We start from the raw sequence: 139,441 nt of genomic DNA, 5'->3' as shown, positions 1-139,441 counted from the left end.
AAATGGTGTAATGTGGGATCTGGGGCATGATTCAGGGTTATGTAACAGCTTAAGAAACAGCAGAGTTGACTCATCCCAGTGCAAGTTATTTTCTCTCTGTTCCAGAGTGAAACTCATCTGGCTGTATTTAGATGTTCCCTGTTATGCTCTTACAAAACTCCTTCCTCTCAGCTGCTCTGCTCTGCCAAGGATGCCCCACACTCCAGAGAATCACAGATTGGTCTGGGTTGGAAGGAACTTTAAGGTCATCACATCCCACCCCTGCCATGGCAGGGACACCTCCCACAGTCCCAGGCTGCTCCAACCCAATGTCCAGCCCAGCCTTGGGCACTGTCAGGGATCCAGGGGCAGCCACAGCTGCTTTGGGAATTCCACCCTGTGCCAGGGCCTGCCCACCCTGCCAGGGAAGAATGCCTTCCTCATATCCAGTGTAAACCTAGTCTGTCAATTTAAAGCTGTTCCCCCAATAAAAACTCTTAATACTTTTAAAAACAAAGATTTTTCAAAAATCTATGTAGACAAAATCCATAATTTATAAATTACACATTTAATAAACAAAACACCCATCATAATAGGAGGCAATGACCTAATGTAGAACCTTCCCTCATTTCCAGACTTCAAACAAGCAAAGATTGTCCTGAGCTGTTCAGTCTGAAGCAGCACAACTGCTGCTACCAAAGTGCTCCAGATGGTCTGACAGGGAGTGCCTGCTGCTCCCTGCTCCCTTCTGCTGGACTGCACACACTGATCTCACTAACTCAGGGAACTTTGCTCAATGCATTTTCAGCAACAGGGATGAAAATGAAAACGACTGCAAAAACAAACAAACAAACAAACAAAGAGACTGGACAAGCAGGTGAAGGGAAATGTCTGCAGAGCCCATGAACCCACTCTGGTCCCTGGAGCATGGCTCACCTGCCCCAGTCCTGGTGGCCCCTGCACACACCCAGCAGGATGCTGCACACCAGGCTGAGGACCAAAACCACAGAGCTGCCTGCAAATGCACGCTGCAGGAAAGCTGCTGGCATGGCAAAATCCTGGGGGGGTTAGCACTTCATGCACATTTCCAAAATCCTGGGGGGGTTAGCACTTCATGCGCATTCCCAAACTCATTTTGGATAAACAGCATCTACCAAATAATAAGGCTGATATACCTAGTTCATTCAAGTTTTCCTCCAAACAAACTCTTGAATTTCCAAATAATTTCTTGGACATTTCTAGGACTGAAATTGTGAGCAGCTGGGTAAGGCCCAACATCCTCCCCCCAGCATCTTCCTGGGACATCAGGTGTCCCTGCAGGGCATGTAGCCTCACTTCCCAACACTGCTACCCCTCCAGGGGTCATAACCCAGGGACCTGCAGTGGGGCACAGGGAATTCATCACAGAGAAATGAGAACATTTATACAAATTAAAAGATACATCTGATAATAAGGTGACTTAACAGACAGGGTCTGGAAATCAGTAAATAGAGAAAGGATACTTAAAGCTCATATTTTGACATTAATGATTGGACAAAAGGGCAAGAACTGTCCCAGGCCAGGAGCACCAATATGTGGTTTTCTTCAGAGAGAAAAATGGGTGTTAGTGAGGAATGCAAATTTTACACCCAAAATACTCCTAGGAGCTTTTGTCTCCAGCAAGGGGTTTTACATCACAGGGACAAACCTCACTAATTAGACCAACTGGGAAGACTTCCTCATTGCTGAAAGGAATGTATGAATTGAAGTTTACTTAAAATACGCCCTGCAGCCCTGGGCCCCCTGTCACTGCCAGCCCTTGTCTGCTGCTCCACATCCTGACACCCCAGGACAGGAGGACGAGGCCATTAGCAGGGTAATTAATTACAATGACAGTGCCTGATGTTAACCCTCTGCTCTGACAACCAGTGCAACAGCAAAGACAGAAATCCAGCGAGTGCTCCACTCTGAGAGAGCACTTGCACCAGAAGCAATGTTGAAGGAGTGTCAGGAGATATTATTTTAAAAAGTGAAATAATTATTTGAAAAGAGGAAGCTTAGGGAAGATAAGTGACTGTTCCAGGCACACAAAACCACACACCCCTCCCTCACTGACACACACTCAGAAGACACTGCAGAGGAGACCAGAGCACAGCAATCCACAGAGGGTGAGTCTCTAAATGTGAGCATTTGTGAATTGTCATTTGTTGTTGCTTCAAATGACTGAGAGAAACATCTGGGCTTGCAGCAGGCAGGAAAGGAGTTGAAAATGTTCCTGAGAACACGCAGTTGGTTTGGCTGTTTTGAATGTAGCAAGGAGACCAACATGAATGTGATGTTATTAACTTAAATATAGTGGTTTCAAAGTGTATACATAGATTTTATTAACAGCTTTCAGAAATTTCTAACTCCACTTGATAAAAAAGGTGCTTCCAAACAAGTTCTGTGTGTCATATCTTTAACAAATTATTTAATACCTTGTATTATTATTAGATGCTGTTTTGACTTGTTATTGTAGATTAACATTAACAAAACTTTTCTTTTTATTGTGTTACTGAACTTTAGCTTGTAAGCAGAAGAAATTACCAGAGAGCTCAGACACTTGTGTAGTTCTAGATTTCCTATTTATTTTTCTCTAGTGTTTCTGATCAAATGTTACTGCTGCCAGGTGTCTGTAAACCTATTAAAATATTATTACTGAGAAATACTTTCCTGAATCCTATGAAATGAAACCATAAATCTGAATTATGCAGACCCAAACTAGGAACACAAACCAGGAGGGGAACAGCAACTGAGGCAGTTTGTGATACCACAAGATGTGAACTTGCACCTGACAGGTTTCCACTCCTCCTTTACAAAGTAAAAGCCAAAATACGGCACACTGGAACCTAATTATTTTTTAATTTAAAAATCAATGAACTGAACGTTCTAGTATAAAACTTCACAAACTCGAACCTGTTTGTACCTCTCCCCGCATCAAAGGAAACCTTTACAGAGCACTGCAGCCGCTGCGGGTGAGACCTGCAGGTGAGACCTGCAGGTTTTCCGCGCAGCAGTGCCCAGAACCGAGCCGGCACCCTGACCCGGAGGGGTGAAGGGTCGGGGGGTCTGGTGAGGGGTGAAGGGTCGGGGGGATCTGGTGCCGGGGGGCTCGGCTGCACCCAGAGGTCCCGCACTGCAGTGTGCTGCTCTGAGCTGAGCCAGATGGGAGCAGGACCAGCCCCTGCTGCCCACAGCACAGACCCGCACAGCCCTGGGACAGCACAGCCCCGGAGTGAGCATCCTCAGACAGAGCATCCCCAGGGGACCGAACATCCTCAGGGACCGAACACCCTCAGGGACTGAACATCCTCAGGGACTGAACATCCTCAGACAGAGCATCAGCACACAGAGCATCCTCCAGGGACCGAACATCCTCAGGGACCGAACATCCTCAGGGACCGAACATCCTCCATGGACTGAACATCCTCCAGGGGACTGAACATCCTCAGGGACTGAACATCCTCAGACAGAGCATCCCCAGGGGACCGAACATCCTCAGGGACTGAACATCCTCCAGGGACCGAACATCCTCCATGGACTGAACATCCTCCAGGGGACTGAACATCCTCCAGGGACTGAACATCCTCAGGGACCGAACATCCTCCAGGTGACTGCACACCCTGAGGCTGAACTTCTTTCAGGAACAGAAAATCCTCAGACAGAGCATCCCCAGGGGACTGAACATCCTCCAGAGGACTGAACATCCTCCAGGGGACCACACACCCTCAGCCTGAACATCCTGCAGGGACTTAACATCCTCCAGGGACCAAACATCCCCAGGGGACCCACCACCCCCGGGCCCCACATGTCCCCTGGTCCCACGGGCAGAGGAGCTGCATCAGTGAAATGAAGGCTGCAAAGGCTACAGACATTTCCACAAGATGCAAAGCAAAGGGAAACCCCAGCAGCCTGCATCAGTCTGTGAGTGGGGTGACAGCAATTCCTTCCCCACCCACCTGAACAGGTGTCCAGACTGGCTCCTCAGGTGGCTGCAGGACACCCACAGGTCACACAGGTAAGGTAAAATATTCTGGGGAGGAACACTCACAGGGATTCACCACATGCTTCACCACCCCACACAACCTGCAAACAAAATCATCCCAGATTCATCCCAGCACACCTGAGAAATGTGTCCCATAATGTCACAGACCAGACAAACCCCTCTCTCACCTGGGAATGTGTCCCATAGTGTCACAGACCAGACAAACCCCTCTGTCACCTGGGAACGTGTCAAACCCTCACCAGGCTGACAGGGTCACCTTCGGTGTCACCTGTGGCAGAGGCTCTCAGGGAGCCCAGGGCAGAGGGGGTCACTGGCCAGGAGACCAGGACACACAGCCCCTCCCTGGCCAGGGCTCCAAAGGGTCCCAGCAGCCCATGGCAGGGGGGCACAGGCTGTGGAGGGAATCATCTTCCCACTGCCCTGAGCTCACCTGAGCCCCCAGCAGCACTGCCACACCTGCTACCTGAACACAGAGGCTTTTTCTGCTGAAGAGAGACCAAAAGCACTCCTTGGGAAGGTCTGCTGGGAGCTGAGGAGCAGGCAGGCGTGCAGCACCACCACGGTGCAGACAGACACACAACTCAGCCTCCACCACGCTCAGCTCGTTCAGCAGCTGAGAACACACACACAAATAACAAACTGAAAGTAATGCCCAAGTTAAGCATCTAAAACAGGAGCAAAAATAAATAAATAAATAAATAAATAAAGGATAAACTGTGTGGCAAACAAAAATGCAATTCACTATTCACTAGAGAACAAAGAGAAGAGGAAGCTAAATAAATAGTTAAAGTAAAAAAATCATCCCTCAGAGCTACTCCTCAGAAATCCACAGTATTTCAAGGCTATCAGATGTGTTATTGAGTAATATGATGGTTCAGTCCAAAACAGCAATGTTCATCCTAAAATTCTTTGTATTAAAATAATCTAGAACTTTATTAATTTTGAAATATTCAAAAATAAAATGCATGTATTGATTCTCCACAACTGTAACAGTACAACAGAATGGGCAAGTGCCCAGCATTCTGTATCAGAGGACTGGAAACTGAAACAGATACAAGCACATGGCATCAAATCTGGGGAATTTGCAGTCTTAGCATTTTTCTGGCTTCATAGAAAACGTGCTACACCTTTGTCCTGACGTAACTCCCCAAAATGAGCTCTGCCCACCTGTACAGCAAAATCTGTAAGTCCACTGATGCTCAGTGAGATCAGGGGTGAGCTGGATGTGGGAGCTAAGGGCAGGTGGGGTGACATTCCTGAGGCAAAGCTAGCGACCTGCTCGAGGACATCGCTGGAGGTCAGGGAACAGGAAGGTCCAGAGCCAGAGAGACCGAGGGCTCCCAGGTACAGCAGGGGCACCACACTGCCTGAGATGTCACCTGGTGCTGATCAGAGCAGGACAACTGCTGCAGCTCTGTGAACATGGTCTGCAGGAAATGCCTCTGGTTTGGTCTTCCTGGCCTTCTGTCCTTCATCCTCAACTGAACAGATACAAAAGGCTACCTCAGTAATTTTATATTTAATGGAGCCCTAGCATGTTTCCACTGTTATGGATTTAAAAGACAATAAAATCTTAGTAAGTTCTGCTCATGACTAGACAAACCCTACTTGTCCCAGTTTTCCTTTATAACTGGGACAGATACACCAGAGCGTGAAACACTGTCAAAGGCACTGCGAGGTGATCCCAGTGCAGAGGTGACGCCCAGCAGAGCTGCCAGCAGTCTCCCTCAGTGCTGCCAGAAGGGAAAGGGACAGGGATCCCTCACATTCCAGGCTCCAGCCCAACACAAGAGCTCACAGCCAGGTGCTGCAATGGAAAATGGGATTTGGTCACCCCCAGGCACCACGGGGCAGGGCAGCAGCTCAGCCCCTCTCCCAGTGACTGCCAGGAGAAGGAAAACCAAGTGATGGGATGATGTGCATGGCTCCAGACATTGTGCTAAGCTCCCAGTGTTCCAACAGCAGTCAGAGCATTCACCACCCATTTCTGCAATGCTTTTCTTGTTCAGGATTCTGAGGATGACCTTGGTAATCTTCAGCTGCTGCCTTGCTCCATCACGCTCCTTGCCCACACCATGGAGCAGGATCATGCCCTGGTGACTCTTGTGGCTCCAGGACTCATCCTGGAAAGAGCAGACACAAGTGAAGTCCCTTTGCCTGGCCCTGGCATCACCCGCGGGACTTGAGGGGAAAGAAGCAGCTCTGACCCCAAAACATCTCCCGTGGCTGTCACCAGGGAGCAGACAGTGCCAAAGGGAGTCACTGCAGAGTGGGGTAAAAACACAGCAGGGAAAATGCAATCTGCTCTTATGAATTCTGTGTGCATTTACAAGGACAGAGTCAGAGGATGCAAATGGATGCCCCTCCAAACTGCCCCCTGCATCAATATTCTGCAGCAGATCAGTAAATAGAAGACAGACCTTTAGAAACTGTGTTACACTTGCTATATACAAATCCATTTAAAAGACGATGCAACTCCTAAAGTTCTGTCTTGCACATCCCAAAGAAATCGAAATATGTGTGGCTTATTTCATTGTAACTGTTTATATTTAGTTTTTCAATTTTGTGTACATATCATATAATGTTAATTTACTGTAAGTAGCTTAAAAACTTGAAGCACTGCTCTACAAGTTACATAAGGAAGAAATATTTCCTTCAATAATAACCTTCTCCAAAGTAACAAATCACTGTTTCTTTCAAGTGCTTTAGAAGTTTTAAGAAACAAGGCTGTGTACAGAAATAACACTTAGGACTCACAAGCAGCTCTGTGCTCAGAAAAGTTGCACAGTCTGAGAAATGCCTGCTCCTTTTACAAACAGTGCCTCTGGGAGTCAGTCAAAGCCAGGAAGCAAACTGCTAATTATTTCTTATAATTTCATTTCTCTCTCTTTTCTGCAGAAAACAGAAGCAGAAGCTCACAATGCATCATCTGGAATCTGCAGCTGGTTCTGGCTCAGAAAGCAGAGGAGGGTGTCAGCCCCAGCCCTGGGATGCTCAGCTGCTCCTGCTGGCCCTGCCTGCTCCGAGGGATTGCACGGGAGCTCTCCTGCCCAGCCCCATGGTGAAGAGCTGGAGGGGCTGCCAAGGACCCCTGGCAGAGGCTCCCTGTGCCCAGGGAGCACCCCCTGCTCCTGGAACCTGCCCCGGCTCCCGGGGCACCACGGGCTTGTTCCTAGAGGACTGCACTCAACACATGAACCTGCCTCATTCTGCAAAGCAAAAACCAATTGTTTCTGCCTTCTAGGAAGAACTGGAGCTTAGACAGGGATTTGTGCATCAGCTGGGAGCACACTGAGTGTTTTACAGGAGCAGAGCCCAGGCAGAGACACAGCCACAGGAACAACTGCAGCCCCACACACCTGAGAGGTGTCCTGGCCCAGCTGGGGCCCCACCAACTCAGTGCATTGGTTCACAAAACAACAATTCAAAGCTGACTGAAAAGGCTGAGGCCTCATAACAGATAAAACTCTCAATTTCTTCTATTTTTTTTCTGTTTGTTTCTCCAGGGAGAGGGAATACCACAATGCAAGTGAAAGCCACAGCCCAATTCAGCTCCTCCAGGAATGACAGCAACTGCACCAGTGACAGCAGGATCACCCAAGTCATCTTCCCTTTGCTCTACACATTTCTGTTCCTGGTGGGGATCACTATGAATGGCCTGGCAATGTGGGTCTTCTTTAAAATATCCAGTAAATCCAATTTCATCATCTTCCTCAAGAACACTGTAATTTCTGACTTCCTCATGATCTTGACTTTTCCATTTAAAATCCTCAGTGATGCAAAGCTGGTGTCCTGGGTCCTGCGAGGGTTTGTGTGCCAGGTCACCCAGGTTGTGTTTTACTTCACCATGTACATCAGCATCCTGTTTCTTGGTCTGATCACGATTGATCGCTATCAGAAAGCCACATCACCATTCAGGACATCAACCCCACGGAGCCTTTTAGCTGCCAAGATCCTGTCCACAGCAATCTGGGTGTCAATGTTTGCTCTCTCGTTACCCAACATGATTTTAAATAACAAGAAGAAAACACCCAAGAGCGTAAGGAAGTGTGCTCTCCTGAAATCAGAGTTTGGCTTAGTCTGGCATGAAATTGTAAACTACATTTGTCAGCTCATCTTCTGGGTTAACTTAGCAGTCATAGTGGTGTGTTACATCCTCATCAGCAAGGAGCTGTACAAATCCTACAAAAGGACACGATGCACAGGAAAGACATCCAAAAAGACTGTCAATCTCAAGGTTTTCATCATAATTGCTGTGTTCTTTATTTGCTTTGTGCCATTCCACTTTACCAGAATCCCCTACACCTTGAGCCAAACGAGAGATGTGTTTGACTGCTCTGCCCAGAACACCCTGTTCTACCTGAAGGAGACCACGCTGTGGCTGACATCTCTCAATGCCTGCCTGGATCCATTCATATACTTTTTCCTTTGCAAATCATTTAGGAAATCCTTGCTGGACATGCTGTGCAAGCACAGAGCAGTGTCGGGACTTGGAGCACACACAAAGGAGCAGAACGAGGGGGATGACACTGATGAGACACCGCTCTAGACCTCAGCATTCCACACCCCTGCCTGGCCACACACCTTTACTGAGGGTGCCAGGAACACAAACCCCGGAGGAGCATCCAGAACCTCACTGACTTCTTTAGAAATAGTCCTGCAGATGAAGCACAAGCACCCTGGAACCACTGCCTGCAAAAACAGAAAGCTGAAATAACAGAGGAACCCTGAAATAACCCTCGCCCCCAACCTCCACCCTTGGCAAGACAGGAGCTCCCCTGACCCCAACCTCCACACCTGCCAGAGCTGCTGGGAAGAAGTCTGAACTTAAAGGTGGAACTGTGAGGAAAAACTTAAGACACAATCACGAAATGCTACAGATGATATAATGAACTATAAAGATTTTGCAGAAATAGCTAAACTTGGGCCAAAGTAAAGTCCATGATAACACAGGACCTGAGAAATGCAGATAAAATCCACAGTAGATGTGATTTTTCAACAGAGGGAGTTGTCACCTTGTATGCAACTGGCAGACAAACAGAAACCTAGGCCAGATGAAGAGGAAACATTTGGGCGGATTTTTGGTAACAGAGTAACACTTTGCTTATCTCATTGTATGCTTGCGGTTCCCAATCCATTGACCAATAATTAATAGTTGTATGTCAGAGGAAATTATTTCATAATCAGGCTTATTTTGAGATTAATTAAATCCCCAAATATTTTCCCTTGCTACATAAATAAATAAAATTGTATATTTTCACAGAGAACATTATGTTAGAAAACATACAAACACATCCACTGAGATCTTGGAGAAAGACAGGCTCATGGTAACTCCTTTACTGGTGGTCAAGGGCAGCTTTTTGCACTATCCAAAATGCTCAACCACTTCCCTTTTTGCACTTGGAAAACTTGAAAAAAAAAGAAAACAGGGAAGTGTTTTCAAGTAGATGACATTTTGAGGGATCACAGCCATTGCATGTTAAATAGACTGTGGGCTATTGGAATGAGCTGTGGTTCACTTATCAGCACTGCAAACAGCTCCAGTTGAGCAGTGTGTGTCCCCATCACACAGGAGCTCCTCCTGCCTAAGCCACCCTCCCAGGACGTGTCTCTGCCTGCCAGGGCTCTTCCCAAAACCCCCAGTTTGCACCCAAACCCAATTTCCTAAGGAGAAAGAAGGCAGCTTGCAACTCACTCACTGCCACACTCTGCCATGGGGTTTGTGCATCTCTGATCAGCTGCTGGATGAATTCACCTGCCACGAACTGCTTGGTGCTGCTCCAGCTGATACCATCGGGGACTGGCGTCCACCCCAGAGCACAGGACACCAGGATTTCCCTGGAAACCATGCCCAGCCCCCCTGAGAGCACTCCCCCACCAGCCCACAGGTCCCAGGCCAGGTCAGTTCCCATTAATGCCCAGGGAGGGAAGTGCCAAATGCCCCCCTCCCACCCAGTACTCATTCCACACATTTTTTGCACCTACACGTGGAGAGAGAGCGGCAATCATCCAGGAGCTGCTTTCCCTGACCAGGTGAGCTGCCCAGAGAGCAGGCACCCCTGGCCCCCAGAGCACCACCGTGGGGTGTGCAGAGGAACCTGCTCTCTGACAGCTGGGAACAGAACCCAGAGCTCAGCTTGGGAGAAAACACGGAAGGCACTGCCTGGGACATCAGTCCTGGGGCACTGCAGTGGACTGTGCCACCCTTTCCCGGTCACTATGGATGAACAGAAGGCAGGTTGGCCAGCCAAGGACAAGTCACACTGGTGACAGTGCTGAGGGTGACCTAATCCCAGCCATCCTCAAGGCTGTTTGCTCTCAGCAGCCATTTAACACTGACACCAGCACCTGCATTAACCACAATGTTCCAGGCACTGATGCACAAACTCCCTGCCACAGCTGCAGCCTGAGCAGCTCATGGAGCAATCCACACCTACCCTGGGAAATGGCCTGAACAGGAGCCCCTGCCCACATGGCAGCGAGCCCTGAGCCAGAGCTGTCACATCCAGGCAGCAAAAAACTTACACAAACAGCTCTGTTCACAGAGAAATGCACCCAGTTCCAGCGTTACACCCAACAAACAGCTCTGTTCACAGAGAAATGAACCCAATTCCAGTGTTACACCCAACAAACAACTCTGTTCACAGAGAAATGCACCCAATTCCAGTGTTACACCTAACAAACAAATCATCAATCCACAGTTTCCCATGCAGCAGAGCTCCTGCCAGGGCCAGAACGTGGCTGTAAGCAGCACAGTGCATCCCCTGGCTACATGTGCAAAAAAAACCCCAGGAATCCATTCTGGAAACCCAAAGCCCAGCTTTGTGTGTGAGTAACACCAGTGCAGGGAGAGAGGCAGCCCCTGAGCACCTTGGTGTCTTTGGAGCTGAGCACACACTGTAGGCTCTGAACAGACCCTTGTAATTCATTGGCAGTGCATGGTGCCATCCAGAATTCCATCCAGAACGTGGGATTCACACACAAACAACAACTGGGAGCTACACTGGAGCATTACCCTGGACTCTGTGTTTGCTCATCCTGCAGTCCAGGTGCAGCAGGTCTGTCCCACGCACACACAAACCCAGAAAAGTGCCTTGAGAGACAGGGCCAGGTTTCCTTTTCTAGTTTAGGAGAAGATGGGGTGCTTTCTCATGCAGGGCAAAGGGAAGAGACAAAAGCAATAGCAAATACGACTTAAGTCAGGCGATGCGTGAAAATGAGGAAGGAAACCACACACCAACAGCAAAAGTCTCATCTTTCTACACATTTCCCCACTCCTAACCCTTTGCTCGAGGCTCCTGCTGGCAGAGGAACAGCGGATGAGACAGGGACGGCACAGAGGCCCATTCTGCAGGTTTGTCCAGGTACTTGTCCTGTCAGAGTGTTGGGGGTGTGATAGGGTTTTGGGGGGGCTTTGGGGGGTGTGATGGGGCAGCTGGTGCTCAGGCCTGGGAGCCCCCTATGTGCATCTGACCTTGGAAATACTGTCTAAACCTGTGCTGAGAAAGGAAAACAGTAGGTGTTTGGAAAGAATTACCATAAATCACTTACCCAGAAGTGGCTGGCTTTAGGGCTCTAACATTTCTATTCAATGTTAAAATACCTTTCCATGGAAAGACCTACAGTGCTCCAGGCAGTCTGCTCTTATACTCTGCTATGGCATTGCCCTAGGCCTCCAAAATAAGTACGAACCTTTTTATAACTCTTCAGTGCATGTTAGCTTATAAACAATTTAAATTTCAGCAAATATTTAGATTTTCAATGAACCAGAAGAGAAATTGGCTGTTCTGTTTAACACACACTCAGCCTTTGTGTTTATTCCTGCAAACTTGTTGTCACTGTGAGGACCATGTAACACTACATACAGCTTGTGCGTTCTGTTCTCTCCCTCCTTTCCACCCAAGTCTGTTCCCAGTGATGGGAGACTCCGCAAACACGAGCACAGTTGGTAACACCAGTGGAGCCCCCTCCTCTGCAGCATGCCCCCGTGACACCACCATCACCCACCTGCTCTTCCCCGTGCTCTACACCCTCATCTTCCTCCTGGGACTCGTGCTCAACAGCCTGGCTTGCTGGGCTTTCTTCCACATCCCAAGCACATCAACTTTCATTGTCTACTTGAAAAATATCTTAGTTTCTGATTCTGTAATGACCCTGATGCTTCCTCTGAAGATCCTGACAGACTCTGGCCTGGCTCCTTGGCAGCTCAAAGCCTTTGTCTGTCGCTTCTCAGCCGTGATATTCTATGACACCATGTACATCAGCATAGTGCTACTGGGGCTCATTGCTTTCGACAGATTTCTCAAGATTGTGAGACCTTTTGGGAAGTTCTGGGTGCAAAATCTGACCTCAGCAAAGATCCTGGCAAGTCTCGTCTGGCTCTTCTTCCTTGTTCTCTCTCTGCCCAACATGATCCTGTCCAACAAGGCAGCGACGCCGCAGTCCGTGAGGAAGTGTGCCTCCCTGAAGAGCTACCTCGGGCTCAAATGGCACGAGGCTGTCAACTACATCTGTCAGTTCATCTTCTGGACTGTCCTCATCCTCATGTTGCTGTTTTATGTCATTATTGCCAAAAAGGTGTATGAGTCTTACATAAAAACACAGAAGAAATACAACAGAAGCGAAAAACGGATCAAGGGGAAAGTATTCATCATTTTCACCGTGTTCTTCTTATGCTTTGCCCCCTTCCACTTCAGCAGGGTGCCCTACACTCTGAGCCAAACCAGTGGCCACATGGGCTGCCACCTGCAGAACCAGCTCTTCGTGGCCAAGGAGAGCACGCTCTGGCTGGCAGCCACCAACGTCTGCATGGACCCCCTGATCTACCTGTTCCTGTGCAAGCCCTTTGTGGAGAAGGTGCTGTGCAGGAGGGTGAAGGCTCTGCAGAGAACAGTCCAGACCACCCCAAACACCGAGCTGGACACGCGGGTGTCTCCTACTGAGTCCTGATTCTGCAGCTGCACGTTCCACTCTGCATGTTCATAGAGAACTTGAAAAACAGTTTGGTTTACTTCTCCTGAAGAACAAAAAAGGGTGTTTGCCAAGTAATATTAATAGTCAATAAATGCAGCAAAATGGATTTTCTATGAACACTCACTGCACAGCCTTAATGGGTAAAAGCCTCTTGCTCGAGCTGTCTAGGACAATCCACTGGTTAATTCTATCTGCTTTAAACTAAAACAGCTCACTTGCTAACACCTGAGCAGCTTACTGGCCCCAGCTGCTCCCAAGGGCAATTCAGATGAATTTGGGAGTGAGCCCCAGAGCTGTTCACTGTGTTTGTCAGTAATTCCTGCCCTGAGTGTCAGCTTGGCTGCACATCCAGAGTAAGGAGGAGGAGGAACAGAGGGAAGGACACGGTCCCTTCCCATCCCTGCTCCATTCCTGCCTCCCACACTGTTTCACCACCCTTCCTCTCTGCTCCCAGCAGGACCCTGGTGGAAGACAGTGCTGGAATACCCCAATCTCCCCCAGGACAGCAGAGCACCCAGGGCTGCAGCCCAACAAAGGGACCCCAGAGCCAGGGGGTACTCAGCCAGGGAGGAGCACCCAGAGAGGTCCCCTTTGGTGGCACCTTCACCCTTCCCATTCCCAAGGACAGGCCAAGAGGAGGGAGCAGGGGACACTCCTGAGCCTCCCCAGCCAGATAATCCCTCCCAACCCACAGAGCTCTCCCCTGGCTGTCCCACAGGGACTGCCTGCACAGAAACTACTTTCTAATCCAAAATTCTGGAATTGATGTCACTATTTCGAGACAGCAGTGTCCCTTATCCCCAACCATCCCTTCTCCTCCAGCTCTGCACTCTCTCACATGTGCCAGACACGTCGATCCCTACTTGACTGCTATTTTTAGAAATTCACTGTTTACAGCAGCCTAATCCAATCCAGCAGGTTGCTCCCTACAGCTTGATTTTTTCAAAGCTGTTTTAGATTGCTGTGCATTAATTACATCTGCCTCTGGGGTTCCCCAGCCTCTGCCACATGTGGAGATGTATGTCTTATTTAGCAACTTCTACCCACTACATCTTCTTCACCAGGCATGTTACATCCCTTCCACAGCTGTAACACCCTTCCTAGCTGGAAAGTGAACTAATCTCCAATCAGCTTTCAAGTGGTTCTGAATTTCCCTAATAATGAATCAGTGCTATCTCAGGCATTGTCTACCTCCTGGATTAAATGCTGTTGCACTGAAGGCTCTCCCCACATGAATACACTGTTAACAGGATTACCTCTGCTCCTTTAGGAGAAGTAAATACAATAAATTCTTAGCTGCTGAAATAGTCAGCACTTTAGTAACTGCTCAGAGGAACATACATGAGGCTGGAAATGCTCCTCTCAACCTGCTGGCACAGCGTGACAATTAACAGAGGGGCCTGGGCTAAACCCTGGGACAAGAGGGTCTGTAAACCTTCCACAAAGCAGCTGAAAACCCGCTGAAACCTGTGCTTCCAAATCTGGTGTGTGAGGGAGGAATTCAGGACGAAACTCTCCATCCCAGTCCTCCCTGTTCCTTCTGATCACACCAGCACAGCTAACACAGATGTCCCAAGGACTCCCAGCCCTGACTGCATCCAGCTCTGCATCCACAGAGCAGTGTGCCACTGAGAAATTAAGAAGATGCTGAAGAGCAGACATTTATTTTCTGATATCTGCTTGTGATCGAGGCTCATCCAGCACTGTGCACACACAAGGGCAGCTCATTGCTGAGAGCCTCTGTGTTAGGGTGGGTGTAACCACAAAATAGGATGAGTTGGTCCTTAAATGAAGGGTGTGCCAAAGGTTTCTGAGGAGTCTTAATCATCTGTTTTTCAGATTCTTAGGTAGGTAAAAGGGAGCCAAAGCTACCAAACTCTGTAGCAAAGAAGTGAAGGTGACAGCAAGGACATAAGACCTGCTTGAAGCACCTAGGGGAAAAATTGAATTCTAGCAGTTGGGATTTTGCACGTTTTTTCTACCAAGTTTCAGATCTCTGCCTCCAGATGGAGTAAAAATCACAAGAGTTAAAATACCTCAAGGTTTAGGTCTCTGTTTTTTAAGGCTTCAGGAAGTACCCCAAGCAGTATTTTGTTTTTGTGATCAAACAGAGTTGTGTTTGGACAGCAGATCTCCCCTGGCAAGAAGCCCAGAGCCCAGGCAGGGAGCACAGCAGTGTGCCATGGAGATTCCTTCCTTCCTTCCTTCCTTCCTTCCTTCCCAGATTCCTTCAGTACACCCAAGGGATTTATGGAATTCAGCAAAGTTTACCAGCATATTCAATATAGCAGTCACCATTTTTCCAAACCTGATTTGTCTCCCAACCCACCTAGAATGCTCTGGTGCTGCCCTGAGCAGAACCCTGGCTGTGACCTGACACAGCAGCTGGGCAGGGCAGCAAACATGAGCACATTCCCACCTCACCTGTGCCCACTCCAGCCCATCACACCATGGGGCAGCAGCAGGGCTCTCCCTTCCAAAGACAAATGTTCCCTTGCATTGCTTGTCCTCATTCCAGACTGCCCAAAAACTGAAAACTGGCATGAGGCTTTGAAGCCATGAGCAGAAATGATCCTCGTCCCAGGCTCCCATGGGCCAGCTCCACACAGAATGTACTGACAATTGTCCTTAACATCTCTGCAGGTCATGGGGTTCCTGGAAAGGGACCTACAGGCCACTTAGCAGGTCAGTTTAATAGGAAATCATTCATTTGTGTGCATGGAGGCTTATACAAGTTTTTTTATTTCAGTTGTGTTCCAGAAAAAGGAAGTATTTTATACCTTCACCTAACACATGCACCCTCCAGTCTTTGGACTGCCTCTGCCCTGAGGGACACCTGGTAATTCCTGAGTGCCCAGACACAAACTGCTCTCCAGAGATATCCTGACCCTTGGCACAGCTACAGATATCCCCCCATCCAGGCTCCCCCAGAAAACTCCCATAACACACAGCAGTGCTTCAATTAATTAGAAATGCAAAGCAGTGATTTGCATCCTGAACAAGAGCTAGGCAGACAAGTCAAGCAGCCAGGCTCTGACCCACATGATGGCACATGCACAGAGCCAGCAGGGCACCACAGGGACGACTGAGGGCACCAGGACAGACCTGAGCCCACAGACTGGATCAGCCAGCCAAGGGCTGGAGCTACAGGTTCCAGGGATATACAGGTATCCAGGGACAGGGATAGCAGCACACAGTGAGGAACCTGAGCACAGAGGGAAAAATAACTGAGCTTTTAAAGCCACTTCTTAATTAGGTACTTTCCTCCTCTGTTAGTGACAGGCATCACAGAGTGACTGGAGCAACCGACCTCAGGAAAGGGAAAGGGGAAATGCCAGCTCTGCCAAGACTCTTCCCCTGACAAAAGCAGCTCCACCTTCAATCTGATGCTGGAACACTGCAGAATCCTCCCCGTGTTGCAAGCTCTGATCTTGCTGACACTTTTCTGCTTAAAAAACACAAACAGCCAGTCCTGTGCATTACCCAGGTGATGAATCTGCTTTAACATAACCTTGCACTTCACATTGCTAAATATGGCAGCGAAGGCGTTTTAGAATGAAGCAACACAGTAATTGTTGTAATAACGTTGTTCAGGCTCTTATGAAACCAGAGAGTTGCTCTCTAATCATCAAAAACACAAGAAGGGACATCCAGCCTGTAAATAATGTGAACAATAGTTAAGTTACAGGTTACCTTCAGCTTTTCTTTACATCAGACCTTCACATTTCTCTGTGCTGTTTTTACGATGAGCTCCCCACGTTTCAGTGTTTCATGTGTCAGCTCGTCCTGACCTGCTCCAGCCTGGGAGCAGCGAGCAGCACGTCTGCACTGGAGCCTGCTCGGGGTGCCAGGGCACTGGGCTCTAACCCAGCATGCCTTAGGTACACCAAAATAGACGTTTTAAAGAAAAGCTAGTGTGCCTTTGCACCATATTCAAAAACTAAATAAACTAAACCCCCATTCTGATACAGATTTTATTGAGTATTTTATTGAGTATTTATTGACCATTACTAACACACCCATTTTGGTGTGTAAACTCTACTCCTAGAGTGCCAACCCCTAAACTCCTGGGTCTCTGTAAGCAATTAAATTACATTTTTTAAACATTTCAGTTTTCACTTTCAATTTCTTCTCTGTTTTCCCACAGCACATCCTGCTGCTCTGGTTCTCACAGCCCAGCCCGGGAGACCACCAGCACTGGCGGTGTCAGAAAGCAGCAGCACAAATGAAGGCAGGACATGGTGCTGTGCCTGAACTGCAGGAGTGGCTGCATTCCCAGAGCCCAGATGTGTCCCCGGAGCCCAGCTGTGCCCCTGAGCAGGGATGCAGGAGCTGTGCTCCTCACAGCCCTGGCTCTGGAGCTCAGTGCCTCGTGCAGGGGACTGTCCCAGGAGCATGCAAACCCCTCCACACCCTGTGAGCTTCATTCCCCTGTCCCCAGCAGGAGTTTGGCAGCTGCCAAACCCTGGAGCACGAGGGACAGCCGACAGAAGGTGAGGTGGAGGCTGGCACGCACCATCCTGCACCATCACGTGCAAGGCAAAGGCTTCACCAAGTCTCCTGTCCCTGCCTGCAGGGAAAGCTTTCCCCATCCTCAGGGGATGCTGTGTGCCTGCAGCAGGGACCATCCCCTGCTGTCAGGATCTACTGGGATGAGTTTGGCAGCCTGTGATAATAAAGAAAACAACAGAGTGAATCTGTGTTCCTGCAGCTTCATCTACATGGATTTGCTTTGCCTTGCAAAAGCTGGGCTTCAAAGCTGTGCCAGCTCCTGTGATCAGGGACTGTGCCTGATTCAAGGCAGAGGTCCCGGGGCAAGAGGAAATTTTACAGTCTGCCCACATGCAGAAATGTGGGATCTAGCACAGGTTCCCTGGCTCAGCACTGGGGGGGCAGACGTGGGTCCTGCTCTGGCTTGGCCTCGCACAGGTGACAGGGCTCCAGTCTCAGCACAGGGACTCCAGGGGCTCAGTCCCTCAGAGAACTGACACAACAAATTTTAAATGTCTGTGGGAGAAGTCCAGGCAGAACAGACAGAAAATGGCCTCGGCAGCCACTGCTCCCAGAGCACTGAGATTATTCTTTTCTTTTTCTCCTGAATTTTTAGTGAGAGAGATGGGAATTTGCCTTCTTTTAAAGAAGGCAGTAGATATGGAATATTACCCACTTCTTCCTCCACTGACCTGAAGGAGAACAGACCCAATATAATGCATCCCAATTTCATCCCATGATTATTTCAGTGCTCCAAAGGCACTGAAGAGTCTGTAAACATACGTAAATAGATTTCCATTTAGAAACCTAACTAGACTGTAAACACATGTACAGCCAGGACCACTGAGGGCAGGGCTGGCAGAGGAGTGGGCTCAGTCAGTCCTAAGGAGCACCATGGCAGGAAACACACTCAGGTCATTTCAGCTCAACACTGAGTGACAGACTTGTGACAAGTGACAGACAAGTGACAGACTTGGCATTCTACTTCCATCCTACCTGTTCGTGAGAAGGAAGGATCAGTTCAAAGCACAACACTGAAGACAATCTAAATATAATCGAATTAATAATTGACAAGATACTCTTGATTAGCAGATATTTTCATCTGCCCAGCAGATTTTTCAGGCTCACCCTGGCTCCACAGGCACCCTGCAGGCTCTGTGGAGTAGAGCTGCCTCCCCAGCACCAACCCCCTCCAGGTGAATCACTGTCTGCGTCCTGGGCTCCCCAGCTGCTCCGGAGCCAGGAAGTGAGCGGGAGCTCACCTACCCTGGCATGTGAGTCATTCCCAGGAACGAGAAAGCCAGTTGCTCCAGTTGCTCCTGGCCAGGGGAATTTTGACTCTCTGATCAGGGATCACCAAAAAAAACGCCATCGGAAGCCCCAAAATCTTTCTGCCAGACATGGTTCGTTCAGCTGCCCTCTCCCAGGAAAAGCTCCGCTGCCTGCTGTAGTTCCAGGATGTGTTCTGGAGGAGTCTGAGGCACGCTCGGGATGCAGCTCCGAGACAAGAGGAAGGCAACGATGCTGACAGGTAAGTGAGCTCTGACCATTGCATGAGCTGCTCAGTGAATCTGCTAGAATGTTCTCACCTTTGGGTGAAAAAGCAGGAATTAAGATATGGTTGCTGGAAACCAGACTTGGAAATAGAAACTGAACGTTGGGTCAATTCAAAGTGTAAATAGTTCTCAAAATAGCAACCCTTTACCAACCTTTTACTCACGCGTACATCGCATTCATGGTGGCAAAAAAAAAAATCAGTTTCTACTAACGTTCCTTCTAAGATACAACTCAAAGCGCAGGGGGGTCCATTGTTTGAGTAACTGACTTCCTGACAGAGCTCAACTCATAAAGTACGATCCAGTAACTACAAGATGTGGATTTGCTTTAAAAGGGTTTGTGCTATATTCCCTTTCACCTCCTTCCATACAGAAAAGCAAACTTGAGCTCTCTTCACTACATGAACAGAATAAATGTTCTCTTCCTTCATACTTTGTTCAAGTCATGTTAAAACTTGTCAGGTTCACTGGAAAAACCACATAGCTCTGAATGAGCAGACTAGATCTGATGAGTCTCACAGCTTGGGAAATATCTGAGGTGCTTGCAAAAACCTCTGTCTTGGAGGGAGATTTCACATGGAAAAGGTTGTTCTTGGTTATGGAGCACTGGGAGCAACAGCAGGATTTGAGGGTTTGTGAAAAAATTCCTTGTTTGTGCAGTATAGGGCCTGCAGCCACTCTCCTGTGAGCTCCATCTGCAAACCGGCAGCTTTTCACACTTCTTTCCATCTTTTTAAAGAATTATGCAACCCTCTTTAGAAAGGGAAACTAGGAAACTCAGGCAACGTTTGGCTGATCTTGCTGATTCAGTCACAGGCACTGGCCCTGAGTGTGGAAGCCACCAGCACTTTTCTGGTTAGGAGAAGCTTCCCCTGCTCTCCTTCTGCGGGTGGGCCAGAAGCCCTGGGGTACCTGAGAGCCTCTCCTGCCTCCCCACTCCATGGGAGGAGGGATGGCAGCACCTGGGACAGCCGCCCCGAGAGGAACTGCAGGAGGGACAGAGGGCCGAAGGGTGTGAGGGGATCCCACACTCCCAAACCAAGAGTTTGCATTGGGGGTGGCACAGAAAACCAGCACAGTTTCAGCAGCATCAGCCGTGAGCCCTCCCCAGCTGCTCAGGGCTGGGTGTCCCAGCTCAGCCCCTTGGGGTGTCTCACCTCGCTCCCTCCCGGGCTGGCAGAGCTCCTGCAGGGCCAGCACCTGCAGCCCAGAGCCCATCCTGTGCTGGCACGCACCGTGCCAGGGCTCCAGAGCCCAGCACGCTGGGGAGTGCTGCCCCACAGGTCCTGGGAGGGGTCCAGGGGCAGCAGGGTTCACCAGGGCACGAGCACCTGGCACCATCCAGGCTGCTCCACACCAAAGCAGCTCTCCAGAGGCCACTGCTCCTTCCCACTGCCCTGGGCACAGAGCCCTGGATGGGACTGGCCAGGAACCAGTGGCAGGGAATGTGCCTTCTCCCCGTTCTAGGACCAGTTCTTTGCTTGCCTTCACAAAGCAAAGTTCAAAAAGAGCCTCCTCTTTGATCCAGTGAGCACCAGAAGATGCCAAGCAAACCCCGTGTGGTGTGACTACCGCTCTGAACTCGAGCTGTGCAGTAACTTCTCACCAGTTTGGAGCTGAGTGAGAACACACCTGACACACCTGTGAGCTCCAAACCCTCTGCAGGAGCCCAGGCTGCAGCAGGCACCAGCCCCAGGGCTGCCAGGAAAACTCTAGAGGAAGGAAGCAAGATTCATTTCTCCTGCATTTCAGCAGTCTTAATCCTTTCCAACATAAAAAATTAGCATAAGAAATGAAAACATTGCACTGTCGATTATGTGAAGTTGGGTTTCCACTTCTGACCAACGATGAACCTCACATGAGGCACTGCAGCAACCACTGCTTCTGCTTCTTCCTCAAGAAAATGGTAGTTACATACCAAAGGGACAGCTGGTGCTGAGCAGCAGAATCTGGACTTGGATCAGCAGCCTGTCCACCCTGAGAGGGGCTGGGAACTGTCTGGGCATTGCACCAGGCTGGACTTGTCTCTAAAATCTCCGTGTCCGTGTCCTCTTCCTTCATCCTCCAAGCAGTGGTGCTGCTGCAAGCAGCAAACAGAGCACTGTGTGGCAGCAGCATGCACTGGAACACAGAGTGCCAGCTGACACAGGAGCACAAGGATTTCTTAGGGCTTCTGTGATGTGAATTAGGATTGCATACAAAAATAACAAAAAACAAAAACAAAAAAAATAGAAATTGCTTCAGCACAGAGGAAAGTGCCTGAAAGTTAGACTGTAATTACTGAAAGACTTAAATGGCGGTGGCTACATGCACATACCAATAATTATTTTGATTTCCCAATATATTTTCTCACAGTGGCCCCTGAGGGATGTGATAGAAGCACAACAGACCCAGGTCCAACTGATGAAGGTGCAATGTTAGGAATTACACATCTGCATTTTGTGTTTGTGCCCCAGACACCTTGATTCTTTTTAAAGTGTCATTTTGAAATTTTTACTTCATGTTTTTCACTGCAAAGTACAAATAATCAAACCTAAAAGCTGATCTTGTCAGTAAAACCCTCCGACTCAAGGCTGGCCACCCCAGCCTGGTGTTTGCTGGTGACTGCAGAGGGTGGGAGCCACAGTCCCCCCATGGCACCTGTGCCACGAGGGACATGGCACGGGCACGTGGCACTGCACCAAGGACTCACCTGCACAGGGGCTTTGGGCCCCTCACCTGCCCTGGTGGTGCACAGGGGCTGCACCTCACCTGGTGGATCCCTGGTAGATCCAAGGAAAGTGCAGTGCTGCCCACAGCTCCCCACTGCCAGCAGTTTGTGCCACCAAACCAACCAGCAGCATCTTCTAGAGAGAAGCAGAGGAAACATTCCAGAGCTCCTTTCCTCCTTACTAATTAGAGACTGCATTTCTGAGAAAACATTCATTATCCCAGCTCTGCCAGCTACTGTGTCAAGCTCTTTTTCTTTATCCCCCAGAAAAGCAGCCAGCAATTGCAGCCCAGCCTCTCCTGCACCGAGAGCAGCTTCTCCCCTGCTGCCCAGGTGATCCCAGTTCTGGTGGCACAAGTCTCAGCTTCTCATACAAACCCACTGCAGTGCTCGGGAGCTGTGGAGCTGTTCCCCCTGCCACGACACTCCAACCCCACCTCTTCAGAGCTGGCGCTGAGGTGCTGAGCCCTCTGTGCACACAGCAGCACAGCCCAGCACCCCGACCACACTCACAACCAGCACTGAGGGTCCCTCCTGCCCTTGGCCATGGACAGTGCCTGTGCTGCTCATTAATGCAGCAAAGCAGCTGCAGCAGCATCACCTGGGAAATAGGGCACCAATGCAAGGGGAAAGGGAATTCATGCAGCTTTAGGTTCTGCAAATAATCTTAAAAACAGCCTTACTGTAACAATTCACAACACTTGCTAGATCTTGCAAACTCTGCACAGAAAATCCAATTCAAAACCAGTAATATAATCCATAAATTTTTAGAAAGGAGCAGCCCAAAACACAGAAAAAAAAAAAAAGTAATTTTATATTTTGGGCATCATCTCATGTCAGCTGTGTCACACAGGGGACCATTAGAGTTCATAATAATTCACTTGAAATGAGAAAAAAAAATAATGGTTACATTTCCACAAAATATTCTGTAATGGCTACATGTCCACAAAATATTCTGAAAGTGACTTTGAGAAAGTTAGATTCGCCCAAGTACTTTTACTATTTCTTTTTAAAGTGAGGAAATCCTGTAATCCTAAGGGCATATTGCCCCCAGATGAGAATTTTGCATACTGGATGTTATTATTGAATGCTCACTGCAGGGTTTTGCTACCCCCAGCACACATACAACAAGCAGGTACAGGTAGAAGGGGGCTGTGAGGCTTCAGCTGCAGCTCAGGTAAAGACTGAGCACACCTGGGGGCTGCCCTGGCACCAGGTACCCCCAGTCCAGGCCCTGGAGCCTCGTGTGGCACTGCCAGGTGGCACAGGGCACTCACCTGGGGCCGGCACAGGGCAATGACCCAGGGCTGGCAGTAGCTGTTGGGGCTCTGCAGGTTACAGGAGACTTTTCTCCTGGGCACAGCCAGGCTGGGGACGCTGTCCCTGCCAGCAGTGTCCCAGCACGGAGCCAAGGCAGGGGTGTGCCCTGGCCACCGCCCCTCCTGTCTGTCCTGGAGACACACGGACCGGGCAGGGACAGGACCCTGGAGGAGGCAGAGGGAAGCCAGCAACACAGCAGCTTCTCCAGGGCAGGATGCTGCTCCGAGACATGTGAGAGGAGAGCCGGGCTGGGAATGAGGGGAAGTTCCAGGAGGAACCCGAGAGCCCAGAGGGGGTTTCTGTGCCGGATGCCGGAGCGGCTCTCTGAGCAGATGCGGGTTCCTATTTCTGGCTGGGACTAAGAAGACAGGAGCCATGAGCCACAGCTGGGCACAGTTTCACCCCAGTCCTTCCTTCAGGCTCTCTGCAGCGCGGCTGGCCGGGCAGGGCAGCGCTCCTGGCTCCAGAGCCAGGACAGGGCTGCTCTCCCCTCTCCCGGCTGAAGGAAGGGCCCCCCGGCAGTGGCTGGGGCTCACACCCCATGCCCAGCCAGCAGCTCGGGGCACTCGGGGGTCCAGCACCGCTCAGAGCACGGGGGGACCCCAGGGGCTCCCAGCCCACCCCAGGCAGGGCCAGCACCAGGATGCACTGGCTACAAAAACACCAGAACCATCAGAGTGTGCGAAGCGCAGGACAGCAAGAAGGGCAACTCGCCGATGCAGGCAGCAATTCAGACAGGAATTTCAGGTTATTCCGCTGAGCATTACCAGAACGTTAACGTATTCCTCCACCAAAAGGGAGATGGACCACTTTTGACAGAAGCCTCCAAGGAAGGGAAAGGTGGCAGTGCCCTGGCTGCTGGGACCGGGCTTGTAGTGAACAAGAGAAAACACAAAGACAAATAAAGAGATGCAGGCAGGGAAAACCAGAACATCCAGGCTTGCTCAGGGAGAGACAGACAGGAGCCGGCTCAGAGGACTCGGGGTAGGTGTGGGGTGACACAGAGACCAGCGCCGGCAGCAGCTTCACACACACGTTCTCCTACCCTGCACCAAGGCTTTTCTCCCCTAAATCTTTACTAACAACTGTGATTTGATTCTGATGGGCAACAGAAAAGAACAGCATTACAGCCAACCTAGAGCAGGTTTAATATATGTCTATTTAATATATGTCACATGTCTATTGCAGCATTAACCCCGTCATTTACCCAAGCTCATGGTGATGGATGCAGAGGGACTGGCAAGAAGGCAGACATCAACAAGTTATGGGCTCAAATAAAGACCATTACTTAAGACTCTGCAACCCCATGACCTAGAATAGCTGGTCTTTGTGAGCTGGTCTCACAAAGAGAGTTTTCTAATTCTAATTCTAAAAAGTTTTACACAAGATGAAAAAAGATTAGATTTGAGGATATAAACAGGAAGGCAACTTAAAGCCTTAGTCACTAGAAAAGCTCTGCAGTCGTTCCCTATCCACCTGACACGGAAGGCTGCTCTGCAGCCTGTTATTTCGTTTCTTCTCTGAGGTTACATCAGTCATGCACATAAACCAGTCTGTCCACATTAGCAGCAAGAGATTATCTCATCAACCACGGACGAAGTACAGAAGCTACAAGAAGTAAAATACATTCTGGTTTACAAAGCTGCCTGGATAAAGGATCAGCTTCTAGTGCATCTTCAAAGCCTTCCAAACAGAATATATTTGTACAGAAGATTGAGACAGCTGCTTAGGATGAAATTGGTGAGGAAAGTGTCCAGAAAACTGGACAAGGACCGGAAAGCCCAGCCTGCTGAGTACAAAAATACGGTATTCAGACAAGTAAAAATGAGTACACAGACAGTGAGCATTTACAAAATACCCTAAAATACTCTTTAAAGAGAACACAGTCTTCATCTCCTGCTGCAATAAAACACATGGAGAAGACTGAATTCTCCATACAATAAGTTTATTCCTACTCCTGGAGTCTGCAATACAGCAAGCTTTGTCAGAAAGAATGAAGCTACTGAGCACAGGCACCCCAGCTCTACACCTGATCACCTACCCCAGCACGTAAATAATGAAGCCACACTGCTCTGAGTGCTCTGCCCACCACAGCACCCCTCAGCCTGACAGAGTTTGGTAGGAAACTCTGGAATCACCTTTGGACTGCTGAGTCTGAGCAGGACCAAGGCTGTGCATCCATCCCACCTTTCATCACACCCAGCTCTGTGCAGCAGGACCATCACAGCAGCACTGCCCTGCAGCTCTGCACAGACCTGTTTGGTGAAGCTTTTAAAGCTCTGAGCCACAGCAGCAGCAGGGAGAGCCTTTGGTGTGTAAGGAGAGCAAGCAGTCACAGGTGGTGCCTCTCGCCATCCTGCAGACACCAGAGCCCCTGCTGAGCTCAGGTGTGCTGGGAGGGCACAGCGCCCAAAGCTCGGCTGGCACGGGTTACACTGGTGAAGAATTTGCTGCTTGCTTTTTCCAAACTGTGGATTGGAAATCACTGGAGGTTATTTTGGGACATATTTTAACATTAAAACCATCCGGAGCAAGAAGACAAGGAGATATCCATGCCAAGGCTCAGTCGTAGTGGGCCTGCACAGCAGCACACAGCTCCCAGGAGGATCCCTGGGGCCTGGATGTCCCTGACCCGACGGTGGTCACACCTTCACTGACCAGGGGACATGTGTGGCAGGGCTCCACCCTGGCCAGAATTCAGCAGGGCTCTATGGGGTCAGCAGAAGAATGGCTCTGCAGGAGCTGGGACACTGCAGGGTGACACCAGCACTGAGCAGTCACTGCACACAGCTCCAGGGAATCCTGCAGCATTCCCAGGGACACAGAAGCCTCCTCCTGCTCTGCTTCAAGTCCCAGGCAGCACATCCAACACCTCACTGGCTTCTCTGAGGCTTTTGTAGAGCTCTTGCCTGAAGAGCCTGAGAGCAAGGAGCCTTCCAGGGACCTGGAATTACAGAGTTGAAAGAAACTCAGAAAAGCATGGAAATAAGCACCTTATTTACATACAGAATTAGATATGCATCTTTTTCATAAAATCACGTACTCTTTTGATCTCTGTGCCTCCTGGGCAGAAGAGAGAGCTGCAAATCCTCAACGACAGCAAAACATGATGGATTACTGCTTCTCAGACCCATGGAAAACAAAATACCTACAACACCCTCGACAGTCTTGTTACTGTCAGAGCAAACAGTGCCAGCCAAGACCAGACTAATAAGAATGTTAAAACTTCCAAATTAAAGTCTTTATTGATGCTTTCACACACCATTACTTGCTTTGCTGCCATCTAGTGCCACACAACGCGGTTCCTACATGAACCCAAAACAGGTTCTGATCTGCAAAAGGGCTGCAGGAATTCTGTCCTCTCTTCATTCCCATGAGAGCACTCAGGTCTAGTGGAATTGGTGCGATCTGAACCATTTTGCCAGTTTTCCTATCAAAACTTGTAAGCAAAAAATTAATCCCAGAAAAGTTACTACATTTGCATGCTGATAGAGGAAAGAACAATTTGGAGCACAGCCTTGCAAACTGGTATTGGCAGTCCCTTTGAATAATGCCAAACATGGTGATACCATCATGGCATAAATGACTTGCTGCAGGTTTCAGTGTTCTTTGTGTGCCAGTTTCTATGAAAAAGGAACAGGAACTTTCATTTCCACCCCAATTTCGGGGGATACACTATGAAGTCATACACACATACCTCATAATTACTGATGAAACTTTTTTACTTCAAGAAGTGAGTGATGTTTAGAAAAAAATCCCCTCACAGTCATCCATCACTGAAACGGGCAAGAAGAGGGCAAGGAAGGCCTGAGAACAGAACCATTGTGCAGTACCCAGCCCTCAGCCACCTCAGCCAGCCCTTCACTGGGCATCCCTCAGGGAGCTCCTTTCACAAAGCTCCTCTCCATGCATGGGACAAGAACGTGGGCTCTTCCACTTTGCTTTGGTTTTAATTTGGTTTTTTTTTTTTTTCCCCAGAACGTCATCCTGGCACAAGCCCTGCCGCATCCCAGACCCACGGCTGCCAGTGGGACTCCTGAAGAGCATTTCAGCTGAAAACCTACAGCAGCACAAAGGATGGGGTACAATTTGTCCGATGGAAAACTTCCAGGTAAAATAACAATGGAAATACAAGTGATTGATAAGTGTTTGTTTTATTGCTGTTAGTTCCTACCAACATTTGAACGAAAATAGTCATTCCAGCAGGGGCTGTCTGAGCACTGCCCCACAGCCAGCCTGGTTTGCCTCACCAGCCAAGGTCAGAGCATAAACAACATTAAATATAGTGTACTGTCATTTTATGGCAGAGTTTATAAGTTTTCCACAAACATTTACATATGAAATCTTACAATCCCCCAGAGACTGTGTTTTTTAAATACATTTAAGTAAGCTCAGTTGAAATGAGCGTTCTGATAGGCCTGAGGAGTCTCTCCAGAGCCCTGTCTCATGACAAACATCTCAGCTCGCAAGTTGCGTTCTGTCAGGAAAGCCAAGAGCTGACAACCTGCAGCTCTGATTTATGGCTCACCCGGACAGAGAGAGGACAGCTCTGAACTGTCCTGTTTGGGACACAAAAAAAGCTTTAACCCGTCGCTGTCCCTCGTTCCCACAGAGAATCACCTCAGCCCAGACAACAGTAGCTCTCCCAACGCCAGCTCCCCGGGGCGCTCTGCCCACGACGAGTTCACCACCATCGTCCTGCCCGTGCTCTACCTCCTCATCTTCCTGGCCAGCCTGCTGCTCAACGGCCTGGCAGTGTGGATCTTCTTCCACATCAGGAACAAAACCAGCTTCATCTTTTACCTCAAGAACATCGTGGTGGCAGACCTTCTCATGACGCTGACGTTCCCCTTCAAGATCATCCAGGACTCGCGGCTGGGACCGTGGCACTTCAACTCCTTCCTGTGCCGCTACAGCACGGTGCTGTTCTACGCCAACATGTACACCACCATCGTCTTTCTGGGGCTCATCAGCATCGACCGCTACCTCAAGGTGGTGAAGCCCTTTGGGGACTCCAGGATGTACAGCATCACCTTCACCAAGGTCCTGTCAGCCTGCGTCTGGGTGGTGATGGCGTTCCTGGCGCTGCCAAACCTGATCCTCACCAACGGCTACCCCACCAAGAGGAACGTGGATGACTGCCTCAAGCTCAAGTCCCCCCTGGGAGTCAAGTGGCACTCAGCTGTCATCTACATCAACACCTGCATGTTTGTGGTGGTGCTGATAGTGCTGATAGGCTGCTACATTGCCATCTCCAGGTACATCTATAAATCCAGCAAGCAGTTCATCAGCTCGTCCAGCCGAAAGCGGAAGCACAACCAGAGCATAAGGGTTGTCGTGGCTGTGTTCTTCACCTGCTTTCTGCCCTACCATTTGTGCCGAATACCCTTCACTTTCAGTCACCTGGACAAAATTTTAGATGACTCGGCACATAGAATCTTGTATTATTGTAAGGAAATGACGCTGTTCCTGTCCGCGTGCAATGTCTGTCTGGATCCAATCATTTATTTTTTCATGTGTCGATCGTTCTCACGAAGGCTGTTCAGGAAATCCAACATGAGAACCAGGAGTGAGAGCATCAGGTCCCTGCAGAGCGTCAGGAGGTCAGAGGTGCGCATCTACCACGAGTACACGGACGTCTGAGGCACCCACAGAGACTTTGCTGGCCTGTGAGGCTGCTTGTATATAATGTAAATAAAATGTCTCTTGAAGTGTGTGACCACAGAAGCTCATTAAGGGACACATTCGGTGTCTGCCAGCTCACCAACATCTGGCTCGGGTTCCATCCCCCAGGGACCAGGCTCACTCCGGGGCTGAGGGCTGTTTTGGTGGGTGTCCAGGTTGGCTGGTTGGGTGCTTTAGAAACCAACACGAGGCTGCCTCAGCTCAGAGAGCAGCCCTGAGCTCAGGAGGCTGCAGCCAGTATGGACCCCTGGCCTTAGAGCAGGGTCCATTGTGAGGAATCAGCTTCTCCAGGGTCCGGGGATGGCAGCAGCTGAAGGGAAAGGGAGGAAGTGGCACAGCCCCCTGGGACCCTCAGTGTGACCCTCAGACAAGGCTCAGTGCCACGAGGCTCAGTGCCACATCTCCGTGTCCCTCACGGTGCCTTGGTGCCAGCAGCACCATCTCACTCGGGGCTTGCACTGACTGCTCCCCACCCAGTGATCTTCACGTGCATCCGTTTGTCCTGCACTCCCTGGGCATTAAATCACATTTGTTAGGAGCAAAGACTGCTCTGACAGAGACCGAGAGCTGCCAAAGGCAGGCTGGCAGAGCTGTGGGTGCCCTGGGCAGCCTGTGCTCACAGCCAGCCCGGAGTGCAGTGCAGGGCACAAGAAGGAGATGGCAACAGCCCATCGGCCAGTGCCTCACACACTGAAGGACTTTGCTCCTGATACACAAAAACAAAAACAAGAAAACCCTGAAAACACAGCACTCAAACAACAAGGTTAAGTTCTGCATGAGAACATCTTTCATAAAGTTTTCCACTGAAAGATGGGTTTCTCTCTTCTATTTTTTTAAAACACTATTGGTTTAGATTTTGGTTTATGAATAATTAGGAAGCTGAAGTGTAAGTATGATAATATTTGGATTAATGCAAGTATTATGAAACCACTTACATGATCAGGGGAGAACATTTCTGGAAAGGAAGACAGAATACTTTGGGTATTTATCCTACTTTAAATAAAAATACTTTAAATGGCTAAAATACCACAGACAAACCCTGTTTCCCAATCAGCTCTGTAGAAAACACACACACCAGACAAGTCCTGGGACCAATTCTGCCATCTTGCACCCTAAGCAGTCCCTGCACATATAAAACCATATTAAGAGAACCATCCTGTGGACTGGGTTGCACAGCTTTAATTCTCACAAGCACCAAATGAAATCGAATGAAAGTATTTAGGACTGGAAGATCAGCTCTATGCGCAGACATTCCTAACCAAAGAGTGTCCTCTTAGGTCTTATATGGTTAAAGCAAATCAAGGCCAAGTGCTTCTGGTCTGCCATTTACAAGTGCAAATCACCAAGGGCATATGGCTCGTTAAACTGTGCGTGATAATTGCTATGTTAAATCCACTGTGACCTTTTCCCACGTGGACTTCCCACACAAGCCCAGCAAAGCCCAAAAATGCCCCTCCAGGGGCAATACCCTGTGGGTCCCTGCCAGAGGACACTAGAGGAGGAGCAGGTAAGGAGACAGCAGCCCAGGGGCTGGGACTGGCCCTGGCACAGGGTGGAGCAGCCGGGGCAGAGCAGGGGGCTGCACACACAACCAGGTGGGCACCTGCATCCCCGAGTGTGCTGTGTGCCCTCTTGACAGGATGCACACACACACCTTGCTCACTGCCCACGTCTTTTTAACTAGAGGATGGATTTTCATGGTGTTTCCTCCTCGGAGAGACACTACTGCTGATCCCTCAGCAGAGCTTTCCCCCAAAAACCCACCCAAAGCGATCCCTTCAAAGCACAGCCTGAAGAACAGTGCCCCCTCTCCAGGAACCAAAGGGACAAAGCAATCAGGAGTTTCTGGGAAGTGTCCCAGTCCCAGCAGTGAGATATCCATGTGAACTGTGGGAAGAACAAACACAGCCATGCACTCCCAGCACACAGGAGCAGCCAGCCAGGGGCAGCCCCTGCCCTGCAGACAGCACTGCACTGTCAGTCACCCCCAGAGCAGCTCGCTGTCCTTGGCAGGATGTATCTGTGATAATGCTGTGGTAATCGCTGGTTTGGACACACACTCACATACATGACAGCTCTTTAATGCTGTTTGTGAAGTGTTTTCCAGGGCTAGAAATGAATTATACAACAATATCCCAATCCCCAAATACCAGATAACTGCATTTAATTTATCCAGATTTGACACGGAGCCTTGGTCTTTAAAAGTTCATTTTGAAAGAAAAAGCTACAAGGGAGTTGTACGGAAAGTCTCAGGCCCTGACCCATCCCTTTCAGAGAGCCACATCAGGGCAGACAAGGACATAAACTGTGGCTGTGCAATCCCAGAGTCCCAGTTTTAAGAGGAAACACTTTTCTGTGTGGAAGTACAGCAGCAGATCTGAGCCAAGAATGCAAGGAGCAATTCCTGAACAATTGAACAACTCATTAACATCTGGGTTTCTTTACATTCAGGAAGATTTGCTTTACAGTGTTTGTAACTCGAGTGTAAATCTGTCTTACATACTCTGATTGAATAGCCAAGGCAGAGACCTTCATGCCAGGGCATTACTGTGGGAGAAATGTGATTTGAACCTGTACTCAGACCCAGCTCCAGATCACTCCTGTGCAGGACTCTTGCTTGCCATTACATTAATTTTGTGCTCTGGCTCTGTGGTTTCTCTAGTAATGACGTTTCCTGTGACTTTTCACCACTGCAGCTTCACAGGAATCCTAAAAAAGGAAAGTAAATCCACCTAAATTTCTAAAAATCTGTCTTTGCGTTGGCACCCAGCAGCCACTTGAGCTGGATGAAGCAGGGGGAAAGCATTGATGAGCAGAGTGGCTGTGGCAGGCTCACCCAGCTGTGCTCAGGGCTGGAAGCATGAAACTGAAGAATAAGCAAAATTCAGCATGCAATGGAGCCCATGGTGCAGACACCAAACAGGATGGAGGTCCTGTGGTCTGTGTTAACCAGAAATGCTCTGCAAACCAAGCCCACCCCCGAGCTACACTTCTGTTCTGTAAAATGCACCCACAAATAGCACAAGGTTGGACTGCAGTCCCACCCACAGAACTCTGCACATCAGTGCAGTTACTAAGGTATAAAAGACACTTCAATTTTTCATCTAACTGAGGGATGAGAATTCAACACAAAATTGCAGGGACAGATTGGCGGGTTTGTCCTCCTCACCCTCCCCAGAAGAGACACCACTTGATACATTTTTTGTCCACATTAAAGTGGAAAAGGTAAAGGAGCTATTTGTGCAGTTTTTGAGGGGAGTTTATCTTGCATGCAAAAGGAAATCAAAAGCTCCTAATTTCCTGAAGAGGTTACAGATGCAGAATGTGTGATTCTGAAGTCAGAAGATGAGGTGCTTTAAAAACAATTGTGTTTTGAGAAAGAGACACAGGAAAAGTTGCAAAAAATATATCTTTGAAGGACAAATGTACAACTAGAAAAAGTTCTGTCTGTGGCTGAAGACAAGATAACCATCTGCAGGAAAGCCTACTTTGACTAAGTAAGGAAAATTCCTTAATCAAATCCCACATGAAGCATTTTCTAGTTCAGTCCAGCACAGTCCCCTCCCTCAGCGCCCTTCTCCTGCCACTCCATTAGGCAAAACGTGCTGGGAGCAGCAGTGGTGCCACCTGAACATGGACAAGGCTTGATGGGTGAGCTCCAGACAAAGCCTTGTGAGGTCTCAGAGGCTTTCCATGAGGGTGCACAGACATGCACCCAAACAAAACCCAGCAGAAAACATTTGCTGGCAGATTTGACAGAGTAAAAACCCAGCTAGGAGTCCTGCAATACTTTTTTAATCAGCTGGCCTTCCAGGGGGATTATCCCTGTAAAATATTTGTCTTGTTCATGCTGCTTTTAGCAACTCCCAGAGCTGGCCACTGATTGCCCAGGATCTGCATGAGTTCATGCTCAGCAGGGCTGGAAGCACTGACAGCTCTCCCAGCAGGTCTGGAAAGGGCACAGGTGACCCCTGGTCACAGAGACCCATCCACAGAGCAATGGCTTGGTGCTGGAATTGGAACTCGAGCCAGGACCCCTCAGCCCCAGCTGGGTCAGCAAAGACTGCAGAGCTGCCACCCCACCCTGCACTGCTGTCACCAGCACTGACACAGCAAGAACCAGGTCACTCCCAGTGGCTTTGTTACCAGGCTGCTGGGACATGCCAGCAGTGCTCTCCCCTCTCTGGCTCTGCATTCTCCAGCTCTGGGACAGAAGACCATCAGCAGCATCGTGCAAAAGGATTCCCTTCTTAGGCACTGAGCTCAGACAAAATGTTAGTAGCTTCTCTTAATAAAGCAACCAGCACCAAGGAATTTTGGATTTTGGGGAAAGAAGCAGATTGGTATGGATGAAGGTAAAATACATTATCAGTTTGTTCTTAAGTCACCTGAAGTGCATGGTAAAGTGCAGGCCCTTCTGGTGACCATGCTCACAGCCTACTTTCAAACCCTTTAGAAACAGCAGCTGTATCTTGAGATCCTTATACACTGGGTTTGGCTGGCATTTTGTAAAAATACCCATGTTTGTACAACAGAGCAGCCTCTTGGTTTGCCCTGCTGGCCAGAGTCATTCCAGCGGGGTGAAGCTGTACACAGAGCACAGGCACCCCACCCACTCTTTAAGCCCTTAATCCTCTGCCCTGGACAACTGCTTACTTCTCACTGCAAAAAAATTATATGTGTGCAGCATTTAATCCATCACAGACTGGCATCTTACGCTAGAAAACACTGCACTAACTCTTCTTTGCAGCTTCCCATGGACCTTTCTATCTTAGAGAGCCTACAGCTTTTCAGCCAAAGCCTTACCTGATCCACTCCTCTCATCCCTGCTTCAAGAAATGACCACAGGGTGCATGGGAAGAGAGGAAAAGATTGGCTGAGTGGTGTCCTCTGGGGAGCACCTGAGAAGCCTCAGGCAACTTTTGTTCTGTCTGATCCACAGGGGAAGTACAGAATTGTCAATGAAACCAACACCAGAATTGAAATGGTCAATGAAACCAACACCCAAAGCTATCACCCCAAAGCCATGGATTGACCACTGCAGCTTGGAGCTGTGAGTCTCAGGATGGAGAGAGGGGCAGGAGTACTGACAAGGATGTATAGATAATTCTGCCTCTCACTGTACCCCCTTATTGCACAAAATTCAATGAAATTTGGGGGAAGAGAGTAGAGATTCAAGGTCCCAAGTAAAGGATGTGTACATGGCAGCAACATGTAGGGAGAAGGGAGATGCGTTTCCCCGTGCCTTTGGGCCCTTCTTCAACACAGATAAACCCTCACAGAAGCAAAGTCCATGAGGAATTTTGTATTTTCTGTAGGGTTTATGTGACACGCTGTCAAGCAGAGCTCATATGCTGCACTAAATGTTTACTTGTTCTGAGGTACACAATGTACATATTTCACAACTTTTTAATAAACATTTAAACCTCAATTTATCTCCCCAAACCTCAGCTCTCTCTCAGAATATACTCCTTTCCTACATCCACAGAGAAAACATTAGCTCTTCCATTACCACACATTCCCGCTAATTCTGTGCTAGATTTCAAAGCCTCCCAGAAAATTTATGGGAAGAACAGGAAAGGAGGAAGCCAAGTGAGTGTTTAAGGTTAAAAGAAACTAATAGCACGAAAAAGAAGAGAAAGGAAACAGAAACACCAAAGACCCATCAAGTATTCCCAGAATCCATCTCCCAGCCGTAGCGGGCAGCACTCAAGCCCGTGGCTCCGGTTCAAACCCCCCAAGCCCAGAGCCGCAGCTCCCAGGGCAGGATACGTCACAGCAAAGGTCGCAGCCAGCCCTGGGAACAGTTTAGGAAAATCCAACCGCAGCCCAGCAGCGCAGAGCGCTCGCAGCCGTGCCAGCTGCACTTGTGCCTCTCCCCGGAGCTGCTCAGCGCTGCTCCCCGAGGAGCTGCCGGGCCAGCTGCAGGCTGAGAGCCCGGCCACAGCTGGCCAGGGGCACGGCCCGGCTCGCCAGCCCTGCCCCTTCCTGCTGCGAACCCCCCGAAACCCCCGAAACCCCCGAAACAGGGCTGCTCTGGGAGCGGCGGCGGCGCGCACGGCGGGCACAGCTGGCACAGCTGGCACAGGGGGCAGAACCGGACCGGCTCCGGACGGGCAGGACCATCCCGTGATCTGCTCCCCGACCCCGGGATCTCTCCCCGCGATCCCTCCCCAGGATCTGCTCCCCAGGATCTGCTCCCCGGGATCTCTCCCCAGGATCTGCTCCCCGGGATCTGCTCCCCGGGATCTCTCCCCAGGATCTGCTCCCCGGGATCTGCTCCCCGGGATCTCTCCCCAGGATCCGCTCCCCGGGATCTCTCCCCAGGATCTGCTCCCCGGGATCTCTCCCCGCGATCCCTCCCCAGGATCTGCTCCCCAGGATCTGCTCCCCGGGATCGCTCCCCGGCTGTTCCCGGTGCTGCCCAGGCCCGAGGGCTCGGTGGGCACAGCAGAGCAGGAGAGGAGCCCCTCCTGCCATCCCAGCCTTGTGTCCAGGTGAGAACTCCCATCACCTGCTCCCGTGCCCTGCAAACGCTCTCGATCACCCTCGCGTATTTTGAAGTAACTGCCGCTGCATTTTTGCTTTTTAAATTGGCAAATTGGGTGAGCATCCCCGAGTTCTGTAAACCACTAACAACTAATAGCACAAACGAGCAGTTTTAATTAACTAAATACTGAAAGCAGTACAGAAACTACTGTTCAGTCTCCAGCTGTGCCAGCAGACAGGGGACCCACAGGCAAGTATTCTTATCTGCCTTAAAAAAGATATTTTTCTTAAGAGACTACTTTTGTTTTAATTTATGACTGAGAAAATGTAACTATACAAAAATCATAGTTTAAAACATCAGAAAGCAGAATTTAAAATGAAATATTCGAATGACAAATGTTACTATTAAAATATATTTTTTTAATTTTAAAATATATAAAATATAACATTGAAGGGGAAAACTCTCTTGAGCCACATTTTACTACTTCTAAAAACATAGTTTTTGGACAATGAACGTAATAAATCATTAAAATGTTTTCTTGACCGAGAGCTCTGGTTTTAGCTGGGATAGAGTTAATTTTCTCCCAGCAGCTGGTACAGAAGTGTGTTTGGGTTTGGGATGAGAATGATGTTGATTACACCCTGATGGTTTAGCTGTTGATGAGCAGGGCTTGCACTAAGTCAAGGACTTCCCAGAATATCATACCCTGCCAGTGAAGAAGGGCACAACAGGAAAGCTGACCCACTTGTTTTTCTTGGGCTTTATCCCTCCCCTAGTTGTTTTCCTTCATTACATATTATTATTATTATTATTATTATTATTATTATTATTGTTATCTTCTTAAACTACTCTTACCTTACTTAACATTTCCTCTAACGTTCACCGCTCCCCAATTCCAATATGATAACTGACATGAGATAGGAAGGATCTCAGTGGGGGAATTTTGAGGCTTAAGTTAAAAACTGAGTATTTGGGTTAGATCTGAAAATTATGCTATGTGTAAAGAGCTCAAAGCATTGCCCAAGTTTCCATCTGAGTATCAGGGTTTACACAGATTTTTCACAGATTAGAATCTTCTAAGGCTAAAAGTGTGCTCAGAATAATTAATACTCTTGTCTAAAAACCAGAAGTAAAAAGATAATGAAAAAAATTAGCTTATCAGGAAGGCAAAGCTGTTAAATTTAAGATTCAAAAGAGCGCAGAGACTGCTGGACAGGAAGAAGAAACGAAAAACCTACTGGTGGTTTTTGCAAGACAGAAATGCAATTATACCCTTGAGGTGTCCCGACTGTGCCCCAAGGAGCCCAAGGCTTTAATGGGAAATCCACAACTTTATCTCCCCTGCTCTCTCTGTACCTGTTTGCTCTCCCCTGCTCTCTCTGTACCTGTTGGCTCTCCCCTGCTCTCTCTGTACTTGTTGGTTCTCCTCCCTGTGCCCTTCAGAGCACCAGAGCTCACTGCAGGTGCCAGGAGATCACAGGTGGTCTCACTGATGAGATCACTGCAGTCACCCACTGCCACCTCCTCACCTCAACATCCTAGATTTGGCCTTTTGGGATCACGAGTGGGATGTCCTGTTAATGTGGACAGAGTCACTCGCCCACCTGTCCTGCCCCTCACTACCTGCATCTGCAGACAGAGCACAGCCCCAATGTCACCACAGCCCCAGTATCACCACAGCCCCAGTGTCACCACAGCCACCATGTCACCAGGCTCACAGGGGCCACTGCTGCTCACGGGGCCACAGCAGCAGCCACAGGCCACAGGTCCATCCTCAGCCTCTGTCACAGCAGCCCAAGGAGCAGCTGGGTGGAGAGCGGGCTCTCTGTGTCCCCTGCACCCCACACCTGAGGGCTCCAGAGAGCAGGAGCTGGGAGGCCAGGGCAGGCACTGCAGTGGTCACTGCTGCCCTGAGTGACCCTTCCTGGAGCCCTGCCAGGGGAGAGGGCACTGGCACTGCCACGTCCGACACCAGGCAGATCCTGCCTTCCTGCCTCCTGCAACAGGAATGTCACCCATTCCTCCTGCCACCCTAATTCCAGCATTCATCCCATTTTCCTCCGCTGCATTCTATGACAAACAAGAACAGCACCACCCAACTGCCACTTCCAGAGGCTAAAATAGCCCGTTAGTATATTTTGCATACTTTTATTCTCTTAAGTACTAAAACTCAGACATTGCCCTATGACAAATGTCATAATAAGAGCAGTAAATAACAAAATTTTAGTCTCTTGGCAAACCTGCAATGAGTCAAATTCACCAACATATCTTCTCAGTCACTGCCAGCTGTGCCTTCCAGAGGAGACCAGCAATTCCAGCCAGGGACCCTGAGTGTCTCACCTGGCATGCACCCCCAGGCTGCCAGACTGGGGACAGAGAGGAGGGTCAGAGCAGCCCTGACCACACTCAGGCCAAGAGTCTGAACACCTCCCTGGTGTTTGGTGAAGGAGTTTTCCCTCAGGCAGCCCCTGCCTGGCCCCTGGCAGCCTGGGGACAATGCCCACAGTGCCCAGCACAGCTCCCAGCCCTTGTGCTCCTGAGCCTCACCACCCTTGTGCCCCACAGGGACACCCACAGCAGCTTTCCCACTGGATCACACCAGCATGGACAGCACTGCAAGTTCCACCAGTACCAACATTCCTACCACATTAGAGAGAAAATCTTAAAATAAGATTCTTCTTTTAGCACACTCAGCACAACTTGCAATGGTTGTGGTGTGTGCTGTGCTTCCTCCTTCTCCTGCTTCCTCTTAACATCAGAGGTACCATCCACCTCCCTTGATTAACTCCATTTTGCAGTTCAAAAAATATTTCTAGTGATAGTGACCACTATCACCACTTCCTGGCCCAGTAACTGTATTACTTATTTATTACACAGCTGCATTAGTTTCCATAAATAGCTAAAATGTGTACTTGGAACTACACGACCTCTGGTAAGTTCAGGGTAAATAATATATAAATAAAACAACTTATAAATATTATTCTCATGTTCAGTAAAGCAGGGTGAACTTTGAAACTTGACAGCCGTGTCACAGAAGTCAAGAGTTGCCTTAATGTTACTGTGGAAGAGTCACAGGGGACAGCACAGGAGTCTGACCTCAGAAGGGACTGAGCATTTCTAATGATTTATGCAGCTTCCCTTTTGTGTGCTGTGCCAAGACAACATGATTTGCCTGCTGAGAAAGTTCAGATTTTTTTTCTATTTTACCCAATCTATCTTGGTCATCTGGTGAATCGAGTTTGCTGGCTTTGCACAGGTAGCTGAGGTTATTCACACAGAACCGATGTACTTTATGCTGGCCCAAGCATTCCAACAAGAACAGCTGCTGAGTACAAAACGCTGTGTGCCACCCTCCCCAAATGCTGGCACTAACACATCCCGCTGCCCCAGCTGACAGGAGACAGGCTAGGAGGTGACAGAGTTTAATGTCAGTGCTGACCTGTTCACAGCAGTGGGACAAGACCCTCCAAAAGGAGCTGAGTGTGAGAAGGGGACATGAGGAGCAGATAAAGCTGAGTGTGAGAAGGGGACACGAGGAGCAGATAAAAGTGCCCATGAGCACAGAGCTGTGATGCTCAGCAGGGGGACACAGGAGCCTCCAGCCTTACCCATGCAGTGGGTAAGGGTTTAGTGGGACAGGGTTTAGCTTGAACTAGACTGCCCCGTGTCTCCCTGACCCTTTCTGAAGCTCTCTTGAGAGGTCTCCACCACGTCTGAGCACTGCTCAGTGTTGTGCTGCAGGAGCCCTCAGCAGCACAGTGTACCCTGCCACAACACAGGACTGTGTGTTTGTCTTTCCCACAGGTGTCCCAGCAAGAGCAGAGGTCCCGTGCCTGGGAATGGACAGAGCTCTAGGCCCTCAGCAGAACACCACAGCAGGCAGCTGAGGGGAGGTAAGGACATGCCAATGGCATGGGAAGATGTACAGAGTCTGGCCTGGCCTGTGGCTCCCTCTCAATGACAGGCAGGTGATAAATCTGCTGGTATCAAATGTAAAATTTGTATAGGGTGTCCTCCATGCTGCACAGACACCGTGGACTATACAAAGATTTGATGTCCACTTCTCTAGTCACACAGTTCTGAAACAATCCTGTTGTATGATGCCTCAGCACGAAACTTACTTCATGAACTTCTAAACAATACCTGCCCTCAAGTCCAAGCACAGGAAGACCCACCTGTGTTTTCTTGGCTGTACCAAACCCTACAGAGAAGGAGCAAGTTCTTAACATACCATGTGCGGAGAGAGGGTCCTGCTGAGACAGCCTGGAGGGAGAAAGTGAACAGGGACACGGCAGAAGAGAGCAGGTTTTAAATACATTCTTGTTACTATTTAAACAAAAATGCCATTTGCTATTAGTGCCTTTCCAGAAGATGTTTCTAATTTCAGCATTATCACCCCAAGCTCTACCCACATAACCTCCCAGCTCTAACACACCTGTCCATGTGGGAGTTTAATACCTACTCTCCAAACCTTCTTTTTCTTTTAAAACCCCAGCCAAACAAAAACAAATAACTTGTTGACTAGAGCTGAAGCACAAAGCCAGGATGGCTGCTGCTCTGGGATAATGGCCAGGAAGAGGTTAAGTGTAGGCTTTGGGTGTGCACGGGGTAACACACCCACCCCATGCTCCTCTCATCCATGCAGCTTCCAGAGCACACCTCACCTGATCAGCCTTTGCACCATCTGCAAGAGGTACAGAAAACAATACACCAAGGGAGACCTTTTTACCTGTTTGAGAAAAAAATGTCCATTTCTAGCTATTGCAAGGTTGCATTCAGGCTCCAACCTGCTCCACAGAGACATCAGCCACTGACTCAGAATGGGGATAAAAGGAAATTCTTTATTTTCTAAAAGACAAAGTGGGTTTTTTCCCAGCTCCAAGGCACATATTTTCCAGTTGCCTAGGGTTTCACTTGCCAAATACAGCAGCATTATATTTATATCTATATTTGTTCTGCCCTCTCCAAAGAGGATAATCCACCCCCGCAAACATTCTGACAAAGAAAAGCAGACAGCAGATGTGATTTCTTCTTGGAGATCCTTTAAATTGTAGATCTGACTGACTTGAGAAGTCAGCTCAAGCTCCCACATTACAGACTAGCACACAGACACTCTCCTGTGTGCTGGGCTGCTGGAAGTTAAAAGAAAACTCTTTAAACCAGCTGTACATGTGAGTTCCTTACAGTGGAACACTGGGATAGATTGCCACACACTGGGGATCTTCTCACTTGACCAACAGAAGAGGAGCTTTTATTGAACATTTTGACCAGGAATATTCATATCACTCATGTTTCATGGTAAATCAGTGTTAAAAATACCAGTCCTTAACACATCTCATTAACCCTGAGTCTCCAGCTCACTGTGGGTCAGTCCCAGCTCACAGCACATGGGCTCACACCTGCAGGAAAGTCAAACAGAGAAACAAATGGATTCTCTGTTCAAAGCAACAACATGCCTTGGAACATCACCAGAAAGTGAGATGGCCCCACTCAGAAAATTCTCTTCATTCCCTCTGGGAATGCTGAGGTGTGGGAACGTGCTCATTTCTGAGAGGCACACCGAGTTTGTTTGGAAGTGAGGGCTAAAAACTTAATTAGCAGAAAGCCCAGCATCACCCTGTCCTACTGAGATCCTCTTTTCTCTGCTTCTAGGAATGAAGAAACTGCAAGATGTTCAACTCCAGCACCAACTCCTCAGGGAACAACTGCAGCCACAGCACGGTGATTACCACCACAGTCATCCCTCTGCTCTACTGCCTCATCTTCCTCGCTGGGCTCTCCCTCAATGCCCTGGCAGCCTGGGTCTTCCTCCACGTTCCCAGCACTAAGAGTTTCATTGTCTATCTCAAGAACATCGCCGTGGCCGACCTCCTCATGAGCCTGACGTTTCCTTTCAAAATCCTTGCTGATTCTGAAATTGCACCCCCAGAGCTGAACCTGTTCGTGTGCAGATACTCAGCAGTTGTGTTCTACATGAACATGTACATTGGGATCTCCTTCTTCGGCCTCATAGGGTTTGACAGATACTACAAAATTGTAAAGCCTTTGTTCACCTCCTTTGTTCACACAGTTAACTACAGCAAGGTGGTCTCTGTAATCATATGGCTGTTGTTAATGGTTATGTCATTTCCAAATATGATTTTAACTAATGAAATCACTAAAGACTATTACTCCAGAAAATGTATAGGTCTCAAAAGCGAGCTTGGCAGACAGTGGCACAAAGCAACAACCTATATTTGCACAGGGATTTTCTGGATTGTTTTCTTCCTGTTAATTGTATTTTACACTTCTATATCCAAAAAAATATACAGCTCTTACAAAAAATTCCGGAGGAACTCAGACATGGCCAAGAGAAAAACCAGCCGGAACATATTCACCATCATGTTTGTGTTTGTCATTTGCTTTGTGCCCTACCACCTCTGCAGGACCCCCTACACCCTGAGTCAGATCAGCTCCCACTTCACCTGCCAGTCCCAAAAATCACTGTTCTACGCCAAGGAGTTCACTCTGGTGCTGTCTGCTGCAAACGTCTGCCTCGACCCTATTATTTATTTCTTCCTCTGCCTCCCCTTCAGAGAAAAGTTGTATCAAAAACTGCATCTCAAGCTGAAAGCTTCAAGTGAGCTTGAAATTTCTAAATCCAGAAGATCAAATACGCTTCGGGAAAGTATAAACATAGTGTAGGTTTGTGTCTCTACAATAATGCACATTTCAGAAATTATTGATGAACAAATGTCCCAAAGAAACAGAGCACCTGACAACCAGCAACAAACAGGAGAGGGGTTCAGCATGACACCAGGTGCTGCTCCTCTGTCTGAAGCCAGCACTGCATGTGCCAATACATTCACTCTGAGCTGTTTCAGCTGATGCCCTGACTGCATCAGGGTGTGACACGACCCATCTGGGTGTCACAGAGAGGAGCACCTGGAACAGCATATTCTGGAGCTCTGGGTCTCTGAAAGGACCATCCAGCAGACCCAAACCACACCAATCTGCTTCTCTGGACTTACCTGAACAGAAACATGTCCACACCAATCTGCAGCAACTCCCTGGCTGCTGGGGCAGAAGGCAGCAAGAACATCATGGAGCCTTCTGGGAACACACGAGTACAGCTGTCTAAAATCTCTGGTACACCTAAATCAACAAAGAATGGTTTGCTGTCTTTCCTGTGATTTTTACACAGCAGTAAAGCATTCTGACTGTACCAAGGTAACAGCTGAAAGCCACCAACCTGCTCTATACAAATATAATCTCTTTTATAACTTTATTTTTCAGAGCAGCTTTTTTTTTCTTTTTTTGCAATTGCTTTAATTATTGTACAGGGAAAACATACCAGGGCCTAAAGTATCTGCTAAAGTTTTCGGACAGTGGGTCTGGAGCCAAATGTCTTCATCTTACTTAACAGAGAAATTATAGGAACAGAAAGAACAAGTCCTTCACCTTTCTGCCACCTCATTTCATTTTAGCCCAAACAGATCTAAGGGTGAAAAAACTTAAACTTTTGGTCCTGGCACCTTCTCTAAGGCTGTGGGTAACTTCTCTTGATCCAACACCACTGGTCAGCAGCAGCAGGACTCTGCCACTCCACAGGATTGTAGTCCAGCTAAAGGTCTGGACTGGACACCTCCACTGGGTTCACACACAGCTTTTGGAGCAAATTCAGCTCCACCCATTTCCCTCCCACCAGCAGAGCAGTTCCAGCCTGATCCCAGTGAGCTCCAGTACCCCACCAGTGCCTGGGACAGCCTGGGTGTCCCTCGGACTGTGGAAGCTGAACCTGCCCACGGGGACTACAGAAGAAGATTTTGTTCTGGTTGTGTTTGTTAAAGAAAATGCGTTAAAGATATTTATATGGTTCTTTCAGAGCACCCTGACTCTGTCAAACTGAGGCTCTGCAGGCTCTGCCCTCCAAGACAGGGAACCAGCCTGCTGGGGAAGGGAATCTGGTGCTTTGTGGGAGATCTTTTGTCATTTATGGCAAAAACATTTGGTTCCCTACATGGCAGGGCTTGTTGTTTGCCTACATAAATTTACATAATTGCAGCTGTGAAAGATCACTGGCATAGATAGATGAAAACATTTCCACAATATAAATTTGAGTAACTTCTTAATTGCTTTGCAAGCTTTGAAAAAAATATTTATATTGTGCAATTGTTTCACACCTCACCAGACTACTGACATTGGAGTGACAAAGATCTACATGCAGGCACAGGGGAATGGATGGTGATCAAAACCTGTCTTCCAAAGGGGTGCTACATTTCCAGCTTTTTGTCCATGTTTAAAAGATCCTCCTTCCTAGTCAGGAAATGGTTCCATTGCCCTGGTCCTGCTGCAGTCCCACCCTGTGAGTGACAAGCCCCAGGCACCACCACTGTCAAACCAAGCCTCTGATCCCTCTGCTCAGCCTTGCCCCTTACTCTGCTGCATGAACTGAGGCCAGGTTCTTTTCAGCCCTGGGTAAACTGATCCTTTCACATCTTTCCCAGCACATCAGCCCTCAGATACTCCGAGGCAGCTCCTCACACACTCAGGGAATGCACATTCCAATATCTGTTCTCTTCCCATAACCCTTCTGCAGGGAGGGAATACCATTATGCAGTAAAGGTTTACTGAATCATCACTTTGTCTTTTTAGACCTGGAAAAGTTCCTTGAGCTGTAAACTGACTCTACAGAAAAGGAGGAACTGCCTGACAGAGATCCACAGACACAAACAACTGTCAATGCTGCAGTTTGGGGTTAAAAACCCCTGCAAGTATAGGGAGATCAGCTTTGCATGACCAGAGCACTGACATGAATCAATGTTTTCTCACAGCTGGACACAGGATCATTCCAGATTATGAAGCTTTGCAAACATTTTGACAAATGCGGTCTGAACTTTCAGTTTATGACTAAACCTAAAACCAGACATTCTTCATCTGCTCCTCCACAAAGCTCTAGTGCAGGGTTTGTAAATCCTGTGGACTCTCAGCTACAAACTACGACCAAGGGCCACCAGTTGGAGCTTCAGTTTTGCTGTCAGTACCTCATCCCCAGCACGGTGTCAGATCTTTTTTCATGGTTTCCCAAACCAAACTATTTCCCTGACTTCCCTAATGTGCAGTTTTAATTTTTAATAGTGCTTGGAAAATATCCAAAATATCCAAAATATTTAATTCATTCATTACAATCAGCAGAATCCCTAGGTATCTTCAAATCTGCCATCTAAGGTGTAACTCTAAAACAAACACCATGAGATCCCCAGAACCTAGAATTTCATGCAGGAGTATTAAAACGAGTGAGGACCAACTACGTCACGAAATCCTGGTTTCTGATGGATTTTAAAACTGAGATATGCGCAGGGAAGGGGGGAAACAGAATTTCAAACATATGAGCACAAAGGAAGAGGCACTGATGTCATACAGCCACAGCCCCCACATGCCTCTCCCCAGGAACAGGAAAGGGCTCTGGGCTGCTCCATGAACACTTATTTCTCTCTGCCACTGCCCTTTTGGGTAACTTCCACGTGATGCAGCTGTTTGAAGGCTGAGCCGAACTGCGTCAATCAGCTCCTCTGGAAACCACAGCCACGTTTGCAGCCCCGGCAGAGGCAGCCTGGGCAGGAGGTCACACAGCACCAGGTGGGACAGCGGCCACTGAGGACACCAGAGCTCCAGATGGTGCTCAGGAGACCCCAGACCACCAGCACAGGTAGGTGGCTCCAGCCTCGGTCTGTCACAGCCTGTTTAGATCTCCATGGAGGTACAGCCCCAAATCCCAAATGCTCCAGAGGTCGGGCTCAGCTTTTGGCAGAGCACCCCGGCAGTGGCAGAGCCAGTGTCACTGGTCACACCCTCAGGGCTGGCTGTGCTGGGTACCCCTGCCCACCGGGGTGGCACCAGCCGAGCTCAGCCCAGCCTGAGCATTGCCTGCCCTCGCCCAGACCCACCCGAACCTGGCTCCTGGACAAGAGACACCTGCACAGACTGCAAGGAACAAGATGCTTTCTCCAACATTTTAAATAACTGCAGCCTCTGCAGTCATTTTGCTTTGTACACTACGCAAATCTGGATACAATTTAACAGATTAAATTATACGTGCAGTAGTTCACTTATATTGTACAAAATATTCTGTACAAAATATTCTGAAATAGAAGTGTTGCAGTTTGATGGTACTCAAGGCATCAATGTGCTGGTTCCAAGAAATTCAAAGGAACAGCCTTTCCCACAGCCTTTCTCTCTGTAGCAGACAGACACAGTGCAGCAAACAAAAAACCTCTCAGTCTTCCAGGGATATTCAGTGAAATTAGGACCAAAATTTTCTACTTTTCTACTGAAGCCTACAAAGAAAGTGAGCAAAATTATTCATTATCTGCTTATTTCAAAATGTGCTTTTCCTAAAGGCTTCATTAAAAATACAGGTAATTTGTTCTGTGTTCAGGTAGGAATGGAGAGAAGTTTGCAAACCTCAGGACTGCTGAGGACCATTTGCTCACCCATCTGACATATCTGTATATTGTATATTGGTTGGACAGTGCATTACCTCCAACTCCCATTTTTACAGAGCAGAGATGCTACAAATAGTACTTTTCTCATTGAAAAAAAAAATGCTAGCTTCAATCCTTCAAGGGTTAGGTTTTTTTAGTATGATTGCTATTAACCAGATGCTTAAATAGATTCAAACCTTTTTCTCTAGCATTTTGGCTGGAGGAAGGTATTGAACCAAACACTGTCAGAAAAGCTGCTGCGGTAGAAATGCTGCTCAGAAGTCTCTATGCTTTCAGAAACAAATCCTAATACATTCCTAATTTTTCCAGCATAAGAAAAAGAACCCTCCTGAGTATTTGGGAAGTAGCATGAAGAGAGAGAAAAATACTTCTTCCTAATTGTTTTGGGTTTTTTAGAATTAATCAAACAAAATTCTAAGAGAATAATACTGCTACTCAGGAAAGGCTGATGGCATTTATGTCCTTCCTCTTGGTTCTTTTTGTAGGTCCTTGATATCTCCTGTCAGCAAAGCCAGCTCACACAAACACTTTGCAATGTCAAGCAACATTTCTGAATGCCACCTCTATGAAGAAATGGAACCTTTTACCTATTTTTACTACTTGATTTTTCTTACGGGAATTATTGGAAGCTGTTTCGCTCTGTGGGCGTTCACACAGAAGGACCAGAAACAGAAATCTATGAGCATCTACTTAATCAACCTCCTCACTGCAGACTTCTTGTTGACTTTGACATTGCCAGTGAAGATTATTGTTGACCTGGGAATTGCGTCCTGGAATCTGAGAATATTCCACTGCCAAGTCACGGCCTGCTGCATCTACCTGAACATGTATTTATCCATCATATTTCTGGGGTTCGTGAGCATGGATCGCTGCCTCCAGCTGATGCACAGCTCTAAGATCTACCGCATCCAGGAGCCCGGGTTTGCCAAGACATTGTGCGCAGTCGTGTGGGTCATGGTTCTCCTCATAACCGTACCCAACATGGCCATTCCCATAAAACACATCGAGGAGAGACCCGGCGTAGCGTGCATCGATTTCAAAACAAAGCTCGGGAGAGACTGGCACGTGTTCACCAATTTCATCTGCACGGCGATATTCCTGAATTTCTCTGCGGTGATCCTGATCTCCAACGTCCTGGTGGCCAGGCAGCTGCGGCGGCACCGGCACGGCCAGGGCGGTGGCCTCGTGCGCCGGGCGCTGTCACACGTGCTGCTGGTGACGGCCACCTACCTGCTGTGCTTCGTGCCCTACCACGCCGTGCGCATCCCCTACACGCTGAGCCAGGGCAGTGCCAGCGCCAGCTGCGCCCTCAGACGGGCTCTCTTCAAAGCCAAGGAGTCCACGCTGCTGTTTGCCATCTCAAACCTTTGCTTTGACCCCGTTCTCTATTACCACCTGTCCCCGTCTTTCCGCATGAAGTTCACCGAGGCCTTTGCGGCCCCCGGGGAGGTGCAGGGGCTGGCAGCCGTGGAGGAGCAGCACAGCAGCGAGCAGCAGAGCTGCAGCCCTGCCTGCCAAACACGGGAGCAGAGCGTGCCCACCTGCAGCACCAACAGCTGCTGGGGGCCTGCACAGCTGGGCACTGCTGCCAGTGCTCCTGAGGAGCCCTGAGCCCAGAGGGGAGAGAACACCACAAACAAACACCTGTGGATGTGACACACCTGTGGATGTGACACCGCTGTGGCTGTGACACCCTTGTGGCTGTGACACACTCGTGGATGTGACACCTCTGTGGCTGTGACACCCCTGTGGATGTGACACACCCGTGGCTGTGACACACTCGTGGATGTGACACCCCTGTGGATGTGACACCGCTGTGGATGTGACACCCTTGTGGCTGTGACACACTCGTGGATGTGACACCTCTGTGGCTGTGACACCCCTGTGGATGTGACACACCCGTGGCTGTGACACACCTGTGGCTGTGACACACCCGTGGCTGTGACACACCCGTGGATGTGACACGCCCCAGCACAGCACACACAGCCTCCAGGGATCCTGCACGAACAGCACAAAGAACAGGGGTGACCCACCAGGCATCAGCAACACATGAGAAGACACGCTCAGACTCAAACATACCTTAGAATTATTTGTGGCAGACACCTGAAGTCACCTTCACAAGTCACTATTGTATTGTGCCTTTACAATATTAAATGGCTTGGTGCTACCAAGTTAAGAAATTATTAAACATCAGTTCTTCAGCTGCAAGGCTGATATGATAAGATTAACCAAAGAGCATTTTAGAGGGTGTTTGTTTACTCCAAAAAGGGATTTTCAACTGCACTGATTAAAAATTATTGTATCTGCTTACACCACACCTGCAGGCTTCATAAATAAATTTCTTTTTCTTGCCAAGTTCCATTGTCTCTCCTGGCTGCTGCCTCAATGAATATGAGAAAAGTTAACAGCACATTACTGCAGAAAATTCAAGTGAATTGTAAAAGGACGATAAAAAGTGTAAGTATCCATCATGTTCTCTTTGTTTGATCTCTTTTCATATAAATTTATAAAACAGCAATTAAGTTTATTAGTATTCCAATTTACTGTTACTTGCATATGTAAAATAATCAATAACTGAAATTTAAAAATCAATTTGTATTGGCAAAATCCAGCTTCTAAGGTTATCTCCACCTTCAAATCAAAATTATTTCAGAAACAAAACCAAATCAAAGTATTTTTTTTCTAATCCTTGTGAAATGGACAAAATATAAATAGTATTTTAAGCAAACATTCAAAACAGCTTGTTCAGTATTTTCGTAACAATTCTCATTCAACAAATCAGAACCCAAACTTGTGAGGTAGGAAATTTAAAGAGAAGAAAACTGTATCTATCACAGTTTTGGTTAGATTTTGGGTCATGGTGGGTTACTGTGGAGCCTGATCCCAGCGATCACTGCACTGCTCTCCCTGGAAATGTTCTGCTGGCCCAGCAGGCAGAGCCAGCAGGGCACAGGCACTGGTCTGGGACAAGGGAAAGCTGTGGCACTGGGAAATGGGACAATCGTTTCTCTCAGCCTGTCCCTCCTGGCTGAGCTCTCACTGGACACTGAGCTCCCTCTGCCAGAGGAAGGGCTCACGTTCTCACAAGACTTCCCAGGCATTGGAGAAAAGATCTGAGACTTGTAAAGCAAAGGTTTAAGGTTAGTGTAACTTCAGCTTCTAAAATCCAGCAGCTGCTGCCAGAGAGAGGATTTGTTCTTGATTGCAGCTATTTCTTAAACACCTGAGGCTTTTCAAAGACAGACAAAGCAAGGGCAGGCACAATAAGCCTGACATTTAAGATACATGTACAAATTATATCTCTGTGCAGATCTCTGTGGTTATTTGACAAATTTTAACCTAGAGATATTTAGTCCAGGAAAGTGCGTTCTGATTCTGAGGAACTTCCACACTCCTTGTGCTGCTGTGACACAAAAACCACAGTAAGCTGTTCCAGTGACTGAATAAGAAGTGGGGGTTGACAAGAGACACTGTAGGCAGGAATGGACGTGCTTGAAACCACCAAAATTACACATATCAGGCAGAAACAGTCCTGAAAGTGACTGAAAGTGATAGGGGAGGAACAAGGAGAAATCCAAGGGAAGAAACAGGAGGTTCAAGAGTCATGCAAAACAAAAAAGGGAAAGGAGGGGAAAGCAGATTTGGAAACAGGGTCAAAGCATAAAACTCTCACTTGAGAAGCAGATGGCAGCAGTGGAGGTCCTCAGTGTCAAAGAGTGGGGAGCTCTGCACGGTTATTCATGCTTTGCTAGGGCACTAAATGCTCAACACACTGGGCTGGGGAGCAGTGACAAAAGTGTGTGAGAGTGCAGGGGGACAAGAAGGGCAGGCAGAGGAGCAGCACTGTCACACAGCAGGGACAGAGTGATGGGGCAGTACACTGACAGAGACACTGGAGACTGGGTGCCAAAGGCCACTGGCTGTGCATGGAAGGAACAAGGGGATGCTGGGGCACAGAGGGACGTTCAGTGGCAGCAGCAGCAGCAGCCACAGACACCAAAGGTATCACAGGCAGGCAGAGAATCAAAGGCAAACCGACAGGAAATTCTGAACTAAAATCTGCCTTCAAGTCACTCTTGTCTACATCATCAGAAATACCAGGAGTTCCTGAGTCAATGTTCATATGTCCCATAGGACCATGATCCTAATACTAGCCAAAGAAAAAAACAAGCATAATTCTTATTTCACTGAACACCCATTTAACTGGTCTCAGGTAAACCCAAGCACTCCAACTCTTCCAAAGCTGTGCCTTTCTGTTTGTCCGAGTCACTGAGATCCCCAAGAGCTGCCAGTTCAGTACCTCTGCACCAAAACAGCAATATTTACAGCTATACACAGAAATGAAGCTAATGGATCTCCTTCAGCCTTCTCAAAGAGAACAAGACAAAGAGACTGAGATGGAATCCCGCAGTACCTCTTATCTAAAATGCTGCAGCTTCAGTGAAAACCCAAGTTTAACAATGCAGACATGGGAATTGCATGAAGTGTTACCTCCAGTTTCACATCAGGATCCTTAGCACAGCGCTCACCCACAGCTTCCCCATCAGGGGAGGTGGTCTGGGAGCTGCACTGATGGACAGGTCCCTGTGAGATATTAAAGTGCACATGGAGGCACTGTGAGAGAAAACATGGTGCTGAGTGAATTCCAAGAAAAGCAGCACCAAACTCACAAACTCTGTCTTCTCAAGGTCACTGCTTGGGTCAGCTACACAAAAAAGAAAATTAAATCATTAAACTGCAGTTTGAGCTTATAAATATTTGGGCTTGAACTATCCAAACTGCAAACTCCAGCACAACAATTTTAAAGACCTACTGAAAACAGCTTGGGAATCTGCACAGGTTTCTCCTTGTCTCCAAAGAAGGAACCATTCCCCATCCAACCTGCCCAGTGCTGCTTCCCTGCCAGTGTCAGACACGGCGCAGAGCTCAGGGGGTCCCAGGCACCTCACCTGCCCCAGCTGGGGACGGGGGCTCAGCTGTCAGGTACAACCTGCAAACATTAATCTGGAAATTTAACTGAGGGAGGAAAAGGGCCAAGGACGTTCCTTGTGTGAAGGAAAATCAACCTGAAGCTTTGAATTACAGCAGGCCACCCAAGAGCTGGCCTTTCCTCCCAAATTACTGCGGGCTTTAGAAAAGAGTGATGCCTTAACCCGCAGTACTGAGGATGGCAGAACCAGGAGGAATGTATCAGGTGCTATCGGGCAGCTTTTCCAGAAAGGACATGTCATGGAGCAGTCCTGATGAACAAAGATGCTTTTTCAATCCATTATCTGTCAGCAAACAGCTTTCACTTAGCACTCATGGGCCATTTCTAAGTCAGTCACTGGGAACATGGAGATGTCAGAAAGAGAAAATGTTTGGTGTTAAATAGGCACAGAGTGCAAGCAATTTCCCCAAATCTCACAGAGCTTAAACTGAAACAAACACATTTTCAGCCAATTATCTTTTTGTGGGGGAAAAAAAAACAATCAAAAAAACACAGAAGAATCCTATAACAAGACAAGAAATTTAAAAAAAATATATATCCATATGAAAATAGAGCTGATAATCACAGAATCTGAAACCCCTGCTGCAGCAAACCAGTAACTTCAGCATCCAGGCACCCTACCTGTTGCTTCTGACCTACTTTGGAATATTTGGAATTAGTTCATACTCATATAACGAGGGAGCTTTTGTATCCAAAAACCTTAGCGGGACATTCTGGAAAACAGGAGGACTGGAACCTGTCAAGGAGGCTGAAGACAGAGATTCCTTTTCATCTAGGGCTTCAGATTCACCATATTTCTGCACAATTAAATAAATAAAAAAGCATGTCTCTAAACACAAATGCATGCAATATCCCCAGCATTTGCATCTGAGTCACAAGTGTGACTCTTTCTTACCTCTGCATGAAGCCCAGACTCACTCTAGAAGGACAGGCTTCTCCTATTAACTAGTTTGGTAATTTCTAAGGTGTTCTATTTTATCATTTTGGGTTACTGATGGGAAATGGATTTGTCCCGAGGAACAAATGGAAATGCAGTTTCTTACTTTAAATAGAAGGCTTTTTCATGCTAAACTTTTCTAGGATTTATAAGTTGTAAATTGATGACAAAAGTCCCCAGTCCTCCAAATGCCAAACTCACTCATTTTGTAATGAGATTAAAGTGAGGCTTCCTTAGAAACATCTTACTCTTTAGGCAAATTATCACACTGTGCTGAAGTAGAAACAACCCTCTTCTGCCTCAGTTTCCCTTGTCTCTTCTCCAGGAGCCTGGGCACAGCCATGGATGGCCCTGTGCTTCCCTGACCTCCTACCACAGAGCAGCATCACCTCACCTCATCATCTGGGGCAGAGCAGGGCAGAACAGAGGAACCAGCTCAGCCACAGCCACCAGAGATCTCTGACCAAACAGCCTGCAGCAGCCTCCTCTGCAGGAGGAAAGGCCAGAGGAGCTGGGCTTGGGGTTCTGATGCACACCTCTGCTGTCACTTGCACACATTTGCTTTCTTTGCAGTGTTTTTGCATGAAATATAAGCTGGAAGTCAAAGAGAGAAAATTTTCATATCCCCAATATTCATACTGCTGGTACTCAAATCAAAATTTTACTTTATGATAAAATGGCTTCACAAAACCCTTCAGAGCACCCTCAGCAAGGGAACACTTCCCTCAGAGTGGTTGGGAATTAGACACAAGAACATGAGAGTTCCTGATTCACAGCTGTCCCAACTTCCCTGCTCAGAAAAACAGAACACAAGTGTGGGCTGAACAAGGCTGCTGTGCACACACACACGCAGAGCCAGGGCAGGGGACAGGAGGGAGGAAGGAAAATGCTTTTCTCTTACCCAAATAAAGTAACATGGTAACATCACCACTGCTGTGGTGAGATGCTGTCAGCTACCAACAGAAGCAGGGATGCTACAGACGCCTGGAGATGATGCAGAATACCCAAAAGACTCTGCTCTCCACTGGTGCAGATTTTGTTGGGCAAGTTGGCACTGCCAGAGCCATTCCCACACACTGGGCTCTTGGAGCACAGGCCCTGGCAGCAGCTGACACAAGTCTGAAAGGTCTGGGCACCAAATGCTTTACTCTGCTTTTGACTGGAAATCACAAATGTGGAGCCACACAATTTCCTGTCCCACGAAGGCTGCACCTCAGGGCTTCCTCCCTTGCAACACCACATTTACTCACACACACTCAGAATGCACCAACCTCTCAGAATAATTGGGCTCTGGATTTGTCTCATCTGGGGTCTTGCATTGGCAGCAGGTCCTGGACAAGCTCAGACCACGGCTCAGAGGGGCTCAAACTGCTACCCCAAAGAGCAGCATGAAGGTCATGAGAAAAAGCAAGCTTGAAGCTGTGTGTTACTCTTAAGGTCACTGCCAGTTATTGAAGTCATAGAATAAATATTTCATTCCAAAGAGATTTTGTACTTTAACTCATTTAGATGAGCAGGTGTTGGATTTCCTAAAATAGTTAAGGATGAAAACACCCAGAGAGGTAATGAAGCAATTTGAGCAACAGAAGCAATGCTAACTACATTATTAAAACTATTACAAGACTGCTCAGAACATGCTCGATTTTCTCAGTGCTTGGGGAAACAGGCTGATTCTGCAGATATTATTTTGCTCATCTTGTCTCTCTTTCCTGTCAAGCAGCCCAGCACACTCAGATTTGGGTCTCTCATGTAGTTACAGATGTTGAATCGAAGCTCTGTGACTCCAAGACCTGTCAGAGCTCCTTTCCCACAGTGGGGTGGGGAGTTTTGTTTGTCTGTTTCATTTCCAGAAAAGTTATCTCAGAAAGGTAAATATCAACTCTCTGCATTTGTCACAAACCCCATTCGTTAGAACCACATTTTAAACAGGACTTTTTCACTCAAAAGAGAAAAACATCTCTTGGCATCCTAAGAATTCAGATGGACTTCAAAGACAACATCAGAAGCAGGACTAGATACAAGTGCCGAGCCCTAAGCTTTAAAAGCAGAGCCCTAAGTGCATAAATATCCACGGAGTTTCAGGATTCTACATAGTGATTCCAAGAAATTCAACATCTGTCCTTAAAAATCAGTCACTCTCTTCCATCCTCCATTCACTGGCTACAAAATCCTGCTACCAAGCTCCAGGTACCAGGTATGCCCCACTGCTGAGGTGTATTTCAAGCTATACTTAACCAAGCTGTATTTTGCTACACAGGAGATTGGCAAGTTCAAGAGTCTCACCAACCATTCTATACCTCTTCAAAAAGGATTAAAAGGTGAAAAAGCCATTCCTTCTCAGTTCCCTTCCATAGTGGTACCTGTGACAGACCAGCAGTTAATAAAATACGTGTAGTTCAAATGCCAGGTGAAATTTGAGTGGGTTTAAGCACTAGGAGAATGACAGGTGAACTCACAGAGTTGTTACAGACATGAGAAAGTCACCATTGCATTCTCCAGCCCACCCTTCTGAGGATTCTGTTTCTGCCCAAATCAGCTTCTGCCCTCACAGGGATTCCTTGCATAACTGGGGCTGCACACAAGTCGCAGGCATTCCAAGTCTGGACTGGTGCAAAAAAAATTATTCCAATTTAAAACTCTACAGTAACAATACAGACTGCTTACTGGATTTACACCTTCACAATAATCACCACTGTGAAAATCATTCTGGAGCTGTGCACAAGAGATGATTTGAGTCAAGGAAATGTCACATAGAACACACTTTTGTCCAGAAATAAGGTCAGCAGTTTTCTCAGCAATCCCATTAAAAAAAAAAAAAAAAAAAAAAAAGCAAAATTACTGCTTTATGACATAAAACAGATTTATAGATTTTGAGCCCTCCTACTCAGGCAAATCTCCTGAGGAACCCACACAAGTCGAAGAGAACCAGAAATGAGAGGTGTTTCCACTGCTCAGTGCACATGGCCATCCTCACCAGGCAGCAATGTTGTCACTGCGTTCATTGTGATGTGACATCTTTATGGACCACCAGACCTTCCCACCACAGCAATTCAATACCTGCTATTATAATTTGAAACTTCATGAACAAAGAGCCAAGCCTCTGCCAGCTACACCAGCGCTGGGTTTTGGGTTGTTCCTGCTGGGATCCCCTTGCCTGCATGGAAACCTGCACAGGATCCAGCTGGGAGAGAACCGCAGAATCTTTTGGGTTGGAAAAGGTTTTTGAGATCATCAAGTCAAACCATTAAGGCAGCACTGCCAAGCCCAACACCTAAACACCTGTGATCCGTGAGAAAGGCTCGAACCAAGATATTAAAACTGGACAAACAGACAGGAAGTAGATTTCAAACGTGCTTCAGTTGGGCTTATATCAAAACACAGGCAGCAGACAGCTGTCCTTCAAAGAACATTTCTAACAACAATAACAACATCAATAAGCAGGAGTCCTAGCTGCGGACATCCCGTTTACAAAATAAAAATCCTTGCAGGCTTACAGGAGCTGCCGGCTGAAAACAGCGCACACAGCCTCGTGACTTGCGGCCTCTTTTGCCCTGAAAAAGCAGAAGTTTATGAAGGGGAAGGAAACAAGAGACAAAAAGAAGACAAACAGCACCGCCCGTGGTGACATCCCGGCAGAGCCGGGGCGTGGGGAGCGGCCGACATCCAGCAGCGGTGGGGCAGCGGGGGATCCGGGACCAGCCCGGGGATCCGGGACCCTCCTGGGGATCCGGGACCAGCCCGGGGATCCGGGACCAGCCCGGGGATCCGGGACCCTCCTGGGGATCCGGGACCAGCCCGGGGATCCGGGACCAGCCCGGGGATCCGGGACCTTCCTGGGGATCCGGGACCAGCCCGGGGATCCGGGACCCTCCTGGGGATCCGGGACCTTCCTGGGGATCCGGGACCAGCCCGGGGATCCGGGACCAGCCCGGGGATCCGGGACCCTCCTGGGGATCCGGGACCTTCCTGGGGATCCGGGACCAGCCCGGGGATCCGGGACCAGCCCGGGGATCCGGGACCCTCCTGGGGATCCGGGACCTGCCCGGGGATCCGGGACCCTCCTGGGGATCCGGGACCCTCCTGGGGATCCGGGACCCTGCCCGGGGATCCGGGACCCTCCTGGGGATCCGGGACCCTCCTGGGGATCCGGGACCCTGCCCGGGGATCCGGGACCCTCCTGGGGATCCGGGACCCTCCTGGGGATCCGGGACCAGCCCGGGGATCCGGGACCCTCCTGGGGATCCGGGACCTCCCGAGGCTCTGGGACCCTCCTGGGAGCTCCCAGACCCTGCCCGGGGCACCAAGACTCTCCCGGAGCTTGGCAATACCTTCCCAATGCTGGAGTCACAAAACAGACCCACTTATATTTTCTACTTCCAAATTTTACTCCAACAGTGTCTTTTTAAAGTCAGATATTTCCTCTTTTCTTCTAACACCTTCCAAGGAAATTCAGGAGTTTGATGTTATACGTAGACCCATTATCATCTGCACTATGTACACACTAATAAAAGGACTTAAAAATGCCAAGGATTTCTGATTACATTTTTCATTGCTCTGTGGAAATGGGTTTAGGAGCAGGGCAAAATATAAAAAACTCCAAGAGTATGTACTGTTAGAATATTTTCCTATACTAAATAGCCAAGTAATTTAAACCCAAAGCTTTTCTATCAAATACACAAACACACACATACACACACACATAAAATTAATGTAAGTAAAAATTAAATTCATTGTCTACAGATTATGAATTGAGATTGCAGCTATTATCTCTTGGTTATCCTTACTCTGATTTGCTCAGAAGATCTTAGGATAAAGTGTCTCCATGTAGTTTCTGGAATCTGTTCTCTCAGGACTATACTGATCCAACACTTCCAAGGTGTGCAGAACCCAGCTGACGGTCACCCCTGGAGATGGGAGTGAGAGAGGAGCAGGGGGAAAAGAAGAGGTTTACCCAGGAAGACACTGACATGGCAGTCTATTGCTGGGATTAGTGGTGGTGCAACAGAATTACAGTCATTATACTGTTCAAGGAAGAACAGATGTAAACCCTAAATCTTCAACGTTTGTTTGGAATTGTCTTACCTGCAGTCAACTCTTGGCACTTGTCAAACGACTAGCACACCTCCACAGCACGGCCTCTTTGCTTTATCTGCTGTTCTACTTCTTCATAAGCAATCGTGGGCTGGGTCTTGGGTCAAGTTGTAAGAGAAAGTCTATTTGTGTATATTTGTATCCCGGACAGAGCATCCCACACGCTGCAAAACAACACTGTACATAACAGACACACTGCCCAGCCAGAGAACAGCCTGACAGGGAAAGCAAGTGCCATCACGTGCCCAGATGTAACTGGATGCTGAAGGGTTTGGCAGGGTGCTGTGTGGTACTTGGGCATTACCTTGAAAAACAGCAAAAAAGAAATGCACCCAGATGGGAAAAAAAAAATCCAAAGCCCAAAACCAAGGAAACAAAGCAACAACTAAAAAAATAGAAGAGAGCAGCTCAGCATTGCTGGCTTTAGACGAAAACCTGCAAAATAAACCCTCCGAAAGCTTCCTTTATGGAGAGCAGATAATCAGATAGAGCAGCCAAGTTAGCCTTCTGAACCTCTAACTCATCCACTCCCCCGGGGGCTGGGACGAGCAGAACACTCATCAAATTACAGAGATGTGTCACCTTAAACCCTCGCTATCAAGTGACAGGGGTTGCACTGAGATCTGCAAAGCTGTACAGCGGGGCACGGGGAAGAAGAGTTTTTGGAGGACAGCGTCCTCCAGCCAGGGCTGGCACCGGGCATTCGGGAGAGGACTGGCACCGGGATCTCGGGACAGGGCTGGCTGGCACTGGGATCTCGGGACAGGGCTGGCACCGGGATCTCGGGACAGGGCTGGCTGGCACTGGGATCTCGGGACAGGGCTGGCACCGGGATCTCGGGACAGGGCTGGCTGGCACTGGGATCTCGGGACAGGGCTGGCACCGGGCACTCGGGACAGGGCTGGCTGGCACTGGGATCTCGGGACAGGGCTGGCACCGGGATCTCGGGACAGGGCTGGCACTGGGATCTCGGGACAGGGCTGGCACCGGGCACTCTGGACAGGGCTGGCTGGCACCGGGATCTCGGGACAGGGCTGGCACCGGGCACTCGGGACAGGGCTGGCCGGGTGCCGGGGCTCTCCAGCATCCTGAGCGCCGCAGCAGCTCAGGCACCGCCTCTCGGGCAGCCGCAGCCCCGAGTGCCACCATGCCAGCGCAGCAGAAGAAGCTGCTCTTCAGCACCGCCGGGGTGCTGAGCTTGGCCTGCGCGCTGGGCACGGCGGCGGCCGTGGGCTCGCAGCTCTGGGTGCGGGGCTCCATCCTCTGCTCCACCGGAGCTCTGCTCGTCAACGCCAGCGGCCCCGAGCTGCGCAAGTTCATCGGAGACATCCAGTACGGGCTCTTCTCCGGGCAGCGAGTGCGGCAGTGCGGGCTCGGGGGGAGACCCCTGCAGTTCTCATGTGAGTACCGATGGTATTTGGGGGACACCCCTGCAGTTCTCATGTGAGTACCGATGGTATTTGGGGGACACCCCTGCAGTTCTCATGTGAGTACCGATGGTATTTGGGGGACACCCCTGCAGTTCTCATGTGAGTACCGATGTATTCGCGTTGTCCCCACCCCTCTGCCGGGTCAGGGTCCCCCGCCCGGCCCCGGGCTCGGACACCGAGCCTGCAGCTTGGGACACACCACAGCGACCTTGCCCTCAGCCTGCACTGATCTCACGGTCAATAACTTATTTTATACTCCTAATACAGCCTGGCTCATGTCTTCAAGAATCTATAATGCGGTTACACAGAGAGCCATATTGCAAAAGATTAATACTATTACTTTAAAAATAATATTTGGGAGGGCTAATTAATCTCTGTCATCTTCCTCTGTGCTGTTAAGAAGAATGAACTAAACCAGTAAGAACCTCAGGAAAAAGCTGGGACACTGGCTGCTATTGAGAAACAAAGCAGCCCAAAAGTTTGCAGTCTGTGGTGCTAATTGGAAGAAGGACTCAGGGAGGCTGTCTGGGGAATGCTGGCTGACTTGGTACCTGACACACAGAATATCAAAGTATTAGTAATGGCTTCACTTTACAGTCATAACCTATTAATCTTCAAGGATAAGAAGATCAATAAAAAAATTACGAAGTGAGACACATTTGTATCCAGCAGCACATGGAACAGGCAGTAAAAGCCACTCGCTGTGGGTACAATACCTCTCCTAAAGTTACTACAGCACACAGTTTATCATTGTTCTGCTACAGCAGCACATGCAAATTGCTCACACCCGTGATTTCATGCAAGGGAAGGTTGCCAGACAAGGTACCAGAAACTATTTACTTCATAACATTTTCCAAAAATAGTAAACCAAGCTAATTTAATGCAGTATTTGCCCTCTCTAAATTCCATCACTAGTCTGTTTATGGCACTGAAGTTCCCTCTTGATTGCTTTGTGTGCCATCCCAGTGTGCAGTGATTGCACCATGGGTGAATTTTCAGAGGGGTCTGTGCAATCCCAGGGATTTGGTTTACTGCCATAGCTGACACTTATGTTCCAGGGCTGCTCCAGCTGCCAGCAGCTCTGGGACTGACACCCAGGTTCAGCCTGGGACAGCAGCGAGGGGTCAGGAGCACTCACCTCAGGGAGAACCGAGAACAAGATGCTGGTCCTGTTCCCTGGGGCTGCAGCAGCCCCCTCCCATCACCTCAGTACCTTGGAAAGTACCAGGAGCATTCCTGAAAGCAGGACAAGCTTATAAAATACACAGCCATAGCTTAATGCACTCACTGCACTTAACCACGTCTGAGAAAAGACACAGAAAATAGGCTAAATGATTTACTTCTATGCTTGTCCCCATTAAATGCTCCCCTCTGACCACTGCATCTCTTTTAATTGCAATATGAATTTGCTCTGCCAGCAAACCCTGGTCAGCTGGGGAAAACTTCTGCTCCATTTGTTCCCACTCATTCCCATCAGTTTCTAGGTCAGTGTTCATTTTCTAAAGGTCTCTGCCATGCACAGCACACATGAGTTCATTCAGGACCATGAAGGAATGTTTTCCTTTCAAGGCAACATTGCTTCTGGAATTGATTTTTCCTAATACATCATATATAAAATGTTAACCAGCTATAGATACAGGTGCCCAGGGGAAGATTCAATACCGTGCCATAACTTGTTTTCTTAAAACAAACCATACAAAATTGTATTATTAAATACAGAGTTTTGCATGTTCTCCCAAAGCATCAGATAGTGTCACAGGAACTAATGCTAATCCTTGCAGGAATCCTGCACTGGAAGGGCTCAGAGGTCTCACCAGAGCCTTCCCTTCCTCAGGCTCTCCCAGCCTGACTCTATGCCTCCCTCAGCAGCTCCACGTTGTTTTAATTTTGGAGGCAGCTCTGCAGATGGAGTCTGAGCAGGGCAGAGGGGCTGGATCCCCTCTCCCCTCTGCTCACAAGTGGGAGCAGCCCAGGGCAGGGCAGGTTCTGGGTGCCAGAGCATGTGCAGCTTCTCCCCCAGCAGCAGCCTCCTTCTCCTTGGGCAGCTCCCAGCACGTTCCCCACCCAGCCCAGGGCTTGTGCTGGGGTAGCCCTGACCCACACACAGCACCCTGAACTTCGTGACATTTGTTTCATTAATTTCCCTTTCATTTAGCCAGGGAGATAAATGGACTAGATATCCCATTACCTGCTGCTCTGTGCTCTGCATGGAGCTGCAGAGCAGTGTGCTGGTATAGACTTTACAAGGAGGAGTAATTGATGTGGGGCTGCTTTCCTCTCCACGCGTTACAGCACAGCAAAGCAGCACCAGGCATTTTTACCTAGCTCTAGTCATGCCCCCATGGATCAGGAGCTGTGGAGTGTATTTCACTGTTCCTTCCAAGATACCTGGTTTTGCCAATCAAACAGGAATTTCTAAAAAATCAGTCTCTCTTGCTGTCTGAATGACTATGCCTGTGTCCTAGACAAACAGGACCACAATTTGAAAGAGTAGTTTAAAAGCTGCATAAAAATATTTGGAATAAATTATTCCTGAATTTGTGCATCCATAATCACAGCATAACTTCCTTTCCCATATCACAACCTTTTGTGGGACCTCATGAACATAAATGAAAACAAAGTCTAAAGAAAGATTTCTTGTCCCAGACCCAGAGAAGAGTGGATGGCCAAGCCTTCAGCCAAGGGAGCCCAGCCCTGTAACACTGGCACTGGCCTCAGTGACACCTTGTGCCACACCTGCCCCCTCAAGTAAAACCTCCTGGTTTGTCCCCAGAAGATGCTTTTCACATTAAGGACCAAATGCCACCCTCAGGAAGGGGAGGAGAGGCTTTCCCTGGAGCTGCTCTTCCTCTCTCCTGGCCAGTCTATGCTTCTGAGTTTCAGAGAATTTTTCTGCCTACAAACATCCATGAAAAACCATTTCTAATTAATTACTTCATCTGGTTGCCTTTAGAAGAGCAGGACTAAAACAATTATCACAAACCAGCAGGAGTCCCCACCCTGACAGAGTTGTCAGAGACAACGTTACCTAATGTGTATAATAATGTTGTGGTTTTTTTGTTTTCAGTTTTTCCAGATTTGCTCAGAATTATCCCTGCAAGTATCCACGTTAGTGTCATTCTCTTCTGCACAGTGCTGATTGTCTTTGCCCTGGTGGGAGCAGGGTTCTTCATGTTCAATGCTTTTGGCAGCCCCTACGAGACTCTGCACGGCCCCGTGGGGCTCTACCTCTGGAGCTTCATCTCCTGTGAGTAGCCCAGGCTGTGCTGGGGCTGGCCCTGCTCACCAGGACCCTTCCTCAGGAGAGGAGAGAGAGTTAAACTGCGCCTGCACTCACCCTACGTCTGCAAAAGCAAGCCAGGCAGGAGAGAGGGTGGCTCTGCCTTATCAGAACACATTTTTCAAATTGAAGCTGAGAGATAAACTGGGGAAATCCCACACGAGGGTGGGTGGCAGGGTGGGAATGGACAAGCAGCTGCAGGAAGCCATGGCAGAAGGGCCCCAGGGACCCAGAGCTGGGGTGGCATCACCAGCACCCCACACACAGTAAGGAGCAGGAACCACACCAGAGTAGGAAAAGGGGGGAAAAGAACCAAAACAGCCAGTGATGCAGCTGGGTTCACAACAGGAGGGTTCCAGACAATGTGGGTGAGGTCAGCACTCAGAGCAGCACAGTCTTGCCAAGGACAGCAGAGCTGAGCAGGCAGAGAGCAAGAAGCTGGCAGCAGCCCAAGCTGTGAGCAGAACCTCTGCCAGGCAGGGGGAACAGAGGGTCCCTCTGCCACACACCCTCTCTGGGCTGCTGGCTTGGCTGGCAGGAAGATCCACCCTGACTTTACAGGGTATTACACACTACAATCATAATTTAACAAGGGACTTCAGCTCATGTTTCTGTTCAGGCACGCACAGAGCTCTGCTCTGCTCAGCGGGACAACGAGCAACTTAAAGCTGAACTTGAGCACAGACACCTCACTAGCTCAGAGCACTAAAGCAGCTGTGCTAAATATTCCTGGTCCTGAGCCAAGTTCAAATAGAAAACCTTCCCCATTTAATTAGCCATTGGCTTGGATTCCAAAAATAATCCCTGTTAAAGCTAAGTGGCCATACAAACATTCTCCATGGGGTATTTGGCTGCAGCATATATGATACAGCGTGGCTGAGGGATTGCTGAGGTGATGAGCATCTCCCCCTCCCTTTCAGGTTCCTGTGGTTGCCTCATCATGATTCTCTTCTCCTCAGAGGTGAAGATCCACCACCTTTCAGAGAAAATTGCTAATTTCAAAGGGGGAACTTTTACATTCAAGACTCACAGTGAGCAGTTTGCAAATTCCTTCTGGACCATCCTGGTTTGCTCCCTGGTGCACTTCCTCAACACCCTGCTAATCCGATTCGCTGGATTTAAATTTCCCTTTTCAAAATCAAAAGACTCAGGGACAATCACAGGAGCAGTTGACCTGATGTATTAAAATGATGGGATTTAAGAATGTTTCAAGTAAAGAAGTTTGTCACTATTGCATCAACAACCACCAGATGTACCAACTTGTGAACAATTAGCTCTAGAGAAGGTAAAAAAAAGGGAAGTTTCAAATAAGTGTCAATATGGTGTAAGCAGTGAACAAAAGAGATGTGCTGTATGGTAATATCTGGATGGAAAACCCTCTTTCTTGGGGTAAGATCTTATTAAGACATTTTTTTCCTGTAAACTGTTTAAAAAAGTATCTGGTATGAAGAAAAATAGGAATCCCAGTAGCATTGCACTGAATCTGGAAAGTCCAATCAATGGTTTGTAGGAGAAGCTCACACTCACCAGCAGCAGCTCTGCCCTTCAGCCTGGTGAAGGCAAGGATGCAGCCATGACCACGTCAGAGCAGCAGGGCGCAAGGACAGGCAGCAAACTTTCAGAAACCAGCAAGGGACAGGACAAGGTCCAGGCTCTGCCCCAGCAGTCCTGAGACTCCAGCTCACGTGTGCAGTGCTCAGAGGGCACAACCCAAACACCTGCACTTCGACCTGGCTTCACGTGCATGGCAACAGCATCATTTCTCTCCATGAAACCCTCTGGGCTTTTTCCTTTTAACAAACCAAACTGTGCTCCAAACCCAGAATCCTGGGAGCCCTTGTTTCCCCAGAAGCTGCTGCAGCTTGGTGGCAGAGCTGACACAGCACACAGTGCAGTGGAGGTGCCTCATGCCCCTGCTTGTCTGAGGGAGGCAGCCAGGCCTGGCAGTGCTGAACAAACCCTCTGCAGCTCATCAGGAAAAGGGCAATTCCCAGGGCAGAGCCATGGGAGAGAGCCCAGGTACCCCCAGCTTCCACTGCCCCCTCCAGAGAACAGCCCTGCAAGTTCTTATCAGAAAATGCCAATAAACAAGTGAGAACCCTGGTGAGGGGCAGCAGTAACACAACAGGCACGGCACAACAGGCACAACACAACAGGATAAACACAGCACAACAGGAAAAACACAACACAAAACAACAGGCACAGCACAACAGGAACAACACAACACAGGCTCCCGTGCAGGCTGCAGCTCAGCAGGGGCTGAGGAGCCAACAGGGAGGGTCTGGCATGGGAAGCCAGAACAAACATCCCTGGAGAGATGTCCCCTGGACATCCCCAAGCCAGCTAAAGCAAGAGATGTTCCCCAGGTACCAGGTATCAGAGCCCTCTGTGCTTCAGGATGTACCAGCCCACGAGGCCTTACTGACTCTGATGTCATTTTTTGTACTTTTACTGTGAAAGGCAGAACACTGCTGTGTTATTGTAAAGGTTTTTGTCAGCTGTATCCTTTCCCAAGGTAACTCTGCCTCTGCATCTCCCTGGATTTTATAATGTGGAAGGGCTTCTGTGAGTCAGCACAACTCCCAGTGTTCTTCATCATTTTCTTGTTAATCTATGTGAATATTCCTCCTAATGTTAATGTATGCTCTTAAAGCATAATTTGTATTGCATCTCATGGTATCGTTTACTACACAGCAAACCCAAACGTAATCCTTTACTGTGCAGACAGGAGCAGCCCCAGCCTGGGGTCTGGGAGTCTTCACAGGGGTCCCTGTGCCCAAAATCTGGCCCGACCACCCCCACATCCCCCCCTGCATCCGAGCATCGGCCCAGCTGCTCCTGAGGCAAGCAACAACTCCTTACCAGAAAAATAAAATTAGGACGATGTTTGTGTGTTCGACTGGCTGAAAGAGCAGATATGTTCTACCCAGTGCAAACCGTGAGGGAGCCCCAGCATGGACCCTGGACCTCCCTGTATCCATGAAAATGCCCCCGCTCCTGCCCCACGCTCCTGCCACCCGCAGCCAGCCCCCACGAGCAGCCACGGCTGCCGCCACCCCTCCGGCTCCTGTGGCATTAAACATTGATGCTGCTGGCACAAAGAGCAGGGCAGAGCGGGGGGCCGGGCTCTCCGGGCAGCTCAGTCACCGTCGGACACCGTGGGACACCGCGGGACACGGTGGGACACCGCGGGACACCGCGGGACACCGTGGAACACCGCGGGACACCGCGGGACACGGTGGGACACGGTGGGACACCGCGGGACACGGTGGGACACCGTGGGACACCGCGGGACACCGCGGGACACCGCGGGACACGGTGGGACACCGCGGGACACGGTGGGACACCGCGGGACACCGCTCGCAGACCCCGGCGGCGGGCGGGGAGCTCGGTGCGTCCCGGCAGGGAGGGTCAGAGAGCGGCTCCAGTGCCCGCAGCACCGCCCGGAGCATCCCCCGAGCATCGATCCCCCGGAGCATCCTCCGAGGGGAGCTCAGCGGCTGCCATGGGCGACCGGGGGGCTGAGCACGCTGCACCGACGGAGGTGGAGGAGATCACCAGCAGAATCTCTGATCTGAGCAAATGGAGAGAAATTTTTAGTTTCCCTGGGTAAGATTTTTATTCTGCTTCTTGAACACAGTTTTAGTTCCAGGTGGTTATTTAATGTAGTTTTTAAAGTTATGTTTTATTACAAAACTTATGTGACATTGACAAAAGGTGTGCTCTGTAACATAAATGCTTCAGCTCATACTCTTCCTTTATTCTGGGGTTCCCTTCTGGCTGGGCTCTGGTTTCTCCACATGCTAGCAATATCTCTGTTGGGCATTTTAATTTGTACTTTATTTTACGTTTTCAGCTTGGAAATCAACAGCACAGCTCATCAGGTAACTCCTCTTCCAAGGGTAATATTTTCTGTTTGGCTGGTGAGTTTTTGGCTGTCCTTGCTTGGCACACTAAGGACGTCACACATCCATAGCTGCAGCCCAGGTATCTATGGAGATTAACTTCTCATGCTGTTTTTTTGAGAAACAAACATTTTCTTCAGATATTTTTAAATCAAAGGGACAGTCCAGTCCAACACTTGATTAACCTTTCCATCAAGAACTAATGGTTTTCACAGTGAGTTTTTGAAAACAAACTAAAGATCTCCAAAATACAAGTATTTGGAAAACATCCCGTGCCCTTAGGTCGGGAGACACTGGAGGGTGTTTATTCCCTGTAATTCAGGCAAACACAGCACCGTGACCTGTCCCAGCCATCAGCTGGTAGGGGTGTGTTGGGAATGTCTGAAAGCAGCTGGAAGTCAAGGGCACCCACATTCCAGGGCAGCGTGTGCCCCCTGCCAGCCCCCAGCCAGGCACTGCTGGGGAACCCTGGGCGCTGGAGGAGCAGCCCTGGGTGATGGATGCACTGCTGCTCCTCTCCCTGCAGCCAGGACAGAGCAGTGCTGGCCATGGACCAGCCGGAGCTGGGCAGTCCCCAGGGTCACAGCCCCCCTGCAGCATCCCCCAGCCCCTCCTGCTCCCGCTGGGCGGCCGCCCCATCTCCCTGGACACGGCAATGGTGAGCTGCTGCTGAATTAACCATGAGCTGTAATGCAATCTCCTAAAGAAAAGAGGCTGGGGAGCCTTTCCTGGTGCCCGCTGTCAGCTGGACAGTGTGTGGAATGGGGATGGATTCTTTAGGACACTCTTAACAAACATGGCCAGAATGCAACCTTAAAGCTGACACTCGCTAATTCTCAGGAGAGAACTAGTCAAAAATGACAACAGGCAACATTTCCCTGTACTTAGGGGCTTCCCTGACAAAAAGCCTCAGGACAGGAGGCAGGATCATGGAATTATTTGGCTTTGAAAGGACCTTAAACACCATCAGTGAGGGATTTCAGCTCCTGTGGAGTGCCTGGCCCCAAAAGCATTGCTGCCAGGTGCTGCTGTCCTTGGCAGTTCTGTGGGCAGTGACAGGATGGGCCCCAGTGCAATCATCCCCAAAATGTGCACTGTTCCCAAATGTAAGTTATTGCACACTACAACCAAGCTTCACCAGAGTGGCTGAGTGCTGAGTGAGGTCCCTGCACACAGCTCAAAGCATCACCTTTGCTCTGGAGCTGAGCCTGGCTCTGGGCAGGGTGTGACGCTGCTCTGGCTGAGGGCACACACAGCACCTGCACCCCGCGAGCCCTGATGGGACAGACCCTCCATTCTGGGACGAGAGATCTGACCCTGGCCCCTCTCCTCCTCCTCCTCCTCAGAGGCTGCAGCAGCTGCTCTTCAGGAACACCACCCCCCTGTTTGGCTGGGAGTGGGCAGCAGCACACTTCAGCTTCCACCCACCACACTCCGACCTGGCCTACGCTCTGCAGGCAGGAAAGGTAAACGTGTCCGATAGGAAAGGGAAAAGTGTCCCACAGGAAAGGGAAAAGTGTTCCATAGGAAAGGGAAAAGTGTCCCACAGCAGTGACACCTGCTGCTTGGTGTCACTGACACCTGTGGGAGCTGGCAGCCAGTGCAGGAGGCCTCAGCAGCACACCTGTACCCTGCACACCTGTACCCTGCACACCTGTACCCCACACACCTGTACCCCACACACCTGTACCTCAAACACCTATACCCCACACTCCTGTACCCCACACTCCTGTAGCCCTGCACACCTGCTCAGGACAGACACAGCAGGTTTCCAAAAGCCTGTTTCTTTTCTGAGAATTAGACTCACCTAATTATTCCTGCACCATCCAACAAGTGAAGTCACCTAGACCGTCATGTTCTGAGATGCAGGTTTTCTTCTTCTTTATTTACCATCACAACACTGCACCCAAAAAAGCAGAGGGCCGAGATACACAGTCCAACTGTAAATCCCCTGAACTTGTTTGGAGGCTGAAACGCTGGGTACAGCCTTGGGTGCACTCCCTGTGTTCCAAAGCTCTGTGCTCACAGAGCACACAGCCCTGGTGTGTGTGTCAACACGGTGGAGAGTGGGTACAGGCACTGCTGTGTGCAGCCTCTCATCAGCTCTGGGCTGCCTCAGGACCTCTGGAGGGGACAAAAACCGAAAAAACCATGAGGCTCCCAAACACACGTGGTACCTGGAGCCAGCTGCTATTCCCTGGGACAGAGGGAAGAAGGGCAGGGACCCACAGGATCCCTGCTGTCCCCACACACACCAGGGCTACCTTGCAGCTTCTTCTCAAAAATGATTTCTTGTTGTCCTCCTGGCCAGGGACAGCTGGGAATGGCATGTGCTCCTTCAGATCCCTCTGAGGGCAGGGGCTGTTTTTCTATTCCCAGGGAGGAACGAGAGCCATTCTGGCAGCTGTACAAGCACACATCATCACATACCTGCTCTTCACAAGAGACACAGAATTTACTCACCTGGAAAGGTAAGCTGCTGGGCCTCATGGGACACATGTAAATTATTTCCATGCACTGCTTGGTCAGCACCAGCCTCTGGGTTCAGGCAAACCAGATGCAGGGTCAGGTGTGCAGATACAGGTGGGGATATGCACGGGGAGAGAACCTTGGCTGGCCCCCAGCAAGGCTTCTCTCCACCAAGCCCTCTGATTTCGGGACAGTGGGACGTGCCCCTGCCCTGCATGGTGGCACAGGCACAGCCCTGTGTCCCCCTGGCACAGGCTGTGCCGGGTCGGGCGCTGGGAGCAGAGGCAGGCACTGGCCACGGCCCTGGCAGGGACCCTGTGGGCAGCAGGAGGAGGTGGCAGAGCTGTCGTGTGCCTCAGCACTGCCCCTGTCACCACGGTGCCACGTGAGGGCTACGGAGCCAGCAGCTTCACAGACAGAGTGAGTATGGAACCGTCCTCTGCCAACGGGATTTTCCTTAGATCCCTTTGGCCTGAAACACCAAATCTCCTATACCCACCCCCTCCCTTATACTGCCCTACAAACAGCGACCACCCCAGAGCCAGGTCTGGGTGCAGCCCTGATACATCCACCTCCCCTTCTCCAAAGCCCATCTTCCTTCTCCTGCAAAAGGAGAATCCTGTCAACACCAAGCTGCTTCCCTGAATCCCTGCCAGAGCCCGAGCCCATGGTTGGACAGGGGCAGAGCAAACCTTTGCATTCTTCTTTCACTTGACTAATGGAACCGTAGGATTCCAAAGCTCAGCTTTTTTGGTACAATTTGTGTCTCCTTCACACCACCCTCACGGTGCTCGTGCCCAGCAGATCTGGCTGTTCGAGTTCTCAGAGAAAGCTGCCGCTCAGGGCTTCATCTCTGATCACATCAACTGTGTAAGTGGGGATAACTGCTTCGTCCAAGTCATTTTCTTGCTAAATTACATTTATTTCCCATTGGAATTGAGCATTTGGGACACAGCAGTGTCACCATTATCAGGACATTCACACAGTTAATGTACATTTTGTTCATGGATCATTTCCAGCCTTTCCTACAGGAAGGGATCCTGCTCCCATTAAATCCCTGTGACTTTACTCATTATTCCAGCTCTTTCAGCCCACAAACACTGGGTAAACAGGGCAGCATTTTGTACATCATTCAAAGATGTGATTCCTTGCAGCCTCAGCAAAAATATGGGGAAAATTGTGCAGAACCCATTTAGTCAATAATTGGAAGTTTCTTTTTTCTTTTTTTTACCTGATCCTATTCAACAAAATCAGTTACAAAATCTTCCTGGAATAAAACCTTAGTCATCTAACTCAACACACCCAGCTAAGGCTTTATTGCAGCCCAGAAATTGTTCTAATTTAATATGATTTATCAACCATAATTCCTACTCTGTGATCCCTTATTTATTTTTCCAGTTCGAAAGCAAAGGAAGCCACGGAGTGATCCTATATTTATTCAGTTTGCTTTTCTCTAGGACACTTGAAAGGTATATTTTATTTTTTAAACATTTTCCTGTGGTTTGGTTACATGTGAAAAGCCTTTTCTTTTCCTCCGATTTGTGTTGGTCAGGCAGGGAGGTGCAGTGCTGCCTCTGGCACGGGCCCAGTGCTGCCCTGGTGATCTGTGCTTGGCCACACAGGGTCCAAGAGGATTTAGGTGACACAGCTCCTCTGTTGAATGCCAGTTCTGGAAATATCACCTGTACAGAGGTAGGATCAGCCACATGTCTCAAGCATTCTGATTTTATTATTCCCACATCAGATTAAGGGAAAAAAATCATTTGTTAATAATCCAAAGAAAAAATAAGCATAAGTTCATTTTTAAAAATATTTTGCAATTTTAATCATGACTGTGCACTAAAAAACGGATGATGATGATGATGATGATAGTAAGAATAATTTTTAAAAAGCCACTGGCACCCTGGCATTCCCCTGCTTGTGACACACGAGACAGAGGTGGGAGCAGCCATCACCTGCACGGGGCGCTCTCTCGGTGCCCAGGTGTGACGGGGCTGTTTTCCCAGGCCGTGCTCAGCCTGCTGCTGACAGGACGGGCGAGCCCGCGGGGGCTCGGCGGCCACCGGGAGCCCGAGCCCGGGACTGCCCATGGGGATGCGGGGGAGCCGGGACAGCGAGGGCCAGTGGGATTCCTGCGCTGGGAACGGGCACCGAGGGAGCGGCAGGTGAGTGCAGGTGAGCCCCGGGCCAGCAGGACACACAGACGGCCGGCCCGGCTCAGCCCGGGTCCTGGCGAGTGTCCCCTCGCTCAGGTGAGCCCCGCGCTGCGCTCGCCCCGGTTGCCCGTGTGGCTGTGCAGCCTCTCGGGCAGGCACAGCGTGCTCTTCGGCACCGACAGCCGGCTGCTCTCCGACTGGAAATCCGAGAGAATCTTCCACCTGTACTTCTGCAGTGGGCAGCAGGAGCAGACCCGAACTGCCCACCTGACCGTAGGTACGGGGACCCAGGCTCCCCAGGGACTGACAGACAGCTGTCGTTCCTGTGTTAAATACTCAATACAAATTTAAACACACCAGGAAGCAGGACTGTTTCATGAGCAATTCAAAATGTGTAATAACCTTCTCTCCAACTACCGTGGTTTTACCCCATCCGGCCCCACAGAGCCACTCACTCACTCCCCCACCAGCAGGGTCAGGGAGAGAACTGGAAAGGTAGAAGCTAAAGAACTTGTGGGTTGAGATAGAGACAGGCTAATAAGAAAAGCAAAAGCCACACACACGAGCAAAGGAAAGCAAAGAATTGATTCACTTCCTCTACAGGCAGGCAGGTGCTCAGCCACCTTCAGGAGAGCAGGGCCCCATCACACACAACAGTGACTTGGGAACATAAACACCACACTCAAAAGCCCTGCTCCCTTTTCTTCCTTCTCCCCACTTTATATCCTGAGCATGCTGTCCTACGCTCTGGAATATCCCTTTGATCATTTTGGGTCCTCTGTCCTGGCTGTGTCTTCTCCCAGCCTGCCGTGCTCTCCCAGTTTCCTCCCCAGCACGGCAGGAGGAGGAACAGAAGAGGCCTTGGCTGTGCTGGCACTGCCCAGAAATAACAAAATCACCTCTATACAATCAACCCTGTGCTCAGCACAAACCCAAAACACAGCTCCATAGCAGACAATGGGAAAGCAATGAATTCTACCCCAGAGCAGACGTGCACACCAAGGCAGTGAGGCTGGTTCACAGCAGGGACCACCTGCCTGGCTCACTGAATTCTGTGAATTCACTGAATTCTGCCTTCCTGCTCAGCACCAGGTGCCACTGTGGCCCTCGTGCTCCCCACCAAGTTTCATACTCCCCCAGGAGGGACAAACTGCTCCTGTAGCAACGCTTGGGTTGTGAACCAGGTTTTGTGCTTGGGATTCTTGTTTCTCTGCTGCTGTGCATCACTTACCTTCCTCACTGGGTGCCTCCTTCCCCACTCTCCTTTCACTGCAGCATTTAAAGCGAAGTCAGAACCTTGAAACTAAAGGGTAAATCTGCAGGGAAGCAGAATGGTTTGAGATCAACTGTCACGATACCTGGTGTGGCCACAGATACTATCTGAGCATCTGCTCAGAAAAGCAATATGCAAACACACAGTGCAAGGAGCCCAGAACTGCCCTTAGAGCACCGGAATTTCCCGGGGGGGCCATGGTGCAGGGGCAGTCCCCAGCCCAGGAGGCCCTGCTTGCCCCCGGCTCCCTGGGGCAGAACAGCACATCGACACCAAGACAGCTGTGGCAGCTTCTGCTTTTAACCTTCACTGAAGCCTTTTTGAGTGAGAATGGGGTTTTAAAGATTTGTTTTTAGACATTTATTTTTCATTTCCTCTTCAGACACTCATTCGCATCACTGGGAAGAGGCTCCAAGAGAAGAGCCCTGCAGCCCGGGGCGGAGGCGCCCAGCCCTGGAGATGGCAATCAGGACCAAGTGGGCAGGGGCCACGGTCAGCTGGAACGGGACAGACCCCTTCTTCTGAGGACAGAGCAGGATGGACCTCTGCTCCTGGAGGGGACTGGCATCTACCACACGACTAACTGGTCACTGCAGGAGGACAAAAAGCTCTCCACAGTCAAAGAGCCTTTGCTGCATTGAGGGGACAGCCTGTCCACATGGCACCACACCCCCTGCAAGGGCATGCAGGAGGAGCAGCGACCCTGTGCCACTGCGCTCCTTTCCCAGGTGGTAGGATGCAGGTTTTCCTGCTTCCCACCACAGCTGGCAGGAAAAGGAAAGAGTCAAGCCCTGGCACAGCTGCCCATAGCAGTGGTGGAGTTCTCCATCCCTGGAGGGATTTAAAAGCTGAGCAGATGCGGGATTTGGGAATGAGGTTTAGTGGTGACCTCGGCAGTGCTGGGATAATGGTTGGACCCGTTAGGTCTTAGGGGGCTTTTCCAACCCAAACTGTTCTGGGGTTCTGTGATTCAGTGATTTTACTGCCATTGCCAGATCCTGGCACCCTCCATTAGCCCGACAAGCATGGGCAGGGTACATTCCTTCTAGTTCAGAAAAACCACTGTCCACTTCCTTTTCCATTGTCAAGCGACCTGTAAGTCACACCCTTAATTTGCTGCTAATGACAACTGAGACAATAAACCTTCTGCAAGCGATCCAGAAACTCGGTTCAAATTTATTGTACTTTACAACAATAAAAAGAAGTCGTGACACCCAGCCTGATTTTATGCTGGGCCAGGATGAGGAGATGCTGGTCATAGCTGTGGGGTGTGCCCCTGCCGCTGCCCATTTCGGTTCCTGCTCCGTTCAGGGCACCCCGAGCATGCGGTGTCCCCAGCGCGGAGCTGTCCCTGGGCACCCGCAGCTCCGGTGACACCGGGAGAGGGTGTTCGGTCCGTCTGTCCCGGTCCGTCTGTCCCGGTCCGTCTGTCCCGGTCCGTCTGTCCCGGTCCGTCTGTCCCGGTCCGTCCCGCGCGGGGCACGCCGGGAGCGGGGCGGGGATCGCGCGCAGGCTCCGCTGGTCCAGCCCCGCCCCGTTCATCACCACCACCATCATCATCATCACCATCACCATCATCATCACCATCATCTCCTCCTCCTCCCGTGCCGTCCCGTGCCGTGCCGTGCCGTGCCCGGCGCGGCCCGATGCTGCCGGCGGTGCCGGAGCGCCATGAGCCGCCCGTCCTCCGCCGGCCCCGGCCCTAGCAAGCCCTGCGGGAAGCAGCAGCAGCAGCAGCAGCAGCAGCAGCACGCCCCGTCCCCCGCCGCCGTCCTGCCGGGGTCCGGCGGGGCTTCTCCGCCGCCTCCTCCTCCTCTTCCTCCCCCCCCCCAGCAGCAGCAGCAGCAGCAGCAGGAGCTGACCTCGCTCTTCGAGTGCCCCATCTGCTTCGACTATGTGCTGCCGCCCATCCTGCAGTGCCAGGCCGGGCACCTGGTGTGCAAGCAATGCCGGCAGCAGCTGAGCCTCTGTCCCACCTGCCGGGGCTCCCTCACCCCCAACATCAGGAACCTGGCCATGGAGAAGGTGGCCTCGGCTGTCCTCTTCCCGTGCAAGGTAAGGATGAGGGGCTGGGCAGGGGCACCCCTGTCCCTGTTCCCCTGCTGAAAACCCCCACCCATCATCCCCACATCCATATCCCCAGATCCTCCTGCAGAGGACACCCACCCACCACCCCAGTTGCTGAAACTAGAATCCTCTGTTCTTTTTAAAGAAAAGGAAAATCCGAGCCAGGACCTCTCCAGCTGATCTGGACGGACCAGATCTAACTGCAACAGCAGATCTAACTACAACTCCGCCATACAGCCCATTTTATCTAAGTGCTTGCTTTAGGAAAAAAACAACCACAAAAGCCAAGAAGAATCCATTTTAAATGGAAAAAAAAAAAAAACTAAGTAAAACTCAGCTTGAATCCAGGGCTACACACAAGTAATGTAAAATTTGCAGTGAGCACGAGAGCTCTGGTTGATCACCTGTGTTTCCAGCTGCCGGGTGGGAGCAGCGAATACTCGTGCTGCCTTTCCTGACGGCTTGTGTTTGGTCTCTTTCCAGTATGCCACAACAGGCTGCTCCCTGACACTCCACCACACAGAAAAGCCAAAACATGAAGCCATCTGTGAGTACCGTCCCTACTCCTGCCCGTGCCCTGGTACCTCCTGTGACTGGGAGGGATCTTTGGAAGCCGTGATGTCTCACCTCATGCACGCCCACAAAAGCATTACCACCCTTCAGGGAGAAGACATCATTTTCCTTGCCACAGACATTAACCTGCCAGGGGCAGTGGACTGGGTGATGATGCAGTCGTGCTTTGGTCACCACTTCATGCTGGTGCTGAAGAAACAGGAGAAGTGCGAAGGTCACCAGCAGTTTTTTGCCACCGTGCTGCTCATCGGCACCCGAAAGCAGGCAGAGAACTTTCAGTACAGACTGGAGCTTCACGGCAGCTGCCACCGGCTGACCTGGGAGGCGTCTCCCTGCTCCATCCACGACGGCGTGGCCGTGGCCATCCGCAACAGCAACTGCCTCGTTTTTGATACAGCCACTGCACACCTCTTTGCTGACAACGGAAACCTCGGCATCAACGTGACCATTTCTATGTGCTGCCCGTGATTCACTGCTGGCGAGACTCAGCTGGCTGGATGTAGAGCTTCACAGGGTTTGGTTTTGGTTCCTGTTTTTTATGCTGTTCAACTACATCATCTTGTATGCTAAGGTTTCTGACTAGCCAAGTGTTGTAACTTTGGGCAGAAGAGGAACAAGAGTGTGCTGTAAGTAACATGAGTGGGACAAGGTCTTTTAAAATTCTTGGGTGCCTTAGGAAGATTACACACACACACAGAGTTACCTTTTATAATTTAATTATATTTTATGTAAAGAGTGCTTCCATTAGATATGTGGCTTAAGAGGCTCTTGTCTGGAGCACACCTAAAAGCCCTTTCAGCAGCAGTACAGACTCCCTCTGTCACTGGTGATCTTTAATAAAAGGCTTTAGTATCACACAAGGGTTTGGCTGCTCCAAGCCCCATCCAGCCTGGCCTTGGACACTTCCAGGGATCCAGGGGCAGCTGAAACTTCTCTGGGTACCCTGTGCCAGGGCCTCCCCACCCTCACAGGGAACAGTTCCTTCCAAATATCCCATCTCACCCTGTCCACTAGCAGTGGGAAGCCATTCCCTGTGTCCTGTCGCTCCAGGCCCTTCTCCGAATTTCCTCTCTAGCTCTCTTGTAGCACCTTTAGGCACTGGAAGGGGCTCTAAGTTCTCATGATTTGCCCTTAGTGAAGCCACGGTGGCTATCACAAATCACCTCCTTATTTTCCATGTGCCTTAACATAGTATCCAGAAGGATCTGCTCCAAGCTCTTTCCAGGCACTGAGGTGAGACCTGACCACCTGTAGTTCTCTGGATCTTCCTTATTCCTCTTTCTAAATAAAAGGGGGGGGGGGGGGGGGGGTGTCTGTTTCCCCTTTTGGAGTCACTGGGAACTTCGCTGGACTGCCACAACTTCTTAAACATGATGGATAGTGGCCAAGCCAGTTCTTCCACCAGTCCCTCTGAACCCACAGGTGCATCTCGTCAGGTCCCATGGACTGAGCACCTTCAGCTCCCTTAGACCATCTCCACCCCGATCCTTTCCTGCTGCAGGTGGTTCTTTGTGCTCCCACTCTCTGCCTTTCCTCCTGCCACTTTGGGCAGTGTGGCTGGAGCAGCTTGCCATGAAGGCTGACTCAAACACATCAGGGAACTGGGTTTCCTGTTTCCTTCCATAAAGGGTCCACATTCTCCCAAGTCTTCCTTTTATCACTGGTGTACCTATAGAGGTGCTTTGCTTGTTGCCCTTGATGCCCCTGGCCAGATGTAATTCTTTCAGGCTTTAGCATTCTTAACCTGATCCCTGGCTGCTCACAGTCTCTCTGTACTTCTCCCCGGCTGCCTGTTCTTTCCTAGTAGGTGAGAAAGAAATCCAAGCAACCTCTCACAGGAGAAGCTGTGAGGGGAGCAGTAACTGTTTCTCCATTACCTGCTACCTTATGGAAGAGAAAGGCACTGGGTCAGCTGTGGTGGCTTTAACAGGGAAAAAGAGAGAAGGGGCTGGGGTATGGCCTGGCAAATTTCACGGAGAATGAAATTGCTGGCTCCTGTCTGCTTTAGGGGTATCAGGCCAGGTACAGGTGCAGGCAGGAGGCACAAGTCTCACAGACTGCAGGTGGCTGGAGCCAGTGACACGGGGTTGTCCATGTGCAGCTGCCCTGGGACACACTCTACTATTGGTTATTGTAAAAGATTAATAATATAGCAAGAGCTTTATGGCCAGTGTCTTGTCATTTGCTATTTAAGTTTTGTTGCCGTATTTCTTCTATTTTGCAATAAATATTTTGCAAAACCTACGCTGAGGAGCTGTGCCAACACACGAGTGTATGGCAGCTGCTCCACACTTCCCCTGTGTGCTCACCATGGTGGATCAGCTGGGGTCCCTTGGCATGGGCTGGCTCTCCCTGGAGGGGTCCTTGCCCCTGCCACCTCCCAGCCCTGCTGCTGGACACAGCCACCGTGCTGCATGAGCAGAGGAACTGGGTGGGGATGTGAGTTCCAGCGACAATGATGACAGCCTGATCTGTGCCACTGAATCACGGGGCTGTCACCACAACTCACTGCCTGTAGCTCCCCCCTCTGCCATGGGAACATTCTGCTCGAGTCACCGACAGCAAATTCCAGCTCCACATACAGCTGTGCCAAATCTGCTCTGTGCAGCATTTGGAGGAGGCAGTGCCACAAGGTGACATTGTCAGAGGGAAGCCTCACAAGAGTGGAAAATGGCAGGTAAAGGGACAGGTGAAGCTTGGTGTGAGTAAATAAAATACAAAAGGAGGAAAACCAGTCCTGACAGTGTTCCTCCTGGGAGAGCTCTGGAGTTATGTCACCAGCACCTGGCAGCAGCCCTCAGAAAAGGGCACAAGAAAAGTTTGGCCTCAGTGAAGGGAAGCTCGGTCTGGCTACAAGAACTTGGAAGTGGCCATGGAAAAAACCTCTCAAGGAATTACTCTCTAGGCACTGAATACCAACAATTAGAGATTCTACATCTGGTCTCACTTACACTGTGCTGGCAGAACTCCGGCAGCATCAGCCCGGTGAACTAATTGCCTCCTGCATAAGCAGGATTGAAGTCAAGCCATGGTTCCAACAGCTGTTACCACCTGTGCTTTCATCAGGATTTAAGCAAGAATTCCTAAGGATTTGATTAATTTTTCTGTAATTCAGCAAAACTTATAGCAGAAGGCAATTTTCTTACTGACAATTGGGACATAAGAGGATTTTTGCATAAAACAAAACTCCAAAGTGTCTTTGAATACAGCAGGACTAATTAATTACTCCAGTGTTACCTATAACCCACATTAGAGAAGTTAACACACATTATCATTAGGTCTGTCCACACCACTCAGTTCTGAAAGAGTGGCAAACTCCTGTTAGATTTCACCTCAAAAAACCCAAACAAAACCATCACCTTGTGTCTTTTCTGACTGAAACGGAGTCTAGGATAAGGAATACCTCACCTAGCACTGCCAAAAAGGGAAATGTTTCTGGTTCGGGTCAGCAAGTAGACAGGTGACATTCATTACAGGATTGCATTTCAGGTTTTCTTCCCAAGGCAGCTGATACAACTTCCCAAGTAAAAGTGTGACAGTTCCTCAAGACATTCAGGAGAGGTTATTGAGGCCTGCCTGGTTCTCTGAACAGAACTGACCCCTCTAAAGCCCCCAGCCTTGAAAGGGATGGTGAAGCATGTCCAGACAGGCAGACCTGCATGCTAGGCAGACCCCCAAGCAGCAGCTGGCAGGTGCCCTGCAGCCCCTTGGCTGCCCTGCAGTCCACCAGGAGCATCTGCTGGGGAAGGTGATACCCAGGGAGCAAAAGCTGTGCCTGGGAAGCAACTTTTCTCTTGCTAGAGTTCTTCTTAGAAACTACTTCCACTTTAAACACAAATTGAAATGCAAGTGTCCAGGGACTGATGAGTGTAGAGTGAGCACAGCACAGTTCGAGGGGACCCTGCCCGCAGCCTCTGCTGTCAAGACAGGCGCTCGGCTCCGTCGTGCAGCAGCCAGGCCCAAGGGCTGTGTGATCCCAGGAAGCCAGGAAAGGGACCTCGCAGCGCTATGGGGAGTTCACCGACACCAGGTGAGCCACGGATACCACTGGCTGCTCCTCAACATGCTCTTTTCTAAAAAATAAGTGAAGCTGACTTTCTCTATTGTGCTACTCACATGTTTGTAGGACAGTGCAAATTCTTACCGACACCACAGCACACACCCGCTCTCCCAAGGGCAATCCAAACCTGGCTGGGTTTGTGCAAGATGGTTTTCTCTTTTATTCTCTGAGCTGTATGTGCGGATTCCTTGGAGAGGTTCGACAGCGCCAAGTACTACGGGAGAGATCAGGAAGATGTGTGACAAGCATGTGACACAGGTGTAAGGAATCCACTCGGGCAGGTGTTCCAGGTGCAGACAGGCTGTGTCACGTCGGGTTTGGTAACACGTGTCACCCCCAGCCCAGGTCCCCACTCCTAACAGAAGCAGCAGTTCTGGGCCTCGGCAGGCATGGGGCACCGGGACAGCGGGACAGGACCTAGTGTGTCAGCTCAGCACCCCGGGACACCACAGCCAGCACCCCGGGTGCCTCCGGCTTCCCCGTGAGAGCCGCCCTGGCTCCTCTCCCGGCCGTGGGTCCCGGGCAGTGCAGCCGCACGGCGCCCGCATCCCCGCCGAGACGGGCACGGGGAACGGAGCAGCCGCAACGGCTGCTCGGAAAAGCAGAGCTGCGGGCAGCCGCGGCCCGTACCGGGTGCCGGCTGTCAGGTACCGGTACGGTAGGGTCCGGGCCGGCCCGTACCGGGTGCCGGCTGTCAGGTACCGGTACCGGTACCGTCCGGGCCGTTGCTGAGGCGCACCCGCTCCGCTCACCCCGCGCGGTCCCGGCATGCCCCGCGCCCTCCGCTCACCGTCGCCCTGGAGACGGCGCCGCAGCCGCCGGGCATGGACGGGCCGGGCTGGGCCGCGGAGCCCGGCGAAGGGGCGAGCGATGGGGCGGACGATGGGGCGGGCGAGCCCCGCCGGCCCTGGCCCCTCGAGAAGGGTACAGTCCACCCGGCAGAGCCGCGGTGCGGAACGCCCCCGGCCAGCCCGCGGCCGACCCCCACGGGCCTGCCCACCCTCCTGGCCTACAGGCCCGAGTCCTCCCAGGCAGCCGTACACCACGAGGTCAGTTGGGGGTGGGCGCTCCCCGCTGCCTTGTTCACGCGGTTTTTGTAGAAAACGTGGAACCAACGCCCTTTGCCAAGCCCGCAAAGGAGCCCCTGCATGACAGGGGTTCGGCCCCTTTCTCTTCTGTGAGGCTCTTGAAACAGCACTGTGCACAACTGGGCAGCAAGAGGCTGTGCACCCTCACCCCACTGCTGCAACCTCTGTTGAGAATTTCCCAGCAGAATATTTTGTCTAAATGTGATTAAAAATACATAAAAATAGGTATAGTCACAGAATACAAGCAGGGCACAGAGTTGCCCGTAACCCTTAGCAAAGTCACCAAAGAGTTAATCCAAGGCTCGAGGTGGGGAACAAGGGAATTTTGTTTCAGAATATCCAGTACCCCAAAACACACACTGCTGCCAAACTGGTTTGCATCTAGTGGGATGTGACCAGCTCTGTATCACCAGTTCTGCTGGTGCTTCCTCAGAAACTCCCACAACTGCAGACATCAGGCATTTTTCTCTCTGTAACACATTCAGATCCTCAGCTACAGTGTTCTGTGGTCTCAGCTTCCCTGGGAAGGAGCAGAGCTCATAAATACCACAGTCATTCCCTTTCTTAGGGGCCATTTATTGATTTATTTACAACACATCTGCTTTTCTTTTTGGAGGTTTCCTGAACCTAATGTTTTGAGTTTAATGGTTCCAAGATATCCAGACACGGCTCTGTCGTGAGTGCCCGTAGGTGCTGTCACATTTGCTGCATTTTGAGCAGAGCCCTCTTTCGCCGTGCTAACCCAGGGATCTGGGGGCTGGTACCCCACATCCTTCCTCCCCGCTCTCCCCACCATGGCTGCAGGCAGAGGAGGACGCTGAGCCAACCTGCGAGTTCTGTGGCAACCTGCTGAGGCCGTTCCCCTTCTCCGAGGACGTCCCTCTCTCTGAGGACCAGGCAGATGTAAGCAGGCGGGAAGGACGAGCAGGGTTTGCTGTGGAAGGGCTGTGCTCACGGCTCTGCTCTCTGCCTTCCAGAGATTCTGCTGCGAGTGCAGCCGAGAGCTCTACGAGTTCATCGTGAAGGAGAGGAAGAGGCTCGAGGATGCCAGCAACCTTCACAGAGCTGTCAGCAGCCAGGAATCACTCGGTTCTGACACCAACCTGCTGCTGTCAAAGGGGCAAGAGAACTGCAGGTACTGTGAGAACTGGGGATCAGGGCTGCGTAATGAACAACAGGGAGCTCTGAGGGAAAAAGGAGTGCTAAGAAACGGCAGGGAGAGGGATGAAAAGAAAAATCTTTGCTTTAGGCACCAGAAGTTCAGATTCTCTCTGGTCCCTCCTGGCTCCTCTATTGCCAGGCTGCACAAGGAGGTGGCAAAGCATGTACTGAGTGAAATGTTAATTCCAGTGCTGACAGACAAACTATCTAGAGACGGGTAGAGCAAAAAAACCCTACGGCTGTGGGAAGGGACAGTATTTGGATGTAACTTCTACCTCTGGCACTGAAACAAAGCTGGAGTTTATATTTCTGTTTTGCTCCATAAACCGTGTTTGGATTACAGTTTCTAGAGTCACACACAAGAGCTCTGCAAGTTCTCAGACAGTTTAGCAGGAGACCCAAAGCTTGGGCAAGAGTTTAAGCCTACAGGGAAAGTCTAAGCCACAGGAAAAAGGAAAACTAAACCAGTACACCTAGAAGTAAACTGTTGGTCTCCTTGAAAATCCTTCACAGCCTAGTGCTTCCTACTATGAACAGAGCACACACCAAACCACTACCCCACTGACAGATTCATAGGCAGCTACACAAGAATAGTGAAAATACTTTTTGGATATGAGCTGTTTTCTTCATTTTGTGGGCCTCTGTCCTTCTCTTTCACACAAAATCTGATCCAAAGCCCATTACAATATTCAGCTCTCCTGCCAACAGAGCTGATGCCACTGCAGTAGCAGTCTGTTCACTGGAATCTGTGTGGGCACAATTCCTTTCTGCTGAGGTGTGAGTATTTTGGTGACACTCTGCTGTCTGTTACTTGGAATTGTGAGCAGAGAGAAAAACAGATTCAGAAATTGTGTTCCTAAAGCAGGGATATCCACTACTTGCAGCTTTCCAAACATGATACATGATGTGTCAACAACACTTCTATTTTCCAGGCAGCAAAAAAGACAGCTGGCCAGAGAGTTGGCTGACCAGTCTTTAAAGCCAAGTGCCACTGAAGGTGAGTTGGTATTTTCTTATGGATTTGTCCATGTATCTCAGCAATGCATTCAATGGAATTGCTAGTTTCTAACTGGAGGATTTTATGCAGCAGCATGTTCAGTCATTGTCCAATATGTAATCTCATTAAATTAGATCCAGATACAGCCATATTAAATCATCCCTCACACAATGAGCACAAGAGTGGGCACATCCCCTCTGCACAGAGAGGCTGTTTGTCATGATTTTCAGTATGTATCTGTGAAGTTTCCAGCTGAGATGCACAGAACCTGACTTGATAGGACAAGCTGGCAAAGCCAAACCTTTGGCAAGTAGGAACTGCCAGAATCAGGCTCACCCATATCTTGCCTTGGATACTCCACCAATCCCTAGCCAAGGCTGTGGATGACTGAGCAGCCTTTGGTCTAGCTGTAGAGGAGTTTTGACAGGTGAACCAGATTTACAATATGGGCATTTTTTCACAGAGGATGGCAGGGCACTGAGGCTTCTGTGGCACTGGGATCTCAAATGGTCAGTTCCAGTGTGCGGAGTCAAATGTTATCCCAAAAAGTTGCTCTTTACACAGACGTGTGTATATACATAACTGAAAAAATGCTATATTTTATCATAATCCTGAAATAGCTGAGCACTTTAGACTGCCCTTGCTAGAAAATACCCCAAGACAGCCTTTGTCAGGATGGAGTGTTTCAGCCAGGAACTCCCACTCCCCCAGTTACAGCAGAGGTATTGGGCAGTCCTGTGGTGGGCACTGCCAGCCCTCTCCACTGCACAGAAGCCCTCCCTGTGCTCTGCAGGTTCACAGCAAGCTGGATCCATTTCCTATGAGCTTTCTCCAGAATTCACATCTCCCACAAGCGGGACACCAGAGCCTGCTGTGAGTGCAGCCAAGCCCAAACCCCAGCCTGAGCCCCAGCCCCAGCCCCGGCCCAAGGAAGAGCTGGAGCCGGAGCCCTGGCCAAAGGAGGAGCCCGAGCCGGAGTCCTGGCCCAAGGAAGAGCTTGAGCCAGAGCCCTGGCCAAAGGAGGAGCCCGAGCCGGAGTCCTGGCCCAAGGAAGAGCTTGAGCCAGAGCCCTGGCCAAAGGAGGAGCCCGAGCCGGAGTCCTGGCCCAAGGAAGAGCTTGAGCCAGAGCCCTGGCCAAAGGAGGAGCCCGAGCCGGAGTCCTGGCCCAAGGAAGAGCTTGAGCCAGAGCCCTGGCCAAAGGAGGAGCCCGAGCCGGAGTCCTGGCCCAAGGAAGAGCTTGAGCCAGAGCCCTGGCCAAAGGAGGAGCCCGAGCCGGAGTCCTGGCCCAAGGAAGAGCTTGAGCCAGAGCCCTGGCCAAAGGAGGAGCCCGAGCCGGAGCCCTGGCCCAAGGAAGAGCTTGAGCCAGAGCCCTGGCCAAAGGAGGAGCCCGAGCCGGAGCCCTGGCCCAAGGAGGAGCTTGAGCCAGAGCCCTGGCCAAAGGAGGAGCCCGAGCCGGAGCCCTGGCCCAAGGAAGAGCTTGAGCCAGAGCCCTGGCCGAAGGAGGAGCCCGAGCCAGAGCCCTGGCCCAAGGAGGAGCCCGAGCCGGAGCCCCTGCCTGAGGAGGAGCCCAGTCTTGAGAAGGAGCCCAGGCCTGAGGAGGAGCCCCAGACGGAACCCCAGCCCAAAGAGGAGCCCAAGCCCAAGAAAGAGCCTAAGCAGGACAAGGAGCCCATATCCCGCGGAGTCCTCTGCTACAATTTCAGTCTTCTGGGGAAGAAGGTACGTGTGGCCGACAGCGCCGGGAGCACCTGGGATGTGTCAGCGCTATGAGCAGTCAGAGCCCAGCAGTGCCCATTTTCACAGGGCAGCTGTGCCTGATTGCTCTCATCCATATTATCCTTCCAATCTTAGGTGGGGAAGGCTAAATTGGTGCAGAAGTACTACAAAAATGGAAAGAAATTCCTTACCATGCTCCCAGATGGAACCTCGCAGTTATTGTATCCTTTACAAGGTTCACTTGCCTGCATTAGCCCAGGACTGTTACTAATTTTAAGTTTATCCCAGTCCATTTTATTACAACCTGGCCCATCACTCCCAGTCACTCTGAGGAGCAGCAGCAGTACAACCTGACACAGCTCCTGAGGTTTCAAAGAGCAGCCAGCAGCTCCAAGAAGCAGTAGCTTCCAATAAGTACTTTAAACTGCTTATTAATAAAGCACTTTAACACAGTGCTTTGGGTAATACATCAGTTTTTACACCCCAAAGTAGTACCCAAAAGTATTTAGCATATAATGACAGACCAACCAAGCAAAGCAGGGGGTTACAAACACCTTACCTGGCAGCAGCTACCCATCTGGAAACCTGGCCATCATCATTATACGAGGGAGGGACCAGCTGATTTGCATAGTACAGGAAGATGAGCTGAGGACAACCAAAATCCGAGCACTGTTTCAGTCTGACGGGAGGAGCACGTGCTATTACCCCAATGGAGATGAGTGGTGCGTTCAGCTTCTTTGCTGTCTCCTCTGTGCATTGACATTTCAAAGGCCATAAAGGGTATTTTTAATACCATCCAAAAATAGACAAATTTAGTAGCTCATGGGCCCTGCTTCAAGTACCCCCAGAGCAACAAGGCAACCCAGCTGTGCCTGGAGAGGTGGGGGACAGATCCTGCCCCTGCCGGGCCTCTGTCCCATCCCTCAGGGAATGAGATTCCTTCTCCCATGGGAGTTTACAGTGTTCAGAGCTTCCATTTCCCTTTCTTTAGGATAAATATGAGTATCCAGGGTGGGCAGTATTTGGACCAAGCAGGCAACAGGGTCAGAAGGTGGATGTGGCCAGACTTGTCTCCAGGACCCCATGTGCCACTGAGCCCCATTTTCATCTCCCTGAACCGCCACGTGGGGGTCAGGATCCTGGCCCAGGACAAGATCTTCGTCTCCTTCCTCGCCAAGGGGCGACAAGCAAAATTCAACATGGGATCCAAAGTACAGGTATTGTTCCTGTGCCCAGCCACTCCCCACAGTGGGAGCAGGGCAGCCAGGGAAGCTCCTGTCTGCACTTATCCCGTGGTAGATGCTCCCTGTGTTGGCCTGTGCTCCTTCCCCAAAAAGCAAGCTGTGACCTTGTGTGTATTTGCCACTCCTATGGACATGGGGCACTTGCCAGCCTCAGCTCTCTTCAAAGGGCTACAGTGTGGGACTTCACTCCCAGGCAGATCCCTGGCTCCATCCCCAGGGGTCACCCTGGCTCTGCCACAGGGAGAAGAGCTATGATCCATGCGGGCAGGGTGCATGGCAGCTCCTTTCCTCCACGGGCTCCTGTCACAGGGGCAGGAAGCTCCATCCCCAGCTCGGGTGTCCCGGCCCACACGTGTCCTCTGTTCCACAGGTCAGCGCCGCCAGCCAGCTGCCTCCTCCTGCCCGGTTGGGAGAGGATGAGCTCCTGCTGCTCGCCTTCCGTGTGAGGATCCTGCAGCTCTTCGACAGGATGCGGGGATGCATCAACTTCCCTTCCAGTGAGCAGTGGAACAAAATGCAGCCTCCCCTGTACCTTATGACCCAGGCTGTGAAGATCCTAGAGCTCTGCACAGCTGCTGACATCAGTGATGAGCTGCGCAGCTCCATCAAGGCGATAGTAAACGCACAGTAGCTCTGAGCAGCGTGTGTGGTGTAAGGCAAAATGAGCCAGAGAAATCCCTGATGCTGGGGCAGCTGCATGTGCTCAGCAAGGTTTCTCCTCAGGGCCTGCCCTGCCCTGGTGCAGAGCAAAGGGCACAGCCCCTGCTGGGTCTTGTCAGGGCAGGCAGTGCCAGCCCACACTACTGACACCTTGGTCACAGAGGCAGGAGAGGGCTTTGCTGCAGCAGAGCAATCCCGTGCTCCACAGCAGTGCACTGCTCCTGAGCAGCCTCCCTTCTGTCTCCAGCCCTGGCTGAGTAGCCACTTCAGCCCTTGGGTAAGGCACAAGGTAAAAACAAGGAGCACAGCCAAGCCCTGGGACAGGTACATTGGCAGATGTTTGCTAAAGTCACCCACACAGGCACTGCTCTGCCACTCCTGACAAGAAGGAATGCCCAATGAGCTCCTGGTGCCCGTGCCCATGGCAGCTTAGCTGGCTGCAGGTACAAACAAGGTGCAGAGAGTGACAAACGCCCACAGCAATCACCTGTGCTTGCCTCCAGGGAGCACCATCTGCAGCCTGGGATGAGCTCTGGTTCAAGCACTGCAAGCACAGAGCTGGCAGTAAGTGTTTAAAGGCCTGTGGTGCTGCAGTGAGGAACCTCCCAGCCTCTCAGAGCTGCCTTTGAAACTTGGGGTTCAGCTGGCCAGCTTCCCCCAGGGAGGGCACACCTGAACGGTGGCAGGTGCCTGAAGGGTAAGGCCAAGCCCCCATGTGCCCCTCCCTGCACTGGAGGTTCTCGGGGGCTTACACACAACAAATACAAAGTAAGGAACTTGAAAGTTGGCTTTTTATGCAGTTTTCCAACTGCAATCCAAGAATGTCCATCATTGACAAACAAGGTACTTCACACAGGAAATGGGAACTCTTTATTTCAATTAATGTTCTTGGGTTCTATTCAGGACAGCAGGAGGGCCCAGCTTATCTCTCAAATGGCCAAGGAAGAACTGCTGGAGCTGGCCTACATGATTAAAGAGTAGCTGATCTTAATTTTCACTGAAGTCACCAAATGATGTAACTATTCTGTATATAATTTTGCTTATATAATTCAGTATACAATGCACTGTTTGACTCTGCCATAGATTTTGAAAAATATACAAACCTGTTTTAACCACATTAAAGAGATTTGATAGACAACTATCAATTACTCAACAGTTCAGGACAGTATCAGACACTCCTATAACTTCATTTTAAACTACAAAAGGAACATAAATTCATATAAAATACAACAGATTAAACAAACGTCTCTTTTTCCAAGGAAAAATTAGGTATCAACTCAATCTGCCATTGTGTGAAACATGAATATAAAATAAGTTACTATTAGTAATGCCTGCACTGCTGATCTATGAACTGGTCGAATGAAGTCTTAAAAAAAACTATACAGTATTATTGCACTCATGGCTGTGCAGTGTGGACCAGCCAGCACTGAAACAGGGCTCATTGAGTGTTTGTCCAGGAGGCACAACGTGGCTGCAAGAGAGGCATCGAGCCTGCACCAACAGCAGCTGTCTTCAGTGCAGGCCTTCATGGGTCTGCACCACGCGGCCCGGGAACCACCACCCAAAGCCTGTGGAGAGACACCTGGGTTACAGCCAGCAACACCCTGTGCTACAGCACACACTGCAGGGAGCTGGGCCACACCTGCCCTGAGCCACACCCACACTGAACCACACCTGTCCTGAGCCTGGGACACACCCACACTGAACCACACCTGTCCTGAGCCTGGGACACACCTGCACCGAGCCAGCCCCAAGATGGAGAATGGTAAGTGATCTGTTTTGAAAGGCGTAGTTGACACAGGAACATGGAAGTGGTTTGTCATAAAATACCTACAGGATGTGAACCCTGTGCTGCCAAAAGCCATGGACCTTTTGCAGAGGGGAAGAGCAGTATAGTAACTGGAGCATGACAGTGTTCTGCTCCCCAGGGTTAAGCAAGGAACAGGACAGCATCCTGTTCCCCAAGGCCATGGAATTCAACTGGCTTAAAAGCCAGGGAGACCTTAATCCCCTGCACAAGCTGTTCTGAGGCACGCAGCATAGCGTGTTTCTGATATCTGCACCACACACTTGACTGACATCAGGTCTTCTCCTGCCTCATGGAATGACAGCTTCCTGCTCTGGGGCACAATGAGCCACCTCCCAAAACATCCCACCCAAAGAGCCTCTGTGACAGTACATGTGGCAGTTTAACATCATGGGAGCCGGTCCTCCAGAAAAACATTTAACTGAACACAAACACAATCCTAAAATCCAGTCTCCAGTGTGCCCGTTACTGGGGCAAACACACTGGCGGCTGGAGGAGACTTACGAGAAGTTTCAGTGCTGATCGATGGGGCTATGATCGATGATGGGGCATTGACTCCATGTGCACATTGAGCTTCATCTCGTTATCAAGGATCTGTACAAGCTGCTGCATGGAAGGGAGGTGGCCTGACTCCAGTTTAGACCACACTGGGACATCTAGCACAGAACACACAGAGGAGAAAAACACTGTTACACTGGGAGCATCAGAAAACAGGCAGTGCTGGTGTAAACATGGAACTGAGAAGTTCTAGGAAGCTGTGAGTCAGTACTGATCTGCGCTGAGGAAAACATCTGAATCAACGATGCTTCCTACCTCTGGCTATTCTGAACCCCAGCCCAACTAGGAGATCAGAGTGTCTAATGCTTCCATTCAGAAGGGTATCATATTGATGGAGGTGCAAAATACCCACTGACATTCCTCTCAACCTGAAAACTCAGTACTGCTGTCTACCAGTAGTGATAATCCAGTATTAGTAACAGATTCTTCAGGATTCCAAGGCTAAAGCACACTGCAGAACAGACAGGGAAAGCATCTAATTGGAGAGTACATGTCCCTAGCTGATGGTTTCTTATTTAATGTACATCACACACAAAGGAAGAATATAATACAGTTAATCCAAGGGACCAAATATCCCATTAAGTTTTTACAGAGCTATTCCAGAATATCTGACCTCTGTATAAATTGCTTTATAAGACTTGTATGATTTTCATAATTTATTGTGGTAGACAACATCTGAAGATCCAAATGGATGGCAATTTTCATGTATCACACTTGGGACATAAATTTCCTGACACTATCCCTCATTCTCCCTATCCCACCACTCTGGCATGTGTATATGTGACACCCCCCAAACAAAGTCTCAGCTCACCATTCAAAGTGATTTCAAAAGCCCCAGTGGACATACACTGGTTCTCAATCATGTTGCTCAGGAAGAAGACCATCATGCAGGCATATACCTGGAAGAGAATAAAGACCCACACAGACCTCAGCCATGCCAGCCACACCTGCTGCTGTTCCCAGGTGCCTCTGAACTCCTGTGATTGCTCAAGGAATGTTCCCATCTACAGACACCTCCCTTTCCTCCTTTCACCCAGACTGTGCACCTTGCCTTCCCCAGAAAAGCACCAAACCAGCTTCAAACCCACCCAGCTGCAGCCCTCCACACACCTCTGGACCCAGCACAGCCACTGCAGGGGGCTGGCAGCATGACACGGGAACACAACCACTCCCAGACACAGCCTGTCACTGCCACAGCCAGATCACAGAGCCTAGGGCCCAGCCACAAACTGCAGAGCAAGGCAAGTCACATATGCACAGGAACCACCAACACTCCTGCACGCCTCCAAGCTCTCCATGGGGATTTTTCTCTGCGTGTGGGTGAGTAAAGAGGAGAGAACTGCATCTTCGGCAGCACAGCTCCTCCCTCACCACCAGCACCTCTCTAATTTCCTTTTCCTGTTCACAGGCACACTCACACAGGTCACTGCAACACTGCAGGACCTGGCACAGGGACAGCAGACAGCCCAGCCAGGCATAGTCAGCCCATTTCATACAACTGGAAACATTACAGATTCTGGGCATGCAAATTGGCCAGTGAAAGATCCATGGCACTGGGCAGCTATGCATGAAGGTCTGTAAATTAGTTTAGTGGAATACATCTGGAATAAGGTCACTCTAAATCAGAGTACAATACCCTGACTCTGCTGGCATCACCAGTACTAACTCATGGGGATATTCTCCCACAATGTCATGCCAGTCTGCACTCCAAAAACACCCACAACATTTCAACTGAATTCTATTTTAACTCCCTTCTAATTGCTGCCTAATCTACCAGGAATTTGATGGAAGCATCAACTGAAAAACAGTTATGAGACAACAGAGAAGGGAAACTGTAATTTTAACATCAACAATACTGGCTTGAAATGCTATTCTTGAGCCCTACAAAATAAACAACTCTTTTATCATCTTTGTCAGCAAGTTAACCTCAGCTGCCCTCCTGCAGTAGCAGCAGCTTGGAAAGACATCACAGAAGCACACCTGGGTCTGTCAAAAGCATAAAGCACAACTGGTAAGAATTACTCTACTGTAAGGCTGCAGCATATGAAAGGTAAATCAGCCACAACTGAGGGACTCACAGAGCACCCTCATGAAGTAACTCTGAAGCTGCTTTTTCAGACTAAAAGAATTATGTCCTTTACCTTGTTTTCCTGGCCCCACTGCCAGATGCTTGGAGCTTGCATACCAAAGAAAGCAAACGGGTCCTTGCCCACGATGATTAAGCCAATTAATACTAGTTTGAAGACAGACAGGAAGGATGCTACGTGCCTGTTGGAGAGAACACACATCAGTGACCGAAAGGTTCAGCTCCTACTTCACCATACACAGCTGTAGTTCACCTCACCAGGAGAATTTTGACAGTGTACAACCAAATGTTTCAGGGAAAGTACAAAACTTTACAAGAAGGTTTATCTCACTGCAAAAAACCTCCAAACCAAATCAAACCAACAAAACAAAAACGCAACACACATTAACATCACCCCCAACAAGGCCCTGCAGCCTCCCACCACAACCCAACCAGAAATTGGGCCAACCACTGCTCCAGGAGCCACCCAGTAACTATGGCATCACTCTCCAGCGTGGGCACACTGCTTCAAGGAACAGGAATAACACTATCTCATCTTTCTCCCATTTTCTTTGGGCTTTCCGTCCACAGCTGCAGCAAAAGCCACTCTAGCAGCTTCCCCCGAGGTGAGCTCTCCCTGATTCAGATTTTAAATCTGAACTTTTCTTTCCTCTGCGTCCTTAACCCACTACAGGGATTTGGCAATAATTGCAAAAGCCTGAGCAACAAACTGAATTTAAGTCCAGATACAGCATGAAGAACTGGGGAAAGTCACCATTTCAAAAAAAGTCACATAATTTGTTTTAAGTTATTTTAAGGATATGACAGGCCTCATACAGATATCCAGACAGTGATACTTGCATGGAAAACTAAGGCAGCTACCTGGAAGGCAGAAAATCACCATACTTATATGTATTCACAATAGAAAATCCCCTTAAGTTTACATTTTCAATATTACGTCAGTGTAAATGCACGTGTTTACCACTGGAAAGCAGAGAGACAGACAGCATGAGGTGGCACGCTCACCTATAGACAGGTTGAGGAAGGTAGTTCTCCCCTTCGATTCGGATGTCTGGGTACCGCTGGCTGATGACCCGCATGTACTCCTCAAACACCCGCCTGTAGCCTCAGGAGACACTGAACACACACAGCACTGTCACCACAGCCCCAGGGCTGCACGGCACAGCCACTGCTGAGCACTACTCACCCTCTCCTTAACTCCTTCCAGTTAAAACAACTAAATTTTTTATGGCACAGAGAAAAGCTGATCTGCAGTGAAATTACACATAATAAATCCCAATGGGTAAGCCTTGGGTGTGCTGGGATGGTTTGCTCCACATCCAGGGCAGACACAGAGCTCTGAAAACACCCACTGGGCATCAAATGACTCGCTTTCCCTGGAAAAATCTGTTAAATTAGGATTAATTTAGGAAGTCGACATAAGCAATCCCTTGCTCTGTGCCCCCCCCCCCCCCCCCCAAAAAAAATCTTCGCACAGAGCCGTCTGAATCCCTCCCTGGGACTGTCTGGAATCCCAGACAGGCAATGTCGCTCCCAGCCACCCTTACGATAGCACGACACGGAACTGCAGGAGTTAAACATTCCCGAGCTTTCCTCTGCCTCGCCTTTCAGCAGCCGCCACTATCAAACTGCGGTAAAACGCCGAAAGCCACAACCCAGCACCCTCCCCTGAGCACTTCTGCAGTGCCTCACGGAGCCGCAGGGCCCAGCCCAGGCTCTGCTCCGGCCGCCACCCGGCCCTGCCCACCCCGAGGGCCGGTAACCGTGGTGACCAGTGCCCCGGGCCTCTAGAGATTTCTTCTCCCCGCAAACAGGCTCCGTGCGCCGGGGCTGCTCAACCCTGCCGGGAGCTGCTGACACCCCCGGAACACCCACGGAACGGTGCAAAAGGGCCCGAGCGCACCGACTGCAACACGGGCACTGCACCAAAGCCAACACGAAAATACAGCCACTGCTAAGGCAGCCTCCCAAACGTTAGTCCCGTACCAGCACAACGCCATACACGGTATTAAAGGGCCCGAAAAGCGCGGTTTTATGGCGTCTGGCCGTAGAGCGGGACGCTGAAAGAGCCACCGCCCACGCTCCAACACGGCCCGCCACCCCGACAGCCTGGCCCGGGGCGGGGAGGCCCCCGGCCCCTCCACGGCCGACAAGAGCGAGCGAGGCCGCCGCAGCGCTGAGGGAAAAGAGAGGAAGAAAAACAAACGAACGAAGGAGAGGCGACAGCCGAGCGGACGCCGCCATCTTGGCCGCCGCCATCTTGGCGGGCACCCCTCACCAGATCTGGAACTTGAGCAGCGGCCCGGTGGCGTAGGCCATGCGCAGCTTCTTCGCCGGCAGCCCGCCATACTCCGCCGCGGCGCCGCCGCCGCCGCCGCCGCCCGGAGCCGCCGCCAGCCCCGCCAGCAGCAGCAGCAGCAGCCGCCACAGCCCCGCCGCTCCCATCCCGCCGCCGCAGCCGAGGCTGAGGCACCGCGCGCGCGCCGCCTCGCCAAGGTCGGGCGCGCGGCGGGGGCGGGGCCCGGAGGGGGCGGGGCCTGCGCGGAGCCCCGCCCCGCGCGCCCCCCGGCGGTCACACAGGGCTCAGCTCGCTGTTACTGAACGCTCTTTATGGTTATCTCCACCCGTTACTGCATAAAGACCGCATCTCTCTTTAAACATAATAAAGCTATCAAATGTCTTTATCGCCTTCCCTTCTCCCGCCCAAATAAGGAAAAACAATGTGGTTTAGGCAGTACGTTCTCGGAAAAGGAGCACGTTTCTCGTTGGAACAGCAGCAGAACTGGCTGATGGATACTCATCGCTTGCTTACAGCTTCATGGGCACAAATCTTTAGGAAAACTCTTTTTTAAAGGCAAATGAGCAGCAAATCTGTGGACTTTTGCACCCTTGGTCATCTGCTGAAATGTTTAACAAACTACATTTTGCATGAACTTGTGTTAGCACCACACTGGAGCTCAAGGAAGATTTAAACACCCAGTTCTAGGTCTTCCAGTTCCTTAAGGAGAGCAGCTTCTTTCTGAATCTTCTCCACCTAGAGCAGAGAAGCATAAGATGTCATAGATGTTATTTATTACAAAATGAAGCTCGAATGATCTATACAGATCTACAGATCTCAACCGTACCTGATTCTTCTCCAGTTGTTTGCCAGCAGCTGCCTGCTCCTTCAATTGCTCAATTGCCTTTAGTTTCTAAAAAAAAAAAAAAAAAAAAAAAAAATACAAAAAGCCACTCTAACACAAAAATATTGGTGACGCAAGAATACAAAAAAACACCTAGAGGTTGCTGCACTTGCAATCACCTGATGCATCTGGAGACAGGTGTCTGTGGAAGGCACAATCCCTTAAGCATCTCCAGATGCTCTGCCCTGAACCTCCCACCCATAACAAACATCTCTTTCAAGAACAGAACCTAGAGAACAGCAGTACTTCATCTCTGAAACAAACACCAGGCATTGTCTCACTGAAGGGCTAGATCCAAGTTTGAAAATTACTCCATCACCATCCCTCTTCACCACACATTTTCCTCAGAAAGCCTGGAATGTTAATCCAGAGACTATGAGCCGGCAGGAGGCATTCAAGAGAAATGGGAAAGATTATCTAGCCAGAACTTAACAATTTCTATTCTGGAATCATTTAATGCAAGAAATGTCAGTAAACTTTGCACTCACAGGGCACACCACAAGCACTGCTCCCCTGCCAGATGCAGGTCCCAACAACCACAGAATGCACAGAGCTCCTGTCTGAGCACCAGCACCTGCCAGTGCAGCCCTGACCCTCAGCTGGCTGCACCTCCACAGCATTCCTGCCTGGAGCCTGAGGGTTAGTTTTAAAAACTCCTCCCTGTATGCCACCTCTGATGGAACCTTCAGGAACCCGGGCACATGAGGCCTCCAGTGCTGCACAGGGTGGGAGGGCAAAGGGAGGTGGGTACAAATTGGTACATGTACCGCCTGAACTCAGGTCACCTTACACTCGCACTAGGTCTGACACACCAGCCCTTGCAGAAATACTGACTGATAGAAAAATCATCTCTTCACACCTTTTTCAAATTCTTTATCTTCTTGTCCACTTCAGGATCTCCCGTGGTCATGGCAGGCACAGTGTTCTGCAGGGCACTCTGTGGGGGCTTGACCTGGGCAGGGCCTTGCTGTGCATCAGCTTTGGCTTCCTGTAGACACATAAACATAATCTAGGAAATACCTTAGATTACAAAGAAAATGAAAAATGTCTTTAATCATTTTAAGAGGCTCCATTTCATATTCCTTCTTTCCCCAGTTTGCTGGTGTATTCCAAAATCTGGGCATGACTTGCTCTGAAGTACTGTACTGTATTATTTATTGATCTGCTTTCCATGGACAAAGGCTTATCTGGAACAGCTCACAAGCTGTTTCTTGTTTAATTTCTACTTCCTCAAGATCCCAACCACACAGAGCACAGGGAAACATCAGTTTAAAGGTGATATGACAAACATATACACAAACACTTTACAAAGCAGACTGGGTCATCATCTTTGAAGCAAAAGAAAGGGCTCAAAATCAGTGCTAGAAATTTTTTAAAATAATATTTAAAGAAATTGTTGCTTCAGAGGTTTTTAGAAATTGGAAAGCTAATACCAAAAGCTGACTTTTGTCTACCTAGTCAAAGAATAGTACGTCCAGAAGTGACAGACAGGCTGTCTCTGGTCTGCCCTAAAAACAACACCTCAGCCTTGACCTGCTGGGAACACAAAAGCACCCAGCCTGTTCTTACCTCCTATCTAAAACCAAAGCACATTCTGCAGAATGTCACAAGTCAGAATCACTTTGTCTCCACACTGATTTGAGCTAACACGAACAGTGACTCAGCAAAGCTGTTCCTTTTTAATCACCCTTTTGTACCTGCTTTACTCTGGTTAAACCCTGCTGCCCTTCCCACATGCCACATGCGTGAGGGGCTCTCAGTGCACTGCTCTGAGACTGACCCCTGCCCTCTGAGGAAACTAATTGCCTAATTACCATTATCCTTGTAAGAACGACTTTTGCAGTACCTGTTTAGCAGCTTTCTTTGCTTCATGTTTCCTCTGATTTTTGAGAGCTGTTTTAGACAGTGGCTTATCGCCGCCTCCCAGATGGGGTTTCATGTTCTGGGGTGGCTCATCCTCATGCTGCAGGATATAAAAAATGGTTCAAACCCCATACTCCATGTTGGCACAGAAACCCCAAGATCTACCTTAGGCAACATCATATGCAAAGATGAACCAGAAAGAAAAAAAGAAACATGAAAGAAAGGAAGGGTGAAAAGGGTTTCAAACTCATCCACTGGAGTTGGCATGGGACTACCCTGTGTGCCCCAATGATTTCATAGATTTCCAATAAAAAAAACAAAACCATTATGTTTTCTATCTCAGGAAAGAAATAAAATCCAAGAGGAATAATCTAGCACAAAATGACCGAAGCCTGGCATTTTGCTGCCGTTGACAGCTTTGTAACTCAAAATCCTGATGACCAGAGAGGAAGGCTGAGTGCTAGGAAAGGAGATGGGGGGTTCATGGGGGGCAGTAGGGGATGAAAAGGGGGGCTGTTTGGTGTTTAAGAGAACTCTTGACTGTGGCACTGTATTGCTGTAATGCATGTGATGAGATTTTTTGCCCATATAAGTAAGCAGGATTATTTTACTGACTGTATCTTTTCCCTACTCCCTGTGCTCACGGATGGTTTGTGAAAGGAGCCCCCAGCATGGCTAACAGACTGCTAGCAGGCTGAGTCTCCTGCACAAGCACCAGGCTCAAAATCACAGCTGTCCAGGACTCAAACATTAAGGGGGCAGCTGTTATACAGAATTAGCTGCTACTTAACCTACTTTGAAAACCTGCAGAAAGAAACTAATTATACAAGCAGGTCACTGTAGTGAGATGTGTTTAAGCTGCAGCTGACTTACTAATGATCCAATCTCTAATAAGTATATTTACTTTAAAAAAACCTCAAAAAACAACAAGAAGGAATGGCTGTTGGGAGGCCAGCCAAGCTCCAGGCTGGCTGGGTTCAGGACTGGCAAGTCAAGCCACCCAGATCAGAGGTTTCTGTCCTAACCAGAGCACTCAGTTTCACCACAAGTCACACATGGAGTTTAGTGTTTCCATGCAGAGAGCATTACAAAAGTTTGCAAATGCTTTGTGAAAGGGCAGTATTTTGTGCCAAAGACACGAGGGCTTTCTAGTGAACATTCTTGCAAATGGCGAGCCACGTGCCAGAGAAGGTCACCAAAACCCCTCCAAACCCCCACAGTGCTGTCAACCTGATTCTGTCTCACATTCCTCCCAAAAAACACACACAGAGGTGAGGCCAAGCTCCAAACAGACACGAGACAACAGGTCAGTCCCCACAGGACACCGCTACTCACGAGCTTGGAGCTGGTGACGGGTTTGTTCCTCAGGGCAGGAGGTCTGTACGCCTGCGCCGGCCGGGGCTCAGCGCGGGGCAGCTCACTGGGAACCGCCTGGTACCTGACGGCTCTCTCTGGGAACACCCCGTCCAGGAAGGGCTGCCAGAACACCTGCCACATCTCCTCGTCGCAGGGCACCTCGTACGAGTGCAGCACGGAGCCCGTGTAGTGCCACACCTTGTAGCCGTTGCCGACGCGCAGCCGGGGAGCGCACGTGGCCGTCACGATGTGCTCCCCGTCAGGACACCAAGCGAAGTACGTGGAGTCCGACGCCACTGGCTTGGAGATGAGTTTGTAGTTCTTAACGTCCCACACTTCCATCTGTCCCCGCAGGTTTCCAAACCCTGCCAGCACCAGGATGTGTCCGTGCGGGCTATAGTAGGCAGCATTGCGAGGCCCGGTGCCAAAATCAAACACGGGGTCGCACTTCAGGTTAAAAACTGTGGCTTTGGCAGGCATGAAACCGTACACAGCACAGAACTCGACAGAATTGGGGCTCCAGGCAACATCGTAAATAGGGCCATTTTTTGCTAAAGGAAAAGGAAAAACATGCAGCTGTTGGGAGACAGCATTTTTTCAGAGCAAGCCAAAAGAAAACCCATAGCAATTCTTCATGCTTTGCTAAAATGTTGCATTTTAATTTTTGACATTGAAAAGTAATTCTGCTAACAACAGAGGGAAATACAACCTTCTATTTTCTGATAACTTTAGTTACAGTTTGCAACAATAACTCCAGTCATTCCAAATTACCTCTATAGGGCCAGCACCAACACTTTAACAGTAAGCATAGCTTGACATGCAAAAAAAAAAATCCCTTTTTTTTTTCTTTCCTTTCCTCAAGTATGACCTCAGGACCTTCTCAAATTGTCCCACTGGAAACCTGTGAAAACAGGAGTTTTATACCAGCTGGATAATAGCTTCTCTTCTTTTAATCTAAGAAATATTGTGTAGTTCAGCTTTGTAGAGGTGAGTAATAGTGACCTCAGTTATCTTTGGACTATGCCCACGCACAACATTTTATAAGTCAGATTTTAATGTGAACAAGCACACAAACATGGCTTTACACATAATGATCAGAACTTGGTATTGTTAGAAGCTATTCTGGGGGCTGGACCGCTAGGAGACACTGAAGAATGATGAATTAGTGATGAAAACTCAGGTGAAATATCCAGAGGTAGATACAAACCAAAGGCCATTATAACTTTTCATCATCTGGGTATATTTACCCATAGTTCAGATAAATGCCAAGTGGACAACTGAATCCCTAAATCTAGAGTTGATCCAAAACATTCAAACTGAGCTAAATGGTTCATGCCTGTTGTCACTCTGAAGTCTCATTATCTTTAGAAATGAGGCTGTCTAATCACACTGTGTGCTCCCCTTCAAAACCTGTGACAGTGCAGCTCAGATACAGAGGCCACAGAAAATGACATTTGGTGACAGCAGCAACTGGGGAGATGAGGGCAGCTCCACACAGCCCTCAGAGCTCTGCCAGAGCCTGCAGCAGCACCACATCTTAGTCAAAAATGAAAAGCCCTCTGCAAATGCCAGTGTGGAAAAAAAGCTTCAAAACTGCACTTCAAAAAATATCCAACTCCACAGGGAACGAGGCACCTCTCACTCCAAGTGCCCACCACCTGCTTATTCCTTTTCCTTGAAAAGGAATAGCCAAACTAAATGAAAAGTAATGGCAAACTTCCTGTTAAATACAGATGCAGTAGAAATAAAGAACATTTCAATAAGTATGTAGTTAAACAAGTAAGTGTTCTCTAGCTGGGAAACTGCTCCCAAAGAGATTCTATACACTGAGTCATAAGCCCAATTCTCCTTCCCCAGTGGAGTCACCATCAAGGGGAAATGGAGAACATTACTCATCCCTAAGTTTTGCCGCAGAAGGCAAAATGGAAATGTTCCCAGTCAGCACTGTTATGGAAATTACACTCACAGTACCTCCAGCAAGGATAGTCCATGTCACCCCATCCCCAGTGTTCCCAAGCATTCCCAAAACACTGGCCTCTTCAACCTTCAACAGGCAGATGTTTGCACACAACAGCAAGAGCCTGAGAGAAGGAAAAAGACCTCCACAGGGGAAGTTAAGACATGGACTTGCAGTTCTAAATAGACACTGGAATTAAGCATATTCATCTGCTGCTTCTCAATACCTCATTTTTAGGTCTTAAAACATTTACAATTATACAATACAAAATAAAGAACCTCTATTTCCAACAGACTTTAAAAACTTGCTCTCACTCTGCCTTGGCTTATTGAGTAACAGTATCTTACATGTATGTAAGTGCAGGTAAGATTATTCTGTTTGGTCACACACATTCCTGCCTGCCTGTTACAGATTCTCAGATATCAACCTGGCTCCACTGTCCAGGTGTCTCCTCAGCAAACAAGCATAGTTCCCTCCCTGTGCACCTGAACACCTTCCCAAGCAAAGCAGCAGTACATACTAACTGGAAGTGTTTGCTCTCTACCACTGACATTAAGATAATAAGTCTACCAAAGATAAGAAAATTCAGCTACTGAAGAAAAACCCAAACCACCCCAGAAAAACGCAACATCTTCCTGCAGAGGTAAAACAAAACAAAACAAAACAAAGGTGAAGGATTTTTCTAAGGAGGCTTTTGTTTTAAGGATCAGTTCGTGACAGCAGCAGGACTGTGGGTACTCACGCAGCTGCACCACGGCGCTCTCCCCGCTGGCTGCCACGTAGTGCAGGGTCTGCTCGCCGTAGTAGGAGGCTCCGCTCTTGTCCACCTCGGTGCTGGCAACCACCAGCACTGCCGTGGCTGTGGACAGACACAGTTAGTGCAGCACAGCCCCTGACAACCACGGCAGCCACTGCCCAGACACTCCAGACAAAGCCACGTCAGCTCCACTGTGAGCTCCTACTGAGTGCTTGTGTAGCAGTGCTGCTATCAGTCTCTTCTGAATTGACCTTTTCCTAAATGCTAACACAAAAGGACTGAATACCTTCCTTTCTCAGATGGAAAATGTCAGATCAGTCTATTCATTCACAATTTGATCACAAACAAGTGAGCACAGCTGCATCCTCTGCAGCTATAAAAAAACCTATTAAACTACAGCAGAAACCAAACATCCTGATCAATCCTTGAATAAAATGTTTCCTCAACATCTTCTGTATGCACATCTGTTATCCAAAGCTGTGTCCCTGTGGGGCGTGCAGAGAGGGCACTGTCTCATCAGGGCAAGGCCCAACCTGCCCCTTCCCCAGACACAAGCATCCCAAAATGTCCTGAGCTATCAATCTTTCCTGTCTCTCAAAGTCCTCATGCATGGTTTCTATATGTGTGTAACACCTTCCTTGTATTCCAAACTGTGTAGGTTGAACTAAAACGATTTGTACAAAATCACTCTCAAACAGCTCTTTGCTAAAAAAACAGCAAAGCACATAGGCCTGTCAACTCATCCCAGGTATGATATGTATGCAAACAGATAATTCTACAGATTAAGATTATATCATGGCATGAACTGTTCTTATGCTTACAATCCAATTATATTATCAACACTGAATGCAAAATTACATAGGAATTTGTTGTTCAACAGCTGAATTTACCAGCATGTATAGAGTATTCTCAATTCCAACATACACAATGATGGAAGTCACAGAAAGTGCTGAGCACTCCAGGGTGTGCAGAAATGCACCCTAGCAAGGCACTAATGGGTGCCTTCAGGATTTATCAGCATATGCAAATTAAACACAAACCCCACACAGTAAACAAAGTCAGTCAATCCAAAATGAGCACAATATAGAAGTTCAGTACACAGCTGCTCTACCTTTTTTGTTCCATAGCATTGTCACCTTGTCAGCTTTGAAGAAGCTTTTGTTGGCGAGTGCTGACTGCGGGCCCCCGAAGTTGGGGTACTGGTAAAGCCTGACAAAGGATGGAGCACCTTTGCTGCCTGGCACATAAACAGCAACCTGAAACAGCCACGAGATGCCACTGCAGGTTAAAGCCTTGCTAGCATGGGGCATAGCTACTACCAGTACATTGGACTAAAATCACAGTGGGTTTCTTTTTTAAGAAAACCAAGAAAAAGATTAGAAGCTGGATCAGAAGTACCTTGGTTGGCTGTGCTCCTGGGGACAACACAAAATCACTGACCTTCTGCAAATGCAGCTTATTTGCAATGGTATCTGCCAAGAAAAAGGCCACAGATGTGTGATGTTAATGACAAACCACATTACTTGGATGTCCTAACCACACCCTTCCATGGGGCTGTATCCTGGATAACACAGACCAGTAGAGACAATCACCAAGAATCTCTTTTCCTAAGCAAACAACCATCATTTTCTCATTTCACATAATTTTACCTACAAACCCAACTTGAATCAAGCCTATGTCTGAAACCCAGCACTTAGTATTTGGAAGTCCAAAAAGCAAAGGATGTCTCTGAACCGGAGGTGAACACAGTTTGTGTTTGAAGCAGATATTATCTCTGCTGGATTCAGCCACATTCAGGTGCCATCACACAGAAGCAGGGGCTCTCTCCTTCTGCCTCCATGGGATAACTCTTCCCAACAGGTATGCTCTGAGCTCAGCATTGCCCCTTCCCACAGCAGCTGATGGGAACTGCATCACCCCACAGCTCCACTGCAGCCAGGAATGTGCACTGCCAGCAGTCCTGCTGAGGCTGACATTGTATGCTTCCCACAGCTTGGTTAACATCAGCTGGGCTAATTCTCAGGTAACTGAATATCTCAGATCCATAATTCTTATATCAACTACATATTTAAACCAAAACAAAGAATGCAAAACCACACACTGCTGTTCTACCCTCAGTTTTCTTTAATTCTTTTACATTTGTGTTCTAATTAACTTTTTATCTTTCTTCTTTTTTCTTCCCCTTTCCCTTTTCAACATCTATTGACTCCACATATTCTACTATCAACAGTAAATCTCCTCGGCAAAAATCTTCAGGCTTCACTATTTCATTTTTGCCATCAATTTTTAATGAGTCATTTTTAACAGTCTACTGACAGAATATGCACAACCCAAGGAAGTAATCACAGATCTCATTTTCTAATGACAATTTCCTGGATCTTATTAATGAGAAACAGTATAGAATCAGGCTTCTTTAACTGAGAATCAGATGCATTTCATATCATGTCTGTCAGTGAAAAGATAAATTAGAAAGTGAAAACACTTCATTAAAGCATAATGATTCTGAATTGCAAACTAAAATAGAGTGCAGGCTTTATTTAAAGTAAAAGGCAAGCAAAGGAAGAAACAAAGAAAAACCTGAAAACAAAAACCACCCCTCAAAAGAAGCAGCATTTATAGAAGGAATGAAATGTAGAGAAATACTCGCATACTGAAGTTGTTGTTTTCAAAGAAGTGCACTTCATTGTTCACATTCCTGGCACAAATGCTCTCATCATCTGCCCAGCAAGGACACCTGCACATTAAGGGAAAAGTCAGAAACACAAAATCATGCTCATCATTAACACTCCAGGATTGTTTTTCCCCTCTACTGTGAACACAGTAAGTTGAAACATTATACATTTAATGCGGATAAATGACATCTGCATAGCAAAAAAGATATAAGTGGACTTAATTATTGTCTGCCCAGCTTTCCTCTGTGGTGCAAAGTAAGAGTGAATTTACAATGAACTACACACAGACACTCACAAGCACAGACTCTAGCTTTCAGTTAGCAGCAGGCACTGCTCTGAAACAGCTCCATTTACCTGGATGAGATTTTTAAAACCACATTTCTTTGTAAACAATTAGCATCTGGAAGGCTTATTTACCAGTTCTGCATCTTTTTCTGTATAAAAGACTTAAGGCATTTTCCAGTTCTCAGATCATGGAGCTGCAGGTTGGGTACCCCTGCTGTGCCATCCTTAGCAGCTAAAAAAAAAAAAAAAAAAAAAAAAAAAAAAAAAAAAAAAAAAGGCAGTCTTTGAGGCTTAAATCTGCTTTACCCCAACATCCCACCTCATGGCTCTGCTAGTGCCCAAACATGCATAAACTCCTTGAAAGCATGCCACTTCTGCCCAAGGGACCAGAGCCATGAATGCTGGCTGCTGTACCTATTAACTTAGGCTATTTGCAGAAAGAATTCACATTCAGAGGCGTAGGGCTTCTACTCCCCACTGCCAGGCTACAACCACCAACACCTGCACAGCTTTTTAATCCAAACCAAAAACCACACTGACAGCAAACAACAGAGGCATGCTCTGCACTCCAGTGTTTTGCTCTCACAGGAATGAGGTGATTCTGTCCATTCCACCACAGTCACAGCTCTCTCTGCAAGCCATGCAAAATGGTTCTGCTGCTTTTCAAGTGTCTGTACTCTCCTCACCCTGGATAGCACAGCCTGCCTGCCTGCTGTCAGTGATTTACAGCAGACCCAGACCAGCTCACTAACAGTCCACAGCTTGTGCTGCCTTCTCTTTCCCTACAGCCTGTCCTGGTTCCCAGCCTCCCCACAGCCTGGCCCAAGGCCCAGCCTTGCCCAGTTCCTCCCTCCTATGGCAGCACTTATACAGTGTGGCTCAAACAGGACTGCAGCTCTCAGAATCAGGAACTCGACCCCCACCCAGGGAGGCAGAGGAAGGAATACAGCTCTGGACATGAAGAACACCCCAGTCATGGGCCCAGGACAGGATACAACTGCTCCAGGACAGGGTCCCTCACCTACCCAAGAACACAAGCTGCCTGCACAGCACACTGCACCATTCCCAGAGTTTAAAAACACCTGACTGACTGACATAGTAACCATGAGCACTGGCAGAGCCCATGTGAGGATGGCCAACACCAGCTGCTCTCAGACAATGGCATCCCTCCCTCCTCCATTGTGCTCCTGACTGCCCACAGAACTTTCTGCACTCTCTCTGTACTGCTCACTTAGCCAATAAACGTGCTACAAAGGTCAGCCAGGTCCTAACCCAGCCATGGGTTACGACATGCACAAACCCTGTGCCTCCCCAGCCGTACGATACTCACTTGCATAGGCCTGCCACATTGCCAGAACATTATTCTTTGGTGAGAATTCAAGGCAAACTGTCTTTGGGAGATCAAAGGAATGCAGTAACTCAGCTCTGGTGACATTAACAACATTGACTCTGGAACCAAAAGATGCAACTTCAATAAAACATGCTTGCAATAGCCAATTAATAAGGGACAGAATGGTTCAAGTATTTGACCCTTCTAGATCTGTCCCAAATTTGGCCAATGTAACAAAATTAGAAGAGCTTTCCTACCACCCCACCTTGTTTTGACTAAATTTTTCCAAGAGTACATTTTAAAATCAGACACCCAAGCATGACAGAAACCAAGAAAAATGACCACTGGTCAAAACATAGCACTCATTTTCGACTGCAACACATAAACAGGAGAGTGAACTCTGTAATGTACCTTTCTGTAAAAAAGGAACCTTGCAATACTCACAAGGTGTATAGACATCATTTTCTGTGGACTACATTAATAGATTAATCCCAGAGACCATGTACTGGGAGCCATAAAAAACTCAGCCAAACAAAGAAAGCATATCCAGACTGCATGGGAATGGTGCATTATAAATATGAGAAGAACAGCAAATACTTCATCTGATAGCCAAGAAACAAAGCCACTAACGCAACAATCAACTCCATTTAAGGTGTACATACAAACACTTTCATTAACAGCAACTGCCTTTACACAGACAAGACTAAATGAGGCATAATGAATTCCACTTATTTCATATAAGCTAAAAATTAAGATAATAAAATGCACCCACTTTTGTCCATTGCACCAGGCGAAGAGGGAGCCATCCTTGCTAAAAGCAACAGCTTTGCAATTTTTTCCAGAATCCCTAAAGAAATAAGAAATGCACATGAGTATCCAATAATGCCATAGTCAAGGTTTTCTCAACAAAAACGAACACAACAACTTTCCTGCTGTCTCCTGAGGAGCTCTGTGTCACAGTGCAGTCCCTGCTACCCCTGCTCAGGGACTGTCACCTGGCAGTGAGAGCTCAGGCAAGTGCAAAGCCCTCCAAACCATCAGTTTTCTGAACTCACTTATATCCACAGTTCCAGAGTCTACCTTTACCTTTCAGAAAGCAATTTCTTCTGTGCCAGTAATACAGTACCTTTGGAATGCTGTGCTCTCGGTGAAACTGGGGGGCCCATTCACCATGTACAGCCCTTCAGACCCTCTCACTGCAAGAGGAAACAAACAGATCATTTCAAATGCAGGAAATTCTCCTAAGCAGATTTTTTTTTCTAATTCGTGAACCCTGAGACATGCACACTCTTTCTCATACCAGCTATAAGGAAATTCCAAGGCATAACCGAGACACATCCCCGGAGCTGCCATCCCGCCCCTCCTCCAGCAACACCCTCTGCAGGGCAGTGCCCGGCCAGGAGGTAAGGGAGCCCCAGGACGGGAACCCATCCACAGCCTCTGCACAGCCTGCGCCCCAGTCTCACACTAAAACAGTTTTTCTCGTGCCTGAATACAGCTTCCCAAGGTTCATGTACGCCACGGTCCCGAGAGACCCTAAGGAACCTTTTAATAAACCTTAAAACTGAGCAACGAACTGCGCAGCCCTGCCCGGAATGTCCTCCAGCTCTGCTGTCACGCTCCTCATTAAGAACCAAATTTACAATAAACGGTAGCGAGCAGCCCAAAATCTACCCTGAACACCTGCAGCCCCCACAGACCCGAGCGAGGGGAGGCAGGCCGGTGTTTAAAGCTTACAAATACAGAAAAGGAAGATACACATCCCTTATGTTAGGGGCAGTTTCAACAGAGAGATACACTAAAGGAACTTGACTTTGGAAAAGACCTTCACGAAGCGCAGTGCAAAGCCCACAGACCGCAGCGGACACGTCACGGGCTCCGAGCCGCGGGGAGCCGCTGCCCTCGCACCGAGCCGAGCCCGCGAACGCTCCCCGGGTACCCCGCGGTAAATCACCCGCGGCTGAGGAGCCAATGCCCGGCACGGGGCCTCGAGAGCTCCCGCGGGGCGCGGGTCCAGCCGGCGCCGGGGAGGCTGCTCGGGAGAAGGGCCGTGGTGATCAGCGGCAGCTCAGAGGAGGGTCCGGCCACGCCCCGGACCGAGCGAGCACAGGGCCCGGCGAGCCCTGACCAGTGCCGGGAGCGACACCGTCAAGAATTCCACGACCGGGGCTGGACTCGGCCAGGCCGCGGCAGCGCACGCCGGGGAGGAGACGCGCGGCAGACGCCGGCGGACGCCAGAGGCGCACCGGGCCACCTCAGCCCGAATTCGCCCTCGCCCCCCCCCCCTTCCCCTCCCCCGCACACCGATCCCGGCGCCGGCCGGACCCGACGCACCTGCGAGCAGCGGCGTGGGCGGCGCCATCTTGGCGCGCGGGCGGAGCGCCGTTTCCGGTTCCGGGGCGGTGGCAGCGCAGCGGCCGCAGCGCGCGCCACGTTCCCAGGCGGGGCGGGGCCCGCGGCGCGTGCGCGGGTTGGCGCGCGCGGGCCCCGCCCCCTGCGCGCTCCCGGCGTGCGGAGCGCGCGGTGCTGACGCGGCAGCGGCGGCCGGGCCGGACCGGGCCGAGCGCGGACATGGTGGCCAAGCAGCGCATCCGCATGGCCAACGAAAAGCACAGCAAGAACATCACCCAGCGAGGGAACGTCGCCAAGACCTCGGTGCGCGGGGCCGGGCCGAGCCGGGCGGGCGCGGGCGGGGGTGGCGGGGCTGGGCCGCGCTGCGCTGACGGCGGTGCTGTGCTCACAGAGAACGGCCCCGGAGGAGAAGGCGTCGGTCGGGCCCTGGCTGTTGGCTCTGTTCATCTTCGTGGTCTGCGGATCAGGTGAGCGGCCGTGCGCGAGCGGCCGGGTCCGGTACCGGCCGGGTCCCGGTTCTGCCCCTCCGGGCTCCCCGAGCTCGCTGCCGGCGCTGCCGGCGAGCGCTCCCCTCTGCTCTCTTGCAGCCATCTTCCAGATCATCCAGAGCATCCGGATGGGAATGTGAGGGGCCGGGTTCGGGCCGTGCCCGCCGGCCCCGGGGCCGCGGCGGCTGCCGAGGAGCGGCGCGCGGCACCGGCCGTGTCGCATTCCAGGTCCCTTCACGAGTCATTCCGAGTTTTCTAGCCCGTGCCACAGTGCCTTGAACAGCACCACATGTATAAAGCAATAAAAGTCTGTTGTTGATCTACAATCGTGGACCTACTTATTCGCTGAAGATTCGGCCTGGTCTCTGTAATACGTGGAGCTGTACGCGACGTAGGTGCGTAGGAACCGACACCTGTTGTAAACACCGGTCCCAGAGCAGTGTCACCCTCGCTGTATAGCTGGAGATGGTTGGTTTGACGCTGGAAGCCAGGATTCCTGGAGAGGCTGGAGCCCGACTGTGCAGCATGTTCCCGAGGAGCCTCTGCGCGGCTCCAGAGCCCCGCTGTGCATCCCCCGTGTGCGCAGGCTGGGCCCACTGCAGCATGTGGCAGTGCCCGCGCTCTCCTCGCACCACGGCACCGCCTGTAGCTTTGTCCTAATCCACGCAAAATGCTTGTCTTTGTAGGGGTAGTGGGGTAGTGAGGACCTGGCACGGCCGGGCTGCAGCTGCTCCTGGCACGACCCAGTGCTGGAGTTCGGTGGACTGCAGGAGCACCGTGGCCACACCTGCGGCTCCCCGAGCCTCTCCCGGCCGTGCCTGTGCTGTAAATACTTCTTGGACAACTTTCAACAAGTGGTGATAGTTTTAAATTTGACAATGTTGTGTGGGAATATTGGGTGGGGGGGGGGCACGCTGCTCCCCTGCCCACCATTCTGCTTCTGTATGTGCAGCCCCTGCAGAGTGTGGTGTGTCTTGCAATATATATTTAATCCTATTTAAGGTAAAACCTGCCTTCAACTCGATTTCTTTTAACAACGGATCCAGTACATAACTCCTCCCCTACTGGTGATCACGGTTCCTTCTTCTGTACACAACTGTAACTTGAGATCACATGGAAAATGCTGCTATTGATCGTATTTCCCTGCTGATGGCCCTGGCTCCTGCTGGCTCTGCTGTCTGTGTGGTGACAAAGGTGGTGGGAATTGCTCTGCTGCTGCACACAGTCGCTAAAAGATTTCTCCAGGTTTGTAGTAGAAGACAAATTTTAGGTCTGGTTACACTAGAAATAATAGAAAGCTAAATGGGTTTAGGTTAATGAAATGCCTGTTAGCTGTGAGGGGGCAGATCTTTTGTATACCTTGTATTTCCATATGGAGCCATTGGGACTGGTGGGAGCCAGTACAGCCCAGCCTGGGGCCACCAGGGCACGGGGACCTTGTGCTGGGACACTCGTGTGCTGTGGCAGGGGAAGTCTGTATAATCGCTGATTTTAAATAAAGTTCTTTTCAAACACAAGTTGTGTTCACTCTGATGTGAGCAAAGCAGGGCTCTGCTGGGCATTGGGACTCAGCCATTCACACCAAGTACGGGTTCACTGGCTTTTCCCTGAGAGGAGCCGCCGTGCTGTGGGGCACCCCATGCTCAGCTGTCTGGGTGCTGGGCAGAGTGGGACTGGGGGCCTGAGCTGGGGGTGCCAAGGCTCTGGATACACCCAGCTGCTGCCCCCGGGAATGCCACAGGAGCCCCAGGGCTCTGGCCAGTTCCTGTTCTGGCTGCAGGAATCGTTGGCTGTGCCAGCACAGCAGCCGCTTGAGGGCTGTGGGAACATTCAGGGTGTTTCGGACAAGCTGGTTCTTCAAAGTTCAGTGAATTCTTGCGTTGGTGCAAGCTGGCCCAGAGCTGGGTGCAGTGCTGAGCCCTGCAGTGCTGCTTGTGCAAGGGCCAGGGGCACAGGGGCTGCGAGCAGTCGGCTCTAGAGGGGCCTTCGGTCCCCAGCTGTGCTCTGGCTCCACACATCCAAGTACAAAAGCTGCAAAACACCACACTCGTTTCTTTCTGAAACCTAACAGAGCAGTACCCAAGTTGGTTTCCCCCGGTGAGATGCGGTTTCTCGTTTCCAGGCAGTGCCAGCTGGCAGTTCCGTTCCGAGGCGCTGCTGTGACCCCGGCTGTGTCCCCAAGATGCTCGGGGGGAATTCAGCAGAGCTGCGCTTGCTCAGGTGACGTCATTAACCACCTGCAACACATTTGTATCTCAATTTTATTTGTTTTTTTCTCCTGCGAAGCCTTCTCAAGGCTGGCGGCAGGACTGCGCTTCAGTAACGCATCGGGAGGGGCACAGGGCTTGCTTGCCAAGGCGAGAGGTCCCCGCTGTCCTGCCAGGCCTTTCCCAGCTGCTGGAGCCGCACAAAGCGCCGCAGCCACGTCCCCGCGCTGTGTCCGTGTCCCGCCCCTCTGCGCGCACGCAGCACGCGAGGGGACCCGGCAGCGGCAGGAGCCACCCCCCCGTCCCCAGGAACGACCTCGTGGGGAGGGAACAGCTCCTGAGCCAGGTGGGAGCTGCGAGGGCCCGAGCGACACGGAACCGGTCTGAAGAGACGGGACCGGGAACGGGACCGGGAAAGAGAAAGGGAAAGCCCCGCCCCGCCCCACAGCGCCACCGCGCGGCCGCCACGGGCACGGCAGGTCCCGCTGCGCCACGGCCGGGGAAGGGTCCCTGCTCGAGGGGGAAGGGTCCCTGCAGCACCCCGGTGCGAAGGATGCGCATGTCACTGTGCCTCACACCTCCCACACACAGGAACAGCCCTTCCGAGGGGTGCAGAGCTGCCCAGGACTGTCCTCATGGGCTCAGTGCCCCTCTGCTCCCAGCACAGAAACAGTCATCACCAGCGTCAGCTTCAGATGTCTCCGTTTCACTCCAAAGTACACTGTACCTGTCAGTTCATCCGCCATAGAAGTTTTAATCAGCTACTCACCTGAGGGACTCTTGTTCCCAGAAGTCCCCAGTTTGTCCCTTTTTCCTCTTACTTCACCATCATCATCCTCACTGTACAGCTGGAGCAAACCCCTGATCACACTGGAAACACACATAGCTACTGGAATATTTGGCTTTTTAATCTGTGTGCACTGAGGTCTCCCAGCAGTGCTCACAGCACAGGGGTGCAGCAGGCAGAAAACAGCAATCCACACCCAGTGGAAAAGATCATTTTGGTGTTACTTCAGTGAGAACTTTCTAATAAGCACACAATACCTGGTTTGTTTGAACTGTGCTGAACTGATGCTTACCAGGAAGAGGAGATGCTTCTCAGTTTCTGGGAAATGGACACTTCTTTGAGATCTGAAAACACCAAAACTTCCATTTCCAGCATTTCTTCTGTTTTACCTTGGACATAAACCTGAGCAGAGTTAGAGCTGCGCAGGGTTCAGGTCCTGAAGCAGACATTCACAGCAGTAACTCAGCAGGTCCAGATGTTTATTTAGAGCTATCAGTGCAAACCTAAACCCCTAAAGCAGCCACTGACAGCATCAGGAGATGCTTCTCCTAGAACAGAAGAAACCAGTCTGTTGAATGAGAAGTAGTAACCTTGGCACTGGTCTGTTACTGCCTCACTGATTCTGCATTCCTCCATTTTGTTCAGAGAAGACCTACAGAATTTAATCATACTGCAACAACATCTACAGCCAAAAAATTCAACAAAACTGGTTTAATTTCAGAAAATGTGTTAAAATATATATATATTTGTACATCAATTTGACACACTGCATTAGTTTACACAAATTATGGTCTTTCCTGAAACTGTATTTATGAAATGTACATTTTTAATTTAAATACTCAGTATACACTGCATTTTAATCTGCATGTTGCATTTATTAAATACATTAAATCTGCAATGTAACAAAACGTTTTCTGCATACGAAATTCAAAACACCATTTTAAATGAACAAAAGATGGCTCACTTCATTTATTTGTTTTAACAACTAGTGCCTAGCACACTAGCTTAGCTCCACCAACACCAGCTGTTCTTTCTCTTTATTGACATTGTTCACAGACTAGTACATATTACACTAAGAGTGCTGGATAAAAACATGAGGTAAGGAAGTGGTTCAAAGATTACAGGTCATGCAGATCATGCGAAACGGCAAAGAAAGTTGTGAATGAGAAAACACTAAATAAAAAATACATAAAGAATGTGCATTATAAAATTAAAAAAAGAAAGAAAAACAAAAGGAAAACCAACAACCAACTCAATTATACAGCTTTGCTTCTTTGGTTACAAAGTAGGTTGAACAATTTCACAGCTTTTTATTCCCACCCAAAAAACCAAACCAAAAACGAAATGTCAAAAAGCAGAGGAATCATGGCCCCTTTCTCTCTATTAGAAAGTAGAAACAGAAATGAGCAAAGTTTTCTTCATCAAAATAGCCCATCACTTATTTATTATATCACAAGGACTGGTGACTACCTGTACAGATGCACTATGGTCTTCATACTTACACTCTATACAAAATTTACATTCAAGCTGGATCTTTACTACCGTAAATAAATACCAAAGGTCAACTGCCATTAGTGTTAGAAATATGCCAGGATTCTTTGTTCAATTATTGCCTAGACATTGTATCTATTAACACAATCCCATCTATCATTTTACCCATACAGACATTTATAAAAAAAAATTCAAAAGTTCTGTGACATTGTTCATGTACATTATGAAAATAGCAGCCCTGTAATAAATAAAACAAATAAATGAAACTAACATAGGCAAATGTTACTTATATGAAAAGAACAGTGGCTCTGAAGAGGAACTGTTGCTCTTTACCAGACAGCAAGGCTCAGAGCAGCCCAGGAGCAATGGGAACCTCGAGAGCCAGCCGAGCTCTGAGAGCCAAGGCAGGCCCCGGGCTCCAGGGCTCCGCTGCCACCTCCCGTGAGCAGCGAGGACGCTCGGACACCTCCGGCATGCGGCCACAGCGGGGACAGCTCTGCGAGGATGATTGTCTAATACTGAGAAGGCCAAACACACAAGAGAAGCACGGCTGCTGGCTCGGGAGCCCCGGTGGCCCCGGGCTCACGCCGAGGACACGTTGGGCTGCGGGGGCTGTGCGGGCGGGGGCTGCGCCTGTGAGCTGCTGCTGGGGGCCTGCTGGCTGGACAGCTGGGATAACTGATCGTTGTTGGACAGGGATTTTAACAGTGCATTTTCTCGTTCAAGTAAAGAGTTTCTTTCAACTAATTCTTTTATTTGCTCCTTCAGGACTTCCACTTCTTCTCTCACTGCGTACATCAAATGGCTTTTCACTAGATCCTGCGAAGAACAAGCGGACAGTTACACCACGGGAGAGAACAGCTTCCTTCACCCCAGCCCCCAGGATTTAATGCTACTGCTTTCACTGCAGTGAGCCTGGAAAAACAAAGCACTCATCACCAAAAATTCATTAATAAATCAGCCTTTGGGCACAAACCACCCAGCCCTTTTGTGAACTGGGCCTGCTACCAAAAGCTTTGTCTCCAGCGCTCCGGTCACTTCAGTGATGTGGATGAGAATGATGTCCCAGCTCCTCAGAAGGAAAGCACCAGCTCTGATGCTGTGACTTGGGGGTATGGTCTGTGGTACACAGGCCCAGTCACTGAGGTGTATGAGAACCAAATCAACAAGAAAACTTTTGTATCATCAGAAGCAAAAATCCTACAGCTCTAACTGAAGCTGAGCAGCATGCTAAGGATAGCATACCTGACCCTTCAGAAAAACAAGTAATCAACTTGGCTAGAGAAACAGAATGAAATATGCTTTATATTTTCAGCACTCCTTCATGTTCAATCATCTTGTTCACAGCAATTTGTAAGAAAATTAATTGAAAAACATTTCTGGGCCAACAGTAAAAGCAATAATGGTTTGTGGTCATTCACAGTTGATACAGAAAATCCTGTTTTCAATTGATGTTCTCAGTCTGTCCCACCTGGAGGGCTATAACAGCCTCACAGAAATACAATACAGCAGGAAACTTATGTTCAGTGATGAAGCACATGAATCCTATTAGAAATAACAACTTGTATTTTACTTACCATTGCCTGTTCTATTTTGTTGTCAATGGCAACAACACTTGCACCAGAGGCACTGTTAAGTACAAAGAGAAAACTCAGTGAGTGTAATTGTATCATTCAGGTAACACTGCACCCGCCAGGGCTCCTGCATCATGCTGTCACTGGAAGGCTGAAGCTTAGAGTCAAGAATTCACTCAAACCCACTCCCCCTCACCCCACCCAGTTGCCCAGTACAGTTGTGACTCACAAGAAACACTGCTCCTTCAGTTAATATCTTTTCATATGGGGCTTATGACACCCATAACCATAAAAATGCATTGGAATAAACGCTAAATCAACTGCTTTGATTCCTGGCCTCATTTTCCAGCTGTCTTCACTGAGGAAAGAAACCAAGAACTCATGAGATGTTAATGGGATTTTTACCACTAGCATTATTTCTTCCAAACTGTTTTTTATAAAGCAATGAGGAAAAAATCCTGTCACAATACTTGTTCTCTGGATTCACTTGAGTCCACCTGCCAGGTAAGGAGCTCGTGGCTCAGTACTGCCCCTGCAGCCTATGGCAGCAGCCAACAGGAGGGCCAGGCACAGCCCTGAGCCCTGCGGCCACTTCCCAGCTCCCAGTGAATTCTCCCTGGATGCTGACAGCTCACAAGCCCAGGGTCACAGCCAGGGCCAGGCTTGTTCCACAGACATGCTGGTGCACAATGGCCACCAGCACCCCTCAGCACACTGTGAGGAGTATTTACTGTGCCAACAGGATCCCAAACTGCACCTGAGTCCCGCGTGACAGAAATCCAGCCTTTAGTAGCCAGGGCCTGTTTGCACAGAGCTCAAGGCACAGGCACGCACCGTGCCCAGGCACACAAGCCAGCCCTCACTCTCAGCTCTGCAGCTGACATTGCATCAGGCCAGGGGTCCTGCTCTCCCCCAGACTCTGGTTTCTCTGCTCAGACAGGAGCTGGGCTATCCCCAGGCTCGCAGCAGCCCCTCCACATCAGCCTCCCAGCCTGGCTCTCAAGGGTCCTGTGTCTCAGCCAGCCCCAGTGTGATACAGATGGAAGTTCCTGGACTGTGCCAACCCCACCGGTGAGAGCTGCTGATAACATCCCAGCCATGGACGTGCCTATCAGCAGAGTGCAGCCACGTTCAGTAGAGTTAACAAGGGGAAATGCAAGGGCTGCAGTCACACTGGAAAACTCGCCAAAACCAAGTGTTAATAAAAAAACCCATTCAAGGCTTTTTACAAAGAGCGTGGCAATGTGCTCAGCAGTACTAGCCACAGATGTGAAACAGGGCTCCACTCCTGAACAGTGATACTGGTCAGAGAAGTCAATTTTAAAGGCTCCCACAGAACTGTCAGTACCAGCACTGGGCTTTTACAAGCTGAGGGCATCAAGTCTGCAGACTGAGGGAGTAACTGAGCCTCTATTTCTACTTAAATCTTAAAACCCAAACAAAAAGTGCTGAACACCCATTCCAGAAGAAATTTGTTGCAGACTCCTACTGTCTTCTAAGCCTCTTTCAAACCCTATCTATGGTAAACCTCCTCAGAACAAAAGCTATTTATAACTCATGCCAAGGGAAGTATTCCTTTCCACATTGAATTATGTGCATCAGAGTCATCTGGCACTGTCAGAAGTATCTGTCTGTTCATGAACCACAAAATCCCCAAGAGTCCATGTCCTCCCTCAGTCCTTCATGGACACCACTCTACAGGTCAGATGAGCAGCTCTGAAGAGGTAACAAGAGGAGAACAATTAAAGCAAACACCACACGTGGCAGTGGGATCTACTTCCTCATCTTTGCAGCACAATTGTACAACTTTTGTCAATACCTATCTAGTAAAACTTGAGATTGGAACTTGGTTCTTCTATCCCTGCTTCAGCTATTTTGTAATGTGATCATTTAACAAAATAAACCCCACCACATCAGTCCAAGTAAAGGCAGTCAAGGCATCCATGAGAACCCCAGGCAGCCTTGCTCAGGCTCCCCAGGAGCTGCAGTGCAGAGGCAGCACCTTTCCTGTGTGTACCCTGTGCTCTGAGCACCCCTCTGCCTGTGGGTGGCTGTAGGAATTGCCCCTCCCTGCCAGTGCGACTGCAATGAGCCAAGGACACCACTGCTTTACCAACCCCCCACACCTGACACGACACCAATGGTGCTGAAAGCTGTAAGGAGCTTCATGCACTACTTTATACACTACTTTGTCTCATTCTGGCTGCCCCCACCCCCAGAGCAGCTGCACTGAGGCTGAAATGCTGAGCCTGGACTGCAGCCCTGCTCCCTGTACACACAGCACCCCTCCCACCTTCAGCAGGCAGGGGCTGGCTCCACACAGACCCCACTCACCCACCCAGGAGAAGCTCCACACTGACACAGGGTGCCCCAGCTTGCCATCAGGATAAAACCAGCTGACTATACCTCATGTCACTTTCTAAAAGCAGAAGAGAATTAGATGTTATAGTAGCACAATTCCCACATGATTTTGTTCTTTATTCATCTGACAGTGCTCCCAACACCAAGCAGTACCTGTGGACATTCATGAGCAGAGCTCTCCAGTGACAGCTACTCTCACGGGAAACTCCAAATGTGCTGCCAAATCTTAAAATTTTGTACTCTTCTCAAATCCTAAACTCCTGACATCAAATTCCATTTTGCACAAAAATTGGCTGCAGAAGGACACGTTTAAGCATAATCCAATCCTTATGAAAAGGTCAGGAAGAAACCCAAAATATCTCTTAAATAAGTCTTTTTGGATGACTGAATGGGGAGAGTCTGACAAATTCTCTGAGTACACCATCCACTGTAGAACCAATGCCTCAATTTGCAAATCCTGGAATTAGAAGAGGAAAAGACACCATTTAGCTCTTGTAAAAAAAGACCAATTACTGATTGCTTCAAGAGCTACAGAAGTCTGACAATTATCGTCAAAACTGAAAAAAAATCCACATCAAGTACCACAGGGCAGATGAAGGGGTGCTTTAGGCACGTAATATTTGGTTTTAACAGCAAAACCCCCAGCCCACACTGAGCTTCTGCAGCCCACAAAGTATCAAACATATCCACTGGACAGGACACACTTCATTTTGACTGGGACTTCCCAGTTAAGGTCATGTCAATGAAGGCTCTACCCAAAAGAACTGCTATATTGGTACACCAAGTTCACACTGAAGCCCATAAGGTACACACCAAGATTTACAGTCAGCAAAAACATCAAAGACGCCCCCAAGCACAGACTGTCATTTCCAGAGATGGATGATAAACCCAATGTTTTCCTATCTTAGACACCAGGTAGACAAAACTTAAAATTTTGTCTGAGAAATCCTCATTTCAATGGTTTAAAAAAATCTCAGTGGCTTTTGCTTTACCTATTAAACTTTCTTTATATCAACTGACAAGTTCTCTCACTTTTCCTCTTTTGGGAGGAGGGAAGGTGAGCGAGTGGCTGCATGGGACTTGGTGCCGGCAGGATTAAACCAGGACAGCTCTTTTTGGCACGCAGCATGGGGTTGGAAGGGTTTGAGGTAAGGACAGGTTTGGCTGGGATGCTCTAGATTGAATGGATAGCTGCTCCTCCTGTGCAGCTACTGCCTGCAAGCTCCTGTGCTTGCCGTGAGCTTGCTTTCCTGAGTCTGTTAGAGCCCATTGCTCATTAGTGACCACCTTCTGCTCTCACTGCTGCCACACTGCTCTTATCACCTCAGTGCCATACCTGGAACACTTGATAACAGGCACTGTCATGTGCCTGGGCTGGCGTGGCAGCACTGCCCTGGGCACCTGCCAGGCAGGCTTGCAGCTCCAGCCAGGACTGAGCTGTGAGCTGTGCACTGAGCAGAGGGGCAGCAGAGACGGAGCTGCAGCTCCTGCAGAACCCAGCACTGGGGCAGGTGGCTGGAGAAGGAGGCCCTGATGCCCTGGAAGCCTGCCCTGGAACACACTCCTGGCACAACCTGTGGCTCAGTGGAATTAGAGCCCACACTGGAGCAGGTGTGCTGGAAGGATCTGAAGCAGCCTGTTCCTCAAGGACTGACCCTGTGGAAAGGACCCAGCAGTGCAGCAGACCACAGCAATGACACCCATGTGTTAGAGCAAAGCATGGGAAGGGTTAAGGGGGCAGTGCTGGACAGTATGTGATCTGAGCATGAGGTGAACAGCATGGAATAAAGGGCAGATAATGTGCTCCCTTGGGCTGGGCTAGACGTAATTTTCTCCACTGTAGGTGGTATGGGGCTGTGCTCTGGATCTGCACTGAAAATGGTGTTTGTTACTGCTGAGAAGCACTTGCTTGCACAACACCAAGGTCTTTTCTGCTTTTCATAGAAAAAAAGTTAATGTCTTAGTGTTAAACTTGCAAATGGCCACAGGAAAATTTAACCTTCAACATCACCTCCTATTCACGGGCACCAAGACCCATTTCAATTATTAATCCAGAAAGTGCAACTGCACTCAGTGCGGTGTTTTCACCATTAATGTCATTAGATACAACTATCATCCTAAGACACACACTCTGAATTTCAAAATTCACCTCAAAATCTAGGTAAAGAAGACTAAGAACCAAACTTCAAAGGTAATTGCAGTTTAATTCATTCTGTATGCTTAAAAAAAGCACAGTGGTTCATTTTTAGATATTTCACAGACCTCAGTACTATGTGTATTTCATGCCAATGCTGGATACACTGGGAATGAGTTATACAGAGCCTACTTCGGCACAGTCAAGCACTAGACTAGGTAATAGTGTTTCACACCAAAATGAGACTGAAATCCTACTGACTGGATGATGTAAGATAATTCTGAACCTTTTCAGCCAGTAATAAAAACATTTTATGTTCAGCTGTATTAATGATTATCTGTACACTACTATCCCAAGGAATTTCTTGACACTAAGTTACTCCTCAAAAGACTCCCAGAAGGCAGGAGTTTTCTTGCTTTTCAGGCACATAAAATGTATCACCTAAAGCAGGTACAGCACCTTTCCTGTGCAATCACCCAGACTCACACGAGTATACCAAGAAGCCACTATTCCCCTTCTTAAACCACATCAGTTGAAAAGACCAACACATGAGATTGTGCCCTCAGCAGCACCTATGTGAGCACTGTGCACAACATTGCTGCTAATGTGTCAGTAACAACCAGCATCTCCCTAACACTTACTGGTTTGAGTGTAACCAGCACAGCTCACTCTTCCTGTCACAGCAAGTTAGTGAAAAATATAAGAGTTTCTATTCACTGGAGCAATTCAGCAATCTTTTGCTCTCTATTGCAGTATCCTGTGGCTAGCTAGCTCTGCTGACTTCAGCAGGTCCCCAGAGGGGAACGCTACTCAATAGGGAAATAATCCATATTTCTTAGAAAAAATACTAGAATTACACAGAAAGATTTTCTGTTTACACTGAAGTCTCCTAAGTCAGGCCCCTCAGGTTCACAAAGTCATTTGAAAAGAGCTGCAAAATGTAATTAAGAGTTCACAGCCAGCAGACTCACAGTCCTGGTGCTCTGCAGTGTGCATGAGATTATTGTTTCCACAGCAGTGATTTTTCTTTCCCAAACCAGAGATGACAAAAGGAAGCCCCAGACCATGTTCCTGTTCCAGCCCCATCCCATGAGCTCCCAGAACCAGCTGCACTCTCATTGATGGCCCTGGCATTCCCCCACTAGCTTCTACTGGAAGTTTATAGCTGCAAGCTTCTCAGTTTCAGTCATCCAGTGAAGGAAAGCTGCCTAATGTGACCTTAAAATCCAGTAACTGGGGTATAAATGCAAAACCTGAAAAATCTTGTCAAATACTTCAGAATCTGAATGGATTATAAATTCAAAACATGCATCAATCTAGATTATTTTCATTCTACATTCTCACAAACGCTTGTTTTTACCACTAAGTGTTCACTGACAAAGATGCAAGGTTATTTTAAAGGCAACCATTTACATTCTTCTACCTGAATTTAATGTTCTTCTATATCCCACATTTCCAGCACTTGCTTCAGGCATTATACATAAACCTCAGATCTGTGAAGCCTCCATCTCAATTCATTATTTGATTTTAGGGTTTTTCTAATTAGATTCCTCATCTTAAAGAGTTATTTTGAGGCATAAAAACAGATAAACAGCTAGACCACAAAGTGACCTTTTGGTCTACAAACCAAATGTCTATTCTAAGCCCTGAAGTTTGTTCCAGTGAAATAACTAAGTCCTTGAAACCTGAATACCAACTCTGTTCCATAAATACAGGGAAGTGGTATAATCCAGAGCTTAAAGCAAAAAAACATAATTTTGTCCAACTTTCTGCTGAAAAAGGAAGATGTGCTTTGAAACTAAGTTTAACGCCAGCATCCCAGCAATACAAAATATTTTTTTAAAAAGAGCAGGACACTCAGCATTACTTATAACCTTCATCATTGTGCAGTATACAAAGGGGTGCCAAGCAAACTTTAAAGGATTCAGTTGAGCTGTGCAAGTTTAGAAGCCTTTCAAGTCAAACACAGCCAGTACAGTGACGAAATGGTTATCAATACCTCAACAGCCAAACAAAATTTACATTCTACACAGCTTGTTAAGCAGAAGTTTTGACAAGCCAGAGCAGCACAAGGCATTAAATCACATCATCACTAGGATTTTGACTTTTGCTTAATGCAAAAAAAAAAAAATCTTTCAAAATCATTAAAGCATAGGAAAGAAACAGTTTGCAGCTAGTGATGAATTAGTAATGCACCTCTCTCAAGTCCTATCCATGCCAGATAAGACTCTGTTGCACTTCACTGCAGTTTCTCACCATGAGTTCAATGCTAACTTTGATGATTGACTTTGTCCTTGTCACAGTTCACCTATGCTCCCCATCCAGCTTTACTTGAGCAGAATGAAAGTAAACCAGAAAGCTTATTTTCCTGGTTTAAAGATAGAAATATCTTAACTTTGCCAAAATTGTGTTTAAATGTAGTATTTTCACAATGTGTTTTCTGATACAGGACTCAATGCCAAATAGTTTCCTCTTTTGGAAAAGGAAACTGTAAATATTTTGGCAAAAGTAAGCAAGGAGCTAACTAGCATTAAACTCTTGAGCTTACGCATCATGTATGATACATGCATGGTGGAAGGAGGAAGAAAAAAAGCCATGTCATATTTTAGAGTTCAGTTCTATGTTTCAGAACAAATACTTCACTTCCATGACCACTTTCACCTCCTCAAACTACAGAAGCCCAGTATGGAGTTCTGAACACAGGCAGCAGTTCTGTGCAAACAAAAACAATGAGAAACTTGCATAGAGCAAAGCAGTTCATGCATACCTCAGCATGTATGCATTCCATACTCAAGCATCCATACCTATCCCAGGTGGCCTTTGACTCCTGTAACTTGTTGAAATGGAACGCTTGGTAGAATGCAGTTGACGGATTCCTATGAGATCCAAGAATCAGACAGACATATTGAAAATAGGTACATAACAAAAATACCAACTCTCTTAATTCAACCAGCATTACAAAGTGAATTAGTTGTCCAGACAGGTTAAACTAATGTCTGAAAGGCCCTACTGTTTCTATGGGTTTGCATTAAGGACATAAGGATCCAAAACAAAAGAGTAATTCTCCAGCCCTATGGATTTTCAGGCTATATCCAGCTGCTCCTGTACAAAGATGAGACTGTAAGGCCAACAGTGAGACATCTCCTGTCCTGCTGGCAATGCTTTATAGTTTAGCTGACCACCACCCTAATGCCAAACATACCTAAACCCAAGAGACACCTTTCCCATTTTTGGTACGTCCCAAACTACCTCTGCATACAGTACCCTGTGTTTCCATCCTACCTAACTCCCTGCTTTACACTCAAACCAGATGATTCCGCCAAGGGGATCTGGAAGTCACAGCTCAGTATGCCACATTCAAACTACGACAGATCAAGTTACAACTGAAGAAGAGATCCAGGAAGGATTGAAAAATGGAATATCAACTACCTATGTCAGCACCTCTCAGTCACCTTCCCACTTCCCCTTCCCGAGGTGTGACAGGGCATGGGCAGGAGGAGTCCCTGGCCATGCACAGCAGAGCTCAGGAGCCTTGCTGAGAACTTTACACATGCCAACAGCAGTGCCAGAGCCCTGGGGCAGTCTGACCCCGGCCCCAGCCCCTCCATGGCAGCCACACTGACAGTGCCATTAGCAAATCTCACTTCTCCAAAGCCTGCTCTGAACGTTTGTTGTACCCTACACACTGGATGGAGCACCCAGCTCTCTGCTGCCAGTGCCTGCAGCAGTGTTACCCTGAAGGTCAGAAACTCCCTTCCTCATACTGCTCATCCTCATGTCGGCAGAGCTATACCAGCCCTAGAGACAAATAAAACACTGCTGAAAAATCTTCAGAAATGCAAGCGCCAGTTCAAATTCCTTTTAGAACCAGTTTTAAAATGAGAAGTTTATATCAACATTGGAAGCACAGGTATCAATCCCTTTTCTAAGTTTATGGCAAGAATATTTCTACAAACAACTGTCTTCAAGTTACTTTATTCCAACAGAAGTACAATTACTACAAAGTAAAAATTACATAAAACAAAAACATCACAAAACCAGAAATAATTCAATTCGTATGGCAGGTGTATACCAAAAATCTTGCAAGAATACTGGTATTTGTGTAACAGCAATGATCAGGAAGTATCTGAGTTTAAAGTGTCTGTCACTCCTTTTCCCACCTTCAAAAAAAAAAAAAAATTCACACGAGTCTGGAATTTAGCTTAAAAGCCTGTTACAGAAGTTGCTTGATGGAAACTGATAAACACCCTCCTCCTATGCTGGTCACATCCACATTTTCCTAAGAAGCACTGCATACAACAAGTAATTACAGGAAGAGCAACACAATAGCTAAAGGACATTTGTGTAATAGGACTTCACATGTGGAAAACAATTGGCATCTGCAGATCAAGAGAGCACTCCTTTGCTGAAAGGAAAGCCCAGCCTCTTCTTTCTAATGTAGCTGTCAGGAGCATGTACAGTCCCTTCCACAGAATGAGGCTGAAAATAGAAACTTCCAAGACAAATTTACTTGTAGGATGTAAAGCCGTGTTGCTACTTCTAGGTATAAAAAATGGTTTACAACCATACAGCATATATTCATATAGTCTATTTTTATATTGGTACCCTCTAAGCTCTGTATTTTTGTATTATTCTTAAGCAAGCATCTGAAAAGATCGGGAAAAACTTTCCTTATTAGATTCTCATTTGTAACCCCTACTGTTGAAATTGCTTTTGCATTACTTCAGACAAGAGAACCTTTTCTACTCCATAGCTATATATTTTAAAAATAATTAATGGGGGTGTGTGTATCCTAAACAGGAAAAGCAAATCCAAAGAGGCAGCATGAATGATGCCTCACATGCAGATCTGAACGAATATGACTGAGTTTCAGCCTGCTAAGGCATCTGGTTCAACCATGAGAAAAAGTGAGAGGTTAGAGAATGCCTAAAATGCCTGTTTGCAGAAACAACTGAGAAAAGAGCTTACAGGAGCAGTAAAACCTAGCCTGCTGCTGCTGTGCCACAGCTGGAGCCCCACACATCCTCCTGAGCGCCCTAAGAGAATGCAGGGCCAGCCTGGACCACAAGAGCAGATTGCCTGTGTCTCCTCCCTGGCAGACTGCCAGCTCTGAGGTCAGGACTCAGTCCCAGTCCTTGGCAGACTGACACAGTGGAACCCAGAGCCAGACAGGACAGGAATGTCCCAGATACTGACCCAGAGAAAAAGCAACCACTTGCCCATCCACAGAAGGTACTCCAGAACTTCTCCTCCTCTATCTCTGGCGACAGAGACCAGGTATCCCCAAGGGTACACGGGTTGAATTTCGTTCCCAGACTATGACAGACAACTAGCTTAGTTCACTTAAACGTTCAAAGTGGGTCTCAAGTGGCCAAAAATGCCTCCATGTCTCTATAAACAAGTCCTACAATACATACTGCATTAATGTCCTTTAAAAGCTCATAAATGCCAATATTCACAATTTACTCCCATGCTCTGGTTTCTAAGAATAGTTTTCATGTAACAGAAAATTTGATCCAAATTTAAAGAAGAACTTATTTGTTCTCTGAATGCTCAGGAGATCCACCTGTTCCTTTAAAAGGGAAGGTTAGACCTCATCCCAAGTCTCAGGTCACAGCTAGAAGCGTATCCTCCCACTGCCAATCATCAGGACAATATGCCAAATACAAACCTCATCCCTGAAAGCTCTGTTTACTAGAAACCATGCCTGTGAAAGCTGGCAAATTATCAAAATACAGAAAAATGCCTTTTGGTTCAAGCAATGATGCTGGCTTTGGACTGGGTATCAGCCCCATGTACAGCGGCTGCCACACAGATGCCTTTTTACAGCTACCTCTTTTGAAAGAAATAGTAACATCATTGTTCACGAACAAGTTTCAGTCTTCAAACTAGTGACCAACCTCAGTAATTGAGGGCAACAACAGGAACAACACATGAAAAATACATTAAAAAAATAGAGCATTTTTTCCCTAAATAGCACTTCAGACAGTTCCCTCTCAACCTCACGGAGTTACTTTCTTTAGGTTTGAGAATAGGAATGATACTAAACATTCAAATGGCCTAAGCACCTGTCTTTGAAGAACACGCAAACAACAGGTCAGACAATCCATGCTCAATTCTTCTACGGAAGACCAAACAAGAACAGAAGCATGTATTTATTACCCAGACAGCACCAAGCACAAATGGGTGACCTCTACAGAAGCTCACTTCAGCCAAAATTCCTTCTGAGAACACTGACAGGTCTCATACAGAAAGCCACAGGAGATGTGACCATGTCATAAAATGAGTTGAGCTTTTAATGCCACCTTTCATGATATTTCTGTTGGTAAGAGCTCAGCTCATACTAAGCCAGTCCACCACTGGCAACTACTCTGTGCACATGGCTCCCCAGGGTTCCCTGGAAGGATCATTCATTCATCAGTGCTCTCCCAGGGCTCCTCCAAGTGTGTTATGGGATACTTTAATCCATTATTTGGGCAGTGAGTACAGACAATCTCTACACCTGCAGATGATCTGCAAGCACTCCAAATAGCAGGAACAGAATTCAAGAAGATCTTGCCCAATTGGAGCAACGGTCTGAAATAAAAAGGGTGCAATTCAATAAGGATAAGGGGGAAGCAGTAAGCTCTGGCAGCAATAATTGGCTGCACAAGTACAAAACATGAGCAGCTGACTGCAATTCCACAGAAAAGAATCTAAAAAGAATTTAATAAATAAAAGCCTTGCAAGGGTGTCAAACCTCTACACAGGATGTACAGAGAATAACTGAAATCTTGCTTCATTCAGCCTGAGCCCCTAGCTTCAATTCCATGGCTAGGTTTGGATACCAGCTCTCCAGAAGGATATATGCCTACCTGATCCTAGAAGTAAGATCATTAATCATGCAGTAATGCAACAGTAGGATGGGGAAGTCAATAGCAATCTTCCAGTTCCCATCCTGTGCACAGAGATAGAGGACCTGAGCATTTTGCCCAAAGAAAGTGTTCTTCGGTCACATTTATCAAAGTACACTAGTGGAACTTGGAGAAAGAAGTGATTCAAAGATACCTTGAGGAGGGAATCAGCAAACAAACATATTCAGCCCTTTTTAACATCACAATTACTACTGAACAGGTAAGAGGCCCAATAGTAAGGTAAGCATGCAGAGTGAGCTCAACAGAACTGTCACCATACATGGATGTGTTTGTGCACTAAAGGACAATAAATTAATCCCTCCTCAGTGTCTGAAGTTCCAAAAAAAAAAACCAAAAAAAAAACTGGATGTACCTTCAGCCAGAAGTGTTTCAAACCCAAAGTAGTTTCCAGTTCTCAGTGCTCCCCCAAAAAAGACTGTTTACTGGGGTACTGACTATGACCTGCAATGGGGACTGATTACAGCTGGTCTCAAAATTACAGCACTTGGCAGGGTTTATCTGGGGATCAGGATGAGGGACTTGATCACTTGGTCATCGTTTATCAGGGAACTCACAGCACAGTTTATGGCCTTTTGAGTTGATGTTTACACTAGTAACAAAATTCCTTCTCCATCCTTCTCCTTTTAAAAGATATTTCACTTTATTTTTAGTACCTTCTATTTAAAGCAGCTCAACTTTGAATCAGTTTTCTTTCATAAGACTCAATGTACAGAACAGCAAGTGGAGCACAAAGCTTTGCAGGAGAAAACTGATGGACTAAATGTGGGGAAGTCAATGCAGAATTAAGGAAGACAACATCTCAAGGTCTGAAGTGATGTGCTGAATTGCATATTCTGTTCACCAAGTTCCTTAAAGCCATTATACTTGTTATATATACGCTAAAATACCAGCAAGAACTCAAAAACTTTAACACTAAGTTTTAGGCGCATTCTATCTACAGATAAGAAAGGCTGACTCAATGACCAACCTACACCACAGTTTTTGGGACAGTGGCTCTCAAATACCAGAACAGATCTAAAGGGATTTCACAGGCTACTACAAAATAAAAAGATTGTAACAGCATACACAAAGCACACTGCAGGGAGCTGATCTTCACTGGAAAAGCCAAAAGCAGTAGCCCATACTTCTTCACTTTGCTCTCAAAAGAAGATTTTGGCAAATAACTTCCTGCAGTGACTAGACTAGAAGTCTCTAAGGAGAAGGAAATGCAGAGAACTGTCTCAAATACACAGAGTACAAAGTCTGGCAGACGCATTTCACTGATCACTTGCCTGCTCTGTTGAAACATTGGCATCGACCTTCCCTTGCTCTGGGTGGGCTTGAGTACTTAAAAACAACACCAGGAGTATTTTTCAACCCCTACCAATGCTATCACTCATTTTACATATGATTTTAAGAAGTAAGAAAAATAATTAAAGATATTTCATTATTAACTGCACTGGGTAATAATCATATATTATTGCTGAAGAGCTCAAATAGTGAATTCCAGTATGACTATTTGATATTAATCATAGAAAGAACACAACAATCTTCTAAGTATCTTCTTATTCCTCATTTCAACAGCTGCAGCTCAAACCTCTGGAGGGCAGCTCTCTTGGGTCCCACAGATTGGTCCCCAAGCCTCAGGAGTGCTGCACTCATCTGCAGTCACAACAGCTTTTTGGTTTCCAGGCTCTAGGCATGACCCTTTTCATGCTCAACACCTGTCCCAGCCAGTACGCAAGGCTCTGTGCTACTCCTGTCCCAAACAGCACTGCCACAGATGCCTTGATTAACACCACCTGCTAATGAAGCACAGCTCTTCTGTCAAGGCTGTCAGTCAGGCTGAACCTTAATTACATCATCTTACAAACTCTGTGAGGACTAATCTGAGCGCTCCTGTTCTTAAATCAAAACATGTAACAAGCGTAAGGTTTCTTGTACTAATGATTTGTCTTCTCACTGAATATAGTCAACCTTCATGAAGCTCTTGGAGGGAGGACACAGAACAAAGCAGTTCACATGATACACAGCTTGGCTTCCAGGCAAAAGAAATCTACAACAAATCACATTTTCAGAGACAAACTTATCAATTACAAGCTGATAGCAGCAAGGCAGAAAGTCTGCCTGATCCAGCCAGGGATTCTTGTCTCTATCAAGTAGCTTTCAAGAAACCACAGAAAAACTCACCAATATTGTCTACATTTGAATGAACTGAGACAAGCTAAAAAAAAAAAAAAAAAAAAAGTCTTATTGAAAATAACACCTATGGTCTCAACAAACACCTTGAACTACACTTCACAGGGGATGGAGCCCTTCAGCACCTACTGATATCTGCCAAAGAATACCACTATGCCATGATATTCTCCTGTAAATGATCCCATTCAAGATAGCAAGCTTGGAGTGCTCCTACCCACCATACCCTGATAAACCGGTATAAAGGAGGGAGCCAAATACTAAATTCAGCATTTCTGAAATAAAAAGATCCACATTTGCTAGTATTGCATTATAGATCCAAAAATCTGCAAACTTCCTCAAAAATACTGACTATCATACAACATGGCTGGTAAAGAAAAAGCATGTATTTGTATATATGAACATGTTATTGAAGCTGATCAGGCTCCTGCTGCCTGTGATGCCCACAACACCTGATTTTTTTCCAACACAGTCATGAAGGTAAAGCTGCCTGTAATTTCTGGTGAAAGTGGCCCTGCATACTGGAACAGGGCTTGAATCCTCATCCTCAAATAAAAAACACACAGATATTTTTTTTCTCCCACTAAATTGCAGTGACAACACTTTCAGCTATTTCAGTCATCTATAAATACAAATGGCTCCTGGTATTTTGACAACAAAATACTTCAGTATCTGTGGGGGGAAAAAAAGAATGGATAAAATAGCTTCAAGCAGTCTCAGACAAATCCCACCTGTCCTCATGTGATAATGGTCAGGAATACATCTACGAGCAAATGTTTCAAATTACACTTAGCTTTAAAAAAAAGGTATTAGATCCTAGGCCATGTATGGCATGGTTATTTACACAGTATATTATAAATCTGTCTGCCTTCCCACACCATTTACAAAGCCTCTACCACTCAAGTTTCAGGCCAGCCTGTGCCGTCAGTGAGTGCTCACCACTTCGTTTACAGAACAAGTATTTTTAAAAATGCATTTGTAGGGTTGGTCAAGATATTTAGAGGCCTTGCACACACCAAAGAGTGTTCTACATAGGAGACATTCCCAGGAGTCCTCATCTACATCCCTACAAAAATAGCCGAAGTAACCTGATGGAGAAGCAAGCAGGGCTTTTTAAGCCTCATTTCTGACCATCCCACCCTGTACTGGACATTAAATCTGCTTGAGATGGGCACAAAAGCTTCAGACACTTCACTGAAAGCACTCTCTCATCTCCTATCCCATCCAATCTACACTTGACACAGCTGCCACACCGACCTCCTCCCAGACACAGGGGTCAGGACTCTGCCCTCCCTGCCGGGGTGAATGCTGCCCTGGGCTGCACAAGGCAAAGTCCAGCAGGTGCAGCGAGGGCACACCTGCAGCGAGGGCTGTGCCCAGATGCCCAGGGCAGCCTGGAACCTTTGGTGTGCACCAGACGAACCTGGCAGCTGTCAGTGCCACAGACAGCTGACACCTCTCCAGGGCACTAATTAATACTTCTGCCCTCTCTCTGCACTGACAAAAGCACTCAAACAAGCTGTCACAATCCAAATGCATCCTTCACAGCTTCAAAGGGAGAACAGATATACACACTCTTGGACTAATTTTGCTTTGCTTGACAAAGAACATCAAGACAAACATCCAGCTGTCCTTCACGTGACCAAGTAACTCACCTGCCCTGCCTGAGTAAAAACAGATTATCCCATAAGGCAAAGATTTCCTGGCACTTAATATACATTTGTATTTATGAAGTGTGAAGTTTAAAGATAGATTAATTTTCCAGATGAGTGAAAGTACAACCTTACTCTGCACTGCAAGTGACCTCCTAGGTCTGGAGAATCTTCTCAGAAGACAGTGGCTTTAGCAGTTACTATAAATACTTCTATCTTTATACTTTGTCAAATACAGGAATAAAAGCAGACACCTGTGCCTGACAATCTAGATTTATTGAACAGAACCAACCAGATGTACTTTAGCAGGAAGAGTCTCACAGAAGTTTCCTAAGTTTCCACTGCAGACATAAAGCACAAACAAGGTTTGTACTTCTCCTGAGCAACAGATTCTGCTAATTGCCAGCTTTAAAGCAGGAAAATTAATACAGCCTTAACATGCCACAGGCTGATAACTCAAACATCCAGTACAGTAACAGGGAGCAACTTCCCTTTACTACAGTGTCACCTGAAGTCATAAAAATTATCAGCACCTCCCATAAAAATGCAGCCTCAGAGGATTTTCAGCCCTTCTGGAGTCTGAGAACAGTTTGGTAGTCCTGACTTTTCAAAACATCCAGATACTTCAATATTCAGCTTTCAACAGTAAGTTTAAACATAAAACATATGCTGTTTTTTCTGCCATACAGACAGCATTCAGAAATCAACTATGGAACACCTGCACTCTTCTATAGGAGATGAGGAAAAAACAAACCCCCAGCAGCTGAGCAGAACACTTGGGAGTATGAGATAGAGGGAACCTCTCCTGTCAAGGCCGGTCACTACAGTCTTTAAAACAAACTGAACAGTATCACTGTGAACTTTCAACAATTTTCCTCATTCCCTCCTTTTAATAACTCTCTCATCTGAAACAGTTGTACCTCATTAATTTTAAGAATGTATTGACTCCTCCTTAACAAAGGCATTTGAATGTTGAATTTGAATTAAACTGGGAAACAGTACTGTCAAACAAGTAACCAGTTTTGTTCAGCTATCTTGCACTACTCCAAAACTGACTGCACAGCACGATAGGCTTTCTACCAGCCAGAAACTCATGCAGTGCTGCAGTTGCCTTTGGTAATTTTTGTTATAGAAAGTACAGCAAGCAGTGAACACAGCCAATCATCGTTTGCTGTCTCAAGCTGCAGAGGCCAGCCCAGAAGCTCCAGCTCAGTTTTCCAACTATGTGTCAAACCAAAGGCTCTCCAGGCTCTGGAGCCTGTCTGTCCAGGTTTCATTCCCACCTGCTTCCATACACACTGGCAAACACAGACCTTCAGGAGGAGTGCAGAGAACAAGTCTGCAGCTGTAGGACAGCTCCAACCTCTACAAAGTTTATGAGCAAGGTGAAGAATGATGAGAACTAATGCAATTCAAGTATCATGCACTGGTACGTGTTGGCAGAAAATTTACTTTTTTCTTGAGGAGCACAATAAAATATGCATCTAGGGCAATACTTAAGTGATCCCATGCCCAGTTTTGTCCTTACACAATGAACATGGTCTCAAGGGCACAGTTCCCCCAGCAGTTAGTGCTCCATACAAATGTGTGATTTAGCTGAGCTGAGACAGGCTGCAGAGAGCCCTGCACAATCGGGTTCTCAGCAGCTCAGCTGCCATAGCTGACAGCTCACAATTGCAGCCATTCATCAGTGTTCCTGGAATACAGCCGGAACAGTTCAAGCCGGTCAGTTATCTCTGGAAAATGATCTATACTCTGCTCCTTTTCCAACAGCCCTAGTAATATTTTACCCCAAAAGTCTGCCAAACATGTAGGAGGTTTGAACAAGCTTTCTCAGTAACATTCTTTTAACAGAAGCAACATATTTCTTTTCCCTCAAGAGCCAAAATAAAGTTATTAAGCCAGATGAAATATTCCACTTGTCAATTAGAAATCTGTGTATACATGGGCATAAGGGTAAGCAGAGAACCCGAAACACACAGATTTCAAAATTCTCTCAGGTGCCCTAACTGCCCTCCCTCCAAAATAATTAGTACTAGTGCTGAATTTCAACAAAAGAAGAGTCAGAACAATTTTGAGACCTTGTTTTCTAATTGCATTTTTACACAATTAGTATTTTTCAGGCTCTCTGTTTGAGGCAGCAATACTCACACTGCCTCAGTACTAGTTCCTCCATCCTTTAATACTACTGCAGTTACTTTATTTGCAGCCACATTTAAAGAGGAAAAGAAAATAATACTGTGTTATGCTGTAAATATTTCATAACTTTCACACAACAATTTTTCCTTTTTAAGAGCTTAGCAATTTGGGCACATCAACTGAAATACTGGCTTTGCTTTTCAAGGAAGGTGTGACACACCAAAGGCTTTTGTTTGTTTTTTTTATTTTTTGGACTACCTATCCACTCCTTCTTGCAGACAAGACTTTCCTATTAATTGATTCCTCATTATTCATCAGGTCATTGCAAGAAACAACAGGTTTTTATAGACCACTGTCAAAGTGTACTGGGCTATAGGAAGAGGAAATTAGAAGTCTTTGGGCAATGGCTTGGAAGAAAGTAATCTGTCAACGCAGGTCTCTTTATATGTCAGGGTAGATCGCCTCCACCCCTGACAATCTTAGATGTTGCTTGATTTAACACAGCAGACTATAAGACAGGAGTAATACAATAAAACGTTTTTCAGAAATACATGAACTGACCAACTTTTTGCATCATGTTTACTGTATTGCTGACATGCTGCTTTCAAATTATTTCCATCTTAACTATTTTACCTTTAAAACAGTTCCTCTTCATATTCAGAATGGTGAGCAGATAAATCCAGGGTACTGAGAGCTACACACTACTCTTTAACGAGCCACTGTTTTAGAAGATGACTACAGGAGAATGATCTACACAAGTCTGTGAAGCTTCAAGTACATGCAAATACTGAAGTGTAACTGAAGGTGCCAAAAGATACCTGCCAACACACTGAGCTCCCTTTCTGGGAATGTTACACATTCTTAGTCAGGAAGACAAAGAGAAAAATTCTTTCCACAGATTTATAGCTTCTATGACCACCAAGTAACCTCTCTGAACTGAGCTGTGTGCTGACTTCCTGGACCTGCCAGCACAAACCATGACTCATGATGTATCAGCTCCCTTTGTGCCTTAATAGCTTTATCAGTGTCAACCCCCAGCCTATTAATGACACTTGAAGGTCTTCATTAACTATTTCACCATTGATTCCAGTAGATAAGGCAGCTAGGCAAAGCCCATGGGAGTAGTGCCACAATTTAAATTGCTGGAAAGAGGAAAAAAAAAATCAGGAGCAAGAATAGAACAGCAGACAAGCAGGAGACAACTTTACAATAAAGCCTTCTCAGAGAGTAAAGCAAATAAAAACCAAGTGGTGGAACAGCCTATAACAAACAGCTAGGTTTTTATTCTCACCTTTCTCTGTCTGAAGCCAGTGGAAGTCAGGCTATTGCTTGAGGAAAGCAAAGAACAACCTTTGATTTACTGTCTCTGTATCTATCTCCTACATTATGGATGAGGTCTAGGTCCATTTAAGGTAAGCTTTCATGGCTTACCAGGATCACCTTCCCAGCTGGGAAAGACTCTGACACCATACGTGTGCTCCTGGCTTTCTGACAACCCAGCACACATCACACTTTTATCACCTAGTGCAGAAGCTGACAAATGACACTCCTTCACTGATAACCAGACATTCGTTTCTCTCCTGAACACACCATGGCCTGTCACAAAGAGCACACTGCATTCAGACCCCATTTCCATTTCTTACCCATCATTCTCATGGCAAAGCGCTCGAAAAAGTCTCTTTAGACACAAATGCCATGGAAAGTACCACTGCAAGGTGGCAAGTTCAAGGACTAAAATAGAAAACTAACTTTAAAAATCACTGTTCTGGTAAGAGCACCAAGAACTTACTCACTGGAGTGCCACACAAGGTTAGATGCCCCTACTTTGAATAAGCAGGACAAATTTTTCTCTATCTTTAGACAAAATAAATTCACTTGCCACAGATAATCATGTTCATTACCACAATTTACATTAAGTATTAGAAGCTATGGAAAACAAATGCAAAATGCATTCTTTTCTTTCTGATTCCTGAATCAACAGAACGATTAAACACCAGACAAATCATCTTCTCAAACAACACTGAGCTATGAAAAGAACCCACCGGCTTGAAATCTAACCTTATTTGCACAAGGCACTTGGTCAGCCAGGTTAGCAGTCCTCTTAAGGCAGGCAAACTGCAAGTAAATTTTAAACTTTTAAATTTATTCTTGTCAGTCCTTTACCACTTTAATCAGAACCAGCACAAGTTTCCAAAGCACAGGCTTTCCTTGCAGGAAAGCACAGCAGTTACTTTCTTAGACACAGCATCATCCAATGGTTCAGCCAGCACAGGCCTGCATTAAACCTGCAGCCTGAACTCTCCAAACATCCACTTCGAGGTGCTCTCTCCATCCACTGCACCCCAACCCCAGACACAGCTGCTTCACTAAAACATGCCCAAAACAACACTGAATACATTACCTTAATGTCTGGTGCTGTCCCAAGGTGAGGGAAGACCTACACAGAAATTCACCACAAGACCTGCTCATAATGGCCTAATGCCTGTTTCTAAAAACAAGTACCACACATGTATATATTCCCTTCCTCCAAACTGCAGCAATCTTGACAGCAAATGCTGGGACTTAAATTCAGTGCTCAAACACTGCTTGATTCTTCTTTCCCTCGGAGAAGTCAACCAAGTGGTTTTGGCCTGCAGAGCAGCCTGACATGTCCATGGAGCAGCAGCCACATACCCACTCCCTCTCTCAGGCCCTCTTAGGAGTCTGCTCACACCACACCCCTCTGTTACAACTCCCGGTTCCAAATTACTTCCCAATTAAAAAAAACAACTCACTGTAAGGTTGTACTTCCCACCGTGACCACATCTTTGCCCAAGTAGTGTCTGTTTTCTCAATAAAAAGGACCATTGTCTGCAGAGCTTTCCCTGCATAGAGATTTGCACACAAATCCACATCTAAGTCCAAGTACTTTCCCCATAAAGTGTTAACTCCACAGCAAGATAAAAATCAAGAATCTGAGTTAAAAGCCCTGAGATAGCACCACACAGATTTAACACTGCAATACATTATCATTTTAACCCAGTCACTGACGTTTTATAATGCATTCAGGAAAAAGGAGAGAACAGCCCTTCCCACATCCTGAGCCACTGGCTACAGAAAGACAGCTTTCAGTCTTTGATTTTGAAGAGGTCCTATTATTTATGCATTAAGGAGCTTTCTGGATACTTTGTAACCCATTTTGTGAGAAAAGTAATCGTGCTCACACCCTGCAAAAAAAAAGTACAGTTCACTACCGGCCTAAACACTTTGCTATGGTCTGTGCCCTTAAAATAAAAACATAGGTGAACCTCAGCATGATCTCTTGAAAATATGAGTTTACAAAAACCACTTGGCAAAAACTTGAAAGTTTACTTTTCCCCCCCTAAAAATACAGTTCTTTTTATGTCATTATAAAATAATTCATACCTGTCTTCATCACCATCAACAGGAATGGATATGCCAAAAACAGAGCTAGCGAGACTGTTCATTGGAGTACTTGCAGGTAACTGAAGAGGATTTGCTAGAGTGTCTGGAATGGGAGGCTTCACAAGAGGTTTATTTTCAGCTATAAGAGAAAGTGGTGGCTGAGGTAGGGGTTCCGATTTTCTTCTAGTATCATCAATCTGGCTTACTAAGGACTGGGCCTGGGTCTGAAACTGTCCGAGGTTTGCCTGAGGCAGACTGGCGGGTGCACCGGGCGCACCTTGCATCATCGAGTGTGCGACATGCTGGGACTGGACCGCGCCAGGGCTTCGGCTGACAGAAGGGTGGCTCGTCAGCTGGGACTGCACCAGCGTAACAGGGACGTTTGGCATAGTAACAGAAGCGGTGGTGGACACACTAGGCACACTTGTACCAGGCACAGCCGCAGGCACGCTCTGAACTCCAGGGAGCACAGCATGGGGAGCACCAGGTATTCCTGACACTTGACTGCTTCCCCCCATTGGATGCTGAGTCACAGATTTCTGTTGCACAACCCCCGAATGTCCAAGGCCTGGCTGCACCACACCTCCTGGCTGCGGGATGGCAGGCTGGCTCGCTTGTGCCTGGCCACTCTGCAGCAGCCCTGCTCCCTGTCCAACTGCTTCGCCCGGCTGCGCTGACACCCCCAGCACTGCCGCTCCCACAGGTGACGGGTTCTGGCCCGTCACCTGCCCCACTGGAAGGCTGGAGGCCACAGTACTTGGAGCAGAGCTTGTAGCAGCCTGCTGAATAGCTCCTTGAGACTGGATAATTGTCATGTGCTGCATGTATTCAGCCTGCCCAGGAGGCTGCGTCGGCAGTAGATGCACTGGTGGAATCTGAGATTGAGAATAAGCAAATTGTTGAGGCTGAGTCACTGGTATGTTTCCCTGCTGCACCTGCTGCTGGGCCACAGGAATGCTTGACTGCCCTACTGTCACATTTGGAGGTGCCATGCCTTTCCCGTTGGGTCCAGCCTGTGAAACACCCTGTGGATTTACCTGTGGCTGCGGTTGCTGTGGTACTATCATTTGCTGACTTGCTCCCGAAGCCCCAGAAAACACAGGCTGAGCAGTACTCTGAGGCACGGCCCCACCTACGGGCTGTGGTGGCTGCTGCTGTTGCCCAATGACAAAACTAGGTTGCTGTAGAGAGGACTGGTTCATTTTCTCTGTCTGAAGCAGCTGTGACACAACAGCCAGGGAGCTGTCAGCTATAGAATCGGGGCCATGGGCTGACGCCGGCACAGCCGAGATCACAACAGAACCTCCTGTGGCACCGAGACCACTGTCTCTCTCTTGAGCAGCCTGTTCAAAGGTGCTGCTGTGCCTAATGCAATCTCCAGTCCTGCCCAGAACACCAACACCGTCCGAGTCACGGTCATAGTACTCCATACACGTCCATCGGCCTCGCCTGTAGGGTTCCCCAGTACCGTGGTCCAGCTTGATCACCCTGAAGCGCGAGCTGCACGCGGCAGCCGCCGTCTGAGACATGGTCCCGGGGGCAGCAGGTGCAGAAGCCCCTGTGGAGGGCAGGGCAGCCTGAGAGCTGCTGCCTCCGCCTCCCCCGACAACAGCGCCAGGGGCAACAGTTGGCAGGGGTACGGCTGAACTTTTGGGCACAGCCCCCCCGCTGGGGCCTGCAGCCACCCCAGCGGCAGCCACAGCCAGCTGCCCGTCCAAAAGGAGATTGGGAGAGACGCTGCTAGGAGTTTCGGCCTCGCCCACGTTGTTGAGAGTCTCTTCGGAGGAGCTCCGCTCGCAGACATCCTCGGGGCCGTAGTCGGTGGTTCGGGAAACATCAAAGATTTCAGAAGACACGTCCTCTGTGCGGGATTCATCCGGGTCGTCCAAGCTCTCGGTGTCCTCGGTGATGCTGCTGGCCACCTGCGCCGTGGTCACGCTGGTGATCTGGAAGCAGCTCTTCTTCTTGGCCGGCATCTTGGACATGTTTCCTCCGCAGGAAGGGATTCGGTCGACCGCGGCGAGGCGAGCGGGGTGCTGGGCCGGGCTGTCACGGTGTGCCGGCCGGGCCCCCGGCGCTACGGTACATCCTCCGGCTGCTTCCTGCGGCGGGCGGGGGGCGGCGGGGCTCCTCCTCTTCCTCCCTACCCGCAGCCCTCTTCCCGCGGCCGGGCCTCCTTCTCCTGCCTGCCGCCGCTCCGAGCGCCCCGCGGCTTCCTGCGGGCCGCAGCAGCGGGCCCGCGGCCCGCCCCGCGCGAGGGGCCCCGCGCTGGCCGGGTGAGGCCCAGGCGGCCCCGTGTCCCCCCCCCTCCCCCCGCTGTCTCCGCGCTCTACCTGGAGACCAGCGCCAGGCGCATCCTGCTCGCAACCGGCCCGCGGGCTCGCCCCACGGGCAATCCCCCGCCGCGGGCGGGGTGCCGGCGCCGCGGCGGCCCGGGGAGCGGCGCTCAGCGGCCGCGGGCGGGCGGACCCGCTGCGCTGCGCCGGCCCCGGAGCTCCCGGAGCGCGGTAGGGCCGCGGCTCCTCTCGCCCAAGATGGGGCTCAACTTGTGTGCTGCACCCTGGGAGCGACGTGGCCACGCCCCCGGCTGGTGACGTCGCGGCCCGGCGCAAAGCAGCGCGGCGCGGGGGTGGCGGGGGAGCGCGGCCTGCGGGGGACAGTTGGGATATGGCCGCGCACTCCGAGTTTTCCCCCCCCCCCCCCCGGGGGGTTGGTCGCGCCCGGCCGCGCGCAGCCCCGGCCGGAGGCGAGTGCGCGGCGCCGCCGGAGCGCGGGCGAACGCGAAAGAGCGCCCTCCTCGGGCGGGGCCGGGCAGCGCCCGCGGTTCCCGCTGCGGTTGGGCCAACGCCAGGACCGGGGAGCGTGGAACCCGGAGCACCGAATACAGAACCCGGAGCACGGAGCACAGAACCCGGAGCACGGAGCACAGAACCCGGAGCACCGGGCGCGGCTCCGCGGTGTCGGACCTGCCCTGTGCCCCATGCCCGCCTTGTCGCAGCACGGAGCTCTGGGGGCCCAGAGCTCTGGTTCAGCCGTTCCTTGCACACCTCCAGGGATGGGCGCTCCAGTCCTCCCTGGGCAGTTCCAATCCCTGAACACCCTTTCCATGGGGAAATTCCTGCTGCTGTCCCAGCTGAGCCTGCCCTGGCCCAGCCTGAGGCCGTTCCCTCTGCTCCTGTCCCTGTTCCTGGAGCAGAGCCCGACCCACCCGGCTGTCCCCTCCTGTCAGGGAGTTGTGCAGAGCCACAAGGTCCCCCCTGAGCCTCCTTTTCTCCAGGCTCAGCCCCTTTCCCAGCTCCCTCAGCCCCTCCTGGGGCTCCAGCCCCTTCCCCAGCCCTGGAGGTGTCCCAGCAGGGCCAGTACAGGGGACAGTCCTGCCTGTCCTGTGGCCACTGCCAGGGGTGTAATGAGAAATGGGCTACTGTGACATTTAGTGTGGTCTAGCAAAGAAGAAAGGGAAATTAATAAAAGGTGAAATAATTAAAGGACAAGGAACAAGAATGAATAAGGTGAACTGATTCACTAACAAATCAGATAGGTTTCTGAAAAGTCAAGCATGGAAATTGCTGCACTCCACTATCAGGTTAGCCAAGATCCACACAATGAACCACACAATGGCCTTGTCACTATAACACTGATAATATTTTTGTGACATTGAGTTAGTGCTGAACAATATTCCAGTATGTTAGGTACAAACACACTGATATTTTTATTAACTGTCAAGCATGTACATATTCATTTTTTACTTCAAGAAAAACATCTGCCACAGTTGGTTAAAAGGAATTCCCACGTGCCTTCTGTTGGTGTGCTGTGGGACCTTCCTGGTGTGTGTGCCTGGTTTTTAAGATATAATAGGCACCAAATCCAACAACTAATGACAAAAAAATCATAGGAATGACAAGTGAGAAAAACGGACACAGTTTCACATGCTGAAACCCATTGAAAGTGCAAGTAGAAATGAATAAATGTTATGAAATACCATCAGCTGTTGCTAGCCAGATCCTGACCCCTTTCAAATCAATGGCAAGCCCCATTAAATGTCGATGGCAGCTGAGTTTTACTTTACTGAGAGGTGCCAAAATCTAGGATGCACGTTTGTACAGATCAACAGGCAGGCCTGTAGCATATTATGCTCCTCTTCATGATGGGTACCTTTATTTTTTCTGTGGATCTTGTGCTGCACCCAGCTGTGGTGTTTGAATAGGAGCAGCTCCACCAGTCAGAATGATGTGTCAGACAGCACTGTGCCCACCTGAGAGATTCTGTAAATAATTGAGGGAAATGACAGCATTCTGTGGAGCTGGAGACTGCTCTTTCGCTGGGGGTCTGGTGGTAAAGGAGTTACTGCCAATACCTTCTGGGCTGTACAAGTCCCTGTATGGTTTTCATCTGTGTGATTTGGCTGTTCTTATTTACACAGTTGTTCTCAGCCTTGCTGTCTGCTGTATTTTGAACCATTTGTGGTTTAGAGGCAGAGGGAAGAGAAATATGAACAAAATCTGAGCAGCAAGTCTAGTTTGGGATTGGAATATGTTCTTGATGCTGAAAAAGAGCTGTGGATTTGGAAGTCATCATAAGGCAATTACCATGTTTTGGCACTAGTGATGAATTACTGCTGCAAGAGCAAGGCTTTTAGGGAAGGCATAGAGCAGATCTGGGTTTGGGTCATAGTTTTAAAGCCAGGAAATCAATCCTGGCTGTAGGATAAATAAATCAGGTTGCTCTGTCTTTTCTTTCTCAGTTTGAATGTGAAACAGTTTGTAAACTGTTCCTATTTAGCTAATACACTGGAATTCAGTGAAATTTAAAGACATGAAATGTTTCTTCAATTTGATGTATAAATAGATTATGGCATTTTCAGCATTCCAGTCTTATGATCAAGTGGAATCCAGATCAGGTTTCATTTAACCTAGTAAAGAGAGAAATGTGAATGGTTTCAGATAGCTCGTATGGCATTCAGCAGCAAATTCTCTCATGTATTTCAAACTCATATTGAGTAAAGTGTGTTATCAATATTGGAGAAAATCCACATAGACTTGGTGTGTTGGAAATATTTCTGTTTGGTATGGTTTTATTTTAATAGACATTTCAATAATTCGTTGCTGGATTTCTTAGAATCTAGGTTGCTCACTTTCTTGAAAACCTCTTATTTGAAGAGTAAGCAATCACTTTGCTTTGTGTATAAACCATTATTCAGACTTTTCACCAGCTTTATCAATTACCTCTCAGTGTGAAAAGCACAAACAATGGCAGGGCTTTTGTTTTCAATATGTTGTCTAAGCAAAAAAGGGAACGTGCACAAACTTCAGAGAGCTTGTCAGATACTTTAAATAAGTACTGTGTGGCACAATTTGATCTGTAGTTACAGATCCATTTTCAGGACTGAGTTCCTAAAGGACTTATGTAATACTTGGGGTAGAAGACAAAGAGGAAGTGTGCAGAGCAAAGATGGTCTGTTTTTAAGATGAAAGAGCAGTTACAGCGTAGACATTAAAGCCATTGCAAGTCCATAATAATAATAATGTTTAGATGGCCTATTTAAACAGACTTCCCAGGGAGTCCTGACTGTTTGGAGCAGTGGTGCCTGTGTGGACAAGCTGAGGCAGCATTCCCTCGGTCCAGGTGTGTGGGATGCTCAGGCTCAAAGGGGAATGTGTACCTGCACCCCTCACATTGCCCTTCCAGAGCTGCAATGTCATTTCTTCCCCTTTTACTGCCAAGCAGGAATTCAAAAGCAGAGATCAGAGCTAGATAAATAAAGGTGTGGGAAAACTTGCACATATTTATGTTCTGAGCAATTTTTGACAGACCTATCGCTGCCACATCATGTAGGACCTGAGACAGCAATCAGCCAAAACTGGTTCCCTGGCCTTTTTTGCACAAACATGCTTCTGAAAACTTACAGTCTGGATTAGCTCTAGCTTTTCTACAAAAGCACAAATGTGGGCTTTGTAGTCGACAGTGGATTGATGGATTCCTTGTCTCCACATGGAACCTGTATGCAAAATAGATATAAAAAATAATACTTCTGTAGCTAATTCTTGTTTTTCTCATCCAACTGTACAGCTGCTATCAACGTCTGTGACTGCATCTACTGAAACACTCATGCTGCCAGACACTAAAATGATGTGGTGAATATAAACCTAAATTCTGTTAATCTAAGTCTCTGCTTTTCTGCTGTTAATTTTGTTTTAAAACTTATATAAGTAGTTCTGCTGAAATCCACTGAAATAGACTCATCAGTGAAATTGAGAGCTTACCAAGCAACACTAAAAGTGTTGGGGGTAGTTGTTTATGAGAACCTGCATTTTGTATTATTATTGTTTTATAATTGAACACTTCCATTATAAACCTTATTAAAAGAACAGACAAAATTTGTCCTTCATTAATGCTGAAGAAGTGATCTCAGTGTGTATCTGGGTTTGCAAATTCAAACCATTTTCAGAGCTCTGTTTTTGAAACCTGAAAAAAATGGGAAAACAGAACATTTGGGGAAGTGAATATTCTGACATTTATCGGAGTAAACGGATGGAAGTGATGCAAATTACTGGTTTAAATGAAAAATAGCACAATAATTAAAATACACTACTAGGATTCCCAGAGTAATTACCTGTTCCATGGCAAGCCCTAACAGATTCTCCATGAGAAGTTTGATCAGTGGAATTGTCCTGTAGGTGTTAAATGGTGTGGGAACTCTTTAGCAATGCATTGCAAAGAGGTGATATACTCAGCATTGTCATTTGGAGGATTTTTTTCCTCAGTCGCACTATAAATAATTACATGTGGATAAAAATTAGCTCATAAATTCTGCAAGTTAAGACTAGGAATTTTCTCTTCAGGGGCTTGACAGCTGAAAGTCATTAAAGGCTCTCGACGTGGAATTGTCTCCAAGAGGAGCTATGGTCTCTGTGGGACTAGTCAGGACATAGAGACTCCCTCCAAAAGAAGGAGAGGGGGATTGTTGGGAGTTTTTCCAGCCACAGTCCCACTTGCTGTTGTTTGAATGAACCTGACAGCCCCTGAAGGGAACTCAGGGATGTTCAGGGGTTGCTCTGCAGCAAGTGTGGCGTGGCAGCTGCCAGGTCAGGGTGGGCAGGATC

General features: G+C 48.6%; 13 protein-coding genes across 22 annotated transcripts; 10 read left to right on the top strand and 3 right to left on the bottom strand.

The window, feature by feature from the left end:
• Positions 1–7,517: 7,517 nt before the first annotated feature.
• On the top strand, positions 7,518–8,552 carry P2RY12 (purinergic receptor P2Y12). Its single transcript, XM_062499320.1, has one exon. The coding sequence runs from the start codon at positions 7,527–7,529 to the stop codon at positions 8,550–8,552; it is 1,026 nt and encodes a 341-aa protein (XP_062355304.1). The 5' UTR covers positions 7,518–7,526.
• Positions 8,553–11,908: 3,356 nt separating this feature from the next.
• Positions 11,909–12,952, top strand: P2RY13 (purinergic receptor P2Y13). Its single transcript, XM_062499316.1, has one exon. It carries the CDS (start codon positions 11,921–11,923, stop codon positions 12,950–12,952), a length of 1,032 nt encoding a protein of 343 aa, XP_062355300.1. The 5' UTR covers positions 11,909–11,920.
• Positions 12,953–26,841: 13,889 nt separating this feature from the next.
• On the top strand, positions 26,842–28,696 carry GPR87 (G protein-coupled receptor 87). Its single transcript, XM_062499301.1, has 2 exons — positions 26,842–27,164; positions 27,666–28,696. Exons 1-2 carry the CDS (start codon positions 27,131–27,133, stop codon positions 28,694–28,696), a joined length of 1,065 nt encoding a protein of 354 aa, XP_062355285.1. The 5' UTR covers positions 26,842–27,130.
• Positions 28,697–40,898: 12,202 nt separating this feature from the next.
• On the top strand, positions 40,899–41,912 carry P2RY14 (purinergic receptor P2Y14). The gene has a single exon (XM_062499356.1). The coding sequence runs from the start codon at positions 40,899–40,901 to the stop codon at positions 41,910–41,912; it is 1,014 nt and encodes a 337-aa protein (XP_062355340.1).
• A 2,962-nt stretch (positions 41,913–44,874) lies between these two features.
• Positions 44,875–47,323, top strand: GPR171 (G protein-coupled receptor 171). Its single transcript, XM_062499378.1, has 2 exons — positions 44,875–44,916; positions 46,198–47,323. Exon 2 carries the CDS (start codon positions 46,247–46,249, stop codon positions 47,321–47,323), a length of 1,077 nt encoding a protein of 358 aa, XP_062355362.1. The 5' UTR covers positions 44,875–44,916; positions 46,198–46,246.
• Positions 47,324–57,877: 10,554 nt separating this feature from the next.
• Positions 57,878–62,626, top strand: CLRN1 (clarin 1). Of its 2 annotated transcripts, none has more exons than XM_062499450.1 (3): positions 57,878–58,130; positions 61,228–61,407; positions 62,361–62,626. In XM_062499450.1, the coding sequence occupies exons 1-3, from the start codon at positions 57,878–57,880 to the stop codon at positions 62,624–62,626; spliced, it is 699 nt and encodes a 232-aa protein (XP_062355434.1). The 2 variants fall into 2 exon arrangements, with proteins under 2 accessions (XP_062355434.1, XP_062355433.1); XM_062499449.1 differs by having other exon boundaries at positions 62,322–62,626.
• A 2,319-nt stretch (positions 62,627–64,945) lies between these two features.
• On the top strand, positions 64,946–71,768 carry MINDY4B (MINDY family member 4B). The gene is made up of 11 exons (XM_062499377.1): positions 64,946–65,049; positions 65,297–65,324; positions 65,872–66,003; positions 66,692–66,811; positions 67,725–67,816; positions 68,069–68,234; positions 68,619–68,684; positions 69,213–69,283; positions 69,437–69,506; positions 69,821–70,247; positions 71,626–71,768. Exons 1-11 carry the CDS (start codon positions 64,946–64,948, stop codon positions 71,766–71,768), a joined length of 1,419 nt encoding a protein of 472 aa, XP_062355361.1.
• Positions 71,769–72,914: 1,146 nt separating this feature from the next.
• On the top strand, positions 72,915–75,044 carry SIAH2 (siah E3 ubiquitin protein ligase 2). Its single transcript, XM_062499105.1, has 2 exons — positions 72,915–73,298; positions 73,794–75,044. The coding sequence occupies exons 1-2, from the start codon at positions 72,915–72,917 to the stop codon at positions 74,349–74,351; spliced, it is 942 nt and encodes a 313-aa protein (XP_062355089.1). The 3' UTR covers positions 74,352–75,044.
• A 3,723-nt stretch (positions 75,045–78,767) lies between these two features.
• On the top strand, positions 78,768–85,071 carry ERICH6 (glutamate rich 6). The gene is made up of 10 exons (XM_062499081.1): positions 78,768–78,992; positions 79,836–79,934; positions 80,009–80,166; positions 81,125–81,189; positions 81,983–82,071; positions 82,426–82,908; positions 83,041–83,126; positions 83,475–83,627; positions 83,897–84,122; positions 84,520–85,071. Exons 1-10 carry the CDS (start codon positions 78,768–78,770, stop codon positions 84,778–84,780), a joined length of 1,845 nt encoding a protein of 614 aa, XP_062355065.1. The 3' UTR covers positions 84,781–85,071.
• Positions 85,072–85,656: 585 nt separating this feature from the next.
• On the bottom strand, positions 85,657–91,739 carry SELENOT (selenoprotein T). Its single transcript, XM_062499533.1, has 6 exons — positions 91,539–91,739; positions 90,266–90,376; positions 89,316–89,442; positions 87,986–88,073; positions 87,121–87,272; positions 85,657–86,377 (listed from the first exon to the last, which is right to left on the bottom strand). The coding sequence occupies exons 1-5, from the start codon at positions 91,703–91,705 to the stop codon at positions 87,148–87,150; spliced, it is 618 nt and encodes a 205-aa protein (XP_062355517.1). The 5' UTR covers positions 91,706–91,739; the 3' UTR covers positions 85,657–86,377; positions 87,121–87,147.
• Positions 91,740–91,837: 98 nt separating this feature from the next.
• Positions 91,838–105,045, bottom strand: EIF2A (eukaryotic translation initiation factor 2A). 8 transcript variants are annotated; one of them, XM_062499526.1, is made up of 14 exons: positions 104,997–105,025; positions 103,789–103,858; positions 103,435–103,509; positions 102,663–102,781; positions 101,465–101,564; positions 101,027–101,109; positions 99,774–99,847; positions 99,487–99,631; positions 98,361–98,477; positions 95,641–96,212; positions 94,289–94,405; positions 93,302–93,430; positions 92,386–92,451; positions 91,838–92,294 (listed from the first exon to the last, which is right to left on the bottom strand). In XM_062499526.1, the coding sequence occupies exons 1-14, from the start codon at positions 105,022–105,024 to the stop codon at positions 92,229–92,231; spliced, it is 1,761 nt and encodes a 586-aa protein (XP_062355510.1). In that variant the 5' UTR covers position 105,025; the 3' UTR covers positions 91,838–92,228. The 8 variants fall into 8 exon arrangements, with proteins under 8 accessions (XP_062355510.1, XP_062355515.1, XP_062355509.1 ...); XM_062499531.1 differs by lacking the exon at positions 102,663–102,781 and having other exon boundaries at positions 104,997–105,045; XM_062499525.1 differs by having other exon boundaries at positions 91,838–92,451; positions 104,997–105,039.
• Positions 105,046–105,173: 128 nt separating this feature from the next.
• Positions 105,174–105,828, top strand: SERP1 (stress associated endoplasmic reticulum protein 1). Its single transcript, XM_062499058.1, has 3 exons — positions 105,174–105,317; positions 105,406–105,481; positions 105,602–105,828. The coding sequence occupies exons 1-3, from the start codon at positions 105,234–105,236 to the stop codon at positions 105,640–105,642; spliced, it is 201 nt and encodes a 66-aa protein (XP_062355042.1). The 5' UTR covers positions 105,174–105,233; the 3' UTR covers positions 105,643–105,828.
• A 2,766-nt stretch (positions 105,829–108,594) lies between these two features.
• On the bottom strand, positions 108,595–134,512 carry TSC22D2 (TSC22 domain family member 2). Of its 2 annotated transcripts, XM_062499627.1 has the most exons (4): positions 132,342–134,512; positions 118,861–118,932; positions 111,565–111,616; positions 108,595–110,806 (listed from the first exon to the last, which is right to left on the bottom strand). In XM_062499627.1, the coding sequence occupies exons 1-4, from the start codon at positions 134,324–134,326 to the stop codon at positions 110,570–110,572; spliced, it is 2,346 nt and encodes a 781-aa protein (XP_062355611.1). In that variant the 5' UTR covers positions 134,327–134,512; the 3' UTR covers positions 108,595–110,569. The 2 variants fall into 2 exon arrangements, with proteins under 2 accessions (XP_062355611.1, XP_062355612.1); XM_062499628.1 differs by lacking the exon at positions 118,861–118,932.
• Between the last annotated feature and the right edge of the window lie 4,929 nt (positions 134,513–139,441).

This window comes from Cinclus cinclus, chromosome 10 (assembly GCF_963662255.1).
Source record: "Cinclus cinclus chromosome 10, bCinCin1.1, whole genome shotgun sequence".
NCBI classification, from domain to species: domain Eukaryota; kingdom Metazoa; phylum Chordata; class Aves; order Passeriformes; family Cinclidae; genus Cinclus; species Cinclus cinclus.
This window is presented reverse-complemented; position numbering and strand designations above follow the sequence as displayed.

Excerpts from the sequence above, each read along its gene's own strand:
- CLRN1 (XM_062499449.1), top strand. The coding sequence starts at position 57,878 with ATGCCAGCGCAGCAGAAGAAGCTGCTCTTCAGCACCGCCGGGGTGCTG. Across the intron at positions 58,131-61,227 it reads GAGACCCCTGCAGTTCTCAT|TTTTTCCAGATTTGCTCAGA; the intron begins GTGAGTACCGAT and ends TTTTGTTTTCAG. Across the intron at positions 61,408-62,321 it reads CCTCTGGAGCTTCATCTCCT|GGATTGCTGAGGTGATGAGC; the intron begins GTGAGTAGCCCA and ends AGCGTGGCTGAG.
- SERP1 (XM_062499058.1), top strand. The coding sequence starts at position 105,234 with ATGGTGGCCAAGCAGCGCATCCGCATGGCCAACGAAAAGCACAGCAAG. Across the intron at positions 105,318-105,405 it reads GGAACGTCGCCAAGACCTCG|AGAACGGCCCCGGAGGAGAA; the intron begins GTGCGCGGGGCC and ends CTGTGCTCACAG. Across the intron at positions 105,482-105,601 it reads CTTCGTGGTCTGCGGATCAG|CCATCTTCCAGATCATCCAG; the intron begins GTGAGCGGCCGT and ends GCTCTCTTGCAG.
- ERICH6 (XM_062499081.1), top strand. The coding sequence starts at position 78,768 with ATGGACGGGCCGGGCTGGGCCGCGGAGCCCGGCGAAGGGGCGAGCGAT. Across the intron at positions 82,909-83,040 it reads TCAGTCTTCTGGGGAAGAAG|GTGGGGAAGGCTAAATTGGT; the intron begins GTACGTGTGGCC and ends TTCCAATCTTAG. Across the intron at positions 83,628-83,896 it reads TACCCCAATGGAGATGAGTG|GATAAATATGAGTATCCAGG; the intron begins GTGCGTTCAGCT and ends CCCTTTCTTTAG.
- EIF2A (XM_062499525.1), bottom strand. The coding sequence starts at position 105,024 with ATGGCGCCGCCCACGCCGCTGCTCGCAG. Across the intron at positions 99,632-99,773 it reads CAGGAGCACAGCCAACCAAG|GTTGCTGTTTATGTGCCAGG; the intron begins GTACTTCTGATC and ends TGGCTGTTTCAG. Across the intron at positions 96,213-98,360 it reads GAGCGCCGTGGTGCAGCTGC|CAAAAAATGGCCCTATTTAC; the intron begins GTGAGTACCCAC and ends CTTTTCCTTTAG.
- TSC22D2 (XM_062499627.1), bottom strand. The coding sequence starts at position 134,326 with ATGTCCAAGATGCCGGCCAAGAAGAAGAGCTGCTTCCAGATCACCAGC. Across the intron at positions 118,933-132,341 it reads GTTGATGGTGATGAAGACAG|GAATCCGTCAACTGCATTCT; the intron begins GTATGAATTATT and ends TGGATCTCATAG. Across the intron at positions 111,617-118,860 it reads TCAAAGGCCACCTGGGATAG|TGCCTCTGGTGCAAGTGTTG; the intron begins GTATGGATGCTT and ends TGTACTTAACAG.
- GPR87 (XM_062499301.1), top strand. The coding sequence starts at position 27,131 with ATGGGGTACAATTTGTCCGATGGAAAACTTCCAG. Across the intron at positions 27,165-27,665 it reads GTCCGATGGAAAACTTCCAG|AGAATCACCTCAGCCCAGAC; the intron begins GTAAAATAACAA and ends TCGTTCCCACAG.
- MINDY4B (XM_062499377.1), top strand. The coding sequence starts at position 64,946 with ATGGGCGACCGGGGGGCTGAGCACGCTGCACCGACGGAGGTGGAGGAG. Across the intron at positions 66,004-66,691 it reads TCTCCCTGGACACGGCAATG|AGGCTGCAGCAGCTGCTCTT; the intron begins GTGAGCTGCTGC and ends CCTCCTCCTCAG. Across the intron at positions 68,235-68,618 it reads CCAGCAGCTTCACAGACAGA|ATCTGGCTGTTCGAGTTCTC; the intron begins GTGAGTATGGAA and ends CGTGCCCAGCAG.
- P2RY14 (XM_062499356.1), top strand. The coding sequence starts at position 40,899 with ATGTTCAACTCCAGCACCAACTCCTCAGGGAACAACTGCAGCCACAGC.
- SIAH2 (XM_062499105.1), top strand. The coding sequence starts at position 72,915 with ATGAGCCGCCCGTCCTCCGCCGGCCCCGGCCCTAGCAAGCCCTGCGGG. Across the intron at positions 73,299-73,793 it reads CTGTCCTCTTCCCGTGCAAG|TATGCCACAACAGGCTGCTC; the intron begins GTAAGGATGAGG and ends GTCTCTTTCCAG.
- GPR171 (XM_062499378.1), top strand. The coding sequence starts at position 46,247 with ATGTCAAGCAACATTTCTGAATGCCACCTCTATGAAGAAATGGAACCT.
- P2RY12 (XM_062499320.1), top strand. The coding sequence starts at position 7,527 with ATGCAAGTGAAAGCCACAGCCCAATTCAGCTCCTCCAGGAATGACAGC.
- P2RY13 (XM_062499316.1), top strand. The coding sequence starts at position 11,921 with ATGGGAGACTCCGCAAACACGAGCACAGTTGGTAACACCAGTGGAGCC.